This window comes from Podarcis tiliguerta (assembly GCF_965153285.1).
Source record: "Podarcis tiliguerta genome assembly, chromosome: 17".
NCBI classification, from domain to species: Eukaryota; Metazoa; Chordata; class Lepidosauria; order Squamata; family Lacertidae; genus Podarcis; species Podarcis tiliguerta.
Genome location: NC_139550.1, coordinates 32771654 through 32875922, shown reverse-complemented (window position 1 = coordinate 32875922; position 104269 = coordinate 32771654). Strand labels below are relative to the sequence as shown.

Here is a 104269-nt window from a genome sequence, read left to right as displayed (position 1 = left end):
ATGCACTAAGCTTGGATCCTAGAATGCAACAACTGATTGGCTTGCAGGAAAAGACCAATCAGGCTCCAGGAGGGAAGCAGAATCAGCCAATCATTACATTGGGGAAACATAACAGAACTAAAGTAGAATATGCCACTAACACATTATTATTGTGTCAACTACATGTTGCAGAATATGCCCCAATAAAACATCAGTCTGGATGTGGCTGAAGTAATCTTAAGCAGGGTTGGATTTAGGTTTGATGAGGCACTAAGCTACTGAAGGTAATGGGGCCCTTTATATGTCCAGCTGTCCTTTGTCAACAACAAATTGTTGCTGTTTTTTGTGTTGAATATATGCTATATGGTAATTTATGGACCTAATAGGTATCTAAAGCATTTGCACATGTTGCCATGCAACCTGTCCATGCAGAATATATATATAGAAATTAGCAAATAGGAGCCTACACCACACAAAACACTGTTGCTGTATGTAGGTTTTATTTTATTTGTTTTTTATCTTATATTTTGTAAATGTACATCCAGGGTTTTTTTCCTTTAAATTTTTATGGAGGCCCCAAGAGAGTGGGGCCCGAAGCTATAGACTGTTTAGCTTATACGTAAATGCGGCACTGATCTTAAGTATATTTTACTGTAGCAGTGCAGCTTGTAAAATGTTGGAAGCTTAAAATAAAAAGTTGAGGACCATGTGAATGAATTATGGATTGAACTGGAGTGGAATTAGTTCGTTTTTGGAAGTGGAACTTGAACGGACTCTATTTTTGAGGTGAATTGGAATGGGTTCTTCTTCTTTTTAAAGAACTTTCCCAATATTATCCTTAATTCTGCAGCGTCTCTTCTCCACTGACTTCCTGACAGGCAGACACAGAATACAATAAAACACATAGGAAAATGTGTAAACGTGAGTTGGTTCTGCATCTCGTTGCAGCCTGTGGCTGTATGCATTTCACACACTTTGCTTCTGCCTGTCATGTTGGAAAAGGGGAGGAACATATCGGAAGCAACAGCTCTCTGGAACGGCATTAAGCTGCCGCCATCTGTGAGCAAGAATTGGCACACGTGCTCCAAAGGGAATGTGAGGTCATGGGAACGCTTACTACATGTTGGGACAAAATCCCAGGCCGGCTGTTGAGCAGCTCACTTCCCAGAAGCCAGGCTTTTGAAAATATTTGTACTGAAAAAAATACAATCAGGGTACAAGAAGCATCACAGTGGCCCAGTTCTTAGGTAGCAAACCTGTGCCAGCCTGCAGATGGGGGCTCATATAATGGAATGCCTGCCCCCTCTATATGCAGAAAACAAGCATGTCAGGGGGAAGGGATCAGTGCCTAGCTGTGTCCTGGACATGCTAATTGGTTTTCCATTGTGTTAGTTCTTTTAAAAGTGATTTTCCACTTGCAGTTTACAGCCAGGTTAGTAATATGAGGGCCAGAACCTAAGGGGTAAAAATATTTTAAAAAATCTTTTTAAATTGAGAAACTGTCCCTTTAACTTGTGAAGGTATAAGGAGGAAACTTATAGGCGGTATTCCACAGAATCCATTTGCTCACTGGGGGATAAACTTGCTCCCACCTTTTCCGTGTTATTATTATTGCTAAAGAGTATCTAGGTTGGACACCTGAAAGCAACATGCAGTTATTTAAACACTTTAATATTTACTTGGACACTGCTGATATTTTGATGTCAAAATTGGGGTTTGGCTTTTGCTGCCCAACTCCCCATGGGACTCGGAGTGTCCTAAGTCCGTGATCAGTTAGAGAAGAATGGATAGAGACAGAATATTATTGAGGGGAAGTGTGTGGAACAGGTCTCGGTGTTTCGATTTCTGGGAATGGAATTGAGAGATGACCTAACCTGGGGAGAAAACAGCAAAGACCTGATGAAGAGAGCACAGCATAGGTTATATTTTCTGAGAATCCTTCAGAAAAACAATCTCTCAAAGGACCTGTTGATGGCATTTTACCATTGTACTGTGGAGAGTGTATAACTTATGGTCTGTGTGTGTGGTTTGGGAGCTGCACGGCCAGGGAAAAAACAATGCTGTACAGGGTTGTAAAGACTGTGGAGAGAATAATTGGGTGCACTCTTCCCACCTTGGATGAAATCTGTGCTTCCAGGTGCCATAAGAAAGCTGCAGAGATAGTGCGCACCCCGGAAATGATCTCTTTCAGCTTCTGCCTTCTGGAAGAAGGTACAGGGTTATAAAGACTAGGACTAGCCGCCTGAGAAACAGTTTCTATCATAATAATAATAATAATAATAATAATAATAATAATAATAATAATAATTTATTTTTACCCCGCCCATCTGGCTGGGTTTCCCCAGCCACTCTGGGCAGCTTCCAAAAGAATATTAAAATACTGTGATACATCAAACATTAAAAGCTTCCCTAAACCTAAATGCGATTTTGGTTTTAAATGCAGTGTAAGGTAGTCTCTGTGGGAGTATATTGTATTTAATTATGGGGTTTCAGAGGTTTTAGGAGCTAACCAGGCTGGGATAGTTGGGATAGCAAGCTTGTTGGTTTTTGAATGTCTGATGTAGATCTTTTCAATTTCATTGTTCTGTATGGGGCAATGACAATAAAGATTATTGTATCATATTGTATCGTATCATATCCAGTGGAAAGCAAGGCAGGCTTTTATTTTTCTGTTGCAACAGAGTTCCCTCTCCTCCTTCGAAGGAAGGAGGGACTCTGAGCAAAAGTGTGCAGGAATCTTTAAAGACTTTTGACATTGACCAACTCCCTTAGCCAAAGACACCCCCCCCCCCAAATCATCATACATACATCATAAGAGGTGGTCTACAGCAGAAATGCTGTCTGCCAGGATACCAGTTAAGGTTGCTGATTGCATTACCTGGGCAGACTGGCCATTCTTTTGTGATGGTTAATGATTTAGTTCCTGAATCCAGGTCACAGGCTCACCCTATTCATACACAAATACGCCCTTAAGACAGGATTTGTAAGCCAAAGGCAATGGGAAGGCTTTCCTCATTTGCCTCCCTTACTGCAGAGGAATATTTGAGGTCATTGGGAGAGTCAAAATGGCTTCAGGATTGTTTTCCTGTACTGTTCCAGCCTCATGGTTTATATCTTTAGATATATGTGCATTTATGAATATTTATTTTATATTTGAGACCTTTGAATTCTTATAGCAATTTAAAACAACTGCATAACTTTTAACTGTACTGCATTTGGGTTTTGGCTGTTCTGTATGGATTTTACACCCTCCCACCTCCGTTACCCTCCTTCGCTACAATATTTCTGGCTACAGGCTTAATTGTCACAATGTCAAAATCTTCCCAAAGTGATGATCCAGGCATAGAATTATAGAGTTGGATGTGTCATTCCCAAACAGTTAGAAAAGGGCAGGAATAAAAGGCATCTGAATAAACTCAGGGAGCTAATTTCTTGGCTCATACATGTTCTGCAGTTCCAGCTAGTCTGCCACACTCCGTGTTACCAATCAGTCAGTCAGTCAACCTTACTGCTGCCAAAGTCGCCACCCGACCCCACCCCCCTTCACCTTCCCCCCCTCCACCTCTTTCCCACATTTCTTCCTAATGTCCTTCAAATCAGAACCAGTGAAGGCGGTGAAGGTCCTGTCTGAGTGCAGGAGGTGGTTGGAGGATGGATGGCGGCTAATGGATTGAGGTTGAATCCTGACAAGACAGAAGTACTGTTTTTGGGGGACAGGAGGTGGGCGGGTGTGGAGGACTCCCTGGTCCTGAATGGGGTAACTGTGCCCCTGAAAGGCCAGGTGCACAGCCTGGGAGTCATTTTGGACTCACAGCTGTCCATGGAGGCGCAGGTCAATTCTGTGTCCAGGGCAGCTGTTTACCAGCTCCATCTGGTACGCAGGCTGAGACTCTATTTACCCGCAGACTGCCTCGCCAGAGTGGTGCATGTTGTGGTTATCTCCCGTTTGAACTACTGCAATGCGCTCTATGTGGGGCTACCTTTGAAGGTGACCCAGAAACTGCAACTAATCCAGAATGCCGCAGCTAGACTGGTGACTGGGAGCAGCCGTCAAGACCACATAACACTGGTCTTGAAAGGGCATATTCTATAGGTCTAATAGCCTATATCCCCACACTTTGCTTTGCTGCATGTTATCCGATTTAAAATCTCTGCTGCGGTTCTCTCACCTACCTGAATCTTGGCATACAGGGAATTCTCCTTTTATACCTATATTTTCCTTGCACCGACAGATTGTTCACGGCTTTTTTGAAGTCACTGGGCACATTAAACTCACTGAATTAAAGTTGTTTTTTGAGCAGATCAATGCCTTAGAGCTGATGCAATTAAAAGGAGCAGAGAGAGATGAAAAATCCCTTCAATTCTGTGCATGTTATTAAAATGTGATCAGTAATGGTGAGTATCACTGTGTTCTGTTAAACAGGCCACTTGGGGGAGCACAACATGCCAGTATAATGGAAACTGCGAGAAACATCAGCTAAGGCTAGTCTGCAAATAGGAAGTCATGGAGGGTGGGGATGTTGCAATGGCTGAATAATTAGTCATGCAAAATATGGGTGAATCACTTTCCCCTCTGAGCGCTGCTCCTCAGGGCTGGGCACCTCTGCTATGTCACAAGAAACCCTTCAGTCTTTAGCGATTACATCAGCTTCTGCAGCATATCCGATCATCTAAGCAGGACTTGCAAAGAAAATCCTCCCACCGACTTGTCCCCCGATGCTTTTGGATTTTCTTTCTCAGGATTGCCTTTTGGTGTTATCCCTCTGCCTTCTGCTGCTGAAAACTGAGCTGACATACTAGGTCCGCCTAATAAAAACAGAGAACCCTAGCCTACAGGTGGTGCCCGGTCTGCCCTTTCTAAGCCACACAAAGGGGCCCATTGTGATGCTGGAACACTTTCATGGAGCGGGTGAATCGCAACGCTCTCTTCATTCAGAAAAAGCTGGCATCCTTACACGGGTTAGGGTGCCAATATAACGCAAGTGGAACATTTGGATGAGAGGGCAGCATTCTTGAAGTGGCACGGAGTAGAGGCTAGATATCAAGGGAATCCACATTGGCCTAGGAAAGGTCGTTGAACAAGTCTGTTCTGGTGGAAGCCAGCAGCAAACATGTAAGATGGCTTTCTCTAAGTGTTTGTTTCTTCGGCAGTTGCCTGGGAACAGCACCTGTTTGGCAGGTTAACTTCCCCAGGATATAACAGCCAAACTTATTCCAACTGAGGCACCTTTTAAAGACACTCAGCTTTGGGCAGTTCTAAAACATAGGGAGACACTTTTCAGCAGCAACAGACCAGAGCCGTCTTTCACACATGCGCCACCGGGGTGCAAAGATCCGCCCAGTGCCCCCAAATTTAGTTCAGGTAAAGGGACCCCTGACCATTAGGTCCAGTTGTGGCCGACTCTGGGGTTGCGGCGCTCATCTCGCTTTACTGGCCGAGGGAGCCGGCGTACAGCTTCCGGGTCATGTGGCCAGCATGACTAAGCCACTTCTGGCGAACCAAAGCAGCGCACGGAAACGCCGTTTACCTTCCCGCCGGAGCGGTACCTATTAATCTACTTGCACTGGCGTGCTTTCGAACTGCTAGGTTGGCAGGAGCAGGGACTGAGCAATGGGAACTCACCCCGTTGCAGGGATTCGAACTGCCGACCTTCTGATTGGCAAGTTCTAGGCTCTGTGGTTTAACCCACAGCGCCATCCGTGTCCCTTCCCTAAATTTTAGCGGTACTTCAGTGGTACCTCAGGTTATAGACGCTTCAGGTTACAGACTCCGCTAACTCAGAAATAGTACCTCGGGTTAATAACGTTGCTTCAGGATGAGAACAGAAATCACGCAGCAGCGGCAGCAGGAGTCCCCATTAGCTAAAGTGGTACCTCAGGTTAAGAACAGTTTCAGGTTAAGAATGGACTTCCAGAACGAATTATGTTCTTAACCCGAGGTACCACTGTATTGAGCTTTTTGGGAGAGGAAGGAAACCAAAGTTGTTGATCTATTTTTAGGGGGGGAGCAAACTCCAAGTTGTTGAGCTTTTGGGCGGGGGTTGCTCACCTGTAACAATGACACAGCAGAAAAGGCTGCCTTTGTTTCCTTACTCGGGAATATGTGACACTACGGAGTAACAGAGCGACGGAGGAGGGGGCGGGGACTTTCACTCCATTGCTTTGCACTGCCGCCAATCAAGAGGGACTGGTATACAGTAGGTATACATTTGGCGCCCCCCAGAATTTGGCCCCTTGCACCCCCGGGTAAAGGCGGCCCTGCAACAGACATAGGTACAATCAAGGCAGGTCCACCCCACACCTACCATGTCAACTCACCAAAGCATTATTTTTCCATTTCAGAAGAATGAAGTGACAGCCATTGAGCTGCAGTATATGGTAGAAAGTAATGGAATATACACTGTATTTCTCTTGCCTAGACTGTGTTAGATCTTGCTGCAGTCTTGTACGGGAGAAAGTGAATGGGCTCTAATGAAAAAGATGGAGAATGGAGTCTATTTTGTGTGGCGGCCCACTCTATTTCTTAGTCACACTACAGTAGGACAGAAGCATAGGGACAAGTTCAATGTAGATTAAAATGCCTTTTTTTTAAAAAAACGAGATTTTCAATTTTATACATTTCAATAATTTTATAAACATTTTAAAATCTCAAAACTTTACTTCCTTCCCCCTCTTTCTGCATATTCGAATTAACTTTATTTTCTCATTTATTCATCTACTTTAAATATATATTCTTATAAAACTGCAAGTTATTACAAGAATCCTGCCAGTGTTCTTATCTGTTTGCAGTTTATTTGGAAATATTCCATAAACCATTTCCATTCTTTTATTAAAAGTCTGTTGTCTTGATTGACTATTTTTCGAGTAAGTTTTGCCATTTCTGCATATTCCATAATGGGTAGGCAAACTAAGGCCCAGGGGCCGGATCCGGTCCAATTGGCTTCTAAATCCAGCCCACGGACGGTCTGGGAACCAGCGTGTTTTTACATGAGAAGAATGTGTGCTTTTATTTAAAATGCATCTCTGGGTTATTTGTGGGGCATAGGAATGTGTTCATTCTTTTTTTCAAAATATAGTCCGGCCCCCCAAAAGTGGACCGGCCCCCTGCTGAAAAGGTTTGCTGACCCCTGCCTTACAGGCACAGTAGTCCTCACCCAGGAACACAATCCGACGGGGCAGAAATCCACATCCTGTGTTCCTACAAATGAGAGTGTGTGCCAAGGGCTTAGAATTTCTCTTGCTTAACTTCTATTAAAGGAAAGCAACAGAGTTTGGGCTCCTACCTACTGCTCCCCAGCTGTCTCACTGAGCAATTCTTCTGCCTCCCAAAGAGTCCCACAGGTAGTGCTTACCTCGCAGGTTCAAATGCACCTTTGGAAGAACAACTTCTCTGTGCTTTATAAATGAAGGCCAAACTCTGCACCCCCCCCTGCTAATTTCCCCCTTGCGCTGCCACAGAAATGCAACAGGATACAAACTGCTCTGGATATCTTGATCAGTTATTGGTGGTATTCTTCCAATGTGCAACCCAACTAAGTAGCAATTGATGCAGAGTAAGGATCTTATTGTCTGTGTAATCAACTAGGAGCTCCCAATGAATTACTCATATTGGACAGGTAGTGAAAACAAGGAAGGGAAGCCGGTTCTACTAACTGAACCTGTAGCCCCTGAACCTGTTTGCCCCACACCCTGAGAGTTTCCTCACCCTTCTTTTGCTGTAGGCTATTCCAACCCCCATATCCACATGCGTGTGAAATGGAACCACCCCAAAACCAGGTCATACTCCTATTGGTTCCTAGCAGTGGTGGCATGAAATGGAGCTCATCAGTTCTGTGGATTTCCGTCAAAAGGGCTTGAGGGGAAATTATTTTTTCATTCTTTATACACCGCCATTCATTTGATGGTCTTGGGGAGGTTCACAAGAAAAAAAATACAGGGTAAAAGGACAAAACAGTTAAAACAAAGCCCGAAACAAAACAATGCCCTCCACTCCCAGAAACACATTTAAAAGGCCGTAAGAACAGGCATAGGCAAACTCGGCCCTGCAGATGTTTCGGGACTACAACTCCCATCATCCCTAACCACTGGTCCCGTTAGCCTAGGGATGATGGGAGTTGTAGCCCCCAAAACATCTGTAGGGCCGAGTTTGCCTAGAATATAAATTAGCCTGCTTGAAGAGGAACATTTTTGCCTGGCACCTAAAGGTGTACAATGAAGGCAGCAGACAAACCTCCCTAGGGAGAGCATTCCACAAACAGGGAGCCACTGCAGAAAAGGCCCTACATCACGTTGCTACTCTCCAAACCTCTCGTGGAGGCGGCACATGAAGAAGAGTCTCAGATGACAAATGGAAAGTCCAAGTCAGTTCATATGGGGAACAGGCGGTCCTGAGCTGGCAAAGAGGTGCTTGTGTGTGGTGGGGGGAGACACTTAATACTTGACTAGGTAATCCTTAGGGTCTCTTCCAACTTCACAGTTCTATGACCTTCTGAGATTTCTGCATCCAAAGTGTTCCAGGTTTTTGCAAGCACACAAATGAAGGCAGCTTCCAAGCCACAAGGCTGAAACCAATCAGGCACAATAGTTGGAGCTGCACCAACCTCTCCCATTTCTCTTTTCTTGCACATGACTCTGTATTGCTGGTGGCTGACTGGATGGTCCTAGGAGTGGGGAAGCCCCCCAACAGTACCTGTTCAATGATTCACATTAGCCCGTTATCGTTATTCAGTAGTTTATTATGGAGACATAACTGCTTTGACAGCAAACACTCAAAGGGGGACTACATTTCACCCTAAAGGACAGAGCCCCACCCCCTCAAACCAACCCCCCCTGAGTTCCATTCATCTTTTCTTTAAGCCCAGCATGGATGGAAAAGAAACAATGCGAGTTACGAGTTAGTGCATACTCATCTCCGGAAACAAAAAAACTCACATGACCACAGAACACTAAGGACAGACATTGCAGCAGGGAAGGTGCCTTGGAGGGTGGGCAGAGAGGAAAGAAGGGATGTGGGGGTCAGCTGAGAAAATATAGTGCTTTATAGCTAGACATATTACCCACTTACTGCCATTCCCAAACACGACTCTGAAGCCTCTACCCCGTCACCAATTCTGCAGCCATCACTCCTTTTAAATATTTGCAATGGGTAGGTGGGAAGGACTTAAATTCACAACTCTTTTAATTGCTTTAGGTTGGGCTGGAGCAGGGATGGGGAAACGGCGGCTTGCCAGACGTTGCTGGACTCCCAACTCCCATCGACCCTAGCCGGCTTGGCCAATGGTCAGGAAAGATGGGAGGTGAAGTCCAACGGCAGCTGGAAGGCCATTGGTTCCCCAGCCCTGGCCTAGAACGCTCAAGTCTATGCCAGCGCAAGCAGTATGGTCCATTGGTTCAGAAGACTGGTGGGAAGAAGGAAGAGTCATGGGGGAAGGAGAAGGAGGAGATCTTCATGCTACTTCTTCTTCTGCCTCCTCTTCAAACTCCCCTTCTTCAGCAGTAGCATCTTGGTACTGCTGGTACTCGGAGACCAGGTCGTTCATGTTGCTCTCGGCCTCTGTGAACTCCATCTCATCCATGCCCTCTCCTGTGTACCAGTGGAGGAAAGCCTTGCGGCGGAACATGGCTGTGAACTGCTCGGAGATGCGCTTGAAGAGCTCTTGGATGGCCGTGCTGTTGCCGATGAAGGTGGCGGCCATCTTGAGGCCGCGGGGCGGGATGTCGCAAACCGCCGTCTTGACGTTGTTGGGGATCCATTCCACAAAATAGCTGCTGTTCTTATTCTGGACATTCAGCATCTGCTCGTCCACCTCCTTCATGGACATCCTACCGCGGAAGACGGCCGCGACCGTTAGGTAGCGGCCGTGGCGTGGGTCACAGGCTGCCATCATGTTCTTTGCGTCAAACATCTGCTGCGTGAGCTCGGGCACGGTCAAGGCCCGGTACTGCTGGCTGCCGCGGCTGGTCAAGGGGGCGAAACCGGGCATGAAGAAGTGAAGGCGAGGGAAGGGCACCATGTTGACGGCCAACTTGCGGAGGTCAGCGTTGAGCTGGCCGGGGAAACGGAGGCAGGTGGTCACGCCGCTCATGGTGGCGGACACCAAGTGGTTGAGGTCTCCGTAAGTGGGAGTGGTGAGCTTTAGGGTACGGAAGCAGATGTCATACAGAGCCTCATTGTCAATGCAGTAGGTCTCGTCTGTGTTCTCCACCAACTGGTGGACTGAGAGAGTGGCGTTGTAAGGCTCCACCACTGTGTCCGAAACCTTGGGTGATGGCACCACGCTGAAGGTGTTCATGATACGGTCGGGGTATTCCTCGCGGATCTTACTGATCAGGAGGGTCCCCATCCCTGATCCGGTGCCCCCGCCTAGCGAGTGGGTGAGCTGGAACCCCTGAAGACAGTCACAGCTCTCGGCTTCCTTCCTGACCACATCTAGGACAGAGTCCACCAGCTCAGCTCCTTCCGTGTAGTGGCCTTTGGCCCAGTTATTCCCAGCACCACTTTGACCTGAGCAGCAAGGAGAAAGTCGGGAGTGGGGGGTTAAAGGTCATCACCTTGTTACTGGCCTCTTCTGAACAATAAGGTCTCTTTTAAGAAGGCAAACCATTCGACTCTTATTACTAAACTGAAAACTATGGAGAGACCTGGTCTGAATAGAGATATTGGATTCATGTCTCATAACACATGCTAAAGCTATTTTAGTCATCTGCATACTATCCCTTGCTTTTTCCTGTAGGACAGTCATTATCAGTCGTCAACAGGTTTACCATACCCATTGAGCCAATCACCCATCTCCTACTACCCTTCTTAGAAATAACCCACCCCACCTTCCCACTATATATAAGGGTCTGGTGACTTCTGTTTCAGGGTATCTGAAGAAGTGTGCATGCACATGAAAGCTTATACCCAGAACAAACTTAGTTGGTCTCTGAGGTGCTACTGGACATTCATTCATTCATTCATTCATTCATTCATTCATTCATTCTTTCTTTCTGACTGCATCAGACCAACATGGCTACCTACCTGTATCCATTCGACACTTGTTTCACATTGCCCCCTGAATAGTGACCCAAAGAGGTGCCCCCATTCATGGGGAAGAAAAACACTTCAGAACTGACCTCTCACTCCCATAATTTCAGCTCAGCCCAAAGCTTACAGACCACTCCTGTCACCTTTGGGTGACATACCTGAAGCCTCAATGTAGGGTAGTATCAGGTAACTTAACAGTTGCACTCTTTATCATGTCTACTAAGATAGTCCTACTGAATTCAATGCAGCTTACTCCCAGGTAAGTGGAGTTAGAATTGCAGTCTAAAGCATTAAAGCTATCTTTTCCATGCTCCCAGGGACCACTAATAACTGTTGTGTAAGTACATTACGTAACAGTTTGTGCATACAGATCCAGTTTTGATGAGAAATTTCCACCATAATTTAAGTAGCGGGTTCCTAGCCCTTATGTTTTGGAGAACTGCAGGCAGCTTACGTAAAACATTCCTGTACTTAGGGTGCGGTGTTTTCGTGCCCTGCATGACTAAGTGCTCCTTCGTGGCTTCCTATCATTTGCTTTTGCTAAGAATAATTATCTCTTGCAAAAAGTTAAGAACCTTAAAAAAACAAAAACGCTGCTGCTTTAGAATTACATTTACAGAACTAGGACCTAAGCCAAATAAGAGTTTGTGCACAAAACATTGATCTCCTTCTTCTCCACAAGCATCTTTTTTTAACTGCAAAGAACCTTTCCCTCGAATAATCCTCATGCCCAAATGTTGCTACTTCAACCTCCCTTACCCCACTGATTTACATTATATCTGACCATCTGTACATCACAGGAGCTGGTAGGTGTAATAAAAGCTGAGTTTCTGCATTACAGAACGCTGTTGCTATTCCCCAGTTCCCCAACCCTCCCCCCCCCCAAGCTCCATTCTGGAACATTCCTCCTCCTCCCCACAATGCAAACCAGGTCAAACTTCCAAGTTTTGCATGTGTCAAGTAAGGAGGGAGCAGCTTCCGTCAGCACACTCAGAACATACATGCCTGGGCTTGTGGAACAAAAAGTAGTACAGAGATAGCCAAAAGCGGTTGCTAGCTCATTCTGGCTCTTTCCTCCAGGCCTCCCTCCCTCCCTCTCTCACACACACAACAGGGGCAATTTAATTAAGAATTGCTTTTGCATAATGCATGCTACATCAAGCAACTGCCGTTTTTAACTTGGGACATAGCAAATAAGGTTTTTCCTGCTAGCAGAAGGCACCCTGGGCATGAGCAGTTCCCCCAAAGGTTGAATTGGTAATAATAATAATAATAATAATAATAATAATAATAATAATAATTTATTATTTGTACCCCGCCCATTGTACACTCTGGGCGGCTTCCAACAAAGATGAAAAATACACTAAAATGTCACATATTAAAAACTTCCCTGAACAGGGCTGCCTTCAGATGTCTTCTAAATGTCAGGTAGTTGTTTATCGCTTTGACATCTGATGGGAGGGCGTTCCACAGGGCGGGCGCCACTACCGAGAAGGCCCTCTGCCTGGTTCCCTGTAACTTGGCTTCTTGCAGTGAGGGAACCGCCAGAAGGCCCTCGGAGCTGGACCTCAGTGTCCGGGCAGAACGATGGGGGTGCCACTTTGGGCTTTTTCATTTGGTGTCAGGTATCATGACATGAAACTAATTCATGTGTATAACCACCCCACCCTCCTAGAAGGGAGGTCACACGATGGATCTCAAGATGGTCCCCTTGGGCCTTTTCGCCTCGGACGCCATCTTACAGTAAACCGTCAAGATGACCAACACCAAGGAGAAGAGGCGGACACGTTACATGTTCTCAAGACCCTTTTGCAAACATGGTGTGGTCCCTCTACATGCGCATCTATAAGAAGGGTGATATTGTTGACATAAAGGGCACGGGCACAATTCAGAAAGGCATGCCCCACAAATGTTACCGTGGCAAGACAGGAAGGGTATATGACATTACCCAGCATGCTGTGGGCATTATTGTGAACAAGAAAGTTAAGGGCAAGATTCTGGCCAAGAGAATTAATGTGCGAATTGAGCATATTAAGCACTCAAAGAGCAGAGACAGCTTCTTGCAGCATGTGAAAGAAAAGGAAAGAAAGAAAAAAGAAGGAAAGGAAAAGGGAATTTGGTTTGGACTAAAATGCCAGCCTGCTCCTCTAAGAGAAGACCGCTTTGTGAGAAACAATGTCAAGGAGCCAGAGCTGCTGGAACCAATTCCATATGAGTTTATGGCACAGTGTACGTGAACAAAATAAAATACCATGTTGAGGACTTGGAAAAAAAAAGATGGTTCCTTGGGTGACTCTTGAATGTCATGGCTGAACAGAGATTTGAACCTGGATTGCCCAAGTCCAACACTATTTTCTGCTTCATCACCCAGCTACTAACAATTGTTTCTCCACTCCCTCCATGTCCCTTGGAAGACACGAAGCTGCCACAACACTGGACCTTCCAGTTCTGAATTGTCTTCAGGATTTCAGGCAGAAGTCTCTAAGTCTACCTGGAAATGCCAGGGACTTTCTAAATGCCAAGCAGACACTCTGCCATGGAGCTACAGCCCCGTTTGCCTATGTGGGCAGCAGATCACAGTTCAAATGCCTCAGGTTTGAGCTTCTGTGATCAATTACAGCTCTCCCCCCCCCCAACATCCTTTAGCTTGGCTGGGCAACATTTGCAACTGCAGCTCAGCGATGCTCCTCCGCAATAGTTCCTTACCAAAGACAAAGTTATCAGGCCTGAATATCTGCCCAAAAGGGCCGGACCTGACCGAGTCCATCGTGCCAGGTTCCAGGTCGACCAAGACAGCTCTGGGCACGTACTTGCCACCTGAATGGAGAGAAGGAAAAAGGCTTTTAGAAGTGTTTAAGAATCCGTCCTCCCAACAGATATACTAGCATTTAATCTGACCAGCTCAGGTTGAGCAAACCACCCAGTTCAAAAGATGGGAGCACACTAGTGGGCTGGCTGGGACTGGTAGGCGTCAAAGTCCAGCAATACCTCCCCATGGTATGTGGAACCTAGCAAGTGATACCTAACAAGGCTCCCGATGTCTACTCCAAGAGCTCACAGCGACAGCTCCTTGGGCAGCTTACAGGGCCTAGGTAGCTTCACTTCAGTAGCAGACCTGCCTGTAGGTCTTAACCATCCTCTGGGTTCTCCAGAGAAGAGAAGAAATACCGTATTTTTTGCTCTATAAGACGCACCAGACCACAAGATGCACCTAGTTTTTGGAGAAGGAAAACAAGAAAAAAAATATTCTGAATCTCAGAAGCCAGAACAGCAAGAGGGATCGCTGCGCAGCGAAAGCAGCAATCCCTCTTGCTGTTCTGGCTTCTGGGCAGACTGCATTCGCTCCATAAGGTGCACACACATTTCCCCTTACTTTTTAGGAGGGAAAAAGTGTGTCTTATAGAGCAAAAAATACGGCACTTTTGAGACACTTCTGCAGGGAGGGTTGCCACCACCATCATCCCACAAAAACCGCTAGGTCCCTTCCACAGAGATTTTGCAGCAATTCCAGAAACAGTTGGCAACAGCTGCCAAAGGCTCTTATTCCCACACTCATTCCTCATCACAGTCCCATGGCAGGGACTGATCCCATGGAGAAAGCCAGGAGCCTGTTCTGAGAGCCGGCAGATCCCATTTGCTGATGACACCAGACTTACTGATTTAGTTCGGTCTAGGCATCTTCCATCTCAGTCCCCACTCTCAAGTCTATTATGATCCACACTTGGGATACATAGGAATAGAGAGATTAGGTGCCACTAGGTCAACAGAAAAGGATTAGCTGGAGGTCAACTTATAGAATATAGCAAAGCGCTTTTGTATGGGGGCCTGGGGGGAGAGAAAACAGCAGACCAAGGCTTAATTAGAAGAGACAACAGATCTGAGAGAGAGCCACATCAACTGAATTTTAGTAAAGGTAAAAAGGTAAAAGACCCCTGGATGGTTAAGTCCAGTCAAGCTTGACTATGGGGTTGTGGCGCTCATGTCGCTTCTCAGGTCAAGGGAGCCAACGTTTGTCCACAGACAGCTTTCCGGGCCATGTGGCCAGCATGACTAAACCGCTTCTGGCGCAACGGGACACTGTGATGGAAGCCAGAGTGCATGGAAATGCTGTTTACCTTCCCGCCACAGTGGTACCTATTTATCTACTTGCACTGGTGTGCTTTTGAACTGTTAGGTTGGCAGAAGCTGGGACAGAGAAACGGGAGCTCACCCCGTTGCGGGGATTCAAACTGTCAACTATAGCCTAGACACAAACTGAACACAACCATATATAGGGCCCATCAAGTAGGGTACAAGAGAGATGCCACTCTGAATACTGCCCTTCTGCTCTTAAAATAGCAAATATTAGCCAAAAATTGGGAAAGTCAGGACTGTCACTTTCTATGGCAGGATGGGGAACCTGTGATTCTCCTGCAGTTGTGTGATTACAACTCCCACCCTAGGCTGTGCTGTCTGGGGCCAAGAAGACCTGGAATGCAGCAACATCTGGACGGTCACAATTTCCCCATCCCTGATCTGTGAAAGGCAAGAGGGAGCGCAGTGAAAGTAGCTGATCATACAGAGGAGCTTGGGCAGCACGGAGGAGCGTGGAAAGAGACAAGGAAAGAATTCTGAACTGTGAAATGGAACAGCAGTGCTGCAGGAACAAACCTGAGGCCTCATTGTAGTAGACATTGATCCTCTCCAACTGCAAGTCGCTGTCTCCGTGGTAGGTGCCGGTGGGATCTATGCCGTGCTCATCACTGATGACTTCCCAGAACTGTAGCAGGTGAAAAAAGATAAGAAAAGGGGGATACAGCATTAAGAGGAGTCATCTGAACAAACCCTTCTGAAAACCAGGTCTAGCCTGGCCGCTTGTGAGGCGGAGTAGCAAGTGGCAGATTTCAGGTGGCCTTTAAGACACTTCTGTGCCTTTTAGTTCTCATTCATTTCAGTGGGAACTGAGTGGGTTTCTTCCCAGTGCATTGGGCCCCTGTGCGAACACGGGGAGGAACATTTGGGTTTTACCACCTTGCACACTGGAACACAGAAGGGGGACCTGTGGCCCGCCAGAGGTTGCTGGACTTCATCTCCCATCAGCCCCAGCCAGCAGGGCCAAAGAGTGGGGGCCGAGGGAAGCCGAGATACAACAGCATTTTGAAGGCACAGATTTCCCATCCCTGCAGCAGTTAAGCAGCTCCAGTCACACAAATGCCTCCCCTCATCAGTCTCACGGGCAGGCTATCATTGCAAGGGGATGCATTTCGTCCCGGCTGCAGTTAGCTGCCAGTAGTATCCATTGCAAGAGAGCAATGAACTCAGATACCTCCGAGGAGGGTAGGGCAGGTATCAGCATCACCCCCTACTTCAGATCATTTCACCAGTCGGCGTGTATTGGATTTGCTACCCATTATCTCAAGCCGCAGCCAATCGAGGGTATTGGTTGCTCTTCATTCAACAAGCCCTGACCTCCAAAGGAACTTGGGCAACAGAAGACATTCAGCTTTAGGGAGAAGCAAACTGACAAAGCGATTCAGCACACGGTGGTTTCTAAACATTCTACTCTCATATATATATATATATATATCATTTTCAAATAATTAAACATACTTTTACATCTTATACAATATTTTTGGACTTCCATCAATCACACCTGAAATTTTCCAATCTAATCACTTAATATACATTTCTTACTTTCACTATTACCTTTAAATCTCATAACTAATCTCTCTTCTTTCTCTATTTTGCAATATTTCATATATTTTTCCTTATAAAACTTCTTGGAATCCTACTAACGTAATTTGTTGATTACAGTTGCTCTTCAAATAATTTGTATATTTTTTTCCAGTCGTCTGCAAATCTCTGGTCCTGCAGGCTTCAAATCCTTCCTGTCATTTTATCTAGTTCTGCATAGTCCATTAATTTTGTCTGCCAGTCTTCTTTCGTGGCCAAACGTTCTACTCTCAATGAATGCCTTCCACGTAAGCATGTCTGTCAGAGACCGCTTTGCAAAGAACAAGAGGATTTGGGGAGAGGTTCTAGAAGGCGCACCCTTGGATTCTGCTTGCCCCATGGTTCAAATGTCTGCTCAGACATGAGACTCACTGGGTGACCTTGAGCCAGTCACCATTTCTCAGCCTATCCCACTCCTCAGAGGGACTTTGCAAGGGGAACATGGTGGCTGGAGACGGCAGTGAGGAACTAAGTATGTTCAATTCATGGTGGTGGTTGGGCCTAGCGGGGCAGACTTGTGGCATCACATGGGACCCCAAGCACACACCCGAACACTTCCCCAAAGCCTGAACACTGCACACTCCAGTTACAGAGAGGAAAAGGTGCAGCTTTTTCTTAAAGGAAGCACATCTTGAAGAGGACAACAGCAAGGAACAGGGCAGGTTTCACAGGCTTCCATCCAATAATTAACTTTGCTGCATGCCACCACTTCTAAACCAGCTTTCCTAGCCACTCCTGTGTCACCTGGTCATGCAGGGAGGTGTATGGTATAGCCCTTGTGAGATTGCAGCACTACTAGAATGGGAAGGCATTCCTTTGAAGGGCCCCCAACAAAGTATCCTTGCACGCAGAAGTCTAGTATGCCAAGAAGGATGCTTCTAGAATTGTTTGTCTCCTTCACAAGTTAGGCTTCTACCTGCAAGAGACTCTTGATATGGAAACACTTCCAAACAACCACCCATATGTATTTTGAAAATGATACAGCCTGACTATAGAGAGGGACCAAAGCACAGCATGCAGAAGGTGCCGGGTTCAATTCCTGGCACCTCCCAGCATATAGCTGGGTGAGAGCCCTGTCCAAAACACTGGAGAACTACAGTCCGTCAGCGTTGCTGATGGTCTGACAAAGTATGAGGAAGCTTCCTGTTCCCCTGCATACCACATTCTTCCCTGAGTGTTTGGACCAAATGTTGGGAGCATCAGAGCTGCCTATAAGTGCATCTGCTTGAGAGAGACCTGTGGCCGTACAAACATTATTAGCACAGCACTGGAAATGTGTCTCAGCTAAAGACTGGCAAGTTAAATTAATGGAATATGCTGAAATGGCAAATTTGACAATGAAACTAAGAGGAAGAGACGATAACAAATTTAAGGAAGATTGGAAGGAGTTTATTGCATATATTCAAAAGCAATGTACTCAGGCTAATACATTAGCAGGGTTTTAATGCTACTTGTAATTTAACTTTGAATGGATAATAAGTAATATTATAAGTAATAAGTAATAAAATGGTTTGTAACTTTACAGTGGACATGCAGTACATTGATACATTGATTCCCCAAGGAAGGAACGAGGGGGGAGTTATTTTGTTTTGATTTGATTTGACACTGTTACTGTTTTATTTTTGGAAAATTAATAAAATGTTATAAAAAGAGAGGCTCTAACATGGGAGAGCGGCCACCAATAATGTCGTGTGTGTCTGTGTCTGTTTTGTTTTTTCCATTAGGCAGACACATTGTATTGCTAAGTAACATGTACAATGAACTATAGCAACAAAGTAACATAACAGACAACACACACACACACACACACACACACACACACACACACAGTCTCGTGTTATATTTTAGATACATGATTTGACTGCAGAAACCACTCCCGTGATTTAACACTGCAACTAAGGAAGCAACCCCATTGTGGAAACTCAACAAGTTGTCATTTGAACTGAGGGATCAGGTCACCACCATCTGGTACCAACGCAACCGCTTCACAAAGCCCATTCATTGTGTCATGAGAAGCCACCCAGGTTTGCAAGTCAGCTGTGATCCCCCAAGGAGCCAATTAGAAAAGGGGTTGCACATGTTGGCTCCATGCACTCCTGCTCAGCGTGAGCTTCAGCTTGCAAGATTTTTGAGGCTGGGAATGGGTGCGACCTGTCAGCGCCCTTAACACATTTTATGGCAGGGATGTGGAACCAATGGCCCTCAAGTTTTGGATCACAATTCCCACCAGTCAACTGCTGGGGATAACATCTGGCGAGCCACAGGTCCCCATTCCCCAGTCTTAGGAGAAAGTGAGAAACCATTACTATTGCACTGAATCCTTTTAAGAAATGACATCGCAGCCAGGGCCAGATTTAGGTTTGATGAGGCCCTAAGCTACTGAAGGTAATGGGGCCCTTTATATGTTCAGCGGTCCTATGTCAACAACAAATTGTCGCTGTATTTTTGTGTTGAATATATACTATATGGCAATTTATGGACCTAATAGGTATCTAAAGTCATTTGCACATATTGCCATGCAACCCATCCATGCAGAATGTAGGCACCCTATATATAGAAATGAGCAAACCAGTGATATTTTAGAGAGCAGGCTAACAGGCGGGGCCCATTACTTACATCATAGGAGCCTACACAACACAAAACACTGTTGCTGTATATAAAGTAAAGGTAAAGGGACCCCTGACCATTAGGTCCAGTCGTGACTGACTCTGGGGTTGCGGCACTCATCTCGCTTTATTGGCTGAGGGAGCCGGCGTACAGCTTCCGGGTCATGTGGCCAGCATGACTAAGCCGCTTCTGGTGAACCAGAGCAGCACGCGGAAACGCCGTTTACCTTCCCGCCGGAAGGGTACCTATTTATCTACTTGCACTTTGATGTGCTTTCGAACTGCTAGGTTGGCAGGAGCAGGGACCGAGCAACGGGAGCTCACCCTGTCGCGGGGATTCGAATTGCTACCTTCTGATCTGTAAGTTCTAGGCTCTGTGGTTTAACCCACAGCACCACCCACGTCCCTCTGTATGTTGCTGCGTTGTGCATTGCTGTACATAGGTTTTATTTTATTTGTTTTTTATCTTATATTTTGGAAATGAACATCCAGGTTTCCCCCCCCTTTAAATATTTTGGGGGGCCCCAAGAGAGTGGGGCCCTAAGCTATAGCTTGTTTAGCTTATACATAAAGCTGGCACAGACCACTTCACTACAGAACCTGGTTGTTTTTCAAAGGATATCCTCACTGCCGAGCCTATGGAAGACCTGCCTAAGAGTCTTCAATGCAGCGATCATAATAATGAACTGTTTTACAGGCCTGTCCACAACACACACGGCGTTAAGGAACAGGGCATCTTTCCACGGCTCTCTACTTTTCCTTTTAGGAATTAAACATTGCCCCTGCCCTCCCTTGACATCAGTTTGTGCACAAAAAACATTTCAAACTTCCACAAGTTTCAAAGCAAGGTGGGTTGACATCCTGACAACTTGCAGCAGAGAAATACTGCAGTGACCTTCTCTAGCTCGGCTTAATGCCGTGCTAGGATTCCTTGATGCTGGCTGCACTACAGCCAACAAGTGTGGGGAAAATCCCAGGAGAGAGACCACTGCCAAGAAACTATGGATCCTGTCTCCAAATCCTAACTGGAATGAGCAAAGTAGGGTGGATGGAATGGTGAGTGGGAAATACTAACTAGGCAAGGAAAACACCTGTCCACTGTTTCAGGAGCTAGGTAAGAAAACACTGGTATGTTTTGAAATAGTGGAAATATGTATACTAGATGCCCAGAAGTTTGATACTGGGAATACAGCCCAAACTCAGATTTTCTGCTTTAATGGGGGAGGGCAGGTAAATCCAAGGTATACAGGATTTAGGAGGATTCCTAGCTGCCCCACAGCAGTGGCACCCACCACATGAGGGTCACAGTATACACCTGATAAGAGACAGTTGACAAGGAGGCAAATGTGGGGGGGGGGGGGGCGGCAGGGGGGAGAGCAGGTAAAAGGTCAGGCAAGAATTCACACCTAAGGCCACCTTTTTGTGGCATGTTCCCAGGCAACGGGTTCTCTGATAGGCTCTAGCTACCAGAGCAGCCAGATTTAATCAGAGGCAAAAGTGGTTCAGAAGTCCATATGGATGGAGCGAGTGCTCTTTGCCACTCTTCAAGTCTGCTACTCATGTCCATCCAAATATTTCGGCACCAAAGGTTGAAAACTATTGATGAGGCACAAGCTCTAATGAAATGAATGGGAGCTGTGCAAGAGCACTGCTGGTTCATTGCAAAACCAGCAAGAGCACTGCTGGTTCATTGCAGCAGACATTCCCCACTGATACAGTGCTTTTGGATGGTGTCCTCTTACTAAGCCACTAACTATGTAGAGAAATCAACTGATGTACCAGCCCTAGGAAATCCACTGTTAAACTTGACATCTCAGTTCTGCTTTGGAAACAGACTCTAAGCTTTGGGATCTCTAGTCACTATTTTCCTTCCCCCCTTCTATGCCCACAGATTTTTGGCTTGGCTTATTTGTGGTTGCCATCAGACCTCCCGTCCGTCCTTGAGTCCTGTGGCACACAGAGACCTTGGGAAATGAAGAGGTGTTTAGCATCAGGATTTCCCAGAAGCTGAGCCTTGCTGCATCCACCTTCTGCAAAAGCCCAGCGGAAAGAGAGAGAAGCTACCCTCCTTTCTTTCCCAAAAATTCTCTTGGGCCTCCCGTGAAAGGGCAAAGGGTAGCAGCTGTCAGCAAGCAATTTGTAGAAACCAGGTTACCAAAGGGGCAGACGGGAACTGGCCAATGCTGGCATGCTACACTCTTAGCTGCAGTGATGGGGCGGTCCAGATGCTCTTGGAGCCTCAACCCCCATCAGCCCCAGTTAGCACGACCAGTAGTCGGGGATGATGGGAGGCCAGCAATATCTGGAGGGCCACATGCCCCCCCCCATCCTGACTTAAGGGACAAGCAGACTGTAAAGGGAAGTCTCAAAATTGTGCTGGCACCAGGTTCACAACAGGTGTTTAGATATATGGTAGCTGCAGAGAGCAGGTGACTCTCAAAACAGCCTTCCAGACTCCCACCCAACCTAGGGAGCATTGCAGTGGTGTAAGACTGAACTGTGAACTACTAGGAAATCTCTTTGCCGTGACTTCACTAAGTGGCTTAAACAAGTCTACACTCACTCTGTGCACCAAACAAAATAAAAAAATTCATTCCAGTAACACCTTAGAGACCAACTAAGTTAGTTATTGGTATGAGCTTTCATGTGCATGCACACTTCTTCAGATACCTAAATTTTGGCACACTTCTTCAGATACCGAAAGCTCTGCAGACCTACCATACACAGTTGCTGCAACAACAATTACAACAAACGTGCTTTTTACACCCTGATATACTGTATTAATATTATGAAGACTACCCCCTCCCTTCTCAAGAGCTTGGGACAGAACCCCCTGGGCTCACACTTGCTGCCCAAAATCTCTCCCACTGCATGTTTGCCCTTCCCTTAGGCAGCAAAACCTGTGCTGGGAATAAGCTGTCATGACTTAAGTCCGAGAGGCTTAAAAGAGTAGATCTCCCCGGCAAAGAGTAGATCTCCCCGGCAGAGCAGCATACAAATAGGGAGCCCACTGCCTGAAATCATATCATACCCCCTCCCTCCTCCCCCTTGCAGACAGAGCACTGTGCACAGCTCTAAAATGGAGTCGCTCTGTCAGTCTCTGCTTCCCTCACACTGCTGCAGGAACCGCAGCCCTGTGAGTGACAGATTCTATTTATACCCAATGCCTGTAAAAGCTCGAGGGTGGGGGAGAGCTTGAAGGAGAGTCCACAAGGGTGGACACAGACGTTGGTGCACTCTTTAACGCCACCCCTCTCTGTGCAAAGACACACACACACGCACCCAAGAAAGCAGCCGGACCAGTAGGGAGAGACAAGCGCTGCAGTCATAAATCCAGCGAGGAGGCTTCTAGCCCAAGAGGTTGGTGTGCTGACAGCAAAGATGGCTGACAGGCTTCGCCCGGCTGCAGGAAAAGGCTGGAGCTTCACAGGCTCCAGTGACGCGTTCAAAGAGAACACACCCATTCCCCAGCACCCTGCCTGCACTCGCAACGGCCCTTCAAACTTTGCTGCCGTAAACGAGGGCCATGCCTTTCCCAGATTAGCGCTGGAACGCCTGGCTTTCCATTCCGCACTTGGTCCCCCAAACAAACAGCCAGTTCTAGCTGGCAGCTTCTTCTCCATGTGGCTGTGCCTTAAAATGAAGAGGGGCCTTCCATCTCGAGCAGGCAGCCACCTCCCACTTTGCGTGCTTCAGGCCAAGCCCATTTTTGTTTCAAAAAAAGTTACCACCCAATGGGAAGAGGTGAGCACGCAAGACTTCTCCCCAGGAGCCTTCTGCTGGAGCAGCATGCCCCTGCACATTGAAAACCAGCCTGGGAGCACAGCTGCTGCCTTTGTTCTGCAGGAGGTACGTTATTTGAGGAGAGAGCAAGCCAGATCTCATTACCATAAAGGGTGAGGCTACTATTTAAGCCAGCTTGGCTCGGTGCAGAATCGCTCCTGAATGCCCTATGAGCACAGTCTGTCTGTGTGTGTGTGTGTGTGTGTGTGTGTGTATATATATATAGAGGGGTAGGGAGACACGTCAATGCAACTGCTGCTACAGCTGCATTGAGCCTAGAGGTCAAGATGAAACTGCTGTCCCAAGAATGCATCAATTCTACATGGGCACATGTTTGCGTTCATCCCAGCATGCTGAGCAGATAAGTCTTTGAGCTCTGGTTATTAATGCCTTCAGATCCTCACCAGGTTCAGCCATGAAAACCAGACAGATGTTTAAGGCAGGGAGGGAGAGAAGCTGATTTTTGTGTGTGTGTGTCAGAAGAGCTACAGCATAATCTTCAAAGGGCATTGCAGTAAAACAGCTGCCAGCCTAGTTCTGCAGCCATTCTTAGTGAGGAAAGTCACCAGGACTTGGGGTAGCCATCTTGATGAGAGGCCTGGGCACATGGCCTGAGAAGCAATTGCCCTGGCACGATCTTCCCCTGGAGGGCTAACAAGTGAAGAAACTCTGGATGAGTCAAAGATTGATCCCTCCCTTGCCAATCTCTCAAATGGAAGAAAAGTGAGCTTTGCAATGGTGACTCAGGTCTGACTCTCATTTAAGTTATAAACTGGTGTCTGGGCCATACCATTTCTGATTGCAGGTGGGGGTGTGCCTGACGGAAAGCTTCTCCTTGTAGAAGACAGGGCCAGAGCCCTTCTCCCCAATTTTTAGCTTGCTGTGTAGAGAACTACTTTGCATGAAGAAGCTTTCAGTTATTTAAGCTTCTGCCTGCCATCCACCTGTGTTTTCTTTAAAAAAATATTTTTTATTAACTATTTCTTAATTTACAAAAATACGTGCATTGTCTCTTTTTTCAAGCTGCGTTTTCTACAGATCAGCTTCATTTGTTGTGAGACACTGTTGCATACAGTGTTAGGCTAGGAAGAAAAGGGGGAAAGAGGGGGAGGGGCAATTCTTCTACTTAGTGTTATGTGTGGGGTTTTGTGTCAGCGTCACCTGTGTGGGTTCTCTTACTATTCACTTGTGGCATTTCTTCGGCAGTGAGAGAGGCTGGGGGCGACCTAGGGTGTAGTTGGTTGTCTTTGGTTGGCTGTAGTGAGATTCGTTTTGGTGTGTGAGTGGGGTATGTGCGTGTGTGCTTTAGTTAGACCTCAGCGTATCTTAATTAAGCCTACAAGGAAAGCTGGTTTAGCAGCAAGGACTCTCCCTCCTATGCATTTTCCTCATAAAGTAAATAAAAGCTTTGTAGAAAGGGAACTATCAGCAGCTCACCCATGTGAGAACCTGAAGGCTCTCCACAAATAAGTAACTCTTGCTTTTGATGGCAACCTTTGTGTTACCACTAACAAGGGTGGAGCCCTTCTGAGGGTCAGGGTGGAAAGGTGCAGTGGCGTAGCGTGGGTAATTTGCGCCCCCTAACCCGTGGATTTGCGCCCCCTAACCCTAACCCCAGGTGTTGCGCCCGGCGCGGCCGGCCCCCCCTGCACCCCCCACGCTACACCACTTGAAAGGTGTGTTTCATTTCTAACCTGCTTCCTCTCTCCATCTGAGAAAGGTGGGGAGGAATCCCTTTCTGAGGGTTTGGTAAGCCTGCAGTTTGTGGGTGCAGGTTAACAGTATCAATTCAGAGGGGTTGAAGGCAATTTGCAGTTGCGACAGAGATCTTCCAATGCTAAATGATGGGACTAGTCGGGCCCACTGCGTTCCTTTCAACCAAGTTCAGGCCAAGACACGAGGGATGGTTAATTCCAATATACTTCTTCTGGAATAAAATCCTAAAGGTTATTAATGAACTGTTTAAAGTGAAGCTTTCAACAGACTTTGATTTCATGACAATGGGTATACTTGGGGAAACGGCTATAGAGAAAGGGGACCAGTTTACTTTCAAAGCTATGATATTAGCGGGAAAGGCAGCAACAGTTTTAGGTTGGAAAGACAGAGAAAAATGGACAGTAGAGGCATGGAATAGTTATTTGTTTGAACTAATTCAGTCATACATTGTCGCAGTAACGTCACAGGAAACAACGTGGAAGGTCAAGTCCACCATGATAAGGAACAGATGGAACTCCTATCTTCAATGGATAGAAACTACTGGAACAAAAGACATTCGGTGGAAACTAAAGAGGCTATGCCCGTGGCTGAGGATAATTGTTTGAACCCTTCCAATGGATATGGGGGGTGGGAAGGGAGGGGAAGGAAAAATTGTACGGGAAATTTGAAAATTGGAAGGAGATAATATAATGTATGTAAAAATCCCAAAATAATAATTAAAAATAAATAAATTCCAATATACTTCTGGCCATAATGGAGGCTGTCATGACACAGATCAAAAAACATCTCCCCTCAAGCACCATGGGAACTGACCTAAGTAAACAACCAAACAGAACAGGCAATTTTAGGTGTGCTAATTTAGCCCAATAAGCATACTCAAATGGTGCCCATCCTACACTGCGTGGAAACCTGGTGCTATCCAGACTACAACCACCATCGCCTCTGACCACTGGCCTGGCTGGCCGTGACTGATGGAGGTGAAGAGTCCAGCAACATTCAGGGGGCCCTAAGTTTCCCCATCCCCGGACATCCCTCCCCCTGTTGGGGGAGGACAGAATGCCTTCTGTTTGATTCTGCAGAGTCCTGACACAGTTCTCATTCCCCTGTTGCTGCACAGCGTCCGCACCGCAGTGTGCCTGGCACGTGTTGATTCTGCTGCATTCTCACGCAGCATTATACAGCATGTTCGGGTTCCGTCTGCATCCATGTTAGGGAGGGAGAATCCTGTGCCACGCGTTCCTTTGGGAAACGTCTCCAGGCTTCCCAGTGCTGTCCCACTGGACGAAGCCAAAAGGTCGCCTTGACCATCATTTGGAGGAAAGGAGAGAGATCGATGAAGCGATCAAATAAAAAAGACACCTCTCTTCAACGGCTGGGGGGCAGCAGGGCAGCTCGGCCAAGCCTCCCTCGAGACCTAACCAGACTGCGCCACAATCTCACGGAGGAGGGAAGGCGATGTCTAGCCTTCCACCAGCCACGGAGAGCCCCGCCTGGGAATCCGTCTGCGGCGCAGGAGAGGAAGGGGGCGAAGATCCCGGAGCAGATCGCCCCCCTCCAGATGCCTTCGTAAGCGGCTAAGAGCGGAAGCCATGTTGGCGGCCGCAATGCAGAGATCCGCAGCCCCGCCACACACACATACACACGCACGCGGGAAAACAAGGCGCGCAAAGGCAGCGCCAGAGGCGCGAATCGGGGATCGGTTGGGCGCAAAGACGCAGCCGCTCTCCGTGGCGCACGGAGCCAAGCGCTTCGTCATCGTTCCCGGGTCCCCACCCTGCGCTCCAGGCACGATCCGGCAAGGAGCCGCCACCGGGAAGCCGCCGAGCTACATTTCCCCACGGGGGTGGGTAGGGAAAACTGGAGGACCCCCCTCCAGATTTAAATTTTCCTTACCCCCACCCCCCACATGGCGCGCGCCAGGCCGTCCAGGAAAAAGGCGCCGAGATCGTGGAAGAGGGGACCAGCCGATGCGCCTCCGCCGAGCTGGGAAGGGGGCGAAGGGTCCGAGCGCCCTTTTCGGGGTGGGGGGTCCGCCCGCCCCGAGAGCCAGGAGGCCCCATGGCCGGGGGGGGGCAATCGGAACGTGGCCCTAGTCCCCCCACCCCCGGGTCCCCGTGCCCCTGCCCCGTGCCCTAACCTTGGCCCCGATCTGGTTGCCGCACTGGCCGGCCTGCAGGTGCACGATCTCCCTCATGGTCTTGTGGCGGTGGCTGGACGCTGCGCAGGGACTCCGATCCTCGTCTCGCCGCTCCTTCGCGCTTCTCTGCCTCTGGCCGCTGCGCTCGCGCGCCTTAAATGGGGCCCGGCGGGGAAGGGAAGGGCAGGCTCCCGTCAGTGCGCATGGGCCGAAGCTGCCAGTCGACGCAGCAGCCGCCACCGCCGATCCTCCCCGCCTCCCTCGCCTGTCAGCCCGCCCGGCTGCGGCCGCGTTACCAAGACGCCCGAGCGGTTGGCCTCTTCTGTGTCCTGGCCTGGTGCGTCCTGTAATTCTACTCAGCGTTGCTGCAGAGCAGAACTCCAACGTCTAGTTAGCAGAGCAAAAACTTAAACACGTTGCGGCATTCCCCCAAAATAGACCAGAGGCAATTGTATTTCATCCAGCAGAGCAATGGTCACAAATCCCATACATTCAGGACTGGCACTGTCCATAAGAAATCCAGTTGCTGCAGACTAACCGTAACTTAAACTTACAACAACTTATAATATGACCAAGCTTTAACACTAAGCATACTATATACAGAACATCACACAGAAGGAAAGAGAGACAGAAAGAAAGTGAATCCCAGGCTCCTTCTGGCCTATTATTACAGTCTTAAAAGGTAAAGGTACCGCTGCCCGTAGGGGCCAGTCTTGCCAGACTCTAGGGTTGTGCGCTCATCTCACTCTATAGGCCGGGAGCCAGCGCTGTCCGCAGACACTTCCGGGTCACATGGCCAGCGTGACAAGCTGCATCTGGCGAGCCAGCGCAGCACCCGGAACGCCGTTTACCTTCCCGCTAGTAAACGGTCCCTATTTATCTACTTGCACCCGAGGGTGCTTTCGAACTGCTAGGTTGGCAGGCGCTGGGGCCGAATGACGGGAGCGCACCCCGCCGCAGGGATTCGAACCGCCGACCTTTCGATCGGCAAGTCCTAGGTGCTGAGGCTTTAACCCACAGTGCCACCCGCATCCCATTACAGTCTTAGTAAATGAATAAATGCTCAAGTCAAGAAAGAACTTAGCATATGAAGTTGAATGTTTATAAATATATCAAAATCGTGAGAGAGAACTTACTGAAGAAGCCTGAGACTCTTCATAGGCGAAACAGGTGACAAACGCCGGCACCCTGTCTAACTCTTGTGCGTAACATCACCGACTCTTTGTTTGATCAAACTTATCATCGTTGATATCTAACCCTTGAGCGCCACATCGCCGACACTTCGTTTGATCAAACTTACTTTTGTCGATTATCTACAGGAGCCTGGCTAAAGGAACTTTAAAGACTGAATTTTCCTTTTGGACACAATTTGAATGAGTTTTCTGTTTGTGGCTTCTGCAGTAGATCTTGTACATAGCTCTCTCAATTTTTGGATTATTAATATAAGATTTAGAACATAGAATGGTTTGGTAGGGTTCTGTGTGCCGCTTATGTGCTGTTTACTTTATACTGGTCTGCTATTATTACAGTCAGCATGACCTTGACGGAAGAGGTAACAGGACCAGTTTAAGCCAGCTGTATTTACTCAGCTTCTCTGAAGGAATATCCCAAACATCATGAACCTTTCTGCTTGTTTCTTTCACACAGAGAAACTTCCAGAACCCTCTTGAATTAATTAGAATAGGAAAGATCTCTACACATCAGATCAATACTTTCTGCACTAAGAAATGCAAACTGACATGGTATTGGGGCACCGGGGGGGGGGGGGTTAGGGGAGCAGGAAAAGCACCCCTGCTTGAGCTCAGAGGCGCTGCGATGCCAACTGCTGTTCCCTATGATATTTGAGGACGCACAGCATGAGCAGGATGCTGCCAAGATGCTGGACTTTGCCCACCTGCGTTGGCCGTTCGAGAGGAAAAGACTTGTAATGGCAGTGACAGTCTAGGCCGTGCTCCTGAGTCGTGTTCTCCAGTGGGGAAAACGCACGCCTGTGGCTTGGGGGTCTGCAATGGGTGCTTAAAAATGCACCAAGTTATTCAGGGAAAGATAACAAATCCCCAAACGGAGTATAAAACTTATTCAAATAGAGTCATCCTCACCTGCTTTGGGGTATATAGCCAATACAGTGGTACAGTGGTGCCTCGCAAGACGAAATTAATTCGTTCTGCGAGTTTTTTCGTTCTACGAGTTTTTTCGTCTTGCGAAGCACCACTGTGTATCGACGGTTTCCCATAGGAATGCACTGGCGGTTTAAAAAAAAAAAGGTGCAAGACGTTTCGTCTTGCGAAGCAAGCCCATAGGGAAATCCGTCTTGCGAAGCAACTCAGAAAACAAAAAACTCTTTCGTCTTGCGAGTTTTTCGTCTTCCGAGGCATTCGTCTTGCGAGGTACCACTGTACCTTGGTTGTCAAACATAAACTGTTCCGGGAGTCCGTTTGACTCCCAGAACTGTTCGAAAACCAAGGTGCGGCTTCTGATTGGATGCAGAAGCTTCCTGCACTGAATCAGAAGCTGTGTTGGACATTCGGATTCCAAAAAACGTTCGCAAACCGGAACACTTACTTGGGAGCCGATTTGTTCAGGAGCCAAGCTGTTCGACAACCAAGGTACCACTGCACTGAGGGAATTCCCCCCCCCCCCCAGAGCAAGGAGTTCCCCAACGTTCTGTTTTTATACTTTTTGCAGTAGGAAATAATCCAGCACTGGATTTAGACACAGGGTGTGATTTAGTGAAGTGGCACTTTAAAAAGAAGACGACGACGACGAAGAATTCTTCATTAGAATTCTGTGATCCTTTTTTTAAAAAAATAGTTTTTATTTCAGTTTAATACACCACATACAAAAAGAAAATATGAAGATACACAGGTATCCATCACCTAACAACTAAGAAAGAAGAAAAGAAAAAAATACAAAACAACAACACCAATACACTGAATATTGCTCACAATACATTTAACATAAAAACGACTTTTTCCTATGTAGCTGACTTCCCATCTACTCCTTACTTCTATTTCTCATCCGTTATTCAGTGCCATATTATAGCATATTTTGGCTTTAATGTTAAGGTTTTCCATCAGATTCAGAACTCCTACTGAAGTTATTCAAATGCTGCTACAGACTTCTAACTGCCGTTGCTATTTTTCAAATAAATTTTAAAGACTTCCCATTTTGTGGTAAATTCTTCCTTTGATTTATTTTTTATTCTTTCTGATTACTGGTCTAATTCTGCATATTCGGTCATTAGAATTCTGTGATTCCATGGTGCTGGAAGGAACCTTAGCGGTCATCTAGTCCATCCCCATTCTCAAGGCAGCATCTTGCAAATGCAGGATGGAACCACAGCATCCCTTGCAGATAAACCTACCAGCCTCTGCTTAAACCCCGCCCCCAAAAAGAGAGCCCATCACACCACCTCCAGAGGCAGGCTATCTATATAATCTAAGGGTGCTTACAGGGAAGAGGTCTTCCTAATGTTCAGGCAAATTCTGCTTCCCTGGAAAGCCTTGGAAGTCAGGGTGTGTGTGTACAGCAGCAGGGGGGAGCCTTTTTCAGCTCAAGGGCACATTCCAGGGCCGGTCCACCCAGGAGGCAAGGTGAAGTAGCTGCCTCAGGTGGCAGAATCCACAGGGGCAGCAGATCTGGCCTTCAAGGAAAGCATCACCCACTGCTGCCGTGGACCTTTACCGGGTCACCTTGGCAAGTAGGTGGTCTCCCACCCTTGTTCCTGAGGCAGAGCTTCACTCATCCCTTCTTGCCTGTTGGGGAGAAGCAGTTGTCGTTTGCCTCAGGTGCTAAAATGTCTTGGACTCACCCTGACACATTCCCTTGCAGTGGGCGTGTCTGAGGGTGTGGCCAGAAGCAAAAGTGGGAGGGGCAATGTGCGCTAAGTCTTACGTTTGCGCAATGTGCAGCATTCCGGCCATGCAGTGGTCAGAGATTTCTACACACAGACTTAAGGAACTGAGATGCGTTGTCACTCCAGATTAGTGGCTTGGGGGTTGTGGTCCCCAGCACCCTCTGGATACCGTATTTTTCGCTCCATAAGATGCACCTGACCATAAGACGCACCTAGTTTTTAGAGGGGGAATGCAAGGAAAAAAAATATTCTTTAAAGGGAGCGCTGAGCAGAGCCTGTATGCATCTCAGGCTCTGCTCAGCGCTCCCTTTCACGAGCCGCGTGGAGTGTGTGTGCTGCGCTTGCGGCCTTTTCCCCGAGGAGGGAGAAGGGCAGCCTGTCACACACACTCCACACGGCTTTTTAAAGGGAGCGCTGAGCAGAGCCTCCCGCCTGCATTCGCTCCATAAGACGCACGCACATTTCCCCTTACTTTTTAGGAAGGAAAAAGTGTGTCTTATGGAGCGAAAAATACGGTATCTGCAGAGTTTCCTATTAACTTGTTGCCATGTCCGCCCAAGCTGGATGAACAGATTGGTATTGTGTGACTACATGGGATGCCATTCTGAGGGTATTAATTACCAGGACGCCAGAGTATCTATTATCCCTCATTATCCTATTATACGCTGGCATCCATTGAAAGCTTGGAAGCTGCACCAGGGGAGGGGAGACGCAGAGAGGCAGATTCCATTCAAAGCACGGAGCAGGTAGGTTTTCTATCAACTGTGCTTGTAAATGCTTGCAAGAGCCTGTGTCCATGTTACTATCAGCCTTTAAACAGAGAGCAATTTTAAGGCTACTAGCCTGTGGATATTTCTCTAGGAGTAAGCCACACTGAATGTAGTGAAACTTGACTAAAGCATCCCTGACAGATGGCCATCGAACCTCTGCTTAAAAACCTCAAATGAAGAAGAGTTCACACACAGCCACCCGAGGGAGTCTGTCCCCCTGTCAAACAGAAATTTCTTTACAATGCTTAGCCAGAATCTCCTTTCTTGTAACTTGAAGCCATCTGGGGCAGGGGAAAACAAGCTTGCTCCATCTTCCATGTGACAACCCTTTAGATATTTGAAGATGGCTATCATATCTCCACTCGTAAAAGTTTAATGTGCCTAAAATGCTCTGTGGAGGTTTGCATTTTCAGAATGTCTGTTCTATTGGAAAAACCTATTGGTGTTTCGCAACTTTCTGACTAGTTACAGGACCTTAGCCAGACCTAGCAGAGTACACACAGAATCCATGGAAGCAATTGGCGACTTGGCTGCAGACAGGATAGACGAACCAGGAACCAGGAACTTGCAGTTAGGTGTTTATTATATACAATGGACTATTTACAGGAACAGAACACGGATCTTTTGCTAGCTCTGTCTGACACGACTCACAGCTCCTACACTGACACAGAACTACTGAACTACTGAACTCTGAACTAACACATTCCAGTTAGTAGGCCATTAATTATCACTCCCTTGAGAGAGCTCGACCAATCAGGGAGCGGTCTCCATGTCTCTGTTATCACCAGGCAGACTTACTCCTTCAGATTGCCTTCTGGCTGTCTGCCAAACCTTAACTGACTCTGTGTGAGTAGCTGCGCGTACACAGTTTCCCAACATGCTCTGCAGAGAACGGTAGCGAGTGCAGAAGGCGCTTGTGTAGCTAAAGCCACAGCAAGGAGGTGGAGTCTTTGTTTCTTCCTTCCTGACAAGTAATATCCCTCAAAGGAGACCTGAACATGGCCAATACTTTGGGAGCACATCTGATTGTGCAGAGTCCGTTCACATGGAGCACTGGTTGGGGCATTCCACTGCTCTGTCTGAACTAATGCTGTTCTAAGCTTGGATCCTAGAACAATAGGCAAGTAGGATCCTAGAATGCAACAACTGATTGGCTTGCAGGAAAAGACCAATCAGGCTCCAGGAGGAAGTTAATCAGCCAATCAGACGGGACTCATTGTGTAAATAATGTATATAAAAGCCTGAGGTTTGAGGGGCAATTCAATCACTGTTTTACAAGCAGCATTAAAGAGCATGCAATCACTACAGGACTCCAAGTATATTTCAAATATGCTCTAGATTAGAGATGGGCACGATATCTGGTTCTCTCTCAGAAGCCACTGGCATATCAAACAAGTAACTTGCTAAACTGAATCTCTCTCTTGGACCATCAACAAGTAAGAACCTAAAGAAAACTGGACTGCATTGCTCATTGCTTAAGAGCAATGTGTCAATTTGCATTTACAATATATATATTTTGTAACCATTTTAAAGAAGTTTGCAGTAAAACTTTGGAACTCTTTTCTTGGTGTGGAGAATTTATCGATTTACTCTCTCTGCCCAAGGCCCAGATCAGAGAACTCCAGTCACGTAACTCTAACACAGAGGAGGTGTTAGACACACTGCACATTCACTTTTTTTTTTTTAAAGATATTTATTAAGGGTTTTATAATTACAGAAAAAAGTGTAACAGAAAAAAGAAACAATGAAAAATTTAACTAACAATACATCAAAAATAAGAAAAAAAGAAAAAGAAAAAAGAACAATACATAGTAAAAAGGAAAAAAAATAAAATAAACACATCCAAATTCCATATCATTATCTTTCATTTACTTGTTTCCTCAACTTCCTCACACCTCCCTTTTTGTATTCTAGTTCAAATGCTAATTCAGCAAATCCTTTCCCTCTTTCTCAATTTTTGTTCTGTAAATTATCTTAACTCAATCTAACTTTAAATTTTCCACTTTAGCCCATTAACAATCAGTTTTTACTTAATTCTTTATAACATTTCTGCTAAAACCATATAGCTTCATTCCAGCATTCTCCTAACATTCATTAATTTTACAGTGTTTCTGTAAATATACTTTAAATTTTTCCCAATCTTCTTCCACCGACTCTTCTCCCTGGTCTTGGATTCTGCCAGTCATTTCCACCAATTCCATATAGTTCATCAACTTCATCTGCCATTCTTCCTGGGTGGGTAGATCTTGTGTCTTCCAATACTTTGTGATGAGTATTCTTGCTGCTGTTGTAGCATACATAAAAAAAGTTATAAACTATAGTTAAGCTTTTAACTATGGCTTAAAATGATGTGTGAATCAGGCGAACGTCTTCAAACTGGACTTCCTAATTATACTATGTGTTTCTTTTGTTAGGGTGGTGGAAGTTGTTTGTAGGAGATGATGAAGATGAAGTAACCCAGATATGTTTATATGGTAGTGGTTTGGTAGCAGTGTGTCCCTCTATCTGCCCCAAAATGATTTCTTTAAAAAAGAAAAAGAAAAACTGCCTAGTATTATTTCCCCCCTACTGCAACCTGGAAAAGGAAATGGAAGCTGAGAAGCCATGTGATTGCTATTATTAATTAATTAATTTGACCGATTGATTACTTACCACGGAAAAATCTTTAAGTGCCTTATTATGATTAAGAGCCAAACATGATCTTTTGCATATGCCCATGTTTCAAGTAGGACATAGTCCACAGTTATCATCTGTTATCACAAAGTACAGTTAAATATTAAAGATGTGTCTATACAATATAGCCCAACCACAATGAGGAGTGAGTCATGGGAGGACTTTCCCTAGTTATATAATTAAAGAAATAGAGACCAATCCACGCCAAAACTGACTGATTGGTTTTGTGCCAGACATTCAGATAAAGCAATATCTCATACTGTAATCCAGATGCAGACAAATAATAATAACAGTTAATTATGTAATAGGATATGTGGATATTTGAAGTTAACAATTTTTGCCAACAGAGTACATGTATCTAAATCAACTGAAATCATAACACAGTCATGATGAAATCTGGCAGCACAGGGGGAAAAAAAGATACCATACCAAACACACTCTATGTTGCAGCAAAGATAAATCGAATTGCATTTTCACTCCAGTCAGCATCTCAACAGACCCCTCTAACCCAAAGCTAAGTTGAATACAGATGTGAACCTGTCTTCATTTGTTTGCATACAGGCACCTTTGCGTGGCAAGGTCCCGGGCCCCGCAGTTCCCTCAGAAATAAACACAAAGACACGAATATGTTGGGTTAATGGGATAAATCAGGCCACAACTTTATTGGTTACAGATGTGAGTGGTTTGGCTTAGGCAATTGGGTGAAGCAATACTACATCCTAGGGACGCAGGTGGCGCTGTGGGTTAAACCACAGAGCCTAGGAATTGCTGATCAGAAGGTCGGCGGTTCGAATCCCCGCGATGGGGTGAGCTCCTGTTGCTTGGTCCCTGCTCCTGCCAACCTAGCAGTTCGAAAGCACGTCAAAGTGCAAGTAGATAAATAGGTACCGCTCCAGCGGGAAGGTAAACGGCGTTTCCGTGCGCTGCTCTGGTTTGCCAGAAGAGGCTTAGTCATGCTGTCCACATGACCCGGAAGCTGTACACCGGCTCCCTCGGCCAATAAAGCGAGATGAGTGCCGCAACCCCAGAGTCAGCCACAACTGGACCTAATGGTCAGGGGTCCCTTTACCTTTACCTTTAATACTACATCCTGACTCCTGCCCGTCTGCAGGAGTCCCGAAAGGGTCAACCACCGATAGGGAGAGCCCTATGATGTACATCAATTGAGTACCCCCAGGGTAACCGATGGGCTCGTGGCAGGGACCTAGCCCACGCCCAGGCTTCAGACAGGAACCACTCCCCCGGATCCCTTTAACAGGATACCCTTAATGTGGAGAGGCAGGCCAGAGGCAACAACCGCCCCTTCCATGACAAGACTTATCCAATGCCTAGCCGCCACCCAAACCAAAAGACTTGCCGCCAACACCCTCACACCCGCAACCAACCCCTAATGCCCTTGACAATATCGGCCAGCCAAATATCATTGGTAAGGTGGACACCATCACAGTGCAACAAGGCCTCTTCGTCAAATGTGATGGTGGGGTGCCGTATCACCCAGCCCCACAATAATAATAATAATAATAATAATAATAATAATAATAATAATATTTTTTATTTATACCCCGCCCTCCCCAGCCAAGGCTCAGGGCGGCTAACAACCAATAATAAAAACAAGTTGAATGAATACAACTTAAAAACAAGATTAAAATACAACATTAAAATATTAAAACATTAAAATGCAGGCTCATCACAGGAGGAGAAAGGAAAAAAGAAAGAGAGGGAGGGAATCAAATTGGCTCCAAGCCAAAGGCCAGGCGGAACAACTCTGTCTTACAGGCCCTGAGGAAAGAAATCAGATCCTGCAGGGCCCTGGTCTCATGAGACAGAGTGTTCCACCAGGCCAGAGCCAATGTTGAAAAAGCCCTGGCTCTGGTTGAGGCTAATCTAACTTCCTTAGGGCCCGGGACCTCTAAGGTGTTGCTATTTATGGACCTTAAGGTCCTCCGTGGGGCATACCGGGAGAGGCGGTCCCGTAGGTATGAGGGTCCTAGGCCATAAAGGGCTTAAAAGGTCAAAACCAGCACCTTAAATCTGACCCTGTACTCTACCGGGAGCCAGTGCAGTTGGTAAAGCACTGGATGAATATGCTCCCATGGCAGAGACCCCGTGAGGAGCCTCGCTGCAGCATTCTGCACCCGCTGGAGTTTCTGGGACAGCTTCAAGGGCAGCCCTGCGTAGAGCGAATTACAGTAGTCAAGCCTGGAGGTGACCATCGCATGGATCACTGTGGCCAGGTTGGGGCGGGAAAGGTAAAGGACCAACTGCTTGATGCGGCGAAGGTGGAAAAATGTTGCCTTGGCTGTTGCTGTAACCTGTGCCTCCATGGAAAGTTGTGCCTTCTGTGCCATGGCACGACCCGCAATTTTCCTGGCCCTGTTGATTGCCGCCTGGTGGGGCAACCATGCCAACCACGGCTCTCCAAGAGTTGGGACCATATGATCATCAATTCCGGAATAAGGTGACCAAATTATAAAAGTCCTCTTTGATGTTCCAGGTCAGGTCAATGCCCTTCCTTTTATCATTTCAACTGTGTAAAAGTAGGACTCCCTCCCCAAAACCTCTTGAGAAAAGAAACTAGGGTGAGTTGTTGTGTTATTCTGCAGTACTGTATTACTTTTGTTTGCACACAGCAGGAGCAAGTGTCTACCTTCCTGCTTAAGAGGCCAGAAGGCATTTGTGGGCAGGAGAGTGATTTAGCAACAGAGAAGCTAAAGGAGTCCTTCAACAGAGACTCCTCATTCTGCAAATAGTTAATAAAATTTTATATTATGTTTATGGACATCATGCATTCTGTAAGTTATTCTTATACAGAATAACACACTTCCCACATGAATAAGAGGAACAGAGAGTTTGTCATGAGTTCTGGGAGATAATCCTTTGCTAGGCTGATGGCTTGCTAATAGTCCAGGATGCCTGACTGAAGTTTTATCAGTGGAAGCTAATAGCAGGATATATTCCCCTGATGGCTTGGAATTACTCATTGCTAGAAATAGCTTGCTTACGCTCCACCTTCTCTGACCCCAGTGTCCCTCCTTTGCTAAAAGAAAAAGAGAGAAAAAAGGCTAGAATAGTACTCTTAACTCCTGTAAAAGTCGAAAGCAGCTATTTGCCATTCTATCCTGCAGACTCTCTGTGTTGAAAACCGTCTACGTATTGCAATGGATAAATACCAGTATAACAAGTGGTAAAACTTGCACCGTTTTAAACTGGAAGTGGTAATAAAGACTGTGCTCTGTGTGTGACTCTGGCTTGGGTCATATGCTATGTTAAACCATTTGTTGTTGTTTAGTCGTTTAGTCGTGTCCGACTCTTCGTGACCCCATGGACCAGAGCATGCCAGGCACTCCTGTCTTCCACTGCCTCCCGCAGTTTGGTCAGACTCATGTTTGTGGCTTCGAGAACACTGTCTAACCATCTCACCCTCTGTTGTCCCCTTCTCCTTGTGCCCTCCATCTTTCCCAATGTCAGGGTCTTTTCCAGGGAGTCTTCTCTTCTCAGGAGGTGGCCAAAGTATTGGAGCCTCAGCTTCACGATCTGTCCTTCCAGTGAGCACTCAGGGCTGATTTCCTTAAGAATGGATACGTTTGATCTTCTTGTAGTCCATGGGACTCTCAAGAGTCTCCTCCAGCACCATAATTCAAAAGCATCAATTCTTCGGCGATCAGCCAAAATATTGTATTTATTTACATCCCACCATTTTCTGTGTGCCAGACAGTCTGCTTTTTCTGCATCACACTGAGCCTTTCCAGTGGAGTCCTCCCTTCTCAGACATTTCTGGGATTCTCCCTGTTTCTACTCACAACCTTTTGTGTAGCTGGTCACTTGAGGGCAGACCACCTCAAAAGACCTGATTCCTTGTGGAAGAGGGACTTTGTGCCTGACACAATGGGCCAGGATGAAGACCACGTGCCTGGGAAAGCAGCCCAGGGAAAGAGCAGCCCAGGAGCAAAAGTACTGGGCCCGAGTCCAAGTTATGCATTATACAATAAGCTCCCTCCCTTCTTTCATCTGAAGTCTCTTTTTGCTGTTCCAGCCCTCAATTATGAGCGCTCCCGATACCACCTTTTGCTTTTTTCCTTTCCTCCTAACTCTGGATGCTCTAGCTAGGGATAAGATGCTCTAGCTAGGGATAAGATAAGATGGAAAAGGCTTGGGTTTTGGCCAGCCAGGTGCTTGATAAGCTCCCTGCTTTTGCAGTCCCAGGCAGACAGCAAAATCTGGAGGCTTATGGAGCCCTAGCTGGTCTGCCATGAATGGCTAGTGGGCTGCATTTTGCCGAGTTGTGCCACACAACGGGTCACTCACGGCTCCAAGTTCAAACAAGCTCAACTTCTCTCGAAACTGGCACAAGCAAGCTGCCCCTTGCCACCTCTTGGACATTGGGCCACATGAGGCCAACTGCTCTTAGGCACAGACAAGCTTTGTAATGGCAGCAGGAACTGATGTTCTCCATGAATGGACGCAGGGGAGCAATTCTGAGGAACACCAGCAGAGAAGTGGTGCCCACGGCAGCCACCATTTTGAGATCGGTCATACTTAATAAGGGTACAATTATTTTAAATCAAGGGGGAGATTCAGTTAGAAGAAAATGGTTACCACAATTACCTCGGGAAAGTTCTGGAAATCATTAAAGTAGGTGAGAATTTGCATCATTGTTGTAAGCAATGCCAAAACTACATCACGAAGACAAACATGACAGGCATATCAAAGCAGGACCGTTTTCTTTAAATAATTATTGATTTAAAAGCTCCCTTTAATCTCGCCTAGTGATGGGGAATCCCAGCGCTCCTCAGAAGCTTCCCTGAAAGACAGCAGGCTCAGCGCTATTGATCTTTCCCTGCTGTGGGAAGTTGTCTTAGAGTGTAGAGACTAGAACATTTCCCAGAATCCTCTACAGCCTAGAAGGAAATGGATCTCTGGAACTAGAAAATTTGACAAACAAAGAGCCGCTCCTCACATTACACATTATGACTAATGTGTATAACTTTCTCCAGTATGAATACTCATGCTGTTCCACACAGATGGAAGGATGTTTCTATGTATGCCTCTTTCAGGCCGAGTGTGAAAAGAGATCCAATCTAGAACTGAAGGTGTCACATATAGAGAATAATAAAATCATAGAACTGTAGAGTTGGAAGAGAGCATCTATGACATAGGGCCATTCAATAGCTCTGGTTAGATCACCAGCGATAATCTTGACAATCCATGCGACCACTGAACTGATTACCATATTTTACTGCAGAATCACCACATTTTTAATCCTGATTTTTCTTTTTCTTTTTCTAAAAAAGGGGTATGTGTGACTATTATGTGGCGAAAAGCCCAAGGGATGACCGTTATGTGAGGAAACAATTTTTATTAACAAACATACTTATGCTTATTATTTGTCACTAACTATTTTGGTGCCATCCAAGTTTCTTGTGCCTCACTCATGACAGTTTTGCCCGCCCATCTGCTCCCCTCTCGCCTTTGTCTGGTACTGAGAATCCGCATTGAGAACACCCCTGAGACTATTATGCAGTGAATGCTTTGAAACCGATTTTAGGCCCCCCCAAAGGGTGCGACTGGTATGCAGTGGTGACTATTATGCGGTGAAATACGGTATTACTGATGATCTCACCAGGGAGACATGCAAACAGCTAGATTAGGGCCAACGTTTACAAACATTGCAGCCAAGGTTTCTGGCAGTTGGTTGCTGTTAGCTTTGTGACAATAAGATAAACATGAATTGTGTTTGTGGTGGCACAGTCACATGTTGCCTAGGTTTATGTTGGTTCTCATATATACACCAGGATACGCTGGCTGTGAGAACTGACACATTCAATTCAGATTTTTCAGGTGCCCTGTTGTGATTACAGCTGACATATTCTTTGGACATAGATGAGACCTTAACCATGATTCTGCTAAGACCCCCTGCTAAGTTATGGAATTGGGATTTAAAATTCACAGCATGTTACACGTTGAAAGAAAACTATATGAAAATGATGTACCGTTGGTATTTAACTTCTAGCAAATTAGCAAAAATGTGTAAAACGGGGTCAAATGTATGCTGGAAATATAAGGAAAAAGAAGGCACCATCTATCATATGTGGTGGAAATGTAAGGTAGTAAAATAATTTTGGGAAATGATATATAATGAGTTGAAAAAATGTTGAAAATAACATTTTCTTAAAAAACCCTGAAGCCTTCCTGTTCAGAATTCTACGTGCCAAAATCCCAACAGAGCAGAAAACACTATTTATGTATGTGACCACAGCTGTGCGGATGTTATTGGCCCAGAGATGGAAAGAAGATAAAGTCCCTACCAGAGAAGAATGGCAGATCAAGTTGATGGATTATGCCAAAATGGCAAAAATGACCCGAAGAATCAGAAATCAGGAAGACCAAAATTGGAATAATGAATGGGGGAAATTTATAACATATCTTAAAAACCATTGTAAACACTTAAAATCGTTAGTAGGATTGGAATTACACTTGTAGTTTAAGGGTGAATTTTGGACATAATGGAGAGGTAAAAGATCGGGATTATCATAAAAGATGCAGGAGGAAATGATTAACAATAGGACCCACAAAGGGGAGGAGGGAAGTCCAGGAGATTCTTTGGAATCTTGTGTTTATGTTGTTTGTTGCAAATGTGACTGTAAAATTTTAATCTGAAAATTCAATTTTTATTTTTTTAAAGACCCCTTTACATATATCTGGCTTGTATTAACCACCATCATGGTTGTTTCCACCCCATCTTCCTAGATATGCAGAAATACAGAAAGTTTCTGCTTTGCAGTGTCTTTCTATAGCTGCACACACCCTCATCTTTGAGACTCCAGGGCTTCCAGTTCCAGCATTTGAGGGTTGTTGTTTTTTAAATGAAGGTCAAAAAAGACTATGGTCTCTTTAGCATATATCAGGCACATCCCACAGGTAGATCATGATCTACCCGTAGATCACTGGACGTCTGTGATATATCACTGGTAGATCACTGGCTCCCCCCAAAGAAGCCCAAGAACTTTGGCTCCCCTAGAAAAAGCAAAACATTTTAGCCCTGCAGACCATAAAAAGAAGCTCAACAACTTTGATCTGAGCCCCCCCAAAAAGGGGGTAGTTCACTGCCAGTTTTTAACTCTGTGAGTAGGTCACAGTCTCTTGGGAGTTGGCCACCCCTGGCATATATGATTTTCCACCCACCCACACCCCTGAGCACAATATGGAAGAGCTCATAGCATTAACACTCCAACAGAGCTTGCATCCCCATTGCGTTTCTTGGAGTGAGGGTCTCCAGTGCCGTAGCTTTGGATTTCGCACACAGAGCCAGTAGAACTGTGTCTCCAGATTCCAGCTCTAGGATAAAACAAAGCTAAAAGCTGCATGGCTCAAAAGTGCTGTGGAAAAGACAGGGGACCTTAAACCTCACATGCCTAGATGGTCATCTAACCAATTAAGCCACAAATTTAATGATCCTTCAGAATGCTTTTTAAAATTATTTTTTAAAGATAGTTATACAATTCAATACAGTACTGAGAAGTTCCATCAACTTCCTGGACACTTGCTTAAACGTGTGAAAAAAGGGTCAAAGCTTTGTTGGACATGATGCAATCACAGACGTTTTGATTCTCCTGGAAATGGACAGACAAAGCACTTTTGACTCCTTTGTTTAGCTTATAATAGGATTTTACATTCTAGAAAAAAAGCTTATGAGAATGATGGAACACTCATTTCTCTCAATTTTTTTGGAAAGCTTTTATAGAGCCTGCATCACTGTTATGTACTGAGTTGAATAGGATCCAAACTGCAGCAGTCTGATTGGTCCTAGAACAATAGGATCCAAATTGCAACAGTCTGATTGGTCCTAGAACAATAGGATTCAGAATGCAGCAGTCTGATTGGTCCTAGAACAATGCAGCAGTATGATTGGTTGGCAGGAACCACCCAATCATGCTCCAGATATAAGTGAATCCACAACCTGATTGGCTTACAGTAGAATTCCAGAATTAGCCAATCATGTGCAGCCCATTATGTAAATAATGTATATAAAGCAGATACTTTGAGGGGACATTCATTCATTCCTCCTCACCACTATGAGCTGAATAAAGAGCATGAAATCACTTTGCGACTCTGAGTATATTTCAATCACCCTGGACCTACTAAAATCATCTATTGATATGTTATAAATTGTGGGGAACCAACCAAACCCTTTCCCTCATTTGTGGACAAATTTAAGACAAAATGTGTAACAAGGGTGGGGAAAAGGATTCCCTGGATGTTTTCAATCAGTTTCTGTCTGAATCGTATAAATGCCTATTATATGTTGACTGAAGTATCATCCCTCCCTCCTGCCTCATGTTCTAGATCCTTCGTGGACAATCTTAAGGGTATATATGGGGAAATCCTTTGCTCTAGAGGATAGAGCATTTGATGGCTGCTTCAGGGAATCATGGTCTCATCCAAGAAGATAATGCGGGGAAAAGTATCCTTAAAAGACTGTCCTTCTGCTAGCAGTGATTTTTTTGCCTGCAGTGCACAGCTTTGCTTAGGAACTGAATGGGTGCACCCTGGAGCAGGGCTCAGCAAACTTTTTCAGCAGGGGGCCGGTCCCCTGTCCGTCAGACCTTGTGGGGGGGGGCTGGACTATATTGGGGGGGGGGGAGGATGAACGAATTCCTATGCCCCACAAATAACCCAGAGATGCATTTTAAATAAAAGCACACATTCTACTCATGTAAAAACACGCTGATTCCCGGACCATCTGCAGGCTGGATTGAGAAGGCGATTGGGCCGCATCCAGCCCCTGGGCCTTTTTTTTTCCTACCCATGCCCTATAGCCAATTCTGCAATCTTCTGCAATATGAAGAGGTTCCACAAAAAACATGCATTATCCTCTTTGGTAGGGATATATATGCGGCAAGGGTAGGAAACCATTGCCCTTGAGAAGCGATATTCTGCTTGCAGGCATGATCATAGAATCCGAGAACAGTAGTGTTGGATAGCACTCAGAGAGTCATCTAGTTCAACCCTCCGCAATGCAGAAATTTCAGCAAGATAATACATGATAGATGGCCACCCAACCTCTGCTCAAAAACCTCCAAGGAGGGAGAGTCCACAACCTCTTGTCATAATCTGTTGAACGGCAAGGCTCTTGCTGTCAAAAAGAGAGTATGTGGGTGTCTCATTTCCCTGGCTCCAAGCAGCATGATTAACTCTTGTGGGCACCAGCTGTTGGGTTTTTATTCCTCTCACTGTGTAGATATTGTGTAGGATTGAGTCTGTTACGCAAACTGCAAATATTCTGCAGGATCCTAAGTGCACTGATGCCTCTTGTGATGTCACTGTGCACTGTGATGTCACTCTTGTGATGTCACTGTGATGTCACTGTGATGTTCAGGCTGGAGAAAGCTTTTGAAGCTCCCGAACGACCGACCAGGAGGAAGAGAACGTGCCAGCCGGGCATGTGTCTCTGCCAGGGTCCTACATGCGAGTAGGACCATCCTAATATGGTTATGGGCCCAGGGATCGGGGCCACAGACCCAGTGCCAGCAGAGATAAAACGCAGTCAGAGCTAGGCTGGGTTTGTAAGCACTAAGCTACTTTATTTACACATAATACACTTGGAGCATTCTGACTTAGCTCCTTCCTCTTTCTCATCAGACAGCAAAGAAAAAGAACAAAGGACTGTTGCAGGAATTTATGTACAGGTTGGGGGAGGGGGTTGCCCCTCCAGCAGATATCATGCACATGCAGCCCACTACCAAAATCAGCACAATCACTTTTGTGATTTGTCCCCACAAAACACTTCATCACAGTTTCTTCCTATCTATTCAAAGGGCCTTTGCTGCACGATACCAAATGTAAGAATTCACTGATAAATGTTCCTATGTACTGGCTCACAGGGATAACTTCAGAAATTCATATAGACATGTGAGCTCAGCTACTCAGCAGCCACTCTGCCTGAGTGATAATCCCTGTCATCCTGATACCTGAGTGCCAGACAGGTAGCCATTCCAGAAATAAGAAACCCAGATGAAAACAAAAGGGTGTGATTAACTTGGCTGGGAAACAGGGAAATGGAAAGATCTCTTTTGTTACTCTTGATGGGTGTTTGGTGGAGGGCAAGGAGAAGCATGGGGCAGGGTCCAGGATGCTCAGATTACTGCCACCAGACCTCCCCTTTCATGATGTAACCGTGAAGTAGTTTTTTTTGGGGGTGTAACATGGGGATCAGCAGCTAATAAAAGTTTGGGGGCTCTTTTGTTCGGGGCTTCCATCTTGTTCCACCTTGTGGCAGGTGGGAGTCCTGTTGCGGCAGTCTTCAATAAAGACCAAGCCTACTGGTTGCTGTTTTGCTCTGGTATTCCTGGCTGGTGTCCTTGTTTTTTGTCCAAGGGAGCCCTCAGATTTCTCCGTTAACAGGACAATAGTCCCACTTCACAGAACACGGTAACATAAACATCCTGTCTCCGTCACTTCTCACACTGTGGAATGAAAACATACACCGTCATGTGACAGACAACAATCCCATGACTGCAAACACAGAGCAAGAATCCTAACACCAGCAAAGCCTTTGGAATTCTCAGTAGGGTTGTGTTCCATAACAACATCCTTTTGGATAATGTGAGCTCCCCCCCCCCCCGCCGGATCTTTGTTCATGAACCTATGGGCTCGTTTGGCCTCGAATGAGCCTTGTTGGCAAGCATGGAAAGTAGGTGCACTGGGGAGCAGTTTTAGCTAGCAGCTGGGGGGGGGGGGAGACTTCAGTTTTTGTCCCATTTATCTCAGGGTGTTCACAACAGAAAATCACAATATAAAAACCACAAGATACATAGTAAAAATAACAACAGCAGCAAACCAATAACCCCACCCCTTCAACAACCCATTTAAAAGGGCATCAGATGCCAATCAGCCAAAGGTTGAAGAGGAACATTTTCGCCTAGCGCCTAAAGGTGTACAATAAATGCACCAGCCGAACCTCCCCAGGGAGAATATTCCACAAATGAGGAGCCACTGCAGAAAAGGCCCACTCTTGTGTTACCACCCTCCAGACCTCTTGGGGAGGAGATGCATGAAGAAGGGCGTCAGATGATGAACACAGAGTCGGGGCCAATTTATATGGGAAGAGGCAGTCCTGGAAGTATTGTGGTCCTGAGCCATTTAAGGCTTTATGAATCAAAACCAGCACTTTGGATTCGGCCTGAAAACTAATTGGCAGCCAATGCAGTTGGGCCAGGATCGGAGTAATATTCTCAGTCTGTCTTGCCCCGGTGAGCAACCTGGCCATTGAAGTTTGCACCAGCTGAAGTTTCTGAACCATCTTCAGAGTCAGTCCAATGTATAATGTTATGGTAAAATCTGGGTGCGAGGCTGCTCTGCCACCCAGCTCGTCGGACGAAGTCCGCGGGTCCCTGCGGAGGAAAATGAGCTCAGTTGGAGACAGGAGCAAACTGTAGAAGATCCCAGTTTATTGCGCAACAGGTTCAAGGCGAGATTGAACAGCGAGAAAGGGGTGACATGAACTTTTGAAACTTCCTCCATGTCCCAGAATACAGTGCAAAACACATCCCAGTTACATCATGAATACATTAAGAAGAGGTTGGGTTACACAGGATTAACATATGGAGGAGGGAGGGGGGAATATGCAGAGCTGGAGATATGCGCAGATAAGCACATCCTGAGTACCGGTGATGAGAAGACAATGGTCCATGTATGCATAGTCTGCCACCTGGCATTGCCCGTGGGAAGGCTTGGCAGAGTGATTTGACAGGATTAGGGTCTTGACACCTTGCTTGAGGGATTATGGAGGACAGGGGAGGTGTCATGGAGTCCTAGAGAAATTGAGCAAATTGGCACGTTGATTTTCTATGAATTTTATAGATTTTAGTCCCTTTTGACATTGACAATTGGAAATAAATGGATATATTGTAGCGAAGAAGGAGGTGAAGAAGACATGCCCCCCCCCTTCCGTATCAATAACATGTTGCAGTAATCTAAACTAGAGGTTACCAGAGCACAGACAACAGAAGTTCCACTATCCCTGTCTAAACAGGGGCGTACCTGGGGCACCAGCCAAAGCTGATGGAAGGCACTCTGAGCCATTGAGGCCACCTGAGCCTCAAGTCACAGCAATGGATTGAGAAGTACCCATAAATTGTGTACCTGCTCCTTCAGAGGCAGTGTAAACCCATTAAGAGCAGGCCACTTCCCAGCCATCTGGTCTGGGGAACAACCGCTTAACAGTGCCTCGGTCTTATCTGGATTGAGCTTCAGTTTGTTGGCTCTCATCCAGTCCATTGTTGAGCCAAGACAATGGTCCAGCCCATCCGCTGCCACACCTGTGGATGTAAAGGAGAAGTAGGGCTTTGTGTCATCAGCATACAGTGGTACCTCGGGTTAAGTACTTAATTCGTTCCGGAGGTCCGTTCTTAACCTGAAACTGTTCTCAACCTGAAGCACCACTTTAGCTAATGGGGCCTCCCACTGCCGCCGCGTGATTTCTGTTCTCATCCTGAAGCGAAGTTCTTAACCCAAGGTACTATTTCTGGGTTAGCGGAGTCTGTAACCTGAAGCATCTGTAACCCGAGGTACCACTGTATAGGGATGTTGTATTCCAAAACATCTGGAAAGCACCAGCTTTGAGAAGACTGCTCCACATACTTAGGATAAGAACAATCCAATCTCCTGTTCTAGGACAAAACATATAGCTTCTAAATTAAGCCCCAGAATTTAATTGTTTAAAAATAATTGTATGCAATAATGGTGAGAGATGAGAACTATGTGGTTTGAATTAATTGTTAAGGACTGACGAAAAATAATAATAAGTATACCGATTAGTTAGTCCTATTACCTTCTAGGAAAAAAGGAAAGTGAGAGAACATGTAATGTGTAGTATAACCAGAAGATGGTGCCCAAGGCCTCAAATGCCAGCCTGCGCCCAAAGACTTATACATACTAGACATTCCTCCACTAATGCGCTGCAAAAAACCAATCAAACAGTCAATAGCTTTTGCATAGCTCTGGTGTGGCTCTTTCCACACAGCCTTGTGTGTGTGGAAGGGCTGATGATTCTACTGAATTTCTACATAATTTTAAACACTGGGAGTGGCCGAATGATCCAAACATGTTCAATGCCAAGAAGTGCCAAGGTCACCTGCCCTCAGAGGTCACATGTTGTGCCTCTGCATGGCTTACTGCTCAGTGCATCATATCTCCTACTAATCAATAGGCATTCCCAGAGCAGAAACTCTCTCCCAGAACTGGTGGAAGCTAATTCTGCTGCATTCTTTAGGGCAGGCTTCCTCAAACTTGGCCCTCCAGATGTTTTCAGACTACAATTCCCATCAACCCTGGCCATTGGTCCTGCTAGCTAGGGATCATGGGAGTTGCAGGCTAAAAACATCTGGAGGGCTGAGTTTGAGGAAGCTTGCTATAGGGTGTAAAGTAAAAGTAAATCTAGTAGGGACACGGGTGGCGCTATGGGTTAAACCACAGAGCCTAGGACTTGCCGATCAGAAGGTCGGCGGTTCGAATCCCCACGATGGGGTGAGCTCCCGTTGCTTGGTACCTGCTCCTGCCAACCTAGCAGTTTGAAAGCACGTCAAAGTGCAAGTAGATAAATAGGTAGCGCTCCAGCGGGAAGGTAAACGCTGTTTCCATGCGCTGCTCTGGTTCACCAGAAGCGGCTTAGTCCTGCTGGCCACATGACCTGGAAGCTGTATGCCGGCTCCCTCAGCCAGTAAAGCGAGATGAGCGCCGCAACCCCAGAGTCGGTCACGACTGGAGCTAATGGTCAGGGGTCCCTTTACCTTTACCTTTAAAAGTAAATCTCAGGAGGGCATTTCAAAGTTAGGTGCAAAACAGGGCTGCATAATAAAAGAGAGTTGTGGTTTCAAAAATATGGTTAGGAAGTGAGCAGTAGCAGTTGCCTTGGGTGGGAAGGGGGTAGGAGTTCCAGCTTGGCTCTTTGACTGTGGGTGTCAGTGGTCATGGGTGCCCTGGCACTGAAATTTGTGGTTGCCCAGCCCTTTCATGGGGAATTTTGTGAGTGCTTGGCGCCCCAGGGCCCCAGGGAGTTGGCACCTATGGCAGGGGATCGATATGGGGGTGGGGTGGAATTGGTGAGTGGAGCATGCAGGTGGTCTGATATACACAAACCCCCGCTTTGTTTTTTAAAAAAAACAAATTGAAGATGATCTGACAGAGTCTGTGCCCATTGTGGCATGTACCCTCAGCCCACTGCTCATATCTGGCCAAACAGTATGGCAAGTTTTTGAATCACTACCACCAGCTCAGTGGCGTAGCGTGGGGGGTGCAGGGGGGGCCGGGCGCAACATCTGGGGGGGGCGCTTGCACTCACAGCTCTCTGCCCCTACCTGGCTCACTCACTCTCTCTCACTGCAGTGCTGGCTGTGTGAATCCGATCCGAGCCGCCGGGTCGCCGCCCACTGTGGAGGGGAGGGTGCCAGGCGTGCGGTGCGGTGCGGAGAGAGAGAGAGGGACTATCTGGGGGAGGGACAGTGCAGCGGGGGGGGGGGGCGCAAATTACTTGCCTTGCCCCGGGTGCTGACAACCCACGCTACGCCACTGCACCAGCTCTCTATAAAAGCTGTACAAGCTGTGTGTACCTCAAAGCTTGCCTGTATATCATGCTTCAATCACCTGGGATTCATTTTCGTATATATATATAATGGAAGATTTCCACATTCTTTATTGGAATAACTCAGGTGAATATAAACTGTTAACCATCAGGGCTGTGTGATATTGAGGAAAACACAGGAAAACCTCAGAATATGTTTGTCTTGTTAGAATTCACCTTTAAGGAAGCTTAATTTGTGGCGCTGTGGGTTAAACCACAGAGCCTAGGACTTGCCGATCAGAAGGTCAGCGGTTCACGGTTCACGACGGGGTGAGCTCCCGTTGCTCGGTCCCTGCTCCTGCCAACCTAGCAGTTTGAAAGCACATCAAAAGTGCAAGTAGATAAATAGGTACCGCTTTGGCGGGAAGGTAAACGGCATTTCCGTGCACTGCTCTGGTTCGCCAGAAGCGGCTTAGTCATGCTGGCCACATAACCTGGAAGCTGTACGCCTGCTCCCTTGGCCAATAAAGCGAGATGAGCGCTGCAACTCCAGAGTCGGCCACGACTGGACCTAATGGTCAGGGGTCCCTTTACCTTTACCTTTTTAACTAAGCCACTTTCTACCTCTTGTGGTTTCACAATTCTGTTATGAGGTTCTAAACAACTTCAGCCTCTGAACGTTGTTACCTGGGATTCATATTTGAACTTCCTGTGAATTCTGGCATCAGGGAACCACAGTTTAGTCAAATCTCTCCTGCCCCAACTTGCTGCGACTGTTGGCGCTCGCACGACATCTGTTGGCCATGAGTTCCACTTGCTTGCCCTGTGTGGAAAAAGAAACGAGGAGAAATAAGGGATGCAGACTCTGTCCAAGCCCAGTTAGAAAGATCTACCCCCTCTCCCCCAGATCCTTTCCCCTCATACATTGGCAACCTCAGCCAAGTTCTGCTGACTGACTGGGGAGACACTCCCCTCTCTGCCCCGGAGCTGGAGGCAAAAGTGAGGGTGGTGTCAGGAAGAACTCAAAGGATCAATTGTTCCTGCAGTATCACCTGAAACTCAGTCTGAGGGGGGGGGGGGAGATTCAGCACAAATCAAGGCGGAAAAGAGGAATGCACCAGGCTGCCAAAATCCCACCCACCCCTCTGGTGACATCTCTTGAAAGCTTAGATGAGTAGGGCTAAGATATGAATATGTAATGTTCCCATAGTACAGTTCTGTAAGGCAGGCTCTAATGGATTTGACCAATACCTTTCCCTGGAATTGTTACGTTCAGATACAATGTCAAGGTGGATGTTTATGCAGAAAAGAAGTTGTCTTGGATGTTGCATGGACTTGTTTCAAGGTGAAAGGAAACCACACATTCCCACCAGCTTTTAAGTTCATATTTGTAATAAAAAAAATTAAGGTCTCATATGTATAATAAAGGGACGCGGGTGGCGCTGTGGGTAAAAGTCTCAGCCCCTACAGCTTGCCGATCGAAAGGTTGGCGGTTCGAATCCCCACGGCGGGGTGCGCTCCCGTTGTTCGGTCCCAGCGCCTGTCAACCTAGCAGTTCGAAAGCACTCCCGGGTGCAAGTAGATAAATAGGGACCGCTTACTAGCGGGAAGGTAAACGGCGTTTCCATGTGCGGCTCTGGCTCGCCAGATGCAGCTTGTCACACTGGCCACGTGACCCGGAAGTGTCTGCGGACATCGCTGGCCCCCGGCCTCTTGAGTGAGATGGGCGCACAACCCTAGAGTCTGTCAAGACTGGCCCGTATGGGCAGGGGTACCTTTACTTTTTATAATAAATGTTCATAAATGTACCAAGCAAACACGTACATAAATATATAAACCACATGTCTGGAGCAGCACAGGAAGACAGTCCTGACACCATTTTGACTCCTCAAACTGACCAAATGTTTCTCTGCAAGGAGGGAGGGGGTGGGGGAACCTTCCTATTGTTTCAGGTATTAAGTGATTACCATCTCAAAGGAATGGCCAGACTACCAGGAAAGGCAATCAGATAAGGCATTATCAGATAACCTGGCAGACAGGAAAAACAACAACATTCAAAGTTCTGTTGTAGACCACCTTTTCTGTGATGTAGGTATGATGTATCCCGGGGGGTGGTCTTGGGCTATACCCGTTCTGTGATGTATGTATGAGGTTTCTGGGGGTGGTCTTAGACTCCAGGGTGGGCAATGGTTCCTTTACCTTTATATAAGGGCGGGCACACCTTTGTTTTGGGTCCTCCTCCTTTCTCCTGCGTGTGAGGGGGGCACCCTGTTGCAACAGTTCAATAAAGATCAGGCTTACTAGCTGCTTTGCTTCTCAATATTCTCTGGTTGACCTCTATTATTTTCTCCTACCAATGGAGAACCTACAAACGACTCTATAAGGGCTCTTGTGTCCCCCATAAGGGAATAAGGGCAGATTTTGTTTACAACAATATTCCTCAGTGGTGGATACCACTAAAGTAAAACCCATGCACCCTACTTGTTCATGTCATGTCTTGTCAAGAAAGTGCATTTACCCCTGATAAAAAGAGAGCATATGAAAGTTGGTGCTAGTGAATTGGATGCACGTGACTCTGTGGTCTAAACCACTGAGCCTCTTGGCTTGCTGATCAGGAGGTTGGTGGTTCGAATCCACACAACGAGGTGAGCTCCCGTTGCTCAGTCCCAGCTTCTGCCAACCTAGCAGTTTGAAAGCATGGCAATGCAAGTAGATAAATAGATACCCCAGCAGTGGGAAGGTAAATGGCATTTCTGTGTGCTCTGGCTTCCGTCATGGTGTCCTGTTGTGCCAGAAGCGGTTTAGTCATGCTGGCCACAACCTGGAAAGCTGTCTGAGGACAAATGGCGGCTCCCTCAGCCTGAAAGCAAGATGAGCGCCACAACCCTAGTTGCCTTTGACTGAACTTAACCATCCAGGGGTCCTTTACCTTTTACCTTTTTAATGCACTTAGCACGGAGGGGTGTCTGTAATCATTTTCAAAAGAAATAAGCAATCCTAAAATTCTGCACCGAGGTAACCCAAATTCTGTGACAAAAAGAGCTGAATACTGCAGTCAGTATAATTTATGCAAATTCAACATATTTACATGATTTTGCATAATTCCTTGTGCTGTTTTATGGCTTGCACACTGTACTTTTTTCTGCTTCTGCCAGTTAAGGGGATGGGTAAATACAGTACCCGGAAGCCCTGCTTCCAACCAGTGACACTGGAGATCTTATTCAGCACCTGCTCCAGCTTCTGGGATTTCAACAGCCTTCTCCCATATGCTTTGAAGTATGTCTTCACCACAATCAGGCTCTGAACTTTGCTTCTTTGAGAAGCTGAGATTCTTAGGAAATCAAACCCTGTAACTTGAGACTGTATTCTGAATATGGCATATTCAGCAACTCTCATAGCACATAGTTTGGGAATCACTGCTTTACGATAATGTGAGAAAAGAGGCTAACTGAAGTATGAAATAAAAGCTGGTTCACCTCTCCATCACACCACATTTGTAGGCATCTGCTTTGGGAGCATTGAATGCTTCCTGTTGTGTCTCCTCCCCAGCAATAGCACGCAAACATTTCTTTTCCACTTGTGTTGAGGGAGTCTCTGCGCTAGACCAAAGATGCTTCTAAGTAAAGGTAAAGAGACCCCTGACTGTTAGGTCCAGTAGTGGCCGACTTTGGGGCTGCGGCGCTCATCTCACTTTATTGGCCGAGGGAGCCGACGTACAGCTTCCAGGTCATGTGGCCAGCATGACTAAGCCGCTTCTGGCAAATCAGAGCAGCGCACGGAAACGCTGTTTACCTTCCCGCCGGAGCGGTACCTATTTATCTACTTTCACTTTGTTGTGCTTTTGAACTGCTAGGTTGGCAGGAGCAGGGACCGAGCAACGGGAGCTCACCCCATCGCGGGGATTCAAACCGCCGACCTTTTGATCGGCAAGTCCTAGGTTCTGTGGTTTAACCCACAGCGCTACCAGCGTCTTTTTAATGATCATAGCCTCCAAAAACCTTTCGTTCATAATCCCCCCCCAAAGGGTTGTAATCCAAAAAAAGGTTGCAAACCGGGACATGCACTTCTGGGTTTGATGTGTTTGTAATCCAAAACATATGCAAACCAAGACGTATACAAACCAAGGTACCACTGTATTGCATTTTCTCCAGAGAGGGGATTAAATCTGGATTAAATGAGGCGAGGGAATATGGAGTGGCATTTTGATGTCAATGACGTTGTGTAGATGCTGTGAAAAAAACTGCATGTACAAGGAGCACGAATCTCACAATAAGCTCCTGTCTGAAAGTTCCTCAAGGGGAGCTTGCCGCCAGGATGCCTGGGTTGCATGTATTTTTTAAAAAAAGTTTTTATTTATACTTTTCAAATTTGCACATTCCATTATTTTTACAATCATTTTAACATTTCAAAGTCTGACTTCCTTTCCCCTCTTTCTGTGGTTCCTTAACTTTATTTCTTAACATCTTCTGCATATCCAAATTCATTAAATTTGCTCATTTGATTATCTGCATTAAATATAAACTCTTATGAAACGGCAGGTTACTACAATAATCCTACCAATGTTTTTCACCTGTTTGCAATTTATCTGTAAATATCCAATAAACCATTAACCTGGGTTGCATGTCTTTTGGTTTTAAGCAGGGATCCAGTGATTTACGACAGCGAGTCTTAGGGACTGCAGGATTTTCAGGTGAATTCCAGACTTGTAATTCTATACGCAAGTCCTGTTTCTGACTTTGTAGAATCCCCTGGCAAGCTGCTTCTGCTCTGTGTGCTGCTGGACACCGGCCAACTATGCGAGCGGGTGTTGGACTTTGCTTTGGGGCCGTTAAGTGCTTTACGCAATTGTGTACTTCCTGCTGCGTGTCCAGAATTTACCGTCAACCCACTTCACTGGACAGCCTCCCAGAGCTCCAGCTCCAGCTCTGTAGCGTCTATTTCAGCTCCAATTCTCCCGCTGTAAAAAAGGGAATTACATTGACCTGGCAGGAATGCTGTGAGACTCAGATAACCATTAAAAGTCACATTGCCAAGGCCAACCCAAGATATTTTGGTGCCCGAGGTGGAAAATCCACATTCCATTCCCTCCCCCCACCCTTTTACAGAGGGCACAAGCCTTATCAAAAGGGATGAGGCCTGCACATGATGGGCTGGTGCAGGAGAGCTTACTAGTGGGTGTTGCCTGCTTCCTATTCTGGCTAAAGAAAGGCAACTGATTTAAATCAGAGTTTCAAAATGTCTGAGATAAGCATTACACCCCATATTATACACATAGATGCACACACATGTCTCTCTCTCTCTCCCCCCCCCCCCCCGCCGCCTGCCACTGGTCAAGCAAGTTTTGCAGGTTGCTGAAACCATACAAAAACCCCACCCTCAGAAGCTGTTGACTAGAGGTGAAAGTGAGACGTGCCCTCACGCTGCAAGCAGCAAGCCCCTTTTCAAAGAGCCTCCATTGCTCTGCCTCCAGATTCTGCTGCCCTTCAGCATGCCACCCCCCCTTGCGCTTTGCACATGAAGTAAAGGAGTAAAGGGACCCCTGACCATTAGGTCCAGTCGTGACAGACTCTGGGGTTGCGGCGCTCATCTCGCTTTATTGGTGGAGGGAGCCGGCGTACAGCTTCCGGGTCATGTGGCCAGCATGACTAAATTGCTTCTGGCAAACCAGAGCAGCTCACGTTTACCTTCCCGCCGGAGTGGTACCTATTTATCTACTTGCACTTGGACGTGCTTTCAAACTGCTAGGTTGGCAGAAGCAGGGACCAAGCAACAGGAGCTCACCCAGTCATGGGGATTCGAATCGCTGACCTTCTGATCATCAAGTCCTAGGCTCTGTGGTTTAACCCACAGCGCCACCCGCGTCCCTGTTGCACATGAAGAGACCTGTGCAAATGACCAGCAAGAAAATATTGTTTGTCCTTGCCTCGAACAGAGGCTGTGCAGGATGCCAGGAAGGACTCGGTGGTGCCAGCTTGGGACTATTCCCACCCCCAGTCTTGGCCCTGGAAGTCACATGCCTCCAGCACACCCCGGACACTGCATAAAGGAGCCATTGAGAATGGCCTTGAATGGATTCAGCAGCTCTCTTGGGAGAAGCTGTTGTGAAGAACAGGCTGGGGGATGGTGCAGCCAATCGAGTGGGAGAGGAGGGCTGGGAAACCTCTCTCATGTTGCTGAAAGTTGATATCAGATTGTCTCCTGATGAAAGCACAGGTGGCTGTGCCCTGCTTGGAAATGCAGCCTCCTCTGGGGCTGCTGTGCGCTGATCTGGCAATCTGGAGCCGTAGCTGGCCAGGAAAGTGCCTGGGGTACAGAAGGGGGGAGAAGAAGAGGAGGAGTTTGGATTTAATATCCCGCTTTATCCCCCTGAAAGCTACATGGGCTGCCCTCGGTTTGGTTCTGAGCTTGTACTCGTCCTTACCAAACAGTTTCTTTCAGCTACTCCTCTGAGGCTGGCTGCCCTTGAAAGCTCAAACTCAGCAAAAGACAGTCCTTAATGCTACCCAAGGACGCGGGTGGCGCTGTGGGTAAAAGCCTCAGCGCCTAGGGCTTGCCGATCGAAAGGTCGGCGGTTCGAATCCCCGCGGCGGGGTGCGCTCCCGTCGTTCGGTCCCAGCGCCTGCCAACCTAGCAGTTCGAAAGCACCCCTGGGTGCAAGTAGATAAATAGGGACCGCTTACTAGCGGGAAGGTAAACGGTGTTTCCGTGTGCGGCTCTGGCTCGCCAGAGCAGCGATGTCACGCTGGCCACGTGACCCGGAAGTGTCTCCGGACAGCGCTGGCCCCCGGCCTCTTGAGTGAGATGGGCGCACAACCCTAGAGTCTGTCAAGACTGGCCCGTACGGGCAGGGGTACCTTTACCTTTTTAATGCTACCCAAGATCAGGAACACCCACATGGCAGGTCTCAAGACCCCTCCTAGTCCAGCCAACTGAACACAGCTGTAACATTTTGAACTCTGAGGATGCCTGGATGGAGAACAGAAAGGTGTGTCTGTGTGTCTCATACCTACAGGACCGCCTCTTCCAGTATGCCCTGCAGAGGACCTTAAGGTCCATAAATAGCAACACCCTAGAGATCCTGGGCTCTATGGAAGTCAGATTAGCCTCAACCAGAGCCAGGGCCTTCTCAACACTGGCTCTGACCTGGTGGAACACTCTGTCTCATGAGACCACGGTCCTGCAGGATCTGATTTCTTTCCGCAGGGCCTGTAAGACAGAGTTGTTCCGCCTGGCCTTTGGCTTGGAATCAACTTGATCCCCTCCCCCTCTTTCCTTTTGTGATGGAACTCCTATTTGGGGACCCCCCTGGCTTTTTTCTGGCCCACGTAGGACCAGTCTGGATAGTTGGCCTTGGTGAAGATTTGACGTTTTCATCCCCAAAAAGTTTTTGATTTGAGTTTCTACTGAAATGAGGCTGCATTTTAATATTGTATTTTAATCTTGTTTTTAAGTTGTATTTTAATCAATTGTTTTTATACCTGGTGTTAGCCGCCCTGAGCCCGGTCTTGGCTGGGGAATAAATAAAATGTATTATTATTATTAAATCAGCCTTCTTGCATCCCTTACTCTACCCAGTTTTGCCCCTGGCTCCTGCCCTCCACTGGCATTTTACCCTCAGGATGGAATGGGGCCCTTGGACCAGGAACATTCCCTACCCATGACTTACGATGAATTTGTCAGTCCCAAATGAGCAGCAGAAAAGAGGCCCATCTACTCCCATCAAGCCACGAGCTGCATTTGGCTTTGAGAGGCCTCAACCCTTTGGAGCACACTCTCCACCACAGCCATCCAGAACAGCTGCTTCACTTGGCTCCCAAGAGATCTTTCCTCTGCTCTGGGCTGGATTAATAGGTGCACTAAGTTTGCAGAAGACCAAGGACTCACATCCCAGGTCCACAACAGTGTCTCCTGCTTCTCTCTTCCATAGTCATTGAGGGGTCAGGGTTCCAGAAACAAGGCTCTACTAGGTCAGGTTTCCGAAAGTCATGATTTGAGGACTTCCCACCCCCAAACACCTTGCACCATGTGACTTTGACAATGGTGTACACCAGTGATGTAGCTGTTTCAGATATCAGGGCTCACTAGGTGCCTGGGCCAGTTGCTGCCTCTCGGCTGAGCCTACACCGCAGGATTGTTTTGGAAAATTTAATGGGGGATGGATGGAGAACCATGTACACCACCTTGAGCTCCTTCAGGGGTGGATTTTGATCTTTCAGATTTCAACAGTATCCTAGGCGGGCTCAAATTTTGGCTCCCTCAGCCTTTTGCCTTCTATTCTGTTCAATTCACTGAATCGGTGGTTCCCAATTGGTGGGCTGCGGACCCCAAGGGTCCCACCAGTGGGATCTGTGGCACCATCCACATAAGGAAAACTCCCAGAGTGATATCAAAATGATCAAAAGTAGGGGGTCCATGGCTTGGCTTTTGAAAAACAGGCGGGCCACAGTATTTAGCTAATTAGGAACCACTGAACTAGACCAGCGGCAAGTCAGCCTTTGAGAGAAGTTTGCCTGAAGCAAAGTCCAAAAATCTGCAGCAGTGGACACACACAAATGCCGCTTCAGTACAAGCAGGCAAACATTGGTAATGGTGGACAAACGGTCTTCGAGGGGAACTGATCTGCCATTTTCCTTCTCACTCAGGAACCCCAGACAAATTGCTGAAGAGTCCTGGGGATCCCCCAGAACACATCAGAGGCAACAGCAACCCAGTGACCCATTCCACTTTTTCCAACAATGCATGTGAACAGAAGCAAACCAGTTGAGCTTGAACTGCATCCAGCACTTAAAAGATTGCTACAATCCTGTGTCTGGTTATACAAGTTTCAGGCTGCTGATTTCAGTGGAACCAAGCCTCTAAAACTGAGTTCAACATCACAGCCTATAAGAGGTAGGTGCAAACTTTTTTTGTTTAGCATTACAGTGATCCCCCATTATACGATTCTATGTGTAAGGTTGCATTGCTTGCTTTAGCAGCAAGGAAGATCACGCACAGATACTGCTCCGTTTCCTCCTCAACCCTTTATAACCCACATCCCCCGCTTTCAGCTAACATAAAAACCCCACAGAACCCTTCAAACTCCTGTAATTCTTTCATTTGAAATTTCACAACTTTTAGTTTTTTACTCACATTGTAACATATATATCTTTGGAAACATTCACCCCCCCGATCATAGCCCCTCAGGAGGGGATGCCTCGCTGGTTGAGAAACACAAACTTATTTCCTCATCGCTCTTTAGGACCCAATCCGGTTTTATACTGTAATCCTGCCTATAGCATTTATCCTCAAAACAATTGCATTATTGGTGTGATTTCAAAGAAGGGTGTGACTGGATAGGAAAGAACATCTGGAGGGAAAGGGTTTGACTCTTCACAACCATGAGGACTAGATGACCACTCTTTGTTTTGAGTGAAAGGTAAGTATCTCAGGAACTCATTCTGTATCAGGTACCAAGTCCTGTGCCAGCGGAATCACAGGATCCAAACGGCGCCGCCAGTGCTTTTGGAACCTCGTGCTCAGCTATGAGGGATGTTCTGAGGTCCATATGCAGTCTACCCTCCCGTAAGTCAGTTATTAATCTAGGTGATTGTCAGTACCATTTATTACAAAAAAACACAACACGTTTCACATTATGGGGAGCGGAAGCGTTGGGTGGGGTGGAGGGTGGGAGGTATCTGGTAGCACCAGGGTGCCCTGGTATGAACTTGCAGGTCCTCCACGATTTTCCAGGCACTTTCCTCCCAACTCCACCCCCCAAGCCTGTGGTTCATTCCTTCATGAATATGCTTCTGCAAGACACATCGCTTGGCCTTTCAAGCAGCTGAGAGACATCACTAGCGCAGCAGAGACTGGATTCTCAAGGAGCCACCAGCCTTTCTCCTAGCAACGCAGCCCGAGTGCATAATGTTTCAAGGGTGAGATCATCCCAGTACTAGTGAGGAGGAAGGGCAGAACTTCCTGCGTCGAAAAAAGTAATAAGATGGGGGATTTCCTTCTCTTGAGAATATCATCTAAAAGGAAACCCAAAGTGGCAGCGATGATGTGACCACTGGATTCTTTGATAGAGGGAAAGCTCATAAAGGAGTGGTCTCATGTGTACAAACCCAAAGGAAAACAAGAGTGCCCTCTCCATCATTGGGAAGACAGAGGGATCTCTGGCACAGAGGTGCCCTAACAGCCTTTCCCTCTTCTTGGTGCTTCCAGCAGCTGGTGCAGCAGTGGATGTTGGCATGGCAGTGAGCAAAAGCTCCCTAGTGGCCCCTAGCAGGTGGCAAGGCAGTGGCTGCCCTGACTGGCGCCGATGTGGGCAGTGAGTGCCAAGCAACTGGCGCAACAGTTCAAGGCTCCTGTAGTCAGCCAGACAAGAGTGCGTCTCTGACCCCCAGCGAACATGCCCTAGCAATCGGTGTGGCAGTCTGAACTGGGAGTGTCCAAGGCGACTGGCGGCAGGTGGCGAGGCTGGTGCTTGCAGTGAAACATGCTGGATACATGGAAGGCCTGAAAACGGAGAGAAGAGAAAGAGGGCGTCAGAGATAGCCAGGCCCACCCAATACCCTCTCAAGAGGCAGCTAGCTGCAGAAGGAGCAGGCACAGCACACAACTTTGCCAGTCCTGACTGAACACAGAATCTCATGAAGGCAGCCTCCCCCAACCTGGTGAGCTGGAGATAATTTTGACTTCCATCCCGCTTGACCAAAGGCCATGCTGGCTGGGGCTGTTGGAAATTGTGGCCAGGGCCGGATTTAGGTTGTATGAGGCCCTAAGCTACTGAAGGTAATGGGGCCCTTTATATGTCCAGATGTCCTTTGTCAACAACAAATTGTCTCTGTTTTTTGTGTTGAATATGTGCTATATGGTCATTTATGGACCAACTAGGTATCTAAAGCCATTTGCACATGTTGCCATGCAACCTGTCCATGCAGAATGCAGGCACCCTAAATTTAGAAGACATCTGAAGGCAGCCCTGTTCAGGGAAGCTTTTAATGTGTGACATTTTAATGTATTTTAAATCTTTGTTGGAAGCCGCCCAGAGTGGCTGGAGAAACCCAGCCATATGGGCAGGGTACAAATTATTATTATTATTATTATTGAAATGAGTGATATTGTAGGGGGCAGGGCCCATTACTTACATTGTAGGAGCCAACACAACACAAAACACTGTTGCTGTATGTAGGTTTTATTTTATTTGTTTTTATCTTATATTTTGGAAATGAACATCCAGGTTTCCCCCCCTTTAAATATTTTGGGGGCCCCCAAGAGAGTGGGGCCCTAAGCTATAGCTTGTTTAGCTTATACATAAAGCTGGCACTGGTCGCAGGCCACTTCACTACAGAACCTGGTTGTTTTTCAAAGGATATCCTCACTGCTGAGCCCATGGAAGACCTGGCTAGGAGTCTTCAATGAAGCGATCATAATAATGAACTGTTTCACAGGCCTGTCCACGACACGCATGGCGTTAAGAAACAGGGCATCTTTCCACGGCTCTCTACTTTTCCTTTTAGAAATTAAACATTGCCTCTACCCTCCCTTGACATCAGTTTAGGCACAAAAAATATCTCAAAGGTTTATTAAGAACCCATTCCTCCTTCACAGCGAGGGATAAGATTACTGAGCTAAGATTCCTTGATTCTATTCCCAGCTCCTAGGAATCTCAACTCCAGGGTTCAACATACTACCGGAGGCTGATGGGTGGAGCTGGGATCCCAATAGCCAGGGTAGGAAATTGAAGGATTTCCTCCCGGCCGCCTGCACACAATGCTAGCAAGGGTGTGCCCATCCTTAGTTATTTCCTGGCGGCTCACACCAAACCCCTGCTCCCTTCATCCAAGTGGATTTTTCTGCATCACTTAGTATAACACGCAACACAACCTGCCAAGCATTGCAACCACAGAGCTTCTTGCAACTTTATAGAAAAAGGGGGGAAACTAAGGAAAGCCAGAGATTAATCAGAGATTAAGGACATTTTCCCTACAAGAAAAAAGGCTAATGTGTTTGGGGCACTATAGTTTAGAAAAAAGCAGAAGACAGAAGGTGACAGCATATTGAAATTTATGAAATGATGGATTAGAGCTTCTCTCTTCTCAATACTAGAACTCATTTTAGAAATTGAGTTCTAGTACGGAGAGCCAGTGTGGTGTAGTGGTTGAGAGCGGTAGTCTTGTAATCTGGGGAACCGGGTTCGATTCCCTGCTCCTCCACATGCAGCTGCTGGGTGACCTTGGGCCAATCACACTTCTCTGAAGACTCTCAGCCCCACTCACCTCACAGAGTGTTTGTTGTGGGGGAGGAAGGGAAAGGAGAATGTTAGCCGCTTTGAGACTCCTTAAAGGGAGTGAAAGGCGGGATATCAAATCCAAACTCTTCTCATTCAGGGTCACTCAAAGAAGCTAGCAGGTTAGCAGCAAGGAAGCTTCATTCCTGGGTCCTGCAGAAACATTTTTGCACAAGCCATATCTGACTCAATTTGCTGCCACAAGATGTGGACATGGCTCCTGGCTTGTCCAGCTTTAAAAAGGGAATAAACAAATTCCTCTTGGGCATGTCTGTTACTGGCTATTTGTCATCATAGCTGAATCAACCCTCCATGTTCAGAGGCAGTCTATCCCTGAATATGTGTTTCTGGTGGACAAATCGTGGAGAGGCCTTGTTGCCTTCAGGCTCTTATTGGGGGCTTCCTGGAGGTATGTGGTTGCCCTTCCCACTCCTGTAAACAGGTGGCTTTTTCTTAACGTCTCCTAACAGAAATGCAACGTAAGCATTCTTAATACATAAACAAATACAATTTGTGAGAAACACCGATCCCCAGAGTGAGAACTAGAAGCAGGCTTGGTTAGGGATGCTTTGCCTCCGTACGAGTGCCGAAAAGTCACACAGAACTGAACTTCGGTTGCAGAATTTCACTCCCAAAGAATCTCAACCCACTTGCTTAAAATGGTTTTCTCCCCTCTGATGAGGAGGAGCTGCTAAGTCAGATTTGCAGAGCAGTCAGAAGGTGGGGATTCCACATCTCCAGATCTCTCTCTCTCTCAAACCTCAACAGGGAGCGACACTCTCCTCCCCCCAAAAGACAAGAGAAAGGGTCAGCTAAGGGCAGAATCAGAACTCACCACCCAGCAAGCCACAAGTGCCCCCTGCAGCAGCCCCACAACCACATCCGACGGATGGTGCCGGTAGTCAGAGATGCGTGTCAGTCCTGTGTACAATGCAAGCATCAGCAGCACAAACTGGACCAATGGACGCAGCAGTCGAGCTCCTCGCCACGTGAAGCGGGCCTGCAAGTAAAACTGGGGGAAGAAGAGGCAGAAAAAGGCTGTTAGCACAGAGAACTTCTGAGGGAGGTTTTGCCAATCTGTTTAGATCAGGGGTCAGCAAACTTTTTCAGCAGGGGGTCGGTCCACTGTCCCTCAGGACTTGTGGGGGGGGGGCAGACTATATTTTGAGGAAAAAACACATGAACGGATTCCTATGCCCCACAAATAACCCAGAGATGCATTTTAAATAAAAGGACACATTCTACTCATGTAAAAACACCAGGCAGGCCCCACAAATAACCCAGAGATGCATTTTAAATAAAAACACACAATCTACTCATGTAAGAACACGCTAATTCCCGGACCGTCCGTGGGCTGGATTTAGAAGGCAATTGGGCCGGATCTGGCCCCCGGGCCTTAGTTTGCCTACCCATGGTTTAGACACATCTTGAACCTTGAGACATCAGCCAGGGATCTACAAGGACCCCAGTCTATTGGAAACAACAGGCCAAGTAAATTGGGGAAAATGTATAAATCTAAATCAAATAAGAACTGGAAATGTAAAGAGAAAGAAGGTTTTTTTTATCATATGTGGTGGTCTTGTAGAAAGGTTAAAGCTTACTGGGAAATGATATATAATGAATTGAAAAGGATGTTCAAAGTAACATTTGTAAAAAACCCCAGAAGCTTTTCTTTTGGGAATTATAGGGACAGAACTACCTAAACTGTATAGAAACTTATTCATGTATGCCACTACAGTGGCAAGAATGCTACTCGCCCCAAAATGGAAAGAAGCAGAAGTCCCAGCAAAGGAAGAATGGATGCAAAAACTTATGGAATACGCAGAAACGGTGGAACTTACCGGAAGAATAAGAAATCAAGATAAACTTTTTATAAAAGAATGGAAGTGGTTTATTGAATATTTACAGATAAATTAGAAACAGAAAAGAACATTGGCAGAATTATTGTAACAACCTACAGTTTTATAAGAGTATATATTTAAAATAGATTAATAAATGAGCAAATTAAGTTAATTAGGATATGCAGAAGATATGAAAAAGAAATTTAAGGAACCGCAGAAAGAGGGGGAAGGAAGTCAAGTTCTGAAATGTTAAAATGATTGTGAATTAAGTGAAATGTATAAGCCTGAAAAGCATATTTTTTTTTAAAGGAAAAAACAACAGAAGCATGCTAAGGGAAGGATCAGGCTCCTGAATACAGAAGGGGAATGGGACATTAGGGGGTTTAGAAAGGGAAGGTGGAGATATTCAACCTACGATGTACGGGTAAATTACAGAGCAGCAGCCCCACTAAGTCTGCTGCAGCAAAGCCAGCAAAGAATTTGGTGGCCCCTTGAAGGATAACAAGCTTATGGTGGCTTAAGCTTCCCTAGGTAAAGAGAGCAAAAGGCACGGAGGGAGCGCTGCAACATAGGGAGAGTGTAGATTTGGACTGGGGAGGCCCCTGTTCAGATCCCCACTCAGCCATGAATCTCACTGGATGACCTTGGGCTGGTCAGTACCTCTCTGCCAAACCTAGCTCCCAGGGCCGCAGCACAGATAAATGGAGACAGCCCACGCATATGCTGTCCTGAGCTGTCAGAAGGAAGGGCAAGAGAGACAACTGCCTGCTTCGTTGTTTCAGATGTACGGTGAATCTGTTTTCTTGGTGTGTTCCTTTGACTCTCACCTTGCAAAACTGATCTCCTACTCGACTTTGTGTGCGCACATGTATAGATGTGCATATATTCCGGTATACAGTGGAACCTCGATTTTCGAGTGTCTCAGAAGCTGAATGATTCAGAATATGAACACTGAAAACCTGGAAGTAATTGCTTCTGTTTTTGAACACACCTCGGAAGTCAAATGGCTTCCACTGCGTGTTTTTCCATTTTTTAAATGGATTTTGCCAGCCGCCCACTGAACCTCGGTTTTCACAAACGTGGGTGGCTGAAGATATTTCATTGGACAGGGGAGGATACCTATAGCTCTCCAGATTTTGCTGAACTACAGTTTCCATAATCTCTGATAACTAGCTATTAAGGCTGGGGCTGGTGTGAGTTATAGTCCAAGAAGATTGGTTTTTCTTTTGTTATTATATATATTTTGGGGTTTTTATATTGTAAACCACCCTGTGATTGTCAGATGAAGGGCAGTACAATGGTACCTCGGGTTAAGTACTTAATTCGTTCCGGAGGTCCGTTCTTAACCTGAAACTGTTCTTAACCTGAAGCACCGCTTTAGCTAATGGGGCCTCCCGCTGCCGCTGCACCGCCAGAGCCCGATTTCTGTTCTTATCCTGAAGCAAAGTGCCCTGAAGCACTATTTCTGGGTTAGAAGGGTGTGTAACTAGAAGCATATGTAACCTGAAGCGTATGTATACAGGTACCACTGTATAGAAATAGAATACCGTACTTTTCCGTCTATAAGACGCCCCTATTTTTTGGCACTGAAATTTCAGAAAATGGGAGATGGCAAAAAGTTGTTGAGCTTTTTTAAGGGAAGAATGCCGAAAATTGCTCACCTGCACGCATTACTAAATCTGCCTCCCATCTGTCCACGAACTGGCAGAAGCTGCCAATCACCCAACCAATTACCGCAGCATCGGCCAATCAACACCATCCATTGACTCAGCAACCAATAACACATACAATAGCCGCTCACAGACGCGGCAGCAACCAATCTAACGTCCACCCTATGCACTACCTATGTATAAGACAACTCCTACTTTTTAGCATGATTTGATTTTTAAGGGGAAAAATCTAGTCTTATACACCGAAAAGGGACGCGGGTGGCACTGTGGGTTAAACCACAGAGCCTAGGACTTGCCAATCAGAAGGTTGGCAGTTCGAATCCCCGCGACGGGGTGAGCTACCATTCCTCTGTCCCTGCTCCTGCCAACCTAGCAGTTTGAAAGCACGTCAAAGTGCAAGTAGATAAATAGGTACCACTCCAGCAGTAAGGTAAACGGCATTTCCGTGCGCTGCTCTGGTTGGTCAGAAGCGGCTTAGTCATGCTACCCACATGACCCGGAAGTTGTACGCCGGCTGCCTCAACCAATAAAACGAGATGAGAGCCGCAACCCCAGAGTCGGCCACGACTGGACCTAATGGTCAGGGGTTCCTTTACCTTTTATACACAGAAAAGTACGGTAAGTTTTTGCACCCTGTCATAGGGCAGCAATTTTGTTTTTTCTGTTGAGGGCTACATTCCCTTGGAGGTAATCTTGTCGTAGCTGCATGCTGGTGAGGAGCATGGTCAGAATCAAAGTTGTGCAGAACCACTTCTTCCTCGCTCCCCTTCCCTCTAACAACACCTACATGAAAACAGGCCGCAGGCTAGATTAAATTAGGCCAAAGACCACGCGTGGCCCAGGAGCCGCAGGCTGCCCACATCTGTTTCAGGGAAACCAGACAGCCAGACAGGTCCTGTGTCTCCATCTCTATCTCGCTTCCTCCTCTCAGCCACTCCCTGTTTCCAGACTGATCTCCCACAGGGGAAGTGTCCCTGTTAGGTTGCCAGGCAAATCCCTCTTCTAAATATAGGAGAGTAAAGCATGACAGATTCTCAGAAGCCACAACAACAAAAATAAACAAATAAACAAATAAAAATAGCCAAACTGGGAATAGGAGGCACAAACCAAAGCCCCAAAGACTCTGGAGTCCCATTTTGGTCTCGCATGGTCTTTCTGAAGCCCTAGTGGCAGTTTCTCACATCACTGAGGCTGCACTGTGCCCTTCTTTGCTTTGCAACTGAAAAGCTCACAGGAGCCTGCAAATCCACATCTGCTAAGCCTTTAAGCCCAAGCCCTCAAGGAGGAGATAATAATCTACGTCTTCCGCATTTCATAACAGGAAATTGCCGTAGAGAAAGGTATGTCTGCTGACTCCAATAACTTCACCTGGAGCCAAAATTCCTGGTTCCCATCCACTTCCATCTAAATCATGCACATTCCACTTTCTTCCCAGAGCCTAGTATAAATGCACATATCCTCCAACATTTCACAGAAGAAAAGAGGGATTCAGCTGTGTATGTATAAGATAATTTATATAAGGTCTACTCTCAAACACCACTGCATGAGCCCTCCCCCCGCCCGGTGCAAACGAAACCATAGACATCCCTGGAGGCTCTCTCCCATTGCTGTACTAATTTACTCTCTGGTAGACAGCCCTGCACCAATTCAAAAGCAAAGAGGGTGCTTGGTTTTTTAATTAAGGATATGCCAGACTAACATCATTTTAAGGCAATTAGGTTTTCAACAGCTCAAATTGAACCAGGCACATGAAATGGCATGGTATAACATAGCACAGTGCTTTGGTGTTAACATGCACATGGATTTACCGTATTTTTTGCTCTATAAGACTCACTTTTTCCCTCCTAAAAAGTAAGGGGAAATGCGTGTGCGTCTTATGGAGCAAATGCAGGCTGCGCAGCTATCCCAGAAGCCAGAACAGCAAGAGGGATTGCTGCTTTCACTGCGCAGCGATCCCTCTTGTTCTGGCTTCTGAGATTCAGAATATTTTTTTTTCTTGTTTTCCTCCTCCAAAAACTTGTGGTCTGTGGTCTTGTGGTCTGGTGCGTCTTATAGGGCGAAAAATACGGTACTTATTCAAGCACTAGAAACGACTCCGGTATCAATTAGTTTATTTATATGCAAAGAACAACCAAAGACTGCACATACCCTTTCCATGGCTCCCAGTACGTTGCTGAGCACAATTCAAAGTGTTGGTGCTGACTTTTAAAGCTCTGAAAACGGCCTCGGCCCAGTATACCTGAAGGAGCGCCTCCACCACCATTGTTCTGCCCGGACACTGAGGTCCAGCTCCAAGGGCCTTCTGGCAGTTCCCTCTCTGTGAGAGGCCAATTACAGGGAACAAGGCAGAGGGCCTTTTCAGTAGTGGCACCCACCCTGTCAAAGCGCCCTCCCACCATATGTCAAAGAGAAAAACAACTACCAGACTTTTAGAAGACACCTGAAGGCAGCCCTGTTTAGGGAAGTTTTAAATGTTTGATGTTTTATCGCTTTTTAATTATTACAGTAATACCTCTGCAAACGTCCATTTCGTCTAGCGTCCATTCCAGCGAACGTTTGCAGCAAACCTGGAAGTACCGGAACAGGTTACTTCCGGGTTTGCTGCTCGTGCATGCGCATAAGCACAAACTGTTCTGCTTAGGTGCGCAGACATAGCACTTTGCCCTGTGTCCTTTTCGGCTAGCGGCTGGGGCTTCTGAATGGATCCTGGTCGCAAAACAAGGTACCACTGAAACCCAGTCAGATGGGTATGTATGTATGTATGTATAAATAAATAAATAAATACTATTTCACAGACTGAAAACAGTTCAAAAGCCTAAGTGGATAAAAAGGTGCTGAAAAGACCATAGAGAAGACGCCTTAAAAGTCTCTTGGTTTTCCCTTCTCTATGGAGCCGCTACAAAAAACCCACCTCACTTCGCTTGATGGAGTCACCCAGAGCAAGATCTGAAGGTTTGGGCAGGTAAAAGCAGGTTTTAGAAACCCAAGGGACAGGTCTAAAACCTGAACAAACCTATCATCAGCCACTAATACGTAATTGAAGAGGTATCTCCAAAATACCCCCAAAAGGGGCAGTGACTCCCCAGGACCAGCCAGGTACCAGATTTGGGGGGTGGGGGCAGTCCCTGGTCAACAAGTGGAACGTGTTAGTATAAAATGCTTCTATTTTCACTTCCAACCTCTTTATCTGCTTACAAGCCCTCTCATTCCATCTAATCAATATGAAGACCGTTTCATTATAATTTCAGTAGCAGCAGACCCCACCCCCCAGCAACATTTAGGAACAAAACACAGCTGTAATGTAAGAAAACATGGCTGATAAAACCAACACTTCTCCTGTTCAACTTGGGGGGGGGGGCAGACCTGTGACCCTCCAGCTGTTGTGGGAAAACAACTCCCATCATCCCTAAAGCACCGGTCAGGCTGGCGGGAACCCAAATCCGTCTGGAGGTCCACAGTTTCCCCATTTCTGTCTTAATGCTTCTACTTCTTTAACATTCAATTTTAGATTGTTTGGTCAGCAAGGGAAATTAACCGCCCCAGCCAGCCACCTTTTCCTTCCTCAGTGGAAAAGCTCCGGAGATTCTTGGAAGCCTTTCCTGGCTTGGTGCCAGACTCTTCCTTCCATGGATTTTTCTCATCCCAACTACATTTACCCTGCAAACTTAATCAGAGTTTTATATCAGTTTTTGCTGGAATGGTCTCTCTGCAGCACCTTAGGAGGTGTAGCTTGGTGAGGATGCAAAGTTTTGTGTTCAAGATCCCCCTCCAAACTATAATTCCTGATGTTGTCTGGGTGGAGGGAATAACTCTTCAACCAATTTAAGTTTGGGCTTGGGAGGTGCCCCATAAACCAAGGATCATTGGGTATACAGTGGTGCCCCGCAAGACGAATGCCTCGGAAGACGAAAAACCCGCTAGACGAAAGGGTTTTTCATTTTCTGAGGTGCTTCGCAAGACGGATTTTCCAAAGGGCTTGCTTCGCTAGACGAAACAGCCCTGCCTCTCCTGTCATGGCGACGGTCGCACGCTCGCTTCCCCGCTCCTCCGGCTCCCTCCCACCTTCCTGCTGATGGCTCCTCCGGCTCCCTCCCACCTTCCGGCCGACCTTCCGGCTGCCTCGCGCCGCTGCCCACCCCCCTCGCGCGCTCCCCTCAGGAGCCGTTGCCGCCAGCAGCCAGCGTTGCAGCTGGAGTCACGCTCCTGAGCCCCGCCGCCCTCCAGCAGCCGCGTTTCACGGTGTCCACAAGGCGCGGGTGAGTCCAAGGACCGGCTGCGGCAGCTGCCCTGCTTCTCCCCGCCCCTCCCCGCCATTGTTAGTGTTTAACTGCAGTGGTGCTTCGCAAGACGAAAAAACTCGCTCTATGAAAAAACTCGCAGAACAAATTAATTCCGTCTTGCGAGGCACCACTGTACTTGAATTGCACCCTCCTTCTGTTCCTCCTCTGGGAAGGAGTGGAAAGCCCCTGCAAGATATCTAGGCAATGTAAGTCCAGGAGCAAAGTTAAATTTATTTCTTTTTATATTGATGTGACCACATTGGTAGCTTCTTACTTAAAGGCGGTATATAAATGATTTTAATAAACAAATACAAATAACATGTAAATTCACAGTTAAGGGAATGCAGAAAAGGGTCTTCAAAAAGATGCTTTGGAGAACGAAGACTTCTCAAAGAGTCTATTTCCAAATTATTTCCCCACCAGTCTGTGGAATTTTCTGGTACAGTGGTACCTTGGTTCTTGAACGGCTTAGTTGTCGAACAAACAAACCAGAAGTACGTAAGTGTTCTGGTGTGCGAACGTTTTTCAGAAGCCAAACGTCCAAGTGCAGGAAGCTCTTGCAGCCAATCGGAAGCTGCGCCCTGGTTTTTGAACGGTTTTGGGAGTTGAACAGACTCCCGGAACAGATTAAGTTTGCAAACCAAGGTACCACTGTGCCCAGAATGGGTTGCTAGGTAGAGCTGTCAGGTCTCATTCGCTCACCTGTGAGCATCCGAAACAAACTTGGCGGAGGCTGCTCCACACGACAAACTATCCACATGAAGCAGCTCCTCATATGCATCGCCTATTTTCACCATACCCATGTAAATATTTCCTGGAATTATGCAGGAAGCAGCTCAGACCTATGGCACAAAGCTGCTGCTCTGAACAGCTGTGTTTCCTGTAGACAGCGACGCAGCTGCTTGCATGGTGAATCAGACCCCCTTTTACCCTGTGGCTCACAGGGTGGCCCGCAATACAACCACCCAAAGACCTTCCACACGTAAAACTGCGCATAGGGACTTACCACCAGGTACATCATGGTATACATGGCAAAGGAGGCATGGCCGGAGTAGAATGACTTCCTGCAAGAGAAAATGGTTGCTTTGTTAGAAAGAACAGAGAATGCAGTCTGCTAGATTATTACGGCAGAGGATTTCTGCTCACAGATCATGACAATGCAGTCCCTGTAACCTATTTACAACACTGTTCCTTCAGACACTTCTCACACCACCTATGCAAAACAGCTTCCCTCTGTTTGATTCCTACTTCCTAGCAGTAGGGTTCAACTGAGAAGAAGAAGAAGAAGAGTTTGGATTTGATATCCCGCTTTATCACTAACCAAAGGAGTCTCAAAGTGGCTAACATTCTCCTTTCCCTTCCTCCTCCCCCACAACAAACACTCTGTGAGGTGAGTGGGGCTGAGACTTCAGAGAAGTGTGACTGGCCCAAGGTCACCCAGCAGCTGCACGTGGAGGAGCAGGGAAGCGAACCCAGTTCACCAGATTACGAGTCCACCACTCTTAACCACTACACCACACTGTTGGGCAACAGCTTGGGTAAGTCCCACTGAGCTAAATGCAATCTAACCCATTCATTTTAACAAGACCAAGATATCCTGGATATTAACTGTTTGGCAACCCAGGTTCAATGAAGTGGTTAAAATGTTGGACAAGGGCAGGAGAGCCCCTCCCCCCTCCCAAATCTGTACTCAGCCATGATGCTCACTGCCTGAGTTTGGGCCAGCTGCTCTCCTTCTTGCAAGGAAGACCACCTTGAGCTCCTTGGAAGAGGCGGGATATACAGTGGTATCTTGGTTCTCAAACACCTTGGTACTCAAACAACTTGGAACCCAAACACTGCAAACCCAGAAGTAAGTGTTCCGGTTTGCGAACTTTTTTCAGATGCCAAATGTGCTTTGTTTTGAGAGCCACACTTCCGTTACGCTGAGGTCTGTCTGTTTTTGCTATTTATTTTGTGTTTTTGTGGTTCTTTTTGTGTGTGTGTGACTGTGTGGAACCCAGTTCAGCTCCTGATTGACTGATTGATTGTGTGACTGCAGTACGTTGTTTAATCCTTTCATTTTATGGATCAATGGTCTCGTTAGATAGTGAAATTCATATTAAATTGCTGTTTTAGGGGTTGTTTTTAAAAGTCTGGAACGGCCCCAACAGATTAATTCATTTTGCATTACTTTTTATGGGAAAGTGCACCTTGGTTTTGGAACAGACTTCCAGAACAGATTAAGTTTGAGAACCAAGGTACCACTATACTTGTAACAAAAAAATAAAATTAAATAGTCTTTGGTTAAGGTGTGAAAGCTAGACACCTAGGTCTTTGGGTTTTAGATCAACGGTGACTAGCGACAAGATTCTATGTTACAATGTGCACATTGTTTTTTTAAGGGACTTTGACCCAGCTTCTCTTCCGGACATCTCTCTGTTCCTTTGAGGGTGAATGACCTCAGCCAGCTGATAACAAACCTACATAAAATCCCTATTGGAGCCTTGGCAGGGAGAAAAGGGGCTGGGAAGGAGGTGAATTGCAGGCGAGGGAGGGCTTTACACTCCCAACTGCCTGTGTCCCTTTAGCTTTTAAAATCAAAACCCTCATCTCACCTTCTAAGCATTTGAGGCAGCCCAGGCTTCAACACACAGGCCTGCTCCCATCAAGTCTACTCTGGACTGGATAAACTCACTCTATCCCAATTATACCTGTTGCCTCTTCAGCCATGATGCATCCATCTCACTTGAGTCCCTCCAGAACTAAGAGAATAAACGTAAACACCAGGCCTTGCCATTTTGGAGATTGGGGTGCGTCTGTTGCCTCAGCTTTATCCAAAGCAGTCTAGTTCACAGAAGAAATGTAAAATATACTACAGGATGGGCTGGCCTGAGCCCACCTGTCCCTAGAAGCAAACCTACATTAGGAAGGAACCACTGTCTAGTTATATTTTATTGACAACACGCTGAATATTAGAACCCACGTCATCCAATGAAGTTGAACAGTGGGAGATTCAGGAATCAATGGAAATGTTTCTTTCCACAGTGTTAAAAGCAGTGGCGTAGCGTGGGGGGTGCAGGGGGGGCCGGGCGCAACATCTGGGGGGGGCGCACTCGCACTCGCAGCTCTCTGCCCCTACCTGACTCACTCACTCTCTCTCACTGCAGTGCTGGCTGTGCGAATCCGATCCGAGCCGCTGGGTCGCCGCCCACTGTGGAGGGGGGGGGGTGCCTGGCATGCGGTGTGGAGAGAGAGCGAGGGACTATCTGGGGGAGGGAGAGTGCAGTGGGGGGGGCCCCACAAATTACTTGCCTTGCCCCGGGTTAGGGGGCGCAAATTACTTGCCTTGCCCCGGGTGCTGACAACCCACGCTACGCCACTGCTTAAAAGTACAGCTGTACTGGAAGTCGAATGGAATCTGTTCCGGAAGTCTGTTCGACTTCCAAAACGTTTGGAAACCAAAGCACAGCTTCTGATTGGCTGTAGGAAGCTCCTGCAGCCAACCAGAAGCTGTGGAAGCCCCATCAGACGCTCGGCATCCAAAAAATAGTTCGCAAACCAGAACAGTCACTTCTGCGCTTGCGGCATTCGGGAGCCAAAATGTTTGGGAACTAATCTGTTCCAAAACCAAGGTACAGTCATACCTTGGGTTACAAACGCTGCGGGTTGCGTGTTTTCGGGTTGCAGACTGTGCCGAACCCGGAAGTACCCTAACGGGTTACTTCCGGGTTTCGGCGCTCGCGCATGCGCAGAAACACAAAATGATGTCACGTGCAGAAGCGCCGAATCGTGTCACGCACGCACACAGATACAGCGCTTAGGGCTGCGAACTCTGCGGCTTGCGACCGTGCCTCCCGCATGGATCACGTTCGCAACCTGAGGTACGACTGCACGACTGTATATGATTTTGTTACCACAAATGGCAACGATGGCTGGCAACCTGGACAACTTTAAAAGGGGATTAGGCAAATCCTTGGAAGAAAAGGCTATAAATGTTGGCTATATGCCTGCCTACAGGATGAGAGTAGCGGGGATCAGTGCCAGTGGAAATGACAGGGAGCAAATTGTGTGATCCGAGATTTCCCTACCCCTTTGGCTCACAATGACTGCATGGGGCATACCTGCCAGAGTTCACCTGCTACTTTACAGCACTTCTAAGGTAAAGGTAAAGGTACCCCTGCCCGTACGGGCCAGTCTTGACAGACTCTAGGGTTGTGCGCCCATCTCACTCAAAGAGGCCGGGGGCCAGCGCTGTCCGGAGACACTTCCGGGTCACGTGGCCAGCGTGACAAGCTGCATCTGGCGAGCCAGCGCAGCACACGGAAACGCCGTTTACCTTCCCGCTGGTAAGCGGTCCCTATTTATCTACTTGCACCTGGAGGTGCTTTCGAACTGCTAAGTTTGCAGGCGCTGGGACCGAACAAGGGGAGCGCACCCCGCTGCGGGGATTCGAACCGCCGACCTTTCGACCGGCAAGCCCTAGGCACTGAGGCTTTAACCCACAGCGCCACCCGCGTCCCACCATACACTTCTAATGCACCCCAAAATCTTGCTGCCCCCATTACTGCTTGGATTACATGCACTGCCAGGCTGGCTCTGGTCCCAGGAGAGCATGAGAGCAGCACAGGTGGGTCAAAGTCAAGGCCCAACTTGTTCAGCTTCCAAACTCAGTTTGCAAACACCGACTCAGATATCTCCGAGTAGATAACAAATAGGGCATAGAAATGACAGCCCTTCTCTCACATTTATCTCCCACACCTGGCACTCAACGCTGATAGTTTCGGCACGTAGCTACCAGGTTTCCTATTTCTCATTCTCCGGATTATCCTGTCTAATGCAACAGAATCTTTCCCCTTCCCAGATCTTGAGATGGTAGCCAGATATTCTGGCACCAAGTGTCCCTGTGCGCCATAACTCATGACTTCAACTCCCTCCCTCCCCTTAAGTGAGACCTGCAAAGAATGCCTTGTGCTAAATTCCATTGAGTTCCCCAGTAACTTCCCCTTGGGTTGGAATTGACATTTAAAATCCTCAACTGTATGGGACCAGGTAGTTTGAAAAGACAGCTGGCACCTGTATGAACCTGCATGGATCAGGTTCGGAGGCCCTGTTCACGGGCCCACCATACGACTCAATTAGATTGGGAGGCAGTAGAGACAGGGCCTTTTCAGTGGTTGCCCCATTTCTGTGGAACTCTTTCTCATGGGATACACATCACTGGCTTTTCAGTGGGCCTTGAAAATCTACTTATTTTAATCTGCTTTTAACTAAGATGCTGGGCCATTAAAAAAACAATAATAATTGTTGAAGCTGCTGATTTTGCTTTATTTTCAACTGGCTTTATTACATAGCTACTGTGCTATATAATATTTCAGACTGCTGCTTTAAGTTTATTAACAGAATATATTTTTTATCTTTTGTTTTTTCTATAGGAGCCGCCTTTGGAGAGCCCTGCCCTGAAAGATGGCACAGAAATATTTGAAATAAATAAATAGAACTAGCGGTCTCAGCTGTAGCAGAGAGGTCATGATGAGCATATCCCAGTCCCTGGAATGTATGTTATAGACTTATGCTAGCTTCTACTCATCTCCTTGAAAGTCCCAAACTTGCTCCTCCCATCTCCTTTATAGAATCATAGAATCATAGAGTTGGAATAGACCACAAGGGCCATCGAGTCCAACCCCCTGCCAAGCAGGAAACACCATCAGAGCACTCCTGACATATGGTCGTCAAGCCTCTGCTTAAAGACCTCCAAAGAAGGAGACTCCACCACACTCCTTGGCAGCAAATTCCACTGTCGAACAGCTCTTACTGTCAGGAAGTTCTTCCTAATGTTTAGGTGGAATCTTCTTTCTTGTAGTTTTGATCCATTGCTCCGTGTCCGCTTCTCTGGAGCAGCAGAAAACAACCTTTCTCCCTCCTCTAGGTGACATCCTTTTATATATTTGAACATGGCTATCATATCACACCTTAACCTCCTCTTCTCCAGGCTAAACATGCCCAGCTCCCTTAGCCGTTCCTTTGCCTTTCAGAATCTGGTAACCCCTTACTTAGATTACTGTTATGTGTTATACATGGGGCTGCCCATGAAGTTGGTTCAGAAATTTCAGCTGGTGCAGAATTCAGCAGCCCGGATAAGACAATTTGAGCATATTACACCAATAATGGCCCAACTGCCCTGGCTGCAAATTAGTTTCTGTGCCCAATTCAAAGAAATAGCAGGCTTTCGGCTTGCAAATTTTTGTGGCGCCAAAATCTGGCACCCCCACATTTTGCCTTCTGTTCTAAGTCATTGTTGTGGGGGGCCCTGTGGCACCCAGTGTGGGTGAACTGGTTGCGCTCCCCTAAATCTGCCTCTGATTCAAAGCGCTGGCTTTGACCTAAAAGCCTTAAATGGCTGAGGAGGCGCTGTGGTCTACACCACTGAGCCTCTGGGGCTTGTCAATCAGAAGGTCGGCAGTTTGAATCCCCGTGACGGGGTGAGCTCCCGTTATTCTGTGCCAGCTCCTGCCAACCTAGCAGATCGAAAGCATGCCAGTGCAAGTAGATAAATAGGTACCACTGTGGTGGGAAGGTAAACTGTGTTTCCATGCACTCTGGTTTCTGTCTCGGTGTCCCGTTGTGCCAGAAGCAGTTTAGTCCTGCTGGCCACATGACCCGGAAAGCTGTCTGTGGACAAACGCCGGCTCCCTCGGCCTGAAAGCCAGATGGGCACCACAACACCGTAGTCACCTTTGACTGGACTTAACTGTCCAGGGTTTTTTTTTACCTTTTTATTTATTGATTCTTCCCAGCTGAACTGACCCAGACCCTACGATCATCATCAGAAGGACATCTCTCTTTGAGAGAGAGGAGACATCACCATACACACCTAGCTTCTTTCTCCTCTGAGGGGCCACCAGTGCAGATGTAGTCCTCCAGGTATCCAGCAGAGCAGTTGATGTGAGCAAAGTCAGGTCTGCAGGCAGCCAGGAAGTGTGGACGGAGGCGGCCCACAGCAACCTTGGCCATGTTGGTTAGTGACTGGCCCACAGTGCAGCCAAAGAGGAAGGCCCCAATCTCCTTGTAGAGGGCAGCCACGTAACGGTTGGAGACTATGGAGCGTGAGCTGTGGGGCAGGCTGTACACACGGCAGCTTTCGCCCAGGGTGATCTGCGTTGGAAAGAAAGAAAGAAAAAGAAGAGTTTGGATTTGATATCCCGCTTTATCACTACCCGAAGGAGTCTCAAAGCGGCTAACAATCTCCTTTTCCCTTCCTCCACCACAACAAACACTCTGTGACGTGAGTGAGGCTGAGAGACTTCAGAGAAGTGTGATTAGCCCAAGGTCAACAAGCAGCTGCATATGGAGGAGTGGGGAAGCGAACCCGGTTCACCAGATTACGAGTCTACCGCTCTTAACCACTACACCACACTGGCTCTGAACAGAGAAGGCAGCCCAGCTACAAGCAATTCCAGCGCTGGCAGCGGGGCACATTTCTTAATGGCAAGTGGAGATTCACACTGCCACAGCCATCAGGAAGCTGCCCCTGGGCTAGCCAATCAGAACCAAAGGAAAGAAAAAATTTACTGAACCTAGCAAATGGGTTCCATGGGCTTCCCAGAGAACAGCTTCCACACTAGCCAAATCAAAAATGAATATGGCTGGGAGGAAACTTTCCTCTTTGAACTAAGTTTGGCTACAGCGCTGGAGAAAGGGTTGCATGTGTCAGGTTTCAGGGACTCATCTTCCTCTCCCCCCCTTTGGCAGTAGATAAGCAGAACACACTGAAAGTAGTCTCTTACCAGTTAGAAATTTTAATGATCATAAAGGTAAAGGGACCCCTGACCATTAGGTCCAGTAGTGGCCGACTCTGGGTTGCAGTGCTCATCTCGCTTTACTGGCCGAGGGAGCCGGCGCACAGCTTCTGGGTCATGTGGCCAGCATGACTAAGCCGCTTCTGGCGAACCAGAGCAGCGCATGGAAACGGCGTTTACCTTCCCGCTGGAGCGGTACCTATTTATCTACTTGCACTTTGATGTGCTTTTGAACTGCTAGGTTGGCAGGAGCAGGGACCGAGCAACGGGAGCTCACCCCATCGTGGGGATTCGAACCGCCAACCTTCTGATCAGCAAGTCCTAGGCTCTGTGGTTTAACCCACAGCACCACCCGCATCTTTTTAATGATCATAGCGAGAAAACAAATAATCTATTTCCTAGGAATGAAGGTGCTCCCAATTAAGGGTTACACCCACTTCCTCCCTAGTCACCCACGTCACTACCACGCCTTGTAACCTGAAAAAATGAGAGGCACAAATACAAGATGGGTGCCACCTGGCTTGAGAGCAGTACATGTGAAAAGGATCTAGGAGTCTTGGTTGACCACAAACTTAACATGAGCCAACAGTGTGACGCGGCAGCTAAAAAAGCCAATGCAATTCTGGGCTGCATCAATAGGAGTATAGCATCTAGATCAAGGGAAGTTATAGTGCCACTGTATTCTGCTCTGGTCAGACCTCACCTGGAGTACTGTGTCCAGTTCTGGGCACCACAGTTCAAAAAGGACACTGACAAACTAGAACGTGTACAGAGGAGGGCAACCAAAATGGTCAAAGGCCTGGAAACAATGCCTTATGAGGATCGGCTAAGGGAGCTGGGCATGTTTAGCCTGGAGAAGAGGAGGTTAAGGGGTGATATGATAGCCATGTTCAAATATATAAAAGGATGTCACATAGAGGAGGGAGAAAGGTTGTTTTCTGCTGCTCCAGAGAAGCGGACACGGAGCAATGGATACAAACTACAAGAAAGAAGATTCCACCTAAACATTAGGAAGAACTTCCTGACAGTAAGAGCTGTTCGCCAGTGGAATTTGCTGCCAAGGAGTGTGGTGGAGTCTCCTTCTTTGGAGGTCTTTAAGCAGAGGCTTGACAACCATATGTCAGGAGTGCTCTGATGGTGTTTCCTGCTTGGCAGGGGGTTGGACTCGATGGCCCTTGTGGTCTCTTCCAACTCTATGATTCTATGATTCTATGATTCTATGATCTCGCAACCACTGCACTTTCTGAGCAGCCGCCTTATCTGCTCTCCTTGACCTTGGGCTGAGTGGACGGACGCTTTCCAGAAAAAGTGAGTCTGTTAACTCTCTCTCTCCCAGTGCTTCTTCTCCTAGCTGTTCCCCATCCAGTACTTCCCAGCTTCTGCCTTCTGAACTATCCCTCTGCTAACCACTGTTCCAAATCTATACTGTCCCACTGCTCCTGGGAAGATTCAGGATCCATTCCTCCTCAAGTGCAGCCTCCTCAGCATGGCCCCTGACAGCATGAAAGGGAGATGGAGAGTCATCTGTGCTGGAGGAAACCAGAAGAAGGGCTCCTGCAAGGAACCGTAAGGGAATATTGTGTGGCATCAGGATACAGGTGATGTGATGTTCTAGAAGGGGGTCTGGTGGGGAGAGGGGAGAGAGTCTTGTATACCCTGAGCTCTTGAGAGGAACCTGGGGTGGAAAGGCATGCAATAAATGCATGCAAGAAGACAAATCAGCAAAATACTATGGTCGGGTGGGTGATGTTTTGCTGCCAGGAACAAGGCAAGGCACAGGATGTTAAAGGACAAAAGGGCACGGTTCCCTCCCTCATTCCCCTGAAAGACTCACCACTAGACAGGCAATGAGGATTCCCACGGAGATGAGCACAGAGTCGCTGACGGTCTCAGCCCGCTGCAGCGGGTACCTGATGCTGCTGTCGTTGCAGAAGAAGCCGCGGCGCATAGGGGAAACGAGGCCAACCTCGCAGATGAAGAACGGAATGGATGCTGCAGCCAAGGAAGCGGGCAAGAGAAAGAGCAAGTCAGGGAGAGGGAAGGGTTCTGAGATCCACAGCTGTGGTGGCCAAGGCTGGAGGCCGAGGGCTGAGCTGGGACCGCAAAGCCCAGCATTTTGTAGATTACCAATCTCCCTACCTACCTATGCAATGCTAGTCCCCAGCATCCCATCTGTCTCACCGGAGCAGTTATCTCCTGCTTGGACTCTGCAATGTGCTCTACGTGGGGCTACCTTTGAAGGTGACCCGGAAACTACAACTGATCCAGAATGCAGCAGCTAGACTGGTGACTGGGAGCGGCCGCCGAGACCACATAACACTGGTCTTGAAAGACCTACATTGGCTCCCAGTACGTTTCCGAGCACAATTCAAAGTGCTGGTGCTGACCTTTAAAGCCCTAAATGACCTCGGCCCAGTATACCTGAAGGAAAATCTTCACCCCCATCATTCAGCTCAAACACTGAGGTCCAGCTCTGAGGGCCTTCTTGGTATTGGCGCCCTCCCTTCAGATGTCAAGGAAATAAACAAATATCTGACTTTTAGAAGACATCTGAAGGCAGCTCTGTTTAGGGAAGTTTATAATGTTTGATTTTTATTGATGATGATGATGATGATTATGTTGGGAGCCGCCCAGATGGGCGGGGTATAAATAATAAATTATTATAACATTATTATTATCCTACTGTAAAGGTAAAGGGACCCTAGACCATTAGGTCCAGACGCGGACCACTCTGGGGTTGTGGCACTCATCTGTCTTTACTGGCCGAGGGAGCCGGCGTTTGTCGACAGCTTCCGGGTAATGTGGCCAGCATGACTTAGCTGCTTCTGGCAAACCAGAGCAGCGCACGGAAATGCCGTTTACCTTACTGCCAGAGTGGTACCTATTTATCTACTTGCATGTTGACATGCTTTCGAACTGCTGGGTTAGCAAGAGCTGGGACCGAGCAACAGGAGCTCACCCCGTCATGGGGATTTGAACTGCCGACCTTCTGATCAGCAAGCCCAAGAGGCTCAGTGGTTTAGACCATAGCGCCACCCGCATCCCACGATTATCCTACTGTAGCATGAGCAAAAAAAACAGAACCCAGGATGGAGCTATGCAAACCGGGGACTTGCTTGATTCTCAGTGGCTGGGGTCTCCAGGGAATCACGGAGTTGAAGCAGACCACAAGGATCATCTAGTGGCTTCTAGCCCAACCATCTCCAATGCAGGGATCTCTTTGAACCCACAACCCTGAGATAAAGGGTCCCGTGCTCTTCCAACAAAGTAGATTTAGCCCCAGTGGTTTGCAACTAGGAAGACTTCTGGGAGGCAGCTGTGGGAAGGAAGCAGATTTGACTGACAGGAGTGAAATGGTCCACAAAAATAGGTTCTTCCATCCATTCCATCAAATCCCCTGGTAAGAAGCAATCATCTGTCTGCCACACACTGGGGACTGGAATGTGAAACCAGGCATGTTAGAAGCCCTGGGGCAAACATGGAACAAGGTGTTTCAGCCACAGCTCTTTCTGCCCAAGAGCTTTGGCCCATGGGACGCAATGTGTGTCATTTGTCCTAATTAACACTAGGGCTTTGGCATAACGAACTCCCCACCGCACCCTGAGGGATCACCAGTTACCACACCCAGGGCTAGTATTGGTGCAACGCTTAAGAACCCAGGAAGAACTGTTAGAAATGACCCCATTGGCTCATATACATGGCAAAAGCTTTCTCAATGCCAAACACCTACTTGACGTTTCCACATACACGGAAGATGACAGGCCACATTTGCTAGGACTTTCCAATCAGAAGGTCGGCGGTTCGAATCCCCGCAACGGGGTAAGCTCCCGTTGCTCGGTCCCTGCTCCTGCCAACCTAGCAGTTCGAAAGCACGTCAAAGTGCAAGTAGATAAATAGGTACCACTCCAGCGGGAAGGTAAACGGTGTTTCCGTGCGCTGCTCTGGTTCACCAGAAGTGGCTTAGTCATGCTGGCCGCATGACCCGGAAGCTGTAAGTCGGCTCCCTCGGCCAATAAAGCGAGATGAGCGCCACTACCCCGGAGTCGGTCACGACTGGACGTAATGGTCAGGGGTCCCTTTACCTCCCTCATCTGGGATTCAGGGGTATATTGCCTATACTGTGGAGGTTCCATGTTGCTTTCATGGCAACAGACTCCTCCATGGATGTGCCTGGTGTAATGCTTGGTTTTCATAAAGCAACATTTGCAAGGGGAGCCCAAGTCTGCTTCTCTGCGGCACTTTCCATATCCCTCTGCGGTCTTGTGAATAAGCACACGAAATAACTAGCCTGCAAAAAATATTTACAAGCCTTTTAAGAGGTTAGCAGCCAGCAGGGAACAGCGGAAGTCCCCTTCGCTCCATGGTCGGCATGGAATCAAGAGATCGGAAGTGCGAAATGCCTTTCAACAAGACGGAGATGGGGAGATGGTGGAAGAGCAATCTGTTTCTCCTCCACCAGCTTCCTTGATTATCATGCTAGCTGTGGGGGAAGAGGTTTTGCTTCCTCTGCAACTAGCATGGAAACTAAATGGACTGGCAGAGCAGGGACCTGCCCCACCTGCGGGAGCACACTCCCTCCCTGGCATCAGTTGTCTGTCGCTGGAACTGTTAATTGGAAGTATATTGTCCCAAAGATAAGGTTTAAGACAATTAAATGATAGTAAGCAGTGAAAGATGGAAAGGATTTGCTGACTTAATTATTAACTGGAATACAAAAAAGGGAGGTGGGAGGAGGTCGAGGAAATAAGTCATTGAAGGATAGAGATGTGAAAATGGATGTGCTTTTAAATGTTTTTGTTTTCTTTCTAGTTGTGTGGAGGTATTGTCTTCTTTTTTGCTTTTATTTTTGATGTATTTTTTAATTTTTTATTTTCTCTTTTTTATATATATATTGTGTTTTTTCTTTTTTTCCTGTAATTATAAAACTTTTAATAAATATCATTTAAAAAAAAAGGAAGTATAACCTCTGCTTGTGCCTTTCAGTGGGTTATTGCAAAAAGGAAGGAAGGATGGATGGATGGAAGGAAGGAAGGAAGGAAGGAAGGAAGGAAGGAAGAAGATGCAGCCCAACACATTTTGGGTCAAACCGTTCTTTGGGGACAATTCACATTCTTTATTCCTGTCACCAAGTAATGCTACTTTTTTTGGGTTTCCTACGTGGGGGACTTGGTAGCCCTTCAAGTTATTGTTGGACCTGAACTCCCATCAGCCTCAGCCCATGCTCAAGGACATGGGTAGGCAAACTAAGGCCCAGGGGCCAGATCCGGCCCAATCGCCTTCTAAATCCGGCCCGCGGATGGTCCGGGAATCAGCGTGGTTTTACACGAGTAGAATGTGTTCTTTTATTTAAAATGCATCTCTGGGTTATTTGTGGAGCATAGGAATTCGTTCTCTCCCCCCCCCCTTTCCGGCCCCCCACAAGGTCTGAGGGACAGTGAACCGGCCCCCTGCTGAAAAAGTTTGCTGACCCCTGCTCAAGGATGATGGCAGTTGTAGTCCAGCTACATCTGGAAGGCCCAAAGGCTCCCCAGCCATGCCCTAGTAACTGACTCTGACTCCACCTGCCAGATGGGTGGGAGAGGATCAGCATGGGTGCTTGGACCCCCCACCTTCCAACATACAAGGCATGCAGACCCAACTCCCTTCTCAGCTACTTCATGGATGCTACAGATGGAAGAACAACACAACAAGAAGCAGTCATGAAACTGAGTCACTAGAGCAGTGGTTTTCAACCAGCGTGTCAATGATGGTCAAGGGTGCTGCGGGCAACACTGGCCTCTGTCCCTCTTTTCTTCCCTCCCTCCCTCCTTTGATGCCCTCATGCGTCTCTGCATCCCAAAGGCTGGGTTGGCTGTTTGTTGCAGCAGCTGTTTGTTGATATAAACTCTCCAGTGTGGTGTAGTGGTTAAGAGCAGTGGACTCGTAATCTGGTGAACCAGGTTCGCTTCCCTGCTCCTCCACATGCATGGAGGAGCGGGAAGTGAACCATTCATTACATGCATGGCGAATGGTGCCTCTGGGGCTGGCCAGGGGGTGCTTCCCAGGCCCCTGTGGGGCAGTGTGAGGAGGCACCTCTCTTTGGGGTGTGGGGGGTGGCAGCAGCTGCCCTGAGGACTCCCAAGGAGAGGGGAGAGGAGTGGAGGCTGAGGGAACCCTCCACAAGGAAGGGTGTTTGAAAAAGGGTGAGAGGCTGCTAGCTCTGTAGGCAAGGGGTGACATGACTGGGCTCCTGAGCCCCATAGGGGTGCCACAGAAAGAATGGAGTTGGTCAAGGGAGCTGTGGACTCAGAAAGGTTGAAAACCTTTGCACTAGAGTATGGGAGTGGGAAACCTTGGCCAAATTCCCATGTGTGATCAAGAAGTTGAGTGGATGGGCCTTGAGCAAGTTGCTCTCTCTACTTTAGCCTCCCTAGAAGTGCTCCCTGGAAGAGGAGGAGACAAACAAAAGGTTTTTAAAAAGCAAGAAGGTCCCTGTTGGGTGTGAGTGGTCCAGCAAGGGTCAAGTTGCACAGACAGCTGTGCCGCAGGAGACACCAAGGCGAAGACACCCATAGCCCAAAACAATCAGGGTTCTCTGTCAAACAGCCAAGCCTTTTGGCATCTGCTGAGCTCGGCACATGCAATGAGCTCTTTGAGAAGGCTCTGGTTTTCCAGCGGAATCCGTTGGACTCCTGCCATTCTGCCCTTCTCAGGGGCAGCGAGGTGGACGTGAAGGTTTGCAGCGGGGAGAAGGCAGAGGGCTAAATTTAGTTGGGCAAAGCAACCAACACAAAGAGCTCAAGGACCTGAGCCACAGATCTGGGGTGGATCCGTGTCTGCTCCAGCCAGAGACACCAGAGACACATGGGCCTTGCCTCCTTGGAGTAGTCTGCTTACCAGAGCACGTCCCTTCAGAGAAAGCCATGGAGTGAATGAGCTCTCAAACCAGATGGAACTACCGTATTTTTCGCTCCGTAAGGCGCACTTTTCCCCTCCTAAAAATAAGGGGAAATGTGTGTGCATCTTATGGAGCAAATGAAGGCGGGAGGCAGGCGGGAAAAGCCCCCAAGAGCCGCACACACGCCCCGAGGAGGGAGAAGGGGCTGATTGGCTTTTAGAGGGAGAATGCAAGAAAAAAAAAAGTTTTTAAAGGGAGCGCTGAGCAGAGCCTGGGATGCACACAGGCTCTGCTCAGCGCTCCCTTAAAATAATTTTTTTCCTTTGCATTCTCCCTCTAAAAACTAGGTGTGTCTTATGGTCAGGTGCGTCTTATGGAGCGAAAAATATGGTATATTTATGGCAGGGCCAGCAATGGCCATTTGGCTGCTAGTGGCCAAACAGAAAATGCCCTCATCTCCTCTGCTGCATACCATACCTCTGCACCCACCTTTGCGCACCTGCCCACTGCCACCCAGCGGCAACGGTGGGCACACAAGGGGGGTGGCACAGTGGAAGATGCAGCAGAAGAATGGCACCAGTGGACATGAGGAGGAAGAGGTGGCCAATAAGCTCACGAGTCAAATCTGCCACCTCTTCCAGGTATTGAGAGCCTGCAACTGCCTCACCTTGCCTGGTGGGCAAATCAGCCCTGGAGGGACAAGAGAACCACATCCATTTGCTTATCAGCTTGCAGCTGGGAGATCTGTGGACAGACTAAAGATCACCACACTTTCTTTTAGAATGGGGGGTGGGGGAGAACCTGTGGCTTTCCAGATGTAGCTTAGAACTGTACAGACGAGAAATCTGAAAAAACGTACCTCAGCGCAAGACCCAAGAACGCAAGTACAGTGGTACCTCGGGTTAAGAACTTAATTCGTTCCAGAGGTCCATTCTTAACCTGAAACTGTTCTTAACCTGAGGTACCACTTTAGCTAATGAGGCCTCCCACTGCCGCCGTGCCGCGATTTTTATTCTCATCCTGAAGCAAAGTTCTTAACCCAAGGTACTATTTCTGGGTTAGCCGAGTCTGTAACCTGAAGCGTATGTAACCTGAAGCATCTGTAGCCTGTACAATCATACCTTGGATCCGGAATGCCTTGGTACTTGCGATGTTTTGGCTCCCAAACGCCGCAACCCCAGAAGTAACCTGAAAGTCCGACATGGCTTCAGATTGGCTGCAGGAGTTTCCTGCAGCCAATCGGAAGCCGCGCTTTGGTTTCTGAATGATTTGGAAGTACAATGGACTTCCGGAACGGCTTCCGTTCAACTTCCAAGGTACGACTGTAGGCTGTACTCGTCTTCCATTTATTTATTATGATTAATTCTTACAAATATATCTCCCCCGCCCTTATAAAAATAAAAAAGGCCTTGCTCGTCATCTCACAATAAACTTTCCAGCTTCCCACAATAGCCCTCTTGCTTGAAATAATCACTACCCATCTCACCTTATATGGTGCCTCGGCCCTCTCAATGCATGCAGAGATTCCCTGGCACTTGGAGAGGGCTATTAATATACAGGGCTCTTGGCTGCACTGAGACAGCCACACTGCCTTGCTTGGTCAGCTGCCCAGAGCAAAGGGCTCAGGTGTTGCGGTCCAGAGAGGGAGAGGCCCAGTTACTGGGTGCCAGGGCTCAGCAACACCCTGGAGGATATATCTAGAGAGAGAGAGGACTTTCTTGCGACCACAAGGCATGAAGCACCCAGTTGGCACTGCGAGCTGCGGATCTGGAACTGCCATCCTTTGACTTCTTTCACTGTTGCTCTGCGTGACTGCAAACCTTCACGCCAGAGTTCCCTTCCCTGTTATGCAGCTGCCCGTTACGGCTCAGCAGTCTCCTGGATTGAGCTGCTCCGTGCCAAAGGGACCTGCTCTGTGCCCTCGGCGACATTCCTCTGGCGTTCTTCTGCTGGGTGTTGCTCCGGATCTGTTGGGAACAAGTGGCAGCCTGCCTGGCCCCCTCCCACAGCAACGCCCAGGCGAGCAAGACGCAACCTGTGGTGCTTCCTCAGTGCAAGGGGGGGGGGAGGGATAGAAAAACAGGGCTGGGCCTGGAAGGAGGTGAGGGGACACCCGCAGGGGTTGGGAACACTGCCAGGCAGGGGGCAAAGCAGGTGTGCTGGACCACCAGGACTAAAAAACCAGGAGCCTCTTATTCTGTGACCCATTGGGGAGAGACACTTGATGGAAGCTTTGTTTGTCCAACAGTCTACTTCCCACCAACCAAAATTCCAGCTCCACCATGGCTTTATTCCCCAGTGGCCCACTCTCAGAACGAGGAGGAAGTACCGGATGCCAGCCTCGCTTGGCTAGCCCTCTACAGTGGTACCTTGGCTCCCGAACAAATCGGCTCCCAAACGCCGCAAACCCAGAAGCGTTCTGGTTTGCGAATGATTTTTGGAAGCCGAACGTCCGTTTTGGCGTTCAGCATTGTTTCTGGGGCCAATCAGAAGCTGAGCCTTGGTTTAGCTGCTAGACTATGCTGAGTTGGATAAAATGACTGGGAAGATTAGATACTTAAGAGACCAAAAGTTCACAGAAGACTGGGGAAAATTTGTGGAATATCTGGAGAGTATAAGTGATGGTCAAATAATGCTAGAGGGATTTAAAAAAGCACTGTGAAACGCGAGAGGTATTGTTAAAAGGGAATAGGAAAAGAAAGGTTCAAATAATGACAATACAAACCTAAGAAATGCGTAAATTAATAATGACTATGAAAGATTTACGGAAAAGCTGAAGGAAGTCCAGAAAAGAAAGACTTTGTGAAAAACTGGATGTGAAATTATTGTATGATTTGTTTTTGTTGTAAATTAATAAAAATTATTATAAAAAAAGAAGAAGCTGAGCCTTGGTTTGCAAAGATTTTGGAAGCCAAACAGACTTCCAGAGCAGATTGAGTTTGGGAACCAAGGTACCACTGCACTCTCTTCCTCAAGTGGGGAAGGGGGCAAATGAGGACAAGATTAACAGCAATGTGAAAAAGCAATCTATGCTTTGGAATTCCCTGCCTGGTTCACGGTACTCATTTCCGGGACATGCTATAAACATTCCTGTTTAGGCAAGCCTGCCCAGATGTTTTGAAATGCTGGTGTGGATTTTAAACTCTTTTACCATTTTAACTTTTTGTATTTTTTTTTAAAAGTATTGCTGTCATTTTTTCCTGGATTTTCTAGTTTTGTATACTGCTTTGAGGTTTTGTTTTGTTTGTTTTCAAACAATCGAAGAGTATATAAATTTCATGTAATCAATAAATAAATTACTTTTCTACAGTATCACACATTTCAACTCTCAAAATGTCAAGGCCTGCTCCCCAATTCGTACTAGTCTGATTTCCCCATTACTTCATAAGTACAGGACAATTTTACACCTCTCTGCTGCTCTCGGATACCGATCTTGCTGTAATGTATAGTGTTGCTAGGGACGCAGGTGGCGCTGTGGGTTAAACCACAGAGCCTAGGACTTGCTGATCAGAAGGTTGGCGGTTTGAATCCCCGCGATAGGGTGAACTCCCATTGCTTGGTCCCTGCTCCTGCCAACATAGCAGTTCGAAAGCATGAAGCACAAGTAGATAAATAGGTACTGCTCCGGCGGGAAGGCATTTCCGTGTGCTGCTCTGGTTTGCCAGAAGCAGCTTAGTCATGCTGGCCACATGACCTGGAAGCTGTACACCGGCTCCCTCGAGATGAGCACCGCAACCCCAAAGTCGGCCATGACTGAATCTTATGGTGAGGGGTCCCTTTAAGTCTCCCCTCTCCATCCAGGCAAGTAAGCAGGGCAACACCTCAGCTAAAAGACCCATTCCTGACACTTGAGGTGGGTTGGTGAGGGTGTGGCATGGCAAGTGGGCGTGGCCTAGGTAGAATACTGAGGACCAGGTGGAGAACCCTGAAGGGCCACATTTCCTCCCTGGGCTGAGGTTCATCACTCCACCTCTTCCTGGCTGCCTCTGCGTGTCAGCCAGTTCCATGGCCACTCAATCTCCCTAATGCCAATGCTACCAGGTTGCCGCCCTAAGCCCTTGTTCTTTCCAGATGGCAAATCAATCGGACCCATCCCCTGAAACATTTGCCTGCAATCAAGTTCTGCCTTCAGATTGCCCTTCCTCTGCAACCTTAAGGCAAACCTGCTCCCCAGGTTCTCTGTCTTGGTTTGCGGAGCACATGTCCCAGTGCTGTACAGTGGTACCTCGGGTTACAGACGCTTCAGGTTACATATGTTTCAGGTTACAGACTCCGCTAACCCAGAAATAGTACCTCGGGTCAAGAACTTTGCTTCAGGATGAGAACAGAAATTGCGCAGCGGCAGCGGGAGGCCCCACTAGCTAAAGTGGTGCTTCAGGTTAAGAACAGTTTCAGGTTAAGAACGGATCTCCAGAACGAATTAAGTTCTTAAGCCGAGGTACCACTGTATTCCAATATGCCATACTACGGCTGCCCACCCCGCAATACATCACCAACCAAGGTAAGAATGGGAAACTCTCTAAACTCCCAAGTTTCCTCAGGGCAGAAGGCCGGCCCTTCTTCCTGCTACAGACAAGCTACAAGTCACGCCTTCCACCCAATGTTAGAAATTAGTCAGGCGCTAGGTGCATTTTCACCTGGCTATCAACCACTTGTGACCCAGTGAAGATGCCTGGGCATCAGGATTGTGCCTGACATCTCCACCATCTGGAGGTACATGCCTGGAGGTCATTGGATTTTGGCTGCTTTCACACACCAATAGCACATCCTGTAGAATTTTATCAGTTACGTATATTTTATCTGCGCAATCAGAATGAATTTCAGGATCCATGCTTTTTCTGTGCAGCCTGAGCAGGAGCAGTGAACAATGTTATGGTTAATTGTTGCCCCTTGTCTTCACTTACCCCACCCCAGTGCCCTGCTCACAGTTGGGAAGAATATTCCTATGTTATGAATGGTCTGTGTCACCATTAAGAAAAAGAGATAGGAATAGCCCAATATATACATGGACTGTCCCTGGATAGAGTTTTCTTCTTTCAGTTCTCAAAGCTCGTAACCGAGCTCAAGGTTGTCATCTGAACTAGCCAGATGTTTAACTGATAATCAATCACAGTCAGTCAATCCTTTGAAAAACAAGACTTGCCCCAAAAGACAACTAGACTTTCCATTTTGGAGATTGTAGCCTTGGTGTAAGGAGTCATTTGGCGCCTAGCTTAAATACCTGAGTTTCTAACACTGCTTCCATTTGTACAACCTGCTAAGAAGTTCTGAAAAAGTCTCATCAATATGAGCAGGGGCTGTAGGCTATGTGATCCTCCAGGAAACTGATATCTGACCCCTGGATCAGGCCTGTCAGGGACCCTAATTTGGTCTGCAAGGCTGTTTTCCCCAAACCACACCCTATCAGCCTGTCACCCAACATCACACAGTTCTGATGGGACAGGTAAAAGATGTGGCTGTTATTTAGTCGTTTAGTCGTGTCTGACTCTTCGTGACCCCATGGACCAGAGCACGCCAGGCACTCCTGTCTTCCACTGCCTCCTGCAGTTTGGTCAAACTCATATTAGCAGCTTCGAGAACACTGTCCAACCATCTTGTCCTCTGTCGTCCCCTTCTCCTTGTGCCTTCAATCTTTCCCAACATCAGGGTTCTCCACCTTCTCCGGCACTTCCCTTGGTTCAAAACATAGCGAGTTCATTCTGCTAAGTCCTGCCCTGATGTCACGGCTGAACAGAGGCAGCAGCTCACAGGACTGGCATCCAAGGATCAGTGTGAAGGGACAACTCCTCCCTCTAATAGGATAGTTTTGCTCCGGGCAAAGTTTTGCTCTAGCCCTTTAGAGGCTCACAGTGCCAAGGGCTGGGAACTGTGAAATTCCGTCATGTTTCACATAAGCGGAGAATTAGGTGATGGGGCAAAAAATGGGAGTCCTAAGTAACTCCTCTTCATATTCTCCCCACCCGGCATTTAAAAGTTCAGAGGAATTTCAGACACCAAATAAGTTTCCATTGGGATTTCCAGGGGTCTGAGAACGCCTCTTGTGTGTCCCTTTTGCCTACTAGATGATTACAAACCATGCAAAATTTGCCAACGTATTATTTATTAAATTTGTCAGTTGCTTTTTCTTGCCCAAGGCAACTCAAAGTGACTTGCAAACAAAGAAACAAAACAAAAAAGCCAAAGCCACATGGATACATTAAAACCAAGGGAAAAAAATATACAGTGGAACCTCGGTTCTCAAACAGCTCCATTGATGAACGTTTTGGAAGCCGAACGCTGAAAATCCAGAAGTAATTGCTTTGGTTTTCGAACGATTTTTGGAAGCCGAACGTGCTACGCAGCTTCCGTTTTGAGTTTACCTATTGAATTGAGGCTTCCTCTTTCAGTTTTCGAACATTTTGGAAGTCAAACGGTCTTCCGGAACGGATTACATTTGAAAACTGAGGTTCCACTGTATATCTATAGGCACATTTTGCTTAATTTGCATATTCCCAGGTTACAGAATCCAGACATTTCTGGTGCAGAACTTTGACTTCTTCTTTTTTTTTGTAAGCACAGAGTACATATCGCCTTGGCAATAGCTAAGTGGGGGAGAAAGCATCCATTGGTTTCTATGCAAACAGAGAACAGCCAATCTACTCAGCTTCTTTCACAGGAATCTGGCCACATTTAAACATTAACAACAGTGTTAGAAACTGGGATAGAAAAGCTAGGAGCCAAATGGCTCCTGGGACCTGGGTTGTGGGTGCCAAAACAGAATATCTAGTCGCCATTTGGAGAGGGGGGGGGTATCGGCAACACATTTTATTTATTATTTTGACAGGCATGAACTAATACATAATTCACATAAGTGTCACATTGTTAATATCACTTTTTTAACATAAATTGTTAATACATGTTTAATTTGGTGTTTACAATAAAAATATTGGTACCATACTTCAGTTTTCAAAACACTACCCTTTATGTTAAACTCCTTAATGTACTTTAAGGGTGCTTCAAAGCACATACATTTCAGTAATCTTTGAGTGTCAGCCAGGCACAAAAAATGGCACCCAGACTTTTTGAGGTACATACAAATGGAAAATCTTTAGGTGCAAAATGTGCCTGCTAATTTCAAATCCTGGTTAACAACACTTGTACTATTGTTATGGCACTAGAATGAGGTGAACCCTCTGCCCTTAAACGTCTACAGCCAGCAATTAAGGATCTTACTTCCTCCGCCATGAACTAATAGGATACCCTTAGGCAATCTACTCTCTCAGCCTCAGTTGCCGTATCTGCAAATTGGGTATAACACAGTTGATCTAACTTACAGGTTTGTTAAAAGATTTTTTTTTAAAAATCTAGTGGACGTTAAGTCATTTGAACACCCTAAAGCACTATATAAATGCTTGCCTTTATAGACAGAAGCCCACTGAGACACAGGCTTCCTTGAACTTTATGGAAACAGATAACCTTACCATGGCAGCCATGGTGCAAACAGTTCCTCCCCTTTCTTCCCTTCTCTCCCTTTCCCTCTGCTAGAACTACAGCTTACAATGCAACAGACCAACTGTTTTTTCAGGTGTTTTTCCCTCAAAATAATGTGTTTTTAAACACAAAAACAAACAACAAAAAACCATCAAATGTATTACCATATTTTTTGCTCTATAAGAAGCACCCGACCATAAGACGCACCTAGTTTTAGAGGAGGAGAACAAGAAAAAAAATATTCTCTCCCTCTCTGCGCAGCGCCTCTCCAGCAAAGTGGGAAGAGAAACGGAAGGGGCGTTGCACAGTTCTCCCTCTCTGTGCAGCGGCCCTTCAGCGAAGCAGCAGGAGAAACGGAGCCCCTTCCATTTCTCCTCCTGCTTCGCTGAAGGGGCGCTGCGCAGAGGGGGAAAGCAGCGCCTCTCCAGCGAAGCGAAGTCAGAACAGCCAGAGGGATCACTGCGCAGCGAAAGCAGCGATCCCTCTTGCTGTTCTGGTTTCTGGGATAGCCATGCCAAGCCTCTTCAGGACAGGGGGAGCGTTGGGTTAAGAACCTTTGATTAAGAACTTCGCTTCAGGATGAGGCCCCATTAGCTAAAGTGGTACCCCAGGTTAAGAATAGTTTCAGGTTAAGAGCAGACCTCCAGAACGAATTAAGTTCTTAACCCGAGGTACCATTGTAGTTGCAACTACCCTAGAAGTTGTACCCAGGTGGGCTCTTCATCTACCGTATTTTTCGCTGTATAAGACGCACCCGACCATAAGACGCACCTAGTTTTTAGAGGAGGAAAACAAGAAAGCAACGCAAAGCCTCTTGAGCGAAGAGGCTTTGCGCAGCTATTCCTGAAGCCAGGAGAGCAAGGGGTATCGGTCCACACCAATCCCTCTTGCTCTCCTGGCTTCAGGGATAGCTGTGCAGGCTGCATTTGCTCCATAAGACGCACACACACACGCCCTTACTTTTTAGGAGGGGAAAAGTGCATCTTATAGAGCGGAAAATACGGTATATGCCTTGCTCGTGGTCTTCCCTTAGGCCTCTGGTTGGCCACTGTGGAAAACAGGGTGCTGGGCTAGAGAGGACTTTGGTCTGCTCCAGCAGGAGTCGCTTATGATGTCCTTTTGAGATATCCAGTAAAGGGACATTTTTCCATATGTGGTGGGACTGTAAAATGATAAAGAAATATTGGGAAATGATTTATAATGAAATGAAGAAGATGTTTAAAATAAACTTTGTTTAAAAAAGCAGAAGCTTTCCTATTAGGTATTATAGGAGTGAATCTACCAAAATCACAAAAGAATTTATTTATGTATGCAACTATGGCTGCATGAACATTATTAGCACAACACTGGAAAGAAGAAGGAGTCCCAGCTAAAGAGGACTGGCAAGTTAAATGCTGAAATGGCAGAATTGACAATGAAACTGAGAGGAAGAGATGACAATGAATTTAAGGAAGAGTGGAAGGTGTTTATTGCATATATACAGAACCATTGTGCACAGTTAATACATTAGCAGGGTTTTAAAATTACAGTGGTGCCTCGCAAGACGAAAAGAATCCGTTCCGCGAGTCTCTTCGTCTTGCGGTTTTTTCATTTTGCGAAGCAAGCCCATTAGCGGATTAGCGCTATTAGCGCTATTAGCAGTTTAAGGGCTGTAAACGGCTATTAAAGGCTTAAGGGATTAGCGGATTAGCTGCTAAAAGGCTATTAGCAGCTTAGCGCTTTAGAAAAAGGGGTTGGGGAGCGGAAAAAAACCTCAAAAATCACAAGACATTTTCGTCTTGCGAAGCAAGCCCATAGGGAAATTCGTCTTGCGAAGCACCTCTGAAAATGGAAAACCCTTTCGTCTTGCGGGTTTTCCGTCTTGCGAGGCATTCGTCTTGCGGGGCACCACTGTACTTGTAATTTTGTTATGAATGGATAATAAGTAATTTAAATAAGGTTTCAAACTGAACAATGCACATGAAGTATATTGATAAATTATGGAACCAAGGAAGGGACTAGAGGGAAGTCAATTTGTTTTGTTTTGTTTTGCTTTGTTTTTGTATTGTTATTTTTTGTTAAATCAATAATTTGTTATACAGTGGTACCTCTGGTTGCGAATGGGATCCGTTCTGGAGGCCCGTTAACAACATGAAAAGCCCGCAACCTGAAGCACCGTATCTGTGCAGGTGCGCGGCGCGATTTGGTGCTTGTGCACATGCGCGAAGCATGATTTAGCGCTTCTGCGCATGTGTGAGCGGCGAAACCCAGAAGTAACTCTTTCTAGTACTTCTGGGTCGCTGTGGGACACAATCTGAAAAAACATAACACGAAGCAAACGTAACATGAGGTATGACTGTATAAAAAAGAGAGAGATCCAGTAAATATTTCAGTTGACTCACGTTTCGCTCTTTTGGGGTCCATGGGCCCATTTGCAAACTGCAGAAACTGCTATGGGTACCACACCAAACACCTCGCACCCAACCTATTGCATTAGCCCCTGAAAGGCCTAATTTCCTCAGAGGAAAGGGCAAGGCACCCTATGGACAATGGGGAAGGCCTCTGCAGGCACACGCAGAGTGGCATATTGGTGACATCCGGGCCAGAATAACCAGGGAAGCATGAAAGAAGACAGACGTTGGTTTTTGCATGACACACTGCCTCCGTTTTGTTTGTTCTACAGCGGAAGACTCTTGCCCTTACTGCAGCAGAGGTGGAGAATGAATAGGGCCACACTATCCCCTGTCCCGCTAGCGGCTAGAGCAGGGGTAGGCAACCTACGGCCAGGGGGCCGGATCCGGCCCAATCGCCTTCTAAATCCGGCCCACGGACAGTTCGGCAATCAGCATGTTTTTACATGAGTAGACTGTGTCCTTTTATTTAAAATGTGGAGCCTGCCTGATGTTTTTACATGAGCATAATGTGTGCTTTTATTTAAAATGCATCTCTGGCTTATTTGTGGGGCATAGGAATTTGTTCATTCCTCCCCCCAAAAAATATAGTCTGCCCCCCCCCAAGGTCTGAGGGACAGTGGACTGGCCCCCTGCTGAAAAAGTTTGCTGACCCCTGGGCTAGAGCATGGGTAGGCAACCTAAGGCCCGGGGGCCGGATCTGGCCCAATCGCCTTTTCAATCCAGCCCACAGACTGTCCGGGAATTAGTGTGTTTTTACATGAGTAGACTGTGTCCTTTTATTTGAAATGCATCTCTGGGTTATTTGTGGGGCATAGGAATTCATTCTTTTCCCCCCTTCAAAATATAGTCCGGCCCCCCACAAGGTCTGAGGGACAGTGGACCGGCCCCCTGCTGAAAAAGTTTGCTGACCCCTGCACTAGAGCTATGGTTTCCTACCCCAGTGGCTTCCACTTCCCATCAGTCTCAATTCTCAAATGCTTCCCTCCTGACACCTCCTCTACTTCCAAGCTACTTCCAGTTGGGAACCTGGCCAGAAAACGATTTAAAGAGACGGGAGCAAGAGTTCTCTGGCTGAGCAGGGATTTGAACTTGCGTTTCCCGCTTCTGAGCCCAGCCCCTTGATCAAGGTGCCTTCCCAAGTTTCCCCTCAACTCCCTTATGTATTCATCAACACCATCCAGCAGGTAATTAAGGGGTTGTATAAACCCCAAATCTGGTATTGGGGGATAGAATTGAGTTCCCTGGGAAAATCAGTTTTACTTAAACAGCAACCAAGTAAGTTTCTAGCCCTGAGGTTTTGGAGCAATGATTAGGGAACAAATGGGCTGTGCCTGGGGGAATGGCATAAGACAGAAGAGTTGCTGGATTAGGTTTCTAGGGGTTGAGTTTTGAACCCCCAAAGCTTCTTGCCTTTCTCCATACTTAGCTGAATCGGAAACCAACATTTGCATTAAACCACGCAGAGCAAGCTAAAAGTTAGATAGGATAGCTGGGTGCACTAGGGCAATGACTCCAGCATGACATTTCATTAAACTCTGACCATAGGTTTATTACCTGCCCGCGGACTGTCTCGCCAGAGTGGTGCACGCTCTAGTTATCTCCTGCTTGGACTACTGCAATGTTCTCTGCGTGGGGCTACCTTTGAAGGTGACCCAGAAACTACAATTAATCCAGAATGTGGCAGCTAGACTGGTGACTTGGAGTGGCTGAGACCATATAACACATTGGCTTCCAGTACATTTCCAAGCACAATTCAAAGTGTTGGTGCTGACCTTTAAAGCCCTAAACAGCCAGTATACCTGAAAGAATGTCTCCACCCCCATCGTTCAGCCCACTGAGGTCCAGCTCTGAGGGACTTCTGGTGGTTCCCTCACTGCGAGAAGTGAGGTTACAGGGAACCAGACAAAGGGCCTTCTTGGTAGTGGCACCTGCCCTGTGGAACACCCTCCCATCAGATGTCAAGGAAATAAAAAACTATCTGACTTTTAGAAGACATCAGAAGGCAGCCCTGTTTAGGGAAACATCTAATGTTTGATGTTTTGTCATGTTTTAAATATTCTGTTGAGTAGCTGGGGAGGACCATCCAGATAGGCAGGGTATAAGTAATACATTATTTATTATTATTATTATTACTGATTACTGATTACACCAGGGCTTAATAGAGCAACTGTGCCCCATGGACAGGCATCTGAAAATCCAACATCTAAGGGAGAAACTAGATGTTATCACAACCCTGTGATTCCTTACAAAAGCACAGATTTCAGGGGTAATTAACCCTTCTCCACTCACCAGTTCTCCCCCATGACCCGTGACCAGAAATATGCCTGACTGGGGAAAGAAGGGGAGGGGTGGTTTGGGAAAACCAGTGGGTGTGAGGAAGCAGGAAGCCCTGCCCTTCCACCCACCAGATCTCCTCTGAAGATGACCCCTCCTCTGTATTATCATTAACCAGGAAAGCTGAATGGGCTCCTTCTCATGTGTAGTTCTGCCCTGACGGCAGCCTCCTCACCTTGACTCAAGGCAAGGTCACCTCTGATCACAAACTGGGTGCCTTGGGTTCTTCCATGTGCAAATCTCTGCAATGTGTTGCTAAAAGTCGTCCAGGGAGGAACAGGGCCAAAAGTCAGGAATAAAGGCTGAAGAAGTTCCAATGCAAAGGTGTGTGTGTGTTTTAATCATAGCAGTTCCCCTCCAGGAATCATGCAATGGTATCCGGAACTAAAGAGCCAGAGAAGAAATGCCACTGCTACAATTCCTCAAATCCTCCACATGGCTTCCAGGTATCCAGCATGGTCCCTGAGTGGCTGGAGGAAAAACAGCCAGATGGGCGGGGTATAATATATTATTATTATTATTATTATTATTATTATTATTATTATTATTATTATTACCCCTTAGCTGGGATCTCAACAGCAGCCTCTGGCCCAACAACTCAAAGCCCTGGTCAAAAGGGTAAAGAAAGAACTATGCTGCTGTTAGTGTCTTAAACTTGACTCTCAGTGGGAAAGAGATTAAGGTATTCTTGTTCTAGCTGGGCTGAATATATGGAGGCTTATTGTCCTTGTGGGTGGCGCTGTGGATTAAACCACAGAGCCTAGGAATCAGAAGGTGGTTCGAATCCCCGCAACGGGGTGAGCTCCCGTTGCTCGGTCCCTGCTCCTGCCAACCTAGCAGTTCGAAAGCACATCAAAGTGCAAGTAGATAAATAGGTACCGCTCCAGCGGGAAGGTAAACAGTGTTTCCGTGCGCTGCTCTGGTTCACCAGAAGCGGCTTAGTCATGCTGGCCACATGACCTGGAAGCTGTACGCCAACTCCCTGTACGCCAATAAAGCGAGATGAGCACCACAACCCCAGAGTCGGTCACGACTGGACCTAATGGTCAGGGGTCCCTTTACCTTTACCTAATGTCCCTTGCAGTGGTTGCCAAGGATCAGAGCAAAGTGCTCCATTAATTACAATAATATTTGAGCAGAGTGTTGGGCTGCACATGTTCCGATTTAGATAGTCCCTCCCAGCTTGCAGAATTGGCATCAGTCAGACTCTTAATATCAGTGTTGTAGGTTCAAGCCCTGTGTTGGGCAAAAGATTCCTGCATTGGAGGGGGTTGGACTAAATGACCCTCAGGGTGCCTTCTAGCTCCATGATTCTGTGAAAAGCTGGAGAAATGAGCACTGGCTGCCTGGTGATCTTAATACTGCTCCATGCTGCAATACCAGATGTGCAAATAACCAGAAGGTGAAATGAGCTACACGCCATTAGACGCCAACACAAACAAAAAAAATTAAGCAATTGCAAATCACTAATTAGGGGGATTAACAGAAACCTTTGCCTGGATTCAGGATTTCATCTCGAGAAAGCTAATTGGCAAATTCCCACTTTCTTGGTTACCTGGCCAGTAAAATCCCAGCCCCTCCGCGCCCCCACTCACCCACGAGCAGGCACACGACATCCACAGCCACCAAGGTCTTCCTCAGCGCAGCCCTGGGAGCAGCGAAGTCCCCAGCTCGGGATCTGGGCCTCCGCACCGTCACCTGGACGTCGCCCTGGTGGCGAGGCCAAGCCAGAGGCTCCGCGCTGAGCGGCTGCCGGGACAGGGCGTGGAGGAGCGCGTCGGGATCTTTTTGCATGATCTTTGCAGAGCAACCTGCCGCTGCGGGATCGGGCGGGATCCAGCTCCTCAGTCCATGCGGTTCAAACCCAGTCCAGAGCCTCGGGTCCCTGGGGGAGGAGAGCAGAGCCGCGCTGGGGTTCAGTCACCGGGGAGGAAGACGCCAAGTCTTCTAGTCCCTGGTGAGAGCGGCTGGAGAGGGCAGAAAGCAGGACTTGGAGCGCCAGGGTGGGGCAGGGGCTCCCGTCGGCTCCTGGAAGTCCTTTGCAATCCGGATCTTCTCAGGGATCGAAGGAGGGGGGGGGGGAGGGGCGGGCCGCCTCGCAAGGAGCGCAAACAAACAAACAAACAAAGTTTCCTCGCCTCGGCATCAGCCCGGGAACAAAGAGCAGCTCCGGTGGCGCTCAGGGCGCACGAGAGCGCACGAGAGCGCACGAGAGCGCAGCAGCCTCGGGCCGGGGCCACTTAGGAAAGACCCCTGGCGCCTCTCCCCACGAGGCGGGGCCAAGGAGCGGGGCCAAAGTCCGGCACGACGGGGCGGACGGGCGGCGGAGGGAGAGCCAACCCCGCGCTCGCCGGCCCCGGAGGCGCTGGGCGAAGCTTTCCTCCGGGTCCCCCCGCCCCCGAAATGCTCGGGCAACCCGATGGGGCGGAGCGAGAGCGTCCCGCCGAGGGGCGGAGCGTGTTCGGGGGCGGTGGCTGCAGCCGCAGCAGCTGCCTCGGGGCAGAGACTCGCCTGGGCGTCGCTCCTCCAGGCCCGGAGCGCGATGCGAAGGGGGTCTCGCCCACCGCCCCTTTTCCAGCCTGGCCTGGTCCGGCCAGTCCCGCTCTGGTCGCTCCTCCCGGCGCAGCCCCGCTCCGTCCAGGGAAAGGGAAGCCGGATGGGATCCAAGCCGCATCGACTTGGAAGCGAGCTCCCCGGGTTCAGTCGGAGCTGCTCCCGACGAAAGCCAGCCGAGCCGTTGGCTCTCAGTTGTGTTGCCACGTCCGAGGCCGGAGGAAGAAGGCGCTGCGTAAAAGCCAGGGGGAATCCCAGCCATTTCTCGCTGCCTTGGGAAAACTGTGTTGGTAGGGTAGAAGGGAGAAGATGCATCTGGCGAAGTTCTGCCCCCACCCCGGAAAAAAGTGCTGTCCTAGTCTGGGCCTCCGCACAGTCCATCTTGTGGACATGAGGTGTAGCGTGCTAAACTTCATCAGTGGGTCCCAAAAGCAGATTACAAGTTAAAATTCAGTATTAAGAACAGTTAAAACAAATTGCAGTCACGAGAATTTTTTTTGCGGGGTATGTGTGTCCCAGTGGCGTAGCGTGGGTTGTCAGCACCCGGGGCAAGGCAAGTAATTTGCGCCCCCTAACCCCGGGGCAAGGCAAGTCATTTGCGCCCCCCCTGCACTGTCTCTCCCCCAGATAGCCCCTCACTCTCTCTCCGCACCGCACCGCACGCCTGGCACCCTACCCTCCACAGTGGGCGGCGACCCTGCGGCTCGGATCGGATTCGCACAGCCAGCACTGCAGTGAGAGAGAGAGAGTGAGCCAGGTAGGGGCAGAGAGCTGTGAGTGCGAGCGCCCCCCCCCCCGATGTTGCGCCCGGTGCGGCCGCCCCCCCTGCACCCCCCACGCTACGCCACTGGTGTGTCCTGAAAGCACATGTACCAGGTGTCAAAGGCCCGGGGAAAGAGACGAGAATTCTGGACTTTTTGACTCTGGTGCATCATATTTCTGTTGCCATGGGTGTTAGAAAAAGGCACTAAATTTTAAAAGCACCCAATTTAAGCGGCAGCTGTAACGAAAGAATAAAGAATGCCCTCTTTGGATTTAGAAGGGGGTCCCGGAGCTTTCCCACATGTGACATGTTTGAAGTCAGTTGGCGTTAACCTGTGACCCCGATTTGATGTTTCAATTGCTTGATTTGGGGGGGGGGGGTTGGCACAAAACGGGTTTGTGGCAAAACTAGCACCAAACTTTGGCATCAGTTGGGTGGGGTCCGGAATTTTGGGGTCACGCATTAATGAAGCTGCATCAGCTGAATTCCAGCTTGAGAAAGGTGAATGTTTTTTACCCAAAATGGCCAAATCCAGAGGCTGGTAGTAAGACCAAATGATGGCAGTTCCTCACCAGTATGATGATAGAGGATACGCATTGCACTAAAGCAGCAGCCCCTTGCCTTCCCCAGCTTTCTTCATTCTGGCAGCTTCATTTTGTGTGTTTGTGTTGTTGCTGTTTAACAAGAGGGTGGAAATCCTTGCCGATTTACCGCAAGCCGCACTGAGTTCTGAAAGTAATTCCAGTCTACCTTCTGCCTATCCCTGTTCTAGAGCAGGGTGCATCCTGTGCAGTGGCATAGCGTGGGGGGTGCAGGGGGGGCCCGGCCGCACCGGGCGCAACATCTGGGGGGGCGCGCTCGCACTCGCAGCTATCTGCCCCTACCTGGCTCACTCACTCTCTCTCACTGCAGTGCTGGCTGTGCGAATCCGATCTGAGCCGCCGGGTCGCTGCCCACTGTGGAGGGGAGGGTGCCAGGCGTGCGGTGCGGTGCGGAGAGAGAGCGAGGGACTATCTGGGGGAGGGACAGGGCAGCGGGGGGGGGGCGCAAATGACTTGCCTTGCCCCGGGTTAGGGGGCGCAAATTACTTGCCTTGCCCCGGGTGCTGACAACCCACGCTACGCCACTGATCCTGTGTAAGGATCTGATTCCCAGTTTGGGGTGCTTGTTGATCCAGTCCTGTCGTAACAGGACCAACTGGCCTTTGTAGATCAGAGCACCTTTTATCACCTTAGGCTTATACTGTATACCAGGGGTCAGCAAACTTTTTCCACTGTCCCTCAGACCTTGTGGGGGCTGGACTATATTTTTTTTGGGGGGGGGGGATGAACGAATTCCTATGCCCCACAAGTAATCCAGAGATGCATTTTAAATAAAAGCACACATTCTACTCATGTAAAAACACACTGATTCCCGGACCATCCGCAGGCCAGATTTAGAAGGCAATTGGGCTGGATACGGCCCCTGGGCCTTAGTTTGGCTACCGATGCTGTATACCATTGACTGAGTTTACTTATATGTCACTTTCCCAAACTGGCTCACAGCAAACTTTCCCAAAATGCAAATATATGAAATACAGAGCAAATTATATATATATATAAAAGGCCAGAAACCAACAATTTCTAAATAGGGAAGCTTTTTAATGTGTAATGTTCTATTACGGTTTTGTATATGTTGGAAGCAATCCAGAGTGGCTGGAGCAACCCAGTCAGGTGGGCAGGGTTCAAATAATAAAATTATATTATAAATAATATTATAATTATTTTTAAGAAAACTGGTCTAGGTTTATGTAAAGGTAAAGGTAAAGGTACTCCTGCCCATACGGGCCAGTCGTGTCCGACTCTAGGGTTGTGCGCTCATCTCACTTAAGAGGCCGGGAGCCAGCGCTGTCCGGATACACTTCCGGGTCACGTGGCCAGCGTGACATCGCTGCTCTGGCGAGCCAGCACCAGCGCAGCACACGGAAACGCCGTTTACCTTCCCGCTATAAGGCAGTACCTATTTATCTACTTGCACATAGAATAATATGACTGAGATCACCCAGAGGGGCTCAGAAGGCTGACTCAGGACACTTAATTCACTTAATTCTACAGAATTCAAAATGTAATGCAACAAAATACAATATACAGTGGTACCTTGGTTTACGAACTTAATCCATTCTGGAAGTCCGTTCTTAAACTGAGGCGCGCTTTCCCTAATGATTCCTCCCACCGCCAGTGCCCTTCCACCATTCGGCTTCCGTTCTTAGACCAAGGTAAAGTTTGCAAACCAGGACACTACTTCGGGTTTGTTGAGTTTGTAAGCTGAATAGTTCATAAACAGGGCTGTTCTTAAACCGAGGTACCACTGTATAAGAAATGAAAGAAGCAATGAAAAACCCACACAGCATTTAGCATGCATTACAATTGCAACAGGTGGGAAAATCATTAAGCGAGCCACCAAGACACACAGTTTTCAGGTGGTCCGTAGAATCATAGAATCAATTGTAGAGTTGGGACCCTTGGGTTAAATAACTAACAATTTGCTGCCCAAAATCTGCAGCCTGGTGCAGCTGTCTCATTCTGCCCTGTTGGGGGTGATGTTGAGTCAGGCTGAGGAAAGGACTGGAATTCTACATCCATTCATCCACTCTCCTTCCTGCACAGAGAATCAAACAGGATGCAAAACAGTGCCGGCTTGTGGACAGAGAAGAAACTCATGCATTTTGCAGGAATTTCAAAGGAATGTTTTGGCAGTATGTGCAACGAGGAAGAAATTGAAGTAGAATATTTTTATTTTGGAAAATGCGCCGTTGTAATATGTTGCCCTGTCCTCCTGCTTGTTGTTGTTTAGTCGCTTAGTCGTGTCCGACTCTTCGTGACCCCATGGACCAGAGCAGGGGTCTGCAACCTTTAAGACAAAAAGAGCCACTTGGACCCGTTTCCGAAGAAAAAACAACTGGGAGCCGCAAAACTCATCATTATAAAAATAACTTTTTTGTCACTTTTTTATTATTTCTTTGTTTGACCCCTCAGAATGACTCCTCCTCATTTAAATAAACGTTACCTTTTTGTGTGTGTGTGTTCTTCACTCCCCTTCAAAACAGTGACCAGCATACATGCCCCCTTTCAATGCAGTGACCAGCGTACATGCCCCTTATAATGTAGCGGGCGGGAAGGTGACGTCGGGACAGTGTGTGACTAACGCACGCACCGCCCCCATGTGACGTCACAGCCAGTACAGCGCCCGCCACAGTGGGGAATGTCGGGGCGCACAATGCGCCTCCTCCCCTCGCTAGTATCCACCCCGGAGCCGCGGCAAAGGTGTAAAAGAGCCACATGCGGCTCCGGACCCGCGGGTTGCAGACCCCTGGACCAGAGCACGCCAGGCACTCCCATCTTCCACTGCCTCCTGCAGTTTGGTCAAACTCATGTTAGTAGCTTCGAGAACACTGTCCAACCATCTCGTCCTCTGTCGTCCCCTTCTCCTTGTGCCCTCCATCTTTCCCACATCAGGGTCTTTTCCAGGGAGTCTTCTCTTCTCATGAGGTGGCCAAAGTATTGGAGCCTCAGCTTCAGGATCTGTCCTTCCAGTGAGCACTCAGGGCTGATTTCCTTCAGAATGGATAGGTTTGGTCTTCTTGCAGTCCATGGGACACTCAAGAGTCTCCTCCAGCACCAGAATTCAAAAGCATCAATTCTTCGGCAATCAGCCTTCTTTATGGTCCAGCTCTCACTTCCATACATCACTACTGGGAAAACCATAGCTTTAACTATACGGACCTTTGTTGGCAAGGTGATGTCTCTGCTTTTTAAGATGCTGTCTAGGTTTGTCATTGCTTTTCTCCCAAGAAGCAGGCATCTTTTAATTTCGTGGCTGCTGTCACCCTCTGCAGTGATCATGGAGCCCAAGAAAGTAAAATCTCTCACTGCCTCCATTTCTTCCCCTTCTATTTGCCAGGAGGTGTTGGGACCTGTGGCCATGATCTTCGTTTTTTTGATGTTGAGCTTCAAACCATATTTTGCGCTCTCCTCCTGCTGCACGCAACCAAAAACAGTGCTTGTAGGGTTTGTGGACAACCCCTACAATCACAGTCTGGTTTGTGCGGATGGTGTAGTAGTGGAACAATTCTTCCCGAGGGAGCCAAGTTGAGCTGGAACTGCCAAACCACAGGACAACTATTATACAGTAGCAGAAACAGATTGAAAATAAACACAAGGACACCCAGTGGTTTCCTGAATGAATGAGTTCCATTGCTGCCAAAGGAGAAATCTTTGGCTATTCAGATCAACAGCAGAAGTGCAACTCATTCTGGAAATGTTCAGACTTGGAACTTAGACAGTTTGGTTTTTTTAAAATCATTTTTATTGATTTTCCAATAAAAAACATCCAATTAATATATCCAATCAAAATACTCCAATTAAAATAAAAAACTAAAATAAAAAGACCAAATTATAGTCCAAATTATAATTATTAATTTTTCGGGGCTCCCCGCAGTCTGGATCCCTGAAGCATGTTAATGATTGGGAGTTGCTGCGGCATTAAACTTCAGATAACAGACTTGGACAACATCCCAGATCGGAACGGAGTCAGAGGAAGCTGCGCTGATAAAAAGACAGTTGGAAAAATATATACTACCAAAGCTGTATTTGATGGATGAAAGTATATGATGTTCGACATGATTGAGAATTGTGAACTCAGGGATGGGAATTATAAAGCGTCAAAATCGAGATGTGGAAAATATGGAAACACCAGGGAAAGGCGGGACTGAGATTCAGAACTTAGTTTGATGCCTGAGGCATGAAATATGAAAGATACACATTCTGCCTAATAATAATAATATTATTATTATTACTATTATTATTAATAATTCATTTATACCCCGCCCATCTGGCTGGGGTGCCTAAGCCACGCTGAGCGGCTTCCAAGACATAAAAACATAACAAAACATCAAACATTAATAGTAACAATCTGATCCAATACAAAAGTCACAATAACTTTAAAATAAACAACTTATATCAAACTTACATCACTTTCACTACCTGGGCCAACTCTGATGTTTAAATCTAGCATCGCCTGAGCTCTGCAAGTGCAGCTTTCTCTCAATTGAAGTGCAGAGTGTTTGAGGATCGGGACATTCACAGGGAAACCAAAGTGCTTGTTTACAAAGCTATTGCACTACCAACCTTACTGTATGCTTGTAAAGCATGGACCGCTTATAAACACCATCTTCAACTCCTCAAAA

The 104269-nt window shown here is 47.3% G+C and overlaps 2 protein-coding genes, 1 long non-coding RNA gene and 1 pseudogene across 5 annotated transcripts; 1 reads left to right on the top strand and 3 right to left on the bottom strand.

The window, feature by feature from the left end:
- Positions 1 to 8693: 8693 nt before the first annotated feature.
- On the bottom strand, positions 8694 to 27224 carry TUBB4A (tubulin beta 4A class IVa). Its single transcript, XM_083420283.1, has 4 exons — positions 26960 to 27224; positions 15656 to 15764; positions 13712 to 13822; positions 8694 to 10483 (listed from the first exon to the last, which is right to left on the bottom strand). Exons 1-4 carry the CDS (start codon positions 27014 to 27016, stop codon positions 9426 to 9428), a joined length of 1335 nt encoding a protein of 444 aa, XP_083276409.1. The 5' UTR covers positions 27017 to 27224; the 3' UTR covers positions 8694 to 9425.
- Positions 12687 to 13796, top strand: LOC310667832 (large ribosomal subunit protein eL21-like; annotated as a pseudogene). Its single transcript has one exon. The product of its transcript is annotated as a large ribosomal subunit protein eL21-like (transcript).
- LOC310667692 (phospholipid phosphatase 3-like) lies at positions 16568 to 98563 on the bottom strand. Of its 2 annotated transcripts, XR_014506331.1 has the most exons (7): positions 97325 to 98561; positions 78490 to 78647; positions 75731 to 76011; positions 69884 to 69941; positions 61174 to 62098; positions 60305 to 60907; positions 16568 to 20149 (listed from the first exon to the last, which is right to left on the bottom strand). XR_014506331.1 is itself a non-coding variant. In XM_083420545.1 (6 exons), the coding sequence occupies exons 1-6, from the start codon at positions 97521 to 97523 to the stop codon at positions 59211 to 59213; spliced, it is 975 nt and encodes a 324-aa protein (XP_083276671.1). In that variant the 5' UTR covers positions 97524 to 98563; the 3' UTR covers positions 58399 to 59210. The 2 variants fall into 2 exon arrangements, 1 of the variants encoding a protein (XP_083276671.1); XM_083420545.1 differs by lacking the exons at positions 16568 to 20149; positions 60305 to 60907 and adding an exon at positions 58399 to 59312 and having other exon boundaries at positions 61922 to 62098; positions 97325 to 98563.
- Positions 29600 to 34410, bottom strand: LOC310668195. Its single transcript, XR_014506653.1, has 2 exons — positions 34238 to 34410; positions 29600 to 29699 (listed from the first exon to the last, which is right to left on the bottom strand). It is a non-coding gene; the product is annotated as an uncharacterized lncRNA (long non-coding RNA).
- Positions 98564 to 104269: the final 5706 nt, after the last annotated feature.

Excerpts from the sequence above, each read along its gene's own strand:
- TUBB4A (XM_083420283.1), bottom strand. The coding sequence starts at position 27,016 with ATGAGGGAGATCGTGCACCTGCAGGCCGGCCAGTGCGGCAACCAGATC. Across the intron at positions 15,765-26,959 it reads GCAACCAGATCGGGGCCAAG|TTCTGGGAAGTCATCAGTGA; the intron begins GTTAGGGCACGG and ends CACCTGCTACAG. Across the intron at positions 10,484-13,711 it reads GCCTGATAACTTTGTCTTTG|GTCAAAGTGGTGCTGGGAAT; the intron begins GTAAGGAACTAT and ends CTTGCTGCTCAG.
- LOC310667692 (XM_083420545.1), bottom strand. The coding sequence starts at position 97,523 with ATGCAAAAAGATCCCGACGCGCTCCTCCACGCCCTGTCCCGGCAGCCG. Across the intron at positions 69,942-75,730 it reads TCAGAGGAGAAAGAAGCTAG|GAAGTCATTCTACTCCGGCC; the intron begins GTGTGTATGGTG and ends TTTCTCTTGCAG. Across the intron at positions 62,099-69,883 it reads ATACCATGATGTACCTGGTG|TTTTACTTGCAGGCCCGCTT; the intron begins GTAAGTCCCTAT and ends TTCTTCCCCCAG.